The sequence below is a fragment of the Coenobita brevimanus genome, chromosome 27 (genome assembly GCF_032717465.1).
Source record: "Coenobita brevimanus isolate Jiangsu-jjx chromosome 27, ASM3271746v2, whole genome shotgun sequence".
Classification (NCBI taxonomy): Eukaryota; Metazoa; Arthropoda; class Malacostraca; order Decapoda; family Coenobitidae; genus Coenobita; species Coenobita brevimanus.
The window spans coordinates 7,115,236-7,230,000 of NC_136980.1; the positions used below are offsets into that span (position 1 = coordinate 7,115,236).

Here is a 114,765-nt window from a genome sequence, read left to right on the forward strand (position 1 = left end):
CTCTCTCTCTCTCTCTCTCTCTCAAGAAGGTGTGTGGCAAGACCCTTCGCCTTTTGTTGCATATGTGCTCTGTATACCTTTACAACAATAAATACCCGTATTTCAATCAACCAATCTCTTTCTCTCATATATATATATATATATATATATATATATATATATATATATATATATATATATATATATATATATATAGCTTTATAGGCAGAAACTGAAATTACTGGGAACTTTTGGTCTGTTACTTGTACAGAATGTCACGTGTTTCAGTGCACCAACTTACTTCAAACAATTTTCCTTTTTCATTTGTTCCTTTCTTTATTTATTTTTTTAAATTTTGCCTGACAACGATCTTTCTAACTTCTTTCAACTCATTTGATGGCCTAGTATGGTTAGAGTGGAAGGTTAATTTAATTAGTGGCCAAGGAGACTCATTCTTAACTCGTCTATCTATCTATCTATCTATCTATCTATTGCCAGACGCCTCAATCCCGTTTGGGGTGGCCACAAACAAATCGCCTCCAAGTCGCCCTGTCCCCCGCCATTTCACTGTCCTGCTCCCAACTCACATTCCCCTCTCTCATATACCTCTCCACCCCATCCCTCCATCTCATCCTCGGCCTCCCCCTCGCTCTTCCTCCCTCCACCTTACTCACATACACTCTCTTCGTCAGTCTTTCACCCTCCATCCTCTCCACATGGCCAAACCATCTCAGTGTGTTCCTCATAACGCTTCCTATCACATCCACATCAACACCACAACGCTCCTTTATATCCTCATTCGTCAGCCTGTCTCTTCATGTGACTCCACAGGCTCCTCTTAAATAACTCATTTCCACTGCTCTCACTCTTGACTTGTGTCCTTCCAACAACGTCCAAGCTTCACTTCCGTACGTTAGAGTTGGTATCACAATACTGTCATGTAGTAACTTTTTCACTTCCATGCTCACTTCCCTGTTTCTTATCACTGCTTTCAAAGAACCAGCAACCTTTCTTCCCTGCTGTACCCTTTCAAGCACTTCACCCTCCAAACCTCCATCCTTACTCATCACACTACCCAAGTACTTAAACGTACTCACATTTTCCAATTCCTCACCATCTAACCTCGCTGTCCATTCACTGACTTCACCTCTCTCAAAGACCATCACTTTACTCTTCCCTACGTTCACCTTTAGATTCCGTTTCTTACACACTCTCTCAAACTCATCCACCAAGCCTTGCAGCTCCCCTTCGTCTTCACTCAACAACACAGTATCATCTGCAAACAACAGTACAGGGAGTTTCCAAACACTATCCTCTCTCACCAGGGCCACTCCAACATCCACTACCCTACCTTGTACCTCTTTTATTACCCCATCCATGTACAGATTGAACAACCATGAAGACATGACACATCCCTGTTTCAAACCAACTTTCAAAGAGAAAAATTCACTTAGTTCACCATCCACACGCACTGCAGCCTTCGCACCATCGTATATACTCTTCACAGCATTCAACAACTTCCCATCTACTCCATATATTCTTAACACTTTCCACAATCCTTGTCTATCCACCCTGTCATATGCTTTCTCCAAATCCATGAAAGCCGCATACAACTTCTTTCCCTTCTCTAGAAACTTTTCCACTAAAGATCTAAGAATGAATATCTGATCTACACGTACAACCTCTTCCCTTCCTAAAGCCTCCCTTTTCTTCTCCAACTAATTTCTCTATTCTTTCTCTAACTCTGTCAATAAGTATCCTACCATACACTTTTCCTATTATACTAAGAAGACAAATGCCCCTATGATTACCACACACTTCTTTTTCCCCTTTTCCTTTGTACAAGGGAATAATTATACCTGACTTCTAATCCTCCGGGACTCTACCTTCCTCGCAGGCCAATCTGCACATCTTCCACATCCATTCTACTACTATCTCTCCCCCATGCTTCAGCATTTCACCACACACTCCATCAATTCCTGGGGCTTTCCCCAATTTAACTTTCTTCATTGCTTCCACAACTTCTATCCTACTGATTTCTTCCTGTCTTCTCACCTCCCTCCTTCTCCCAGCCATTCCCCAGCCACTTATACTCGCATTACTTCCATCCTCTACGTTCAACAATTCCTTAAAGTGTTCTCTCCATCTGCTCACTTTTTCTCCCTTCTTTACTAGTAATCTACCATTTTTATCTTTCACTCCCCTGCTAACTTCACTTCCACCCTGTCTTACTCTTTTCACCTCTCTCCAGAACATTTTCTTACAGTCCCTCCACTTTACACTCAAATTCCTTCCAAATTCCTCATCCACTCTCTTCTTACTCTCTCTGCTAATCTTTTCACCTCTCTCTTTCTTTCTACATATAACTCTCTCTTCCGCCTCTCAACTTCTTCCACGCCCCTATTTCTCATCCATTCTTTGTATGCTTTCTTCTTTTGTGCCACAGCCTGTTTCACCTCTTCAGTCCACCACGCTGTTCCTTGCACCCCCCTCCGTCTTCTCTTCCTTCCACACACCACATCACATGCTGCACATATTTCTTCTGTAAATATGCTACACACACCTTCCACGTCTCCCATCTGCTCCAATTCATATTTGCCCAATCGTTCCTCCACTTCTCTCTTATACTCTGCCTTTTTCTCATCCTCTTGTAACCTTTCCACTCTCCTTGCAACTACTCCTTCCTCTCGTCTTTCCCTTCTTCTATTCCTCCATCTTACTTGAATTCTAATTCTGGTCACCACCAAGTAGTGGTCAGAAAGTCCATTCCCCCAACCTCTATACACTCTTGCATCCTTTACAGATCTTCGCATCCTTTCATCCATTCACACATAATCAATCATTGCCTTAATTCCTTTCATTCAGTTCACCACCCACCCTTCTCATCACTCGCCATGTATACCTGTGGATCATTTTATGCCTGAAGAGGGTATTGGCTATCACCAACCCCTTCCCAGCACAAATGTCCACTAACGCACTCCCATTCTCATCTATCTCAGCAGGCACACCCCACTCACCAACTATTACATCCACCTTCACATTCCCAACTTTACCATTCATATCACCAATCAAAAACACTCTCTTATTCCTTCCAAACTTTTCCATGCACATTTCTACATTTGTCCAGAACTCTTCTCTCACTCTTTTAGCACGATCTTGTGTTGGTGCATACACACACACAATCGCCCACATTTGTATTCCAACTCGTAAGTCATCGAATTTCACGCAACCACCACGCACTCTATAATATTATTCATATTGTGAAAATGGATCAGGTCGATCAGATGAAAACGAACTGGCTGTAGTAGGCTACTGTAAATTTAGGAAACATAGGTAGCAACTAATGTAACTTTGATATGCGTTATTTTCTGTAAATGTGTTAGCAAGTGCATAGAAAATGCAAAATATAGGCAAAACGAGGACACATTGCGGAAGGAATCACAAGCTATAATCCTCCGTATCATATTTTCGTCTGGCCGCAGTTTCTCACTTCCTTCATTCATGTATTCCTCTTCGCTCTGTAGTCTGTACAGTACATCCACGGTCTTTCTCTCCCTTTCCCAGTTCTTCCTATTATCCAACTCAACAGTATTTTGACTTATGTCCTCGTATTGCCTGTATTTTGCTTTTTCTATATCTCTTGTAACAAATTTACAGAAAATAATGAGTACTGAAGCTACATTACTTGCTACCTATGGTTTTCCCAGTTTATGGTAGCCTACGTTTGTTTTCATCTGACGGAACTGAGCCACTTTCACAACATAAATACTGTACTAAGTCGTGGCTGCGTGAAATTCGATGAGTTACGAGGTAAAAATTATTCTCCTTGGTTACTAGTCAAATCAAACCTCCAGTCTGACTACACTAGGCCATCAACTGAGCTTAAAGGAGTTACGTATCTTTGTCAGTTAAAGAAAAAAAAAGGAAAAAAAAGAAAACGGAAAAACTGTACGTAATAAACTGATAAACTGGAACACATGTGACATATCCCGGACAGGCTACAGATCATCTTAACTCCCTCATGACTGGGAAAACTCTAGTGGGACCTATTCTATCCCAGCTACACGAAACGATTTTATTAAGCTCAGTCGGTCATAGGAGCCAGGATGTTAAATTGAAGGGTTTTATCTCTACAACTCGTACTTTTGTCTCTTCTCCCCCAATCCCGTATCTGTAACAATTTACAAGGCCCTTCCGTTCCATCCTCTTAATTCCCCTCGCCTTCACCATCGCACATGCTTACACTCTCCTATATCCTTCATTCTCCACTATTCAGAACCCATCCCCATCTCCCACTTCACCTCACTCACATACAATCACCTATATACAGTATACAATATCTACCTATCTATCTATCTATCTATCTATTGCCAGATGCCTTAATCCCGTGAGGGGTGGCCACAAACAAATCGCGTCCATGTCGCCCTGTCCCCCGCCATTTCACTGCCCTGCTCCCAGCTCATATACCTCTCCACTCCATCCCTCCATCTCATCCTTGGCCTCCCCCTCCCTCTCCTCCCCTCCACCTCACTCACATACACTCTCCTCGTTAGTCTCTCACTCTCTATCCTCTCCACATGGCCAAACCACCTCAGTGTATTCCTCCTAACGCTTCCTATCACATCCACATCCACACCACAACGCTCCTTCACTTCCTCACTTGTCAATCTGTCTCTCCACGTGACTCCACATGCTCCTCTCAAATAACTTGTTTCCACAGCTCTTACTCTTGACTTCTGTCCCTCCAGTGAGGTCCAAGCTTCACTTCCATACGTCAGAGTTGGTGTCACAATACTGTCATGTAGCAACTTTTTCACTTCCATGCTCACTTCCCTGTTTCTTATCACTGCTTTCAAGGAACCAGCAACCTTTCTTTCTTGTTGTACCCATTCAAGCACTTCACCCTCTAAACTTCCATCCTCACTCATCACACTACCCTAGTACTTAAGCGCACTCACATTTTCCATTTCCTCCTCATCCTGTTGTGGAGTATATATATATATATATATATATATATATATATATATATATATATATATATATATATATATATATATATATATATAGATTCCACAACAGCTTGGCCCATATTTTCATCAGCTTATTTCTCCTAACTCAATGGCACAGAAAGACAGGTCTACGGATGTGCGTTATCATACTCTCTTCTGTTCTTACAGCTCACCATTGAATCGTTTAGCTTCGTTTCGGTTTTGAAGGCTCCAACATGCTTGCATGCGTTGGCGGAAAGAATGCAGTTTTGAGCCAACCTGGGGTAAAATAGAGCATAGTCAGCCATCCTTCATTTTCATCACCAGTAGCGTAGCCAGGAGGAGGCCTGAGCGTCGACCCTAAAGTCAGATCCTTGGCCCTCCCATTGACCCCCTTTTAAGATTTCAGCTTATTCAAAGTGTGCACGTTGTGTAGCAATGGGACCCCCAGATTAGCCCCCTCCCCCCTCACTTTATGAAGACCTTACTACGACACTGCCGTCCACACTTGTCTTTTATTTTGGCTGGGGCTTTGCCAGATCAACTAACTCTCGTCAACTCATGCACACCATCTCTGAAAACATCCTGGTACCATAGAAATGCTGTTTGTCATGTAACCCTTTATTGCCCCTTCAGGATAGAGGCCTGGGACTAGGCTACTTAGCCCTGAAATTTAAGGAAGACTGTCACAGATGCCAGTCCGTCCCCTGATACTGTAAATGTGATCAGAGGGGCGAGGCCCTTAGCGTTTGCGGTGACGGCCACGTGTAAGTCTGGCACTGGCAGGTGACATACACACCCACACCCTACGACCGCCCGGCAGGCACTAGGAACGTTCATGAATTATCCAAGCTATGAAACTGGTTGGGCATCCTGACAGCAGAGGAAAAATAATGACCAAAAGAAGGAAAGACAGGATTTTTAAAAATTGTCTCACAAGCAGGTATAGCCTACTATATGGAGTACCTGTATTCTTACCCCCCTCCTCAGGGGATTGGACATATCATTTCAGAATCTTTATATCAAATGCATGATCTGTTTGTGCCACGCTTAACTGAGTGATGAATAATATCCCTCGCTTGACATTTAGCTTTGCAAGTCCAGATAGTAGCCCAGTAGGGCTAGAAAATCATCAGATCTGGCAGTCTTGCAGCGTGACTTCCATGACACTTGCGGTGCCAAGTTTGCTATTCTTATACATTTTCAAAATATTTATAGCAGTAACCACTGTATGACTTACACAGAATAATGGGCAGTATTTGCAGAATGAAAATTATGCACACTCTTGTCTCCTAGTCACACGATTTTCACATTTACAACCAACCAAGAAAAAAAATGGGAGAAATGGAGTTCCCCCGAGCTAAGCCCTGTATTGGACTATATAGCCCCGCTAGGGTTACAGGAGGTGCATTTCAGATTATGCACTTGCTTAAGCTATCATCTTCATCAGCACAACTACCAAACACTTCAAAGCTATCGTGAATATCAAAATGCAACAAATATGATGGATATAACTATTTCTGACGAGACTTTATTGCTATGGGATTGATGGATCTTCAGCCTCCCGCCATGAAAATGGGGGTGGGGGGAGATGTCTCCTCTCTCGGTGGGTGTTGGTGTTCGGGGTTGGTGAGGTGGAAATTCATCTCTCTCTCTCTCTCTCTCTCTGGTTAGGACTGGGGGAGGGAGGGGAATGGTAGAAAGGAAGAATGAAGTGATCGGGAAGGTCAGCCAACGTGCCCTTCAACTGTTCTGAATAAGTTATGTGCTGAACGCGTGACTGTTTATGCGAGAGGAGCTCAGAACGTCCCGGAAACTTTTCTTTCTCAGTTTTTTTAATATATCATATTTTTCTTTTATCCAAGGAAAGAACTTGGTCTAAAATTTTCCTTTTTCTTTCGGTTAAGGTATCTGCATGCCATACTGATAGGGCTCTGTGTCTGTAAAAGCAAGGCTGGACGTGTTCTTACCAGCTAAAGCGAGGTTCCCTAGAAACTTCGCCCTACAAGTTTCTTATTATAGGACTTCAGTATATTTTTGTGTAACTTCTTTACTATGTCGGCATTAAAACTATATAAATGAAATACGTGGGTTAGTTATGCATTTGTACATCTCCACACATGGGGGAGGGGGTTAGGGGGCACTGTGGGGTCAAGTCCTGTTATGGGGGCCCACTGTTACAAAACTATTAAGTAATCCGAAGTTATTAATATATAAAATTGTCTGTCCTGTAGTGGGCTGACTCAGACTGATGAGGAGGAGGGCGGTGACGATGATATAATTTTGCAGTTTTCACACATATTTTTCTGTCCCCGGGTGACATTCATATCCATTTCACCATTCTTATGTCAACCAACCAACCTAATCATCCAACCCAGTTTTGCTCTATCGGAGTGTATGGGTCCGGGGCCAATCATCATCATCACCTTTAACACTTTGCACCCTCCTAGGAACTCCTGAACATGGGATGGCTACAATAGAAACGCCTCCAGGCTGTCTTACCCTCACACACTTCTCTCAATCTCAAACACTCCTCTCCCTTCTCTTTCACAATTATAATATTCAGTCCAGACATTTATAAGGCAAGTGGGACTAGTTGCTTACCCTTTGTGGCATTACATGAGAAATAAATCCCATTGAATCCTTGGAATCAGGCCCTTTTAGTCCCCACTTAGTTGGAGCACCTTGACACAGACCTCTGGGCAGATACAAACTTTATGAGGGCAATGGAGTTAGAGTCAGTTTGTTTTCATCAAAGATTCCTAACCCATTCCAGCTTTGCTGATGGCCAGGTGTAGTCAGATTGGAGGATAATTTTGACTAGAAATCAAGGGGACTCATTCCTGCCCCATAACTAAGGCTCACCACTTTCTGTGCAAATGCAACGTAGTCTTAATGCTGCAGGAGTGGTCCAGTTCGGTTGGATGAAAACACACTGAATATAGACAAAAAAATTGTATGATGGCAATGGGTCTAATACACTAAATCAGTACACAGCTCAAAGTCTCACCCTTGATCTCCCCATGAGCATCAGAGAAACAAAATGCAAAGTAGCCAAGTAATGGATAATAATAATAATAATAATAATAACAATAATAATAATAATATAATAATAATAATAATAATAATAATAACAATAATACTGTAATAATAACTAGAGGCCCCCCAAGGGGGAAATCACACCAGCCGCGAGCCGATACATATCTAGTGCTGCTCGGAATATGACCTTGACCTCGACCTACTTTCACCAATTTTGAACTTATAGATTTTCATCCCTAATACACACTTGTAAAATTTTGTGATGATGTCTTCAGCAGTTGTGAGGTTATCTTGGTAACAAACACACAGACCTTGACCTACTTTGACTAATTTTGAACTCCAAGGAGATTTTTATCCCCACTACACACCTGTAAAAATTTTGTGATGATATCTTGAGCGGTTGAGAAGTTATCGTGGTAAAAGACAGACATACCTTGACCTACTTTCACCAATTTCGAACTCGTGATCGATTTTTTTCCCTACTGCACACCTGTAAAATTTTACCTTGAGCGGCTGAGAAGTTATTGTGCTAACAGACACACACACACACACACACACACACACACACACACACACACACACACACACACAATTTGAAAACAATACCAGCCTCATTATCATGGCTGGTAATAATACTTTAGTACTGTAGTAGTAGTAGTAGTAATCATTCATTCATTCATTCATCATCCAATCCTGTGTTGCCCCACAAGGAATGTAGGGGCCAGGGGCTAGGCAAGTTGTTCCTGACATTTAAGATGAAAATGGTCAGCCTCACTCATCCCTGATTGGCATTACTATCTATCCATCTATTGCCAGATACCTTAATCCTGTAAGCGGTGGCCACAAGCAAATCGCCTCCCTGTCGCCCTGTCCTCTGCGATTTCACAGCCCTGTTCCCAGTTCACACCCCCCTCTCTCATATACCTCTCCAATCCATCCCTCCATCTCATCCTTGGCCTCCCCCTTCCTCTCCCCCCCTCCACCTCACTCATATACACTCTCCTCATCAGTCTGTCACTCTCCATCCTCTCCACATGGCCAAACCAACTCAGTGTGTTTCTCCTAACGCTTCCTATCACATCCACATCCACACTGTAACGCTCCTTCACTTCCTCACTTGTCACTTTGTCTCTCCATGTGACTGCACATGCTCCTCTCTAATAATTCACTTCCACTGCTCTCACTCTTGACATCTGTCCCTCCAACAAGGTCCAAGCTTCACTTCCATACGTTAGAGTTGGTACCACAATACAGTAATGTCATGTACAGTGTTGTTTCTTACTATATGCGAATTACACGGTTGCACAGGGCCCCCGAGCTGTGATTACTGGCTTTTTTATAAATTAAAATGTGTTGAGTCATTCCATATTCATGAAATAAATTTTGTAGAGGGTAAGGTGGACCCGCCATTTATTGTAAGTGCCATAAAGTGAGTAATGTAAGTAAGGGGCCCCCAGACAGCATTTAGCATAGGGCCCCCAAAAGGCTAGAAACGGCACTGGTCATGTAGTGACTTTTTCACATCCATGCTCACTTCCCTGTTTCTTATCACTACTTTCAAGGAACCAGCAACCTTTCTTCCTTGTTGTACCCTTACAAGCACTTCACCCTCTAAACTTCCATCCTTACTCATCACACTACCCAAGTACTTAAACGCACTTACATTTTCCATTTCCTCCTCATCTAACCTCACTGTTCATTCACTGACTTCACTTCTCTTGAAGACCATCACTTTACACTTCCCAACATTCACCTTTAGATTCTGTTTCTTCCACATTCTCCCAAACTCATCCACCAAGCCTTGCAGCTCCCCTTTGTTTCCACTTAACAACACAGTATCATCTGCAAACAACAGTACAGGGAGTTTCCAAACACTATCCTCTCTCACTAGGGCCACTCCAAAATCCACTGCCCTACCTTGTATCTCTTTTATAACCCCATCCATATACAGATTGAACAACCATGGAGACATGACACATCCCTGTTTCAATTCAATCTTCTAACAGAAAAATTCACTCAGTTCACTATCTGCATACACTGCAGCCTTAGCCCCCTCATACATACTCTTCATGACATTCGACAACTGCCCATCTACTCCATATATTCTTAATACTTTCCACAATCCTTGTCTATCCACCCTGTCATAGGCTTTTTCCAAATCCATGAAGGCTGCATACAGCTTCTTTCTCTTCTCTAGAAACTTTTCCACTAAAGATCTAAGAATGAATATCTGACCAACACAACCTCTTCCCTTCCTAAAACCTCCTTGATCTTCTCCAACTAATTCCTCTGTTATTTCCCTAACTCTGTCAATAAGTATCCTACCATATACTTTTCCTATTTCACAAAGAAGACAAATGCCCCTATGATTACCACATACTTCTTTTTCCCTTTTTCCTTTATATAGGGGAATAATTATACTCGACTTCCAATCATCCGGGACTCTACCTTCCTCCCAAGCCAATCTGCACATCTTCCACATATTCAAGTATTATCTCTCCCCCATGCTTCAGCATTTCACCACACACTCCAGGAATTCCTGAGGCTTTCCCCATTTTAACTTTCTTCACTGCTTCCACAACTTCCAGCCTACTGATATCTTTCTTTCTTCTCACATTCCTCTGTCTCCCAGCCACTTACACTCGCATTATATTCATTCTCTATGTTCAACAATTCCAAAGTGTTTTTTCCATCTGCTCTCTTTTTTCCCTTCACCGCTGGTAATCTACCATTTTTATCTTTCACTCTCCAGCTAACGTCTTTGGCACTCTGTCTAACTCTCTTTACCTCTTTCTAGAATATTTTCTTACATTCCCTCCACTTTACACTCAAATTCCTTCCAAATTCCTCATCCACTCCCTACTTACTCTCTTACTAATCTTTTCACCTCTCTCTTCCTTTCCACATATAACTCTCTTTTCTGTCTCTCAACTTCTTCCATGCCCGTTTCTCATCCACTCACTAAATGCTATCTTCTCTTGTGCCACAGCCTCTCTCACCTCTTCATTCCACCATGCGTGTTCCCTACACCCCCTTTCGTCTTCTCTTCACCCCACACACACCACCTCCCATGCTGCACAGACTTCTCCTGTGAATATCTTGCAAACACCTTCCATGTCCCCCATCTGCTCCAATTCATATTTACCCAATCGCTCCTCCACTTCCCTCTTATATTCTGCCTTTTTTGCGTCCTCTTGTAACCTTTCCATTCTCCTTGCATAAACTACTTCCTCCTGACCTTCCCTTCTTCTATTTCTCCATTTCATTTGGACCTTGATTTTGACCACCACCAAGAGGTGGTCAGAAAGTCCACTCCCCCAACCTCTTTACACTCTTGCATCCTGTCATCCACACACACACACATAATCAATCACTGCCTTCTGTTCATTCAGTTCACCACCCACCCTTCTCATTATTCGCCACGTATACCTATGGATCATTTTGTGCCTGAAGAGGGTATTGGCTATCACCAACCCCCTCCCGTTACAAATGTCCACTGTCATTCTCATCCATCTCTGCAGGCACACCCCACTCACCAACTACTCCATCCACCTTCACATTCCCTGCTTTTCCATTCATATCTCCAATCAAAAACGTTCTCTCATTCCTTTCAAACATTTCCATGCACATTTCCACATGTCCAGAACTCTTCTCTCACTCTGCTTGCACGATTTTGCATTGGCACATACACACACACAATCACCCACATTTGTATTCCAACTTTCAATCTTACCTACACAATCCTTGAGCAACCGAGCCATACTCTTTTATATTCTCCTTCCATCTGTTACTCATAATACACACTCCTTCTTTTGCCCTCTCATTCTCACCTAGTCCCACATTACATGAGCAATAAACCCCAAGCGTCCCTTGGATATATACCTGGAGTGCCTTAATCACCCACTAAACCACCAGGTGCCATAATTTGCTTATATGGTTACCACCCAGCATAGTAAATGGTTTCCTGGTGTACAGGAAACCATTTGGCTTGTCATTCAGTGTAGAGTCATCCATAGACAGAAGGAAGAAGAAAGAATGAAGGAAAGAAAGAAGAGGAAAGAAGAAAAGAAGGAAGGAAGAGAGGAAAGGGCAGTCACCCGAGGGCAGCACTACACTGAGTGAGTGGATGGTGAGTGCTGCCACCTACCAAAGAATAATAATAATAATAATAATATCAATAATACTGTAATAATAACAACAGGGCTAGATAGAGAAATCAAATGGTAACTGCCACTACCATTAGCTCCAATGAGGTGTGGGGACCTAAGACTAAGCTGTGGTAATCTAGGACACTTAAGGGTAGATGACCAGCCTACTTACCTTGATGGCATTACACAATTGATTAACCAACTGTCACCTCTTGGGATGGAAATTACGCAAGGTCGTCACTCCAACTGGGATGTTCAGGCCACTAAACCACCAAGCACCTTAATTTCTAGGAATGAAGTTCTTGTCAGTGTCATGGCCCATTTTGTGGATGAATGTGAACTCAATGGACTCCAAACTGAAGTTCCTCTTTTCCTGCAGTGCACTATTCCCCTTTCAGGAGATAAAGCAGGAGCTGTTGGTCATTTAAACCCAGTCTGCAAATAGCAACAAAGTTTATTTATCTCTTGAAGTCTATCCTCCTCCTCTTGGGGGATAAGAGGGGAAATGAGAGATGTTTAAGCCATTTCTGTAAAATGCATGAGTTTATTTATTTGTTGTCAACCATCTACCTGTTGGGAGATAGGGAGATGAGGGATGTCTAAGCAATCTGTAAATAGCAACACTTTTTCTTCCCGGTCTACCAACCTCCTTTCAGGAGATGGGGGAGGGAAATGATGTTTAAACAATCTGTAATCAGCATCGAAGCTAATCTATTTATTGATCATCCTCCTTTCAGTGAATAGGGAGAAAGCTGAGGGATGTTTAAAACCCAATCTGTAAATAGCATCAAGGTTTATTTATTTACTGTGATGAAATAATCACTTGTATATACACTTGTTCATATATAAATGTACATCCTCAGTCTATATAATATAATAAATCGACCCCCCAAACTTCCCATTTACTCGTTCAGTCCAATGATGCATTTTTTCATTTTATTCTTGCTGCCGCCACATGATTTTATTCAATGATTTTATTCAACTGTATTACTGGTGGTGGTGCTGTTGTGGCCATAGTTTCATCTGAATGTGAACCCAGTGAACTGCAGGCTGAAGATTCCCTATCCTTCTTTTGGGATATAAGGAGAAAGTTGCAGGGTACTTGTATAACTGGGGAGTGGAGCCACCCGGTTATATCAGTGCCACCACATAAAGGCATGCCTCTCAAGCACCTACCAAGATAAGAATTAAGAAAATACATCATTGGACTCGTTTAAAAAAAAAAAAAAATGCATTAAAAAAATGGCATTCCTTTTATTTTCAAAATGATCGCTGATTACCAAAAACAGCTTAATGGCTGAACCGATCAAGTATCACCCCTTCTGAGGTGTAGGGGCCTGAGGCTAGGCTACTGCAAAATGCAGATAAAATACAAGATACATATTATGGCTATTGGTTGCAGTCAGGAATATAGGTATTCAGATCAGGTGCCATAACACAGTATTTTATGCCTTTTGGTGAATTCTCTATGGCATTGTTTTGTTATGGCTAATCTGGATGTAAACTCAAAGGACTGCAGGCTGAAGCTGCCCTCCTCCTGCAGTGCTCTACCCTCGTTTTGAAGGATAAGAAGGGAGGTGGAACATTTGTATAACCAGACAGTGAGGCAACTCTTCTGTGACTGACTTAAAAAAAAATAAAACTGAAGTGAGCATGAGAGTTTATATAGCCAGGCAGTGAAGCCACCCACCCATATTAGTGCCACCACCTCAAGGCATCCCTCTACAGCACCTACCATAAGGATTTACTGTAATATGCTGATTTCTAACTCATTTAGGACTGTGACCTTTTTATATGATGATGATTATTATTATTAATGATACTGCCTCACTTTATCTTTATCTGGGAAAAAGTGGCTGGGGTGATGATGATAATGATCACTGATGACTGATTATGATGATGATGATGATTTTATTCCTGTTACTGCCAAACTATTTCATTCAGTTTTGGAGAGCCCTCTAAAGTAGTGAAGTAATTACAAACAAACTAAATAAGCCCTCCCATTGTGAGAGATTTTTGCCACGGCCGACTAAGAACATAAAACAATAACTTAAATAAACTTACAGGCTCATTTCTTAAACATGATTTTGTCTTTTTACTCTATCATTAAGACATCACTTTATTAAGCAATGAGGGTGAGAGGTATGAATGTTGAGGGTAGAGTTGCAAACACACCGAATAAGGGCCCATATTCTCGTCAATTAAGAAGGATCCCTGGCACCTCTTTCTCAGCTATTTACTTTTGGATCCAGCTGGTTAATATAATTCTGCACCGTACTTAGGAAGAGTATGGCAATATTAGACTTATTTAAGAACACAAGAGATGAGAGCATTATATAATAAGCAGAATAAACCACTGAGGAAGAGGTGTTAGGGAACTTCCTCAATCAACGAGAATACGAGCTAGAGTCACAGTGTGTGTGACTCTCAGGGATAAGGGACCGAACAGAGATGCTGCTAGACATCAAGCAGCATGTACAGTACAGCCACCAATAGGTGACCATGGCCAATGCATGTAAGCATGCTGGAGTCTTTGTAAATGAACAAACGAACGAATGAGAAGCGAAATAAACGAAACTGGGTTGAGATGATGATAGTAATGATGATGTGAGAAAAAAAAAAAAAAAAAAAAAAAAAACTGGTAGGTTAGAAATAACAAAACTCAGCATCCATTAGTGTGTTATGATTCCTGATCTAAACACATGTATCTCTAGCTATACCACATGATGCGGAAATAAATAACACAGATCCACCAAAAGCAATTAATCCAACTAACATAATTAAACCCTCTCACTACAATGCTGTCCCTTCCAATTCATTCATCCTGTTTTCCAATTATTTTATTCAGTACAGGAGACTTTTTGAGTTGGAGGATGTTAGACAGTGTTTTCATTAACTCTTTCACTACCATAGGCCCTCCTGTAACTGAATAAAATCATGTACAGTAGTAGCAAGAGGGGAAAAAACAAAAAAGGGAAGAAAAAAGAAAAGGAAGTCTAAAAAAAAAAAAAAAGTGCACTCTTGGGATTCAGTCCATTTTTTGACAATTGCTATCACTATAGCACATGGAGAGTCTCTCATGCTCAATAAAACTATACTCTTATTACATTAACTTGGCCCAGATTTTCATCTTTTTGCAGCTTACTTCACATTGCTCTGTGCCAAAGAAAAACAATACTGCCACTCCTCATCTTTACTTTACATCTCTTCATGATTGGCACCATATTCTAGTGTTAATCTATTGTTATAAAATTAAAGATGGAAAGGTAGCAAACTTAGGCCAATTTAGTGTAATTGGAGTGGAGGCAAAAATATAACACAAAAGAGTATCATCATACTGGGGTTTTAAACAATTACATAATGAACATAAAGAAGAACAAGAACATAATAATGTGGCGCTTAGAATTATAACGCCCCAGGCGCTGTTTTTTTAGAAATGAGAAAAACGCCTATAAAGTTTGGCGACTTTTAAACACAAATATCTCAGGAACTAAGACAGATATTGCATTGCTTTTTGTTTCTAAATGTAATGCAAGGTCTCAGTTATAAATTCCTATCATTTACCTGAAAGAGAGAGAGAGAGAGAGAGAGAGAGAGAGAGAGAGAGAGAAAGAGAGAGAATTAAATTTTATTATTTCACATACACAGTACACACAACACTCACACACACACACATGCTTATAAACTCAATTACTTCACACTCACATGCTCACTAACTTGCGTACACACAGAGGCATCTTCACACGTACATATAGGCAATAATAGGCACATAGGTGCACATGACAATAAGAATGACAATAATAATGGCAGCTCACATACTCTTTCCTTAAGTTCCTCTTCACTTTGGCCACAGTTGTTTTCCACTTTTTGGGCTGTCTTGTTCTCTTCCTGCCTATCACTTGGTCTACCACATCTCTGCCATCACTCTCGCTGCTAGAATCACTCATGTTGGTTGTTTAACACAGGTTATTTTAGCAAAAAACGAGAACACTCGCATAAATCAAGTGGCTGTAAGCGAGTGTAAACAACGACTGCGAGCCACGCAGGAATCGTGGACACTGACTGGCCAGAAGGGCATGTCTCCCGTGCTCCCACTGACCTAGAATTGCTCGCCGGCAGTAAGCGCCTTGCCTCACTTGCTCTCACTGGCTGGAGGTTCCGCATGTCTGAGCGACAACACGCTTGGTATGTTCTGGTTCAGAGATGTAGCTGTAGCTACAGGCAGGGACATGTAAGAAAAAAATTAAACTTCACTCAGCGGGATTTTCAACCTTATTGTGGCATTCATTTTGTACCCCTGACTCGTGCTCTGGATAAAGGGATGATTGGGGAAGACACTGGTACACTTAACTCATTATCAGATATGATGGCATCATTTGGTACGTTATGATTCTAAGCGCCTGTTACAATAATAATACACATTTAAATACAGTAACGGTATCAGCCGCTCCCCCTCAATGTGTAGGGACCCAAGGCTAGGCTACTATTGCATGAAAGATGAGACCAGTTGAGAAGCCTTTTAACCCAAGCTATTCACTGGGAGTACAGACACAATGCAGACTCTCACTCATCACAGTACACTAGTTAATATAATGAAGTTTGTTATTTATTATTCCTTCTTAATGCAGGGGCCTGAGGATAGCCTATTAAAGTAGTAGTAGTAGTGGTCATAATAGTAGTAGTAGTAGTAGTTGTAGTAGTAGCTGCAGTGGTAATGGTGGTACTGATAGTAGTAGTAGTGGTAATGGTCGTGGTAGTAGTAGCAGTAATAGTAGAAACAGCAGTAGAAGTAATAACAGTGGTACAGTAGTAATCATAGTAGTAGTGCTACTAGCAGCAATAGTTGTAGTTCCAGGTCATCTGGACTGTAAACTTGGTAGAGTGCAGGCTGGTGCTGCCCTGCTCTGGGACTCCATTTTCTTTTCAGGGATAGGGAGCAAGATGAGTGATGTTCTTATAACCAGGTACTTCACTGCTCAGTTATATACAGTACTTGTCACCACATGAAGGCACCCCTCTCCACCTCCAACTCCTTCAATATGATGACCCTTTATATAGTATTTTAATGTAGTACTGCTCTCAGGTGTCTGCCCTGTCCTCTCCTCCATCCTTCTTTCCTTCCATCTTCTTCTATCTTTCTTTCCTTCATTCTTCCCTCGTCCTTCTGCCTACGGGTGACTTTACACTCCCTCTTCTGTCTTTCTTTCCTTCATTCTTTCCTCTTCCTTCTGCCTGCAGGTGACTCTACACTGAGTGACATGCCAAATGGTTTCTTGTACACCAGGAAACCATTTACTACACTGGGTGGTAACCATATAACCAAAGTTTGGCGCCTGGTGGTTTAGTGGGTAATTATTGTGCTCCAATCGGATTGAGCCGGTGAAGGTTTATATCCAAGGGATGGTTGGGGTTTACTGCTCATGTAATGCCACTCAGGGATGAGTGAGGTTGGTCACTCTCATCTTAAATGTCAGGACCAACTGCCTAACCCCGGGCTCCTACGCTCCTCATGGGGCAACGTAGGATTGGATGATGGATGGATGGATGGATGGATAATTCTTGGTACTGACTGAGCCCTTCACTATGACAGGTCTCCCCAAAGCTGGATGATATCGTTTGACAATACCAACAAATAAAAACGTTATGGTGTAGGAGGGATACTGAGTAGGGTAAACTCAATAGTTTGGATGCAGCTTCTCAAATAATCCCACATTCAGACACCCTCCCCCCAAAACAAAATAAATAAAAATAAAATTAGTATACTTAAAACTTGGTGTCAAAATCATCATCTACCATACCATCATACTGTATACCAACAACTATGTAACAAATGGACCCTACTAATAATTATACCAAGGAAAGGAAAAGATTGCACCTGAATGTATGTATACTGGAGCAGCTGTGTCTGAAATGGTGAAGTTATCATAATTATTCTTTGATTCAGCTACATAAAAAATGCATTAAATAACCAAACTACTAATGTATATACATCATCACCAGTATTAAAAAAAAAAAAAAAAAAAAAAAAAAAAAAAAAAAAAAAAGCCAATACCATAATACTTCCCCTCTGAAGTTTAGATGCCTGAGGTTTGGCTACCCAAGTCCAGTACACTTAAAGGCAGATGACCAACCTACTTCCCTTGGTGGCATTATATGGCTGAAAAACCTCCAGTCACCACTTGAGGATCAAATCAATACACGGCTGTTACTCTGACTGGAGCATTCTAACCACCATACCACAAGGTATCTACCCATTCCAGTCCAGTATACTTCAAGGCAGATGATCAGGCTTCTCCCTTTGGGGTAATTAAATAACTGAAGATCAAACCTATGCAAAGCTGTCACTCCAACTGGGTGCATTTAAAGCACTGACCACCTGGAGCTATGTAAATCACCCTGTAACTTGTGAAGCCTGTTGTATCCACGTGGGAAGAATACCAGGCTCCTTCCCTTCGTGGTATCAGCATGAAGAGTCCGCACTGTATCTGTACTTCCTATCAACATTAGTTTTTCTTCAAAGTTTAGATTACAAATTACAAACACATGTAATACTGCTATATTAAAATGAATATAAAATTAACACTTCCCTATATATATATATATATATTTATAGTCTTATATAGATTCTTTTTTTACTGTACAATATTATCTCACTCACTAAACTCTCTGAATTAGACAAACGTTAGGATCAACACTGTTTCGCTTTAACGAGTTCAATCATCATCAACGATTTTGACCACTTAACAGTACACAGGCTCTGGACTAGGCGATTCTGTCCAGACACTGAAGGTATAACCAGTTGCTTTCCCCTGAGCAGCATTATATAACATACAGTATCAACATTATTTTGCTTTAACGAGTTCAACCATCATCAGGAATGCCCCATCAGAATGTTGGAGCTTTGGGTTAGGCTGCTCTGTCGACACTGAAGGCAAGAGTGATCAGTTGCTCTCCCCTACATGACATTAGACAGTATTTAAATATCAACCTTATTATACTTTGTTAATTTCAATCACCATCATCATGATCATCAGTACTGCCCCATTAGGAGTGTAGGGGCCCAGGTCCAGGCTGCTCTGTCAAGACACTAAAGGCAAGAGTGGGCAGTTCCTGTCCCCTGAGTGGTATTATGTGAGCAATAAACCCCAACCACCTTACAGATATAAATCCTGATGGGCCACATCTGGTTGGAGTGCCTTAACCCACTAAACCACCAGGCATTACTATCTCTCAATTCATCAGTCAGGAACTATACAAAGATATTTCCTATGAAGGGAGGGATTCTGTCTATTTATAGCGAGATGCCTTAATATCGGAGGGAGCAACCATGAACAAACTGCTTCCACGTCATCTTGTTCTTTGTCATCAGACTGTCCTCCCTCCCATCTCACACCAGCCTCAATTACATAACCTCCACCCCATCCCTTCACCTCATTCTTGGTCTCCCTCTCCTCCCTCCAACTCACACCACCCTCAATCACATACCCCCACCTCATCCTCAGTAAGATGATTAAGACAATGAGCACAGAGATAGGTGACATATCTTTCCCAAACACTCATCATCTATAATGCACTGGGTATTCTCTCTCTCTCTCTGCAGTGATGTGTTTATGAGGGATGATGTTGATAAAATTTCCCAAACATCACCTGCAATTCCTTAAGTATGGTATTGATTCCCCATCCTCCCCTCTTCCTCTCCCTCTTCCCCTTCTACCCCTGTCCCCTTCCTCCACCTCCAGAGATTCCACAATTTTCCCTTAATGTCATCTATACATCACTGCATATTCCATCTCTGTGCTGCTTGAAAACACTGTATAAGCAAGGTCATTATTCTTTCTTAATAATCTGTAAATTTAAATTAGTTGGTATGATAACACTGTACATGAAAGGTGACAGTTTTTCCCCAAGTACCATCTACAAATCACTGGGTATTCTCTCCCTTGATAACAACAAGCCGACAAACCACTACTATTCTCTAAAGACCCTTAATTGTTATGTGTACAGTAGTTAGAAGACATTGTAGGAGAGGCCAACATATTTCCCTAATTATCATCTAAAAATCACTCAATATCCAGTCTCTTGGGACTGATAGAATGTCAACCAATTATGTGAGTGATAATGATGATGTGGCAGGTGTAAGGCTGGGGTGGATGATGTTCAGACGACAAGTAAAGGAAGAGGGAGCAATAATTCTTCCCTAAACATTATCTACATATCACTAGGCATTCCCTTGCATGGCAATAATACTCTGACAAGTCACTCCAAACCTCTAATGACCCTTAATTGTTATAGGTACAGTAGTTTGAAGACACTGTAAGAGAGGCCAACATACAGTATTTCCCCTAACATCGTCTACAAATCACTGGGTATCCGATCTCTGGGGAGTGACGGAGTGTCGACGGATGATGTGAGGGATGATGTTGATGTGGTACGGGGTCTGAAGCTGGGATGGGTGATGTTGAAGACGATGCCAATGCGCAGGAAGAACCGGCGAAGCACCGCCCGAAGCTCTGGCTTGAGGCTGAAGCACATGATCTCGCACAGGCTTGGGTAGTAGTTGGATGCATGGGCTGCAAACTGGGGAAAAATAATTAAAAGGATAGTTTCTCTCTCTCTCTCTCTCACACACACACACACACACACACACAAAGGCAGCACATAGATATAGCATGGGCAAAAGTATACATAAAATACATCAAACATAACAGAGCATAAAAGATAAATTCACTCTATCATTCACCTAATCTTTTTTAGCTCCATCAGGAGTGTGGGGGTCCAGTCCTGAATGCTTTGGAAAATGTGACCAAGTATTTATCTTTGAGTGGCATTATGTAAGCAACAAGCCCCAACCATTCCCACATCTGTCTAGAACTCCTGAACTCCCTACACCACCAGGCAACAGGAAGGCAGAAACAGGCACTATGGTCTGACAAATCTTAACTGGCGGCTAGGGTGTGGCGCGACCCTCTGTACGGTGGTGCCACATTTCCCAAACCCGCAATGTGAAATGGCTATTATATATGTAAAAAGGCATCACAAATACGATAAACACATATGAATACAATGTTAACGTGTGTATTATAATATATGAAAGAACAGTAAACTTATTATGCATAAAATATTTACACAGCAATACAGAAACGTGGCATAAATTTTTTACAGTGTTGCTAAAAGAAAATGTAGTCACCTTTACTGGCTTTTACCGTATTTCTGGCATGGGTAATAATGTCACAAAAATGATTATAACATAATGTGTAGGAATAAAAGTAAAAATATGCCAATTTCTTAGTAAAAAAAAATAATACATTTAATCCTCGTGAGCAGCAACAATCAGACCCAGTCTGACCCGGCCACAGCCTCTCATCCATAGATGAGAGAGAGAGAGAGAGAGAAAGAGAGAGATGTGGGGGAAGGTAGGCCAGGGGAGGTGTTGAGGGAGAGATGGAGGAAGGGAGGGAAGGAAGGAAGAAAGGAGAGAGTGATTGAATAAAAACAAATCATGGCGCCACATGAGCGAGGTCATTTGGTGACAAATGTAAAACAATAGTAAATATTTTTAAATATAGTTAGATATAATAAAAAAATAAAGAAATGAAAGCATAAGTTTAAAAGTCACTCATAAAAGAAACAAAATTCCCCAGGGTGACACACATCTCCCCCCAAGAGAGAGAGAGAGAGAGAGAGAGAGAGAGAGAGGGCATCACGCGTATGGAAAACGTGGCAACACTGTACAGAGCTTCGTGCCCCACCCTAGCCGCCAGTTAAGATTTGTCAGACCATAATTAATTATCCCATTCCTAGAGCTTACCTGGTCATCGGACATTTTGTGTATATTGGTAAGGAACAGGAGAATAAGGTTGGTCCATGCCTCACGGTGGGACTCGGGTAGTGACAGGAAGTATTCTAATGCCGATCTGCATATCTTGATTAACCTCTCTTGTACCTGCCGGCAAACACAGATACAAGGAATAAATATACTGTATATACACCCAATAAATAATGCTTAAATTTTTGTGTATGGGCTCACAGATAGATATACACCCCATCTAATCTTGTAATTCTATCTTCCAGATCCTCCTCAGGTTGTAAAGAGGACTGAAATTTTACTAAAACTGTTATTATTACAATTATTATGGAAGTTGTGTAGACTGGCTTGGGAAGAGGGAAGGGTTCCAGAGGACTGGAAATCAGGTATAATTGTTCCTTTATACAAAGGAAACGGGGAGAGAGAAGTATATGGTAACCACAGGGGTATTTGCCTTCTTAAGTGTGATTGGAAAAATATATGGTAGAATACTTATTGACAGGATTAGGCATATAACAGAGGAGCTAGTTGGAGAAGAACAAGGGGGATTTAGGAAAGGAAAAAGGTGTGTAGATCAGATATCTGTGCTAAGATGTTTAGTGAAGTACAGTATCTCAAGAAGGGAAAGAAAGTGTATGCTGCCTTCATAGACAGAGTAGATAGGCAAGGTATGTGGAAGGTATTATGAATATATGGAGTGGATGGGAAATTGTTGTCCGCTGTGAAGAGTATTTATGAGGGAGCTAGGGCTGCGGTGTGAGTGGATGGTGAGCTCAGTGAGCTCTTTTATCTAAATGTAGGACTGAAACAAGGATGTGTGATGTCTCCATGAATGTTTAATATATTCATGGATGGGGTTGTAAAGGAAGTGCAAGGTAGGGCAGTGGATGTGGGGGGTGGCTCATGAATGAGGGTGAGGTGTGGAAGATTCTGGTGTTGCTGTTTGCTGATGATACAGTATTGCTGAGTGAAGATGAATGGGAGTTCCAAGTTTTGGTGAATGAATTTGGGACAGTGTGTAAGAAGAGGAATCTGAAAGATAATGTAAACAAGAGTAAAGTTATGGTGTTTGAGAGGAATGGAGTCAAAGAATGCAGAGTGAGGTTGGATGGTGAGGATATGGAGAATGTAAGTGCATTCAAGCCTGGGTAGTGTGAAGAGTAAGGATGGAACTTTTGGGGATGAAGTGCTTGAAAGGGTACAGCAAGGAAGGAAGGTTGTTGGTTCACTGAAAGCAGTGATGAAAAACAGGGAGGTGAGTATGGAAGTCAAGTCACTGCATGACAGTATTGTGATCCCTACCCTGACGTATGGAAGCGACGCATGGACCTTGCAAGAGGGGAACAAGTCAAGAGTGAGAACAGTGGAAATGAGTTAACTGATAGGAGCATGTGAAGTGACTTGGGGGGACAGGTTGACGAATGAAGAAGTGAAAGAACGTTGTGAGGTGGGTGTGGATGTGATTGAGAAAATTAGGAGAAATACACTGAGGTGGTTTGGACATGTGAAGAGAATGGGGAATGAAAGACTGACTAAGAGGGTGTATGTAAGTGAAGTGGAGGGAGGGAGAGGAAGGGGGAGACAAAGGATGAGGTGGAGGGATGGAGTTGAAAGATATATGAGGGAAGGGGGAGTGAGTTGGGGGGAGGGGAGTCAAATGGTGGGTGACAGAGAAACTTGGAGGCGTTTTGTCTGTGGCCACCCTCTGCGGAATTAGGGCGTCGGGCTATAGATAGATGGATAGCCTATTACTACTGTATTATTACTGTCACTGTCATTGTCATCATCCTATTCTTCATCATCATCACTGATTCGTGGAGAGACTCAGGTAGTGGCAAAGTATTCTAATGACAAACTGCATCTAATTTTGCTCAAGATAAACTGCAATAGGGCAAAAATCTGGGCAAAGTTAGTGTAAAAAAAAATATATATATATTGCATGGTTAAAAATCTCTAAACCTAAACATGAATTGTGCCTGAAATCAAACATTCTCACCTGTGGCCACTTCTTCTCTCTCGATGGGTCTGCCAACATTCGGAACAGAATCCTGAGTGCACATGCTAGGGACTGGGTCTCTTGTTTTAGCAGGTTTGGCTTCACACTGCCCTTGAAACCTAAACAAGAGGAAGGGTAAATTATGTCAGAGTAGAACATGGACCTTAAGTCATCTCTCATTTTCTGTGGGTATCAGGGAATTGACATGCCAGTGAACAACATAAAAGTCACAAATAATGAAAATCCATCAAAAAGGGCCCCCACAGCCACAATTTACAAGGGGAGACCCCCCAATTCCTGGAACTGTTAACAAAACACTTCAATACAAAATTTACAGAAAATCAATCTTAGGTCTCTTCAAAGTCCTCCCCTTGAGATATCATACACTTGTCCCAGCACTTACCACTTTCCCCATTCTTGGAAACACTTTCTGTTGTCGTCTTTTGTCACCTTGTCCAGATTCTTTTCCTGAATTTCTTCTAAGTTGTCAAATCTTTTGCCTTTCAGTTCTAATGTAATCTTGGGGAAGAAAAAAAAATCACAAGGAGCGAGATGTGAAAACTATGGGAGGTGCGGAGCAACAATGCTGTTGTTTTTGGCCAAAAAATTGCTGAACTGACAAAGCAGTGTGTGATGGAGAGTTGTTATGTTGCCTGAACCATTTCTGGGTGTGCCACTTCTCTGGACGTTTGTGCCCAATGCTTTCCCAAAGACACCTCAGCACTGTAATGCAAAACTGCTGGTTCACAGTCTGTTCATGGGGAACAAGTTATTTATGGACAATTCCGTCAATGTCAAAAAACATGATCAACATTGTCTTGATGTTGTTCTTGACCTGATGCACTTTTCTGAGTCTTGGAGATATTGGTATCCTCCACTGACTGGGCTGCTGCTTGGTATTGGAGCCATACCTGTAAACCCAGGTCTCATCACCCGTAATGGCATTTGAAAGAAATTCTGGATACATATCTCAACTGTTCTATTAGGTTCTGACACACATTCACACAATTTACTTTTTTATCTTCTGTTGGAAGACGGGGGACAAATTTTGCTAAAACCCAGTGCATGCCACGACTGTGTCAAAATACACCGGATTGAACTCCATGAAATGACTGTGGCCTCCACTAGTTTGTCAATAGTACTATGATCATCTTTCACATTGTCTGTAGAATTTTCTTGATGTTTTCACCTGTTTAAGAGGTTGAAGGACAACCAGGACGGGGAGAGTCTTGGACAGACATGTTGCCTGTCTTAAAATGCATGTACCATTCACAGACTCCCCCCCCCCCACCCCAACAGCTTGCTCCTTGGAAGCTTACTTAAGCCTGTTGCTGCTTCAGCCATAGTGGGGGGAAAAAAAAAAAAAACTTTGCTCATTCAAATCTGTCATAGTGGTTTGAGGATGAAAATCACAGAAGTCATGTGGATGAACAAAGAAAAAAATCGCAAGACATACGGACTCAACCCTCACAGTGTGATGCCACGTGGCAGGATGATTCACCAGACTGCACACAAATAGCTACTACCAGCACAATGGGGAACTATTTCTTTTTCCCATGCTATCGATCTATTCAGGGAATTTTGGGGTCCCCCTCTCATAACTATATGATTAATAAACTATCTATCTATCTATCTATTGCCAGACGCCTCAATCCCGTTCGGGGTGGCCACAAACAAATCGCCTCCAAGTCGCCCTGTCCCCCGCCATTTCACTGCCCCGCTCCCAACTCACACATCCCTCTTTCATATACCTCTCCACCCCATCCCTCCATCTCATCTTCGGCCTCCCCCTCCCTTTTCCCCCCTCCACCTCACTCACATACACTCTCTTCGTCAGTCTTTCACCCTCCATCCTCTCCACATGGCCAAACCACCTCAGTGTATTCCTCCTAATGTTTCCTATCACATCCACATCCACATCCACACCACAATGCTCCTTTATATTCTCATTTGTCAGCCTGATTAATAATAATAATAATAATCTGTGTGGTAGGTGGGGGCACTCACCATCCACTCACTTGATGTAGTGCTGCTCTCGGGTGTCTGCCCTTTCCTCTCCTCCATCCTTCTTTCCTTCATTCTTTCCTCATCCTTCTGCCTACGGGTGACTTTACACTCCCTCTTTTGACTTTCTTTCCTTCATTCTTTCCTCTTCCTTCTGCCTGTGGGTGACTCTACACTGAGTGACAAGACAAATGGTTTCCTGTACACCAAGAAACTATATACTATGCTGGGTAGTAACCATACGACCAAATTTTCGCGCCTGGTGGTTTAGTGGGTAATTGTTGTGCTCCAATCGGATTGAGCCGGTGAAGGTTTATTATCCAAGGGGTAGTTGGGATTGACTGCTCTTGTAATGCCACTCAGGGATGAGTGAGACTAGTCACTATCATCTTAAATGTTGGGACCAACTGCCTAGCCCCAGGCTCCTGCGCTCCTCGTGGGGCAACGTAGGATTGGATGATGGATGGATGGATAATAATCTGGTCCTTTGTTTCTCAAAAGCGCCAGTTCTTCCTTTGGGAATTCACTAGCGCTTGACACATACATTATTTATACAATTACAAGAATTGTGACATCTCTCATACATAATACATGCTACATCATATATACATGAAAGTGGCAATAATTAAACCCTATAATCATCCATCATAGTATCTCTCTCCAGGTCATAGCATTTTGAAAAGAGAAAGGCTTTCAGCTGTCTCTTAAAGGATTCAACAGCAGAGAGTTGTCTTATGGACAATGGCAATCTGTTATATAATCTAAGGGCTCTATACACAAAAGAACTGTCAGAGAAAAATGACTGGTGAATGGCTCCAGGCTCGTTAAGACGCAAGGAGTCATCTTCACTCCGTTACATCACACCAGGCGTGCCGATGGGAGTTTTAACAATTCAGCAAGATACTTCGGTTCACCAAACTTAAGAACCTTGAATGTAATAAGACACAATTCAAATTCAATTCTAGCCTTTACTGGTAGCCAATGCAACTCAATCAGGAACAAGGTACCGTGGTCGAGGTTCTCGGGGGAAGACTAAAGTTAAGCCGTGCTGCCCTGTTAAACACAGACTGAATTTTTGATAGTATATTATTTGGAAGATCAACCCACAGTGATATACAATAATCAACATGAGACAAGACGACTGCATGGACCAATGTTAAGAGGCACCGTCTATTCAGGAATTTTCTCATCTAGTACAGATTTCTAATATGCAAGTTACACCCTCTGACAACCTGATTATGTTCTTTGTAATTTAACTTTAAATTAAAATAAACACCCAGATTTTGAACAGAACTGACTGGATGATGCTGTGACATGATAATGTTCAAAGCTAGGGCATTATCAGTGTCATCACCCCTTCTGTTTCCTCTGATGATAATGATCTCAGTTTTACCATCATTCAGCTTAAGTTTCCTCTTAGCCATCCATATCTTAATATCAGACATTAGAGACTCAGGCTTTGTCTTAGTCTCGTTGATATCTGACATCTTAACACAGAGCTGGGTGTCGTCAACATACAATTGATAGTACCCCAAAACACCACAAGACATTAGAATACAGTAATCCCGCATATTTCGCGGTAGTTACGTTCTTGTAACCCCCGCGAAAAGTCAAATTCGCGAATACTCTATTAACAATTGAATCTTGCACTTGTGTCCACCATGCTGTCCATCACACAGTCCATGTCCATACTGATTGTGAGACAATTCGCCGTCAGACAATTCCCCGTCAAAACATGGACGATTCCCCTTCAGAACAATTCCCACCCTGGACGATTCCCCGCCATTCTATAAATATACTAATCAATACTTTTATAAATATACTTATTATTAATTAATCAGTACTTTAATAACTATATTTCAGGGGGATCCCGCAAAGTCTATGTTCAGTAGCGTAGGTTCTGGATGTTATTTATTAGTTGCACCTTTAGTCAATAATTAACTTGTTTCTTCCTCGCTGTAGTCCCCTTTGAATTATATTCTAGCGTCACCCACAGCTATCTTCATTAATGAAGGCGAATTGTCTTGTGTTTGTGGTGACTGCGAATTGTCCCGAAACCTCCATACTCATCCCGAAATACCTTCTTACAAGATTGAAAGCACATACTCCATTATGAAGGAAAAACGTAAACACCGTACTGTAATACACAATTATCTACACATTTATTCACAAAACAGTACAAAATAAAAAGATGCAGTGACTGGTGATAGGAAACACTCGCACGGTCGCTTCTTAGCTTGTCCAGTAACACAATTTTCTCTGCTAAGGTCATAACTTTTCTTGATCGTTTTGTCACTTTGGAGTTCTTACTAACTGTATTATTAGCCTTTGGTGAGGCTGGCTTACATCCTGGGGCCATGTGGAAAGCAAGTGAGAGGCAAGAGGCTCGTATCATAGCGTGGTTACAAGTACACCAAGCATGTGAGGCAGGCAGGCGTGGACTGAGGAATGCGGGGCAGAGAGCAGTGTTGCCATATCCAAACAACGAAATTATGCTAGGGCAATGAAAAAATTATGCTAGGTTGAGCAAATTTGTTCCAAGTAAAAAATGAATTATGCTAACTTGAAGCTAAATGATAAAATTCTATACATATTCATGCTACATATTAATTATGTATTGTTTACTATGAAAATATTAAAATAAATCTACATACAGTAAGAGGATAAATATCGGTTTTCTGCCCATACTGCTTTTTCCCATGAAACTTACATTTTTCTGATGGATTTTGATGTGATTCATTCGATTTTGAGCATCAGTTCCATCGGAAATAACCAGATTTTGAGATATGACCCCCCCCCATCCCCCTGCAATAATGGGGGATCTTTGGGGAATCAGGGGTTATAGGGAGGGGAGGAAACACAGAAAATGGTCATTTCCGACTGAAATGAAGCTGAAAATCAAATGAATCATACCAAAATCTATCGGAAAAACCTAGGTTTCATAGGTAAAATACAATGCTCAAACTTATCCTAACCTAACCTAACCAAACCGAACCTAACCTAACCTAATCCAACCTAACCTAACCTAATCCAACCTAACCTAACCTAACCTAATCCAACCTAACCTAACCTAACCTAATCCAACCTAACCTAACCTAACCTAATCCAACCCAACCAAGCCCAAACTGAAAGTAACCAACTATTCAAACCTTACATCTTCTTACCTTATTCGTCTCTCTCTCTCTGCTTTGTAGCTTTTATAAAATTATTCAAAAAATATTCCATTCCATTCTAAATTATGCTAGAATTATGCTAAAACTTCTAATATGCTAAAAAATATTCCAGACTCGAAAATTTGATCAAAATTATGCTAAAAGAATAAAATTATGCTAGATATGGTAACACTGGCAGAGAGGCCGCGGGAAAGGGACAGAGGGTGGTGTGAGTTTACCGCGCTACAATTGGAAGCGGCGGGAATTTCAAATTTTTTGTTTTCTGTATATTCAAGGATATTTTAGTTGAACTTATTAATGCTAAGAAAATCCACGAGAGGGCAAAACCGTAGAAAAAAAATCCGCAAAAAATGCGGGATTACTTACTTCTTTAACCCCTTAACCGCGGGGCGTCACTTTCGTGACACTTGGGAGCAAGGGATCATACCCCAGGGCGACACTTTTGTGATTCTGTGTTATTTTGAATTCGCCCGGGCTTTCAAGTGGTGGCTTGTATCATCTATCAGTACTGCCAATGTCCAACACTAGTCAGCACTCCTAATCTCATCTGTACTTCCATCCATTGTTGACAATTTAGCCATTTCTCCCCGTTCTTGACTCCCCTCCCTAACTCCCCTCCATTACCCTATCCTCTCACCTGCCCGGCCGTCCTACGCTAAGTAAATCTTCCCCGGAATTTTTCACTGATTTCATCCATTGAAATAAGCCCTATACCCTATTCTTATACCAAATAATATATACAAGAAAGAAATAAGGTAAGTGAGAGTGCCATACACCTAGAATTGGCTAATTATCACAACACCTCACGTGCACTCGTTCGCTAATTTTTGCTGTTTATTTCCCCTTGAAATATGCCGTATAATCTATTTTCGTAAATAAAATATATATAAGAAAGGAAGGGAGAAGCCTAAGTGATATTTACATTCACCTGGAACTACCTAATTATTGCAGGCCACCACACTGTATTCTACGCTAAATAAATCTTCCCTGGAATTTTCCACTGATTTCATCCATTGAAATAAGACCTATGCCCTATTCTTATACCAATATATACAAAAAAGAAATAAGGTAAGTGATAGTGCCATACACCTGGAATTGGCTAATTATCACCTGACAACACCTCACGTGCACTCGTTCGCTAATTTTCGCTATCTATTTCCCCTTGAAATATGCCGTATAATCTATTTTCGTAATAAATATACATATAAGGAGGGAAGGGAGAAGCCTAAGTGATATTTACATTCACCTGGAACTACCTAATTTATTATGTATTGTCTTGGTTTCCTGCCAATCATTTCATTGCTATATATTAGCAGGTCTCACAGGGCTGAAGTTGGTAGTATGGCACTCACCCTAGCCAGGCGGCAGGAGGCCACAACTATCAGTTCACTGTCGTCTTTGAAGGTGAAAGTACATCTGATTAGCTCCTGCTAACTTCTGCTGCTTTTTAGCCCCATGCAAAGGGCCCTGTGACCTTTACCCCCTACTAAACCTCGTGTGGAATGAGGTAAAGGGTTGACAATTGATAGAGAGTGACTACGATCTTTTTATTGAGTAAAACAGTGCAAGTGGAATTGTAAATAATGTGTAAATTATGTGTAAACAGCAAGTGAAAGCAATGAATGTAAATATAAGTGAACAGTGGAAAATAGTTTTATATGTTACTTCAAGTGACAGTGCATAACACAGTGTAAATAAAATAGAAATGTAAATAATGTAAATAAAATAGAGAACGTAAATAGAAATGTAAATGAGTAGTATTATAAGAATACGAGTATATATACTAGGAGTAATGAAAGTGAAAGTTTCATTCTAGCATGTATGAATACTATAAGTTATAAGAGTGAAGGTGAAAGTGACATTCACTCTCAATGCTAGTATACAGGACGAGAAAGTGAATGCTACATACAGTATTTTACTGAATGAAATTGAATCCCTACAGTGACAATAAACCACTATTACTGAAGGAAACTTATGGATAAAGACTGTAGATGTATATAAGTGTTATACAGTAACAGAAATATAAGCTGTGAGTGTTTTTATGAATAATAGACAACACTAGCGGCGAATGATCGGAAGTGGGATGGTCATACGCCCTCGTAATTTTCAATGCTTTCACAGTGTTTTTTTTTTTGGAGTATGGATTCCAAACCATTTGAGAAGCATAGAATAGTGTTTCTAGTGATAATACTGTATCAGGCTGTAGTAATCATATTACGAGTTGTCGGGAAGTGTAAAGCGGAGACTTCGTTACCCAACGTCAGAGGTCTCCAGAAGTCCTACGGTACTCAACGAAGGCTCAACAAACACCCAAGGAGAAAGCTGAAGGTATGTGCCATAAGTATATGTGATTTTAATATTCTAGGACTAATAACTGATTTTTGGCAAATATTTTTAGAGAGTCTGTCGGAGCGTGAATATGCCCGGGGGAGCCGCAAGTCAAAGCAAAACAAGCCCGTGGTTTAAGGGTTAATGTATATATTTCTTCAGATATTAAATTTTACATCAACTCCCAAATACACTTTAAATTAAAGTACTTTGTGATGGTTTAAGTACTAGTGGGGGAAAACAAAAGTAAGCCAGCAAATTAAACCATGAAAAGAAAAGGGACGACTGTATACCACATTCACTTTAAGTTGGCCTAAAACTCATATCTCTATCTTGAATGCTGACGTGTAAGGAGATGAACACGAGAATTCTATGATGCTACAGTAAGTTCGTTTTCATCTGACTGAACTGGCCACTTACAAAACTTGAATATTGTCACATCTGTAATAAATTTGATGAGGCTTAGTCAGTTTGTTTCATCTGACATAACTGGGCCATTCCTAAAACTTGAATAATAAGTTGTAGTTATATGAAATTCAATGAAACTTTAGTTCTACGATAATGATGAGTCTTCTTGGTTACTAGTCAAATAAACTGTACAGTCGCCCCAAGAAGTGATGGCATAGTTTCAGATTGCTTCAGACACTCTGCATTGCTAAGCATTCTGTGAAAACTGTGAATATAAGGTAAAAATTCCCTACTTCATCACATCACATTGATATATAATATATATAATATATATATATATATATATATATATATGAAAAGGGGAAAAAGAAGTGTGTGGTAATCATAGGGGCATTTGTCTTCTTAGTATAATAGGAAAAGTGTATGGCAGGATACTTATTGACAGAGTTAGAGAAAGAACAGAGAAATTACTTGGAGAAGAACAGGGAGGCTTTAGGAAGGGAAGAGGCTGTGTAGATCAGATATTCATTCTTAGATCTTTAGTGGAAAAGTTTCTAGAGAAGGGAAAGAAGTTGCATGCGGCTTTCATGGATTTGGAGAAAGCATATGACAGGGTGGATAGACAAGGATTGTGGAAAGTGTTAAGAATATTTGGAGTAGATGGAAAGTTGTTGAATGCTGTGAAGAGTATGTACGATGGTGCGAAGGCTGCAGTGCGTGTGGATGGCGAACTAAGTGAATTTTTCTCTTTGAAAGTTGGGTTGAAACAGGGATGTGTCATGTCTCCGTGGTTATTCAATCTGTACATGGATGGAGTAATAAAAGAGGTACAAGGTAGGGTAGTGGATGTTGGAGTGGCCCTGGTGAGAGAGGATAATGTTTGAAAACTTCCTGTACTGTTGTTTGCAGATGATACTGTGTTGTTGAGTGACGACGAAGGGGAGCTGCAAGGCTTGGTGGATGAGTTTGGGAGAGTGTGTAAGAAACGGAATCTGAAGGTGAATGTAGGGAAGAGTAAAGTGATGGTCTTTGAGAGAGGTGAAGTCAGTGAATGTACAGCGAGGTTGGATGGTGAGGAATTGGAAAATGTGAGTACGTTTAAGTACTTGGGTAGTGTGATGAGTAAGGATGGAGGTTTGGAGGGTGAAGTGCTTGAAAGGGTACAGCAGGGAAGAAAGGTTGCTGGTTCTTTGAAAGCAGTGATAAGAAACAGGGAAGTGAGCATGGAAGTGAAAAAGTTACTACATGACAGTATTGTGATACCAACTCTAACGTATGGAAGTGAAGCTTGGACGTTGTTGGAAGGACACAAGTCAAGAGTGAGAGCAGTGGAAATGAGTTATTTAAGAGGAGCCTGTGGAGTCACGTGGAGAGATAGGCTGACGAATGAGGATATAAAGAAGCATTGTGGTGTTGATGTGGATGTGATAGGAAGCGTTATGAGGAACACACTGAGGTGGTTTGGCCATGTGGAGAGGATGGAGGGTGAAAGACTGACGAAGAGAGTGTATGTGAGTGAGGTGGAGGGGGGAAGAGGGAGGGGGAGGCCGAGGATGAGATGGAGGGATGGGGTGGAGAGGTATATGAGAGAGGGGGGTGTGAGTTGGGAGCAGGGCAGTGAAATGGCGGGGGACAGGGCGACTTGGAGGCGATTTGTTTGTGGCCACCCCAAACGGGATTGAGGCGTCTGGCAATAGATAGATAGATAGATAGATATATATATATATATATATATATCACGCTAAGAACTATGAAAAGCGAACATCATGATGCACTGATATATTAGAAGCTAGCCTGTAACATACATTTTCCCAATTTGAATTTGTAATGCATTACTCAGTGCGTGGTACACAGCAATATCCCTGTGCTCCTCATGTATATACGTTCCAGGATTTCAAATATTGATGGTCTAGTTTTGAAGGCCAACTTAAGAAAATTCTTGTGAATGCAATATGCTACTTGCTTTTCAAATGCTATGGTGATGATATAGAACAATAAGGATGCTGCAAAAGTGAAATTATTCTTAGTAATGGTATCAGACCCAGAGCAGCAGCTAGACCTTTTCTGCCCCTTATTCCTTGTCTCCCCCTTGCATATAATAACTGTAATTATCTGCTTTATTCCCTACTCATGCAAAATTATTAGGTATGACAGATTACATTTTCTCTTACACTAGGCAGTAAAGAGGACTAAAACATGGGCTTACAAACTTGTGAAATGCAAAAACGCATACAGTATCTGTTCGATATTTAAATCTAGAATATCTTTCTTTTTAAATGAAATGCCATGTCCTGCCTAACAGGAAATACTGATTTGGAAGTTTTGGACTCAGTGATATGCTTATTGCATTTTATTACTCTTGCTAGTCATTCAGGCACCAAGGTAGTAAGACCATGACACAAGTTTGCATTCTCCAAGGAGCTCCAATTCTTAGTAAATTTGCCAGGTACTTTTATATTTCATTCACTGATAGTTTTCAGGCTTATACTAAGTCTTCCAGAGATGTTTCTTAGTGGAAAAATGTCCAAATGCGGTGTAACACCTGCATGTCTTTGAGTAAAACTTGTCTTTATTCATGCTTGTTGACTGAGTCTTTTAAATTAGCCTACTAACTTATGCCACATTCTCACTATCTGTCGTTGTCCATGGAAACAACAAAAAATGAAATAAATGACTTTAAATTATTCACTAGTACTCTAACAACAAATATTTTACAGATTTTCATTGTTTATTGAAGGCCTTTTCTTTTCAGTCTTGCACTACCAAAAATAATTGCTTGTTACCATACAAGAATTACATACTACTTATTTCTCACTGTCCTTGAGTGATAATTCTGAAATTTCAGTTAGTTCCATTTAGGATTTCTTATTATCGTAACTAAAGAGCTGCTTCCTACAATTCTGAAACGTGTAAGTACTTTGACATTTACTTATTGTTTCCTATTACAATTTTACACAATAGGTGTCATCTTACAAAGATATAAGGAAAAGTAAATGCATTATCGCTGACCAAAATCTTCTGGAAACTCTGCTGCCACTTCAGGGCAGACTGTACAATCAAACTACACTAGGCCATCAACTGATCTAAAACTGATTAGGGAAATTTAACAGCTTCAAACAAATATATTCTAGAAGAGACAGAACATGAACTGGATGAGGGTGAATATACAACATAGCTTCACCTGAACATGAACTCAGTGGACTGAAGGCTGAAGTTGTCCCCTTCCTGCATCCCAACATCCTCCTTTTCAAGGCCAAGGAGGGGAGCTGAGGGATGTTTATAAAACCAGGCAACTCTACTGCCCACTTATATATCTGCCACCACATGAAAGCATACTGCTCCTATGCAGAGAATTAAGAACTGAACAACAGACAGCTAGGTTCAATATCCTTTTGAGAAGCTTGGACACACTACAGTTAAAAGACTAGAGGTCACGGGAAGGGGGAATCATATATTAGGGAACAGATTAAAAAAGAAAAAAAAAAAAAAAAATCCTCCCATCATCCAATCCTACATTGCCCCATGATGAGCATAGGAGCCTGGGGCAAGGCAAGTTGGTCCTAACATTTAGGATGAGAGTGACCAGCCTCACTCATCCCTGAGTGGCATTATGTGAGCAACAACCCAACCACCCCCTGGATATAAACCTTCACCAGCTCAATCTGATTGGAGCGCCGTAATTACCCACTAACCCACCAGTGGCCAAAATTTGATTATATTGCTACCACCCAGCATCGTAAATGGTTTCCTGGTGTACAGGAAACCATTTGGTTTGTCACTCAGTGTTGAGTCACCCACAGGCAGATGGAAGAGGAAAGAATGAAGGAAAGAAAGACAGAAGAGGGAGTGTAAAGTCTCACACACACACACACACACACACACACACACACACACACACACACACACACACACACACAAAGCATGAAAGCCAAGGTATACAAAAATGTAAGCCAAAAAAGTATTACTAACAAAAATGGCAAGGTTCACAATACCAGCTTTCCACAGAAGATTCCTCTGTTCATGGTTGGAGTTGAATTCCTTTGCAAAGCTGTGTGACGCGATGAGACAGTCTAGGAGAGTGAAGAGATGGTCGGCCGAGAGGTAGCGGTACATTCCGTGATCCTCTCGCTGCTCTCGGTTAATTGGGATCGTTGTGTCCCCAGCCTAGAAGGAGATATGTAGGAGATGTTAGGGAGAGATGTTTGGAAGAAACATCAAGGAGGAATAATAAGGAGAGATGTTAGAAGTAGATAATAAAGACTGACACACAATTTACCTGTGCTAGAGCCAAATTCTCTTGATCCTCCTTCTTACTGGTGGCTGGGAAAAATACAATGTTGTCGATGCACTGTATAAGTTCCAGCTGCACCACACAACGAATCAGCAGACCTCCGAATGCTCTCGAGTCACTGCCACCCTGAAGAGAGACAGTATAATTTGTGGGCATCTAGCCTTTGGATTCTTCTTCATGCAGTAAAAAATATATTTATATATATATCATCATCATCATCATCATCAGCCGTTTGAGTATCCACTGCAGGACCGGCCTATCCCGACTGAAGTCGGGACGATACAGCCAATGTATCTCTACCAAGTGGCTTAGGCTGCCTAGTAGAGATTGTATATAGGGTGAGAAGTGCTTGTTAGTGTAATTGTAGTGTTGGAGTGGCTTTGGATGTGTGTGTAGTCTGTGAACCAAGTGTAATCGGCCCGCGCAAGCCGACTGGGTGCAAGCATACTTTACAGTAAGCGACAATGGTTCAACCACAGCACCCCTGGTGTCCGCCAATGCAGTACGTGGCCGGGTGAACACTTCCAAAGTTTATTACCCTGGCGGGGCGCGAACCCTGGTCAACCCGTGTACAAAACGCACACTCTACCACTGAGGCTCCTATATATATATATACAGTACAGACATAAAATATATGCCATGTTTCCCCTTAAGGCATCCTGTATTGGGGCTGGCCATTGTACAGCTCATGTTTTCCCTGTAAGGGAAGCTAAACCAAGTGCCCAAACCAGCTAGTACTTCCAAACCAGGTACAGTACAAGTCCCATTATTCGGCATGTATGGGACCAGGATGATGCCGAGAAATTAGATTTGCCGAATAATCAAAAACCTACCCACTCAGTACCGTAAATATATTGGTGAACACTCATCACCACCTACGGTACAGTATTACAACTGTGTTTGGAGAGAGTACTGTATACTGTACAATACTGCAATCAATACAGTACTATACCTGAATCTGAAATACAGTATATATATATATATATATCTATATATCTATATATATATATATATATATATATATATTATTGAACATATACAAGTGTAATGACACAGTAGGCATACAAGTCAGATAACACTTCCTGGATGGCTGAAATGATACGGAATATTACCTACCAGCTCAGTACATCACTTGTATTGGTGAACTCATCACTACTTATATTATTACAAATATGTTTGGAGTGAGTACTGTATACAGTGCTCGTCAGAAGTATTCAGCGTTGTCCGCCGGGCGCACAATACTTATGGCCCAAAAAGAATCACCCATTTTTGGGGGTAAGAATTGAGCCACAAGTTTGAGCTCCGAGCATGACGTCACGGTAGCCTGAGGCCTTCCGATGCGCTGGTTGGTTCCCGCCTCAGTCGCCCACGGGCTGCCTGAGAGAGAGGAACTCCGCCGAGTGTCCCTCTCAAATTGCGCCATTTTTTACCGAGTGTCCCGCAGTGTTTTGGCCTTCAAAACTTTGTTATGGCACCTACCCATGAACTATCGAGTGAAATCATATCCCAGATCATTGCTCTAAAGGTGGCAGGCCACCAGACAAAGGAAATTAGTGAATTGGTTGGTGTGGCACGATCGACAGTGAGTCGTTGGTGTGCGCGGTTTCGGGAGGAAAACAGTGGTGAAGTTCCCACAAAGAAACCGAGGTCTGGTAGGCCTAGGAAAACTTCCCCAAGGTCTGTTAATGTTTTAAAACGTTCAGTGGAGTTTAATCCTTGTGTGAGTGCAAGGAAAATTAAGGAGAGCAACCCGGAAGTGTTTGGTGAGGTGTCAGTGAGAACAGTGTCTCGTAGGGTGCATGAGCTTGGTTACACAAGTCACAGGCCTGTGAAAAAGCCTCTTCTCTCTAGCAGCCAGAGAATTCGTAGGCTTGCCTTTGCTAATAAATATCTAAATTGGGGTGAGGAGCAATGGTTGTCAGTGTTGTGGTCTGATGAGGCAACGTTTGGTGTTACCTGTAACAGAGGAGCACGCAAAGGTAGTGACCCACTTGACCCACAGTATGTAGAAAGCACAGTTAAACATCCTGATTCACTCATGGTATGGGGTTGTTTTTCAAGGAAGGGTTTGGGGAAGCTTGTTGTACTTCCCAAGAACCTCAGAGTGAATCAGGATGTTTACCTGGAGCTTCTGTGTGATCATTTACCAGACTCCTTCGAGCTAACAGGTGCACGAGTGTTTCAGCAGGACGGTGCACCTGCTCACAAGGCCAAATCGGTCACCAATTGGCTTCGTGACTGCGAGGCATCATTCATGACAGACTGGCCAGGAAATAGCCCAGACCTCAACCCGATTGAAAACCTCTGGTACCTCGTAAAGAAGAGTCTCCAAGGGAAGGACGTGAGCTCTCTGCCTAAGCTGGAAGCCGCCATTCGTGACTCCTGGGACAAAATACCCCTCCAGCACCTCAGGAGCCTCGCCCTTTCACTTCCAAGACGTCCCAGGTCCGTGAAGAAACGTAAAGGCTACCCTACGAAGCACTAAAGGTAAATAAAATGCATTATTTATATGTTTTTTCAATGTTGAAAGGTTTGTTTCTCAGGAGGGACGCAGGGCGCCCCATACTTCTGACGAGCACTGTATAGTACTTTTTCCAAACAAAATAAAATAGTCGGAAAATTGCATAAAATAAAGTAAAGGGATCTGAATTGGTAAGGTCTTTCTGATGAAAGTTACAACTTACATTTAGCACTCACTCTTTTGTTCGTTTTTTATTGTTTACATGTGAAAGGAGAGTACTGATGGAAACAGTAATGTATTCCATGAACCCCTTAATAACCTCCGACATTGAACAACCCTTTACAGTACCGATGTCGAGTTAGTGAGCTATGGAAAAACTGTGAACAATTATGGGAATGGAACGAAGGTCACTGGTATGATTACACGACTCTAGCTACGATTCCAAGCAGTCAGGGGGTCAGTTAATCTCAGATGTTTTCGCCCATTAGGTAAATGCACCGTAACTTTATTAATTCTCCAGTCAATCACAGCGAATCATAGCATGGGTTTAGGAAGCTAAATAACACATTTCTAGGTGCACCAGACGATTATCTTCACATCTTATAAGAAAATGGAAGAAATTATATCCCTCTCTGAGTACGTAAAGTTCTTCCATTCTTCTGAAATCAATTTATTTTTCTTAAAGATGGGAAGATAATTGTCTGGCTCACCTAGCAATGTGTTATTTAGCTTCCTAAACCCATGCTATGATTCGCTATGAGTCACGGAAAGATTGATAAAGTTACGGTGTATTTACCAAATGGGCGAAAACATCTGAGATTAACCGACCGACTAACTACTTGGAATCGTAGCGTAGTCATGCAAATATACCAGTGACCTTCGTTCCCTCCCCATAACTGTTCAGTTTTCTTTATAGCTCACACTAACTTAACATCACTGACATCGGCACTGTAAAAGGTTGTTCAATGTCGGAGGTTATTAAGGGGCTAATGGGATATATTGCTGTTTGCATCAATGCTCTCTCTTTCACGTTAAGCACAAAAACAAACAAAAGAATGAGAACTAAATGTACGTTTAACTTTCATCTGAGAGACCTTAGCAATTCATATTCCTCCAGTTTATTTTTAAGTATTTTTCTGACTTTAGGCTAGGTTAGGTTTGGTTAAATACAGTTAAACTCGGTTAGGTTAGGTTCAGTTAAACAGGACAGTCCCACCATTATGCTGAGGAATAAAAATACTAGAGCTGTCACAGCCGTACAGCTAAAAACAACGGGGAAACTGATTTAACAAGCAACATTTATTTATGGCTAATGCATTACAGTGTCATGGGCTACTCAATTACTGGTAAGTCATTTTCATGAAGGCATCAAGAATGAAAGAATTTCATGAATTAGCGTGGGGGCTTGGAACGTAACCCTCGCTAATTTGGTGGGGGTGGTTACTGTAGTGTATGATACTGTGCAATATTGTAATCAATACAGTACTATACCTGAATCTGAATAAAAATATAGAAATTAGTGAACATACAGAAGTGTAATGAAACATTAGGCCTACAATCCACAGATATCACTTCCTAGACTGCCGAGATGATTCCGGACATATGCCGAACAATCGATGATTTTCGTAAATGGGACTATTTCTCAAAACTGCCGAAATGTTGGATCTACCGAACAATCAGCTGCCGAATAATAGGACTTTTACTGTAATTATTTCCACAACCAACTAATTACTTCCCAACAGCTTTGGCAAGAAATAAGTCTGAGATATGTAATAAGATTTGGATACAGTATCAGCTCTGCTGGGTGTGTCTGTCTTACACTGTACATTTCCTCCCTCCCATTTTTTTTTTTTTTTTTTTTTTTAATGAGGTGATGAGCACTGGTTGCTGCAAAATCACCAAACTAATACAAGTAACATATGAAGAATACAAGGGTACTGTTTAAAGTGCTTCACAACTACAGTATTACATAAAAATTAAATAAATAAATAAATAAATAAATAAACAAAGCAACATTGGGTCTGGTTAGTACTTGGATGGGTGACCGCCTGGGAACACCAGATGCTGTTGGCATCCCTACGTGTCAAGTGGGGTTGGTGGAGGATTAGTGCCCCTCCCTGTAAAACAATTAACTCTAAGCCCTTGACCACCCCGTTTGGGATACATGGCGTCTGGCAATGGATGGAATGAATGGAAAATAAACAAATACAGTGTGTAGGCCAATGCAATACCTGGTGTGGAGGGTCATGCTGTGGTGGTCGCCATGACAACAGTGCGTGGGGTAGGGTGCTGTTAAATATGGCTAACAGGCACTGGCAGGTTTTATCCCACGTCTCCGGGCTCAGCTTATGGCCATTTAGGATCACGAAGTTCTCCAGACAGTTCGTGCCAGACCGTGCTAACTGCTCATTGTCTGCAAGAGATGATACATACATACAGACAACAAAATCTCTTTAAGGAAGACTTCTGTTAAGGTGCATAAGTAAAGTGGGATTGATATTTCCAAAGTGAGTAAACAGAGCTACAAAGCTATAGACAAGGCAACATACACACACACATGTGCCCTTCCTCCCTCCCTCTCTTACCCACCTTGCTGCACACACCAATGCAGCTGTGTATACAAATCATCCAGCAGTATTGGCCCCAACGCCTCAAAGTATTGGGTAAACACGTCAACAATTGCATACAAGGCGTGGTTGCATGTTGTTGTCATCCATTCATTTTTCTGTAGGACACAAATGTTTATAAGCACAGTATTCAAATATTAATAAGTACAAATTTTTAATGTCTATGCATACAGTATTCAAATGTTTATAATTACTGATGGACACAAATGTTTATACAACTATTCATACACATTATGCAGCATTATACATTCCTTAACAGTTCCATTTCCACTGCTTTTACACTTTTGCAGGCTGAAGTAGATTTGTTAATTAAACATCAACTTACCCACATGAGTATTTTTTGCAAAACGAACATAAACATTGGGTCTATAATTCAGCAATCCACTGAATGATCCATACTTTAATTCTTTCTACTTTAAACACACTAATTTACACTCTACTAAGCATTTACACTGTCAGATATTAAGAGGTGATTATTTCTAAAACCTGTAAATAATTTTAAAAATGTTCAGGCATCTCTAGCTACCTGGTGGGGAAGTACTGCAGTATTAACATTCACACAATATGGCAACATTAATTCAACCACAAAACCCACCACCACAACCACCATACAAACCAACCACAACTCCAAAACTACCCTATCATCCACCACCATTACCACCACAAACACCCAAACACAAATGATAAAGTAACAGCAACACCAATACACCACCACCACCAAACAGAACACCACCACCAAACCATACAATGAAAAGGACTAAAATACTGAAAAGATGTGGGATTACCAGGGCCATAATTTGGAGTCACTATAATCTATAAGAGTGACACACCTCACATCCAAAAACTGTTGGTGAGAGGCAGATGGACAGGGCCACTTCAAGAGATGCTTCCATATCTAAAAAGTTTCTTACACATATGAAATGAAGAATAAAGTCTGCGATGCACTGAAGTCTATTACTGATATCTGGGTTGCCACTCCATCGTCATCATTATCATCACCATCATCATCATATCAACATTCCAAACCTAATTCCAAATCATACAATGGGGTAACACAGGATTCAAAAACAAGGAAATGGAAAACACAAAAGTAGAAGAACTATCCATAATGCTCCCAGTGAAATGATCTACACAACAATCACATACTGCATTTCTATCTATCTAGTCATTCACCACATGCCCTAATCCCGGATGGGGCGGTGACAAACATATCACCTCTATGTTGCCCTGTTCTCTGTCATTAAGCTACCCTCTCTCTAAATCACACCACCTTCATTCGCATATCTCTCCACCCTACCCTCCACCTCATCCTTAGTCTCATTCGCCCCCTTGACCCCATTCACATATTTCTCTCTCTCGCTCTCCTTCTCTTCTTTATCTTTATATCAGTATTGTTAATTCCATGCCATCTGAAACAACGCCATACCATTACATGAAAATTAGTAGAAAATTTGAACTGGGACCTAAATGAAATCCCTGTATCTGGAAAACTAGTGAATGATTTTAATAAGATGCACTCAGTTTAAATATGTCTCCATTAGACTGGTGCAAGTTTAGATTGGCTGGGTTGGGGATCAAAATCTAGATGGCATAGATGACCTTGTTGCAACTCTTCTGGTTAGATTAAACTAAGCTTAACTAAATAGACTTGATTAGGCTAAGCTAGGCTATGCTAAGCTAGGATGGGTTAGGCTAGGCTATGACTGGAAAGTCATGGTTTGGCTTGGTGTGTGTGTGTGTGTGTGTGTGTGTGTGTAATAGAGAGAGAAATTAATGTGAAAGCAAGAATCCCTTTTCTCTCTCTCTCTCTCTACATCAAGGAGTATTGTTCATGTCCAAGTACTGCTCTCTATGATGACACCCACTCAGCAACTCCAGCCTCTCAAAAGATACATGGTCTTCCAGAAAGATCCTAAACTTTTTAAACAGCCCACCAACTGGCTGGCACTGTGATCGCGACGGGAACGCTGTGTAATGGTGGCTATGAGCTTTAGTCCAACACTAGGCACGTCAAGTCACGTCACTTAGTCATCAAAGTATACACGCTTGGGTGAATGTGCTTAGTGCATTTGGCGAATTTTCTTCAATTGTCTGACACTGGTGAACTTTCAAGGTGGATTTCAACTCGGGGGAAGGGGGGAGAAAGTCCGCAGGGCCAAATCCGGAAAGTAGGGTGGCTGGGAACAATGGTCATCTTGTGCTTTGCCAAAAAAGCCACAGGTAAGAAGTGACGTGTGAGCTGGTGCATTGTCATGGTGCAGCATCCAGGTTTTGTTTCTTCACGCCTCAGCCCTCTTCCTTCATTCTGCCTCCCTCAAATGTTTTACGACTTCCAAGAAAAACTCTTTATTGACTGTCTAACCATGTGGAACAAAATCATGAAGAATGACACCCTTCCAACAAAATAGGACAATCAACATTACTTTCACATTTGAGCGACTCTGATGAGCTTTTTTGGGTTGTGGTGATGATGTTCCAACCCACTGTGACAAATGCCTTTTTGTTTCAACATCATAGCCATACACCCACGTTTCATCACCTGTCATGACGTTTTTCAGAAAGTTTTTTTCTGGATTCAAACAATCAAACAATTCCTGACTGACTGTGACATGGTTCTCTTTTTCCTCATCTGTCAGAAGATGCAGCACAAAATTTGCGGCAAACACAATGCATCTTCATTTTTTTTTTTTTTTTATCAATCGTGTGGCACAAACTTGTACAGATGCCTACTTCTTCGAAAACTTCAAAGATAGTCAGGCAACAATTTTCAAGCATCTCAGCATGCACTTTCTCAATGTGATCATTGTCTCTTGACATGGAAGGCCATCCGGATTTGGGATTGTCTTCAGTGGATGTTGTTTCTGATTTGAACTGCTAGAACCACTTATGACATTGCAAACAGCTCAAACAATCCTCCCCATAAGCCTATTGCAACATCTGAAAAGCCTCTGTAAAAGTTTTTCTGAATCTGAAACATTTTTTCACACAAATATGTTGCTTTTCAAGATCTTTCATTATTCAACTTGCAACAAATTGCCAGGTGCACTAAATACGCGTTCACTCAAGCCCGTGTACCTCACTGACTAAGCGATGTGGCGTGATCCAGTTTGTGTTTGAAGCTCAAACTTGCCACTACAAAGCACTCCTGATGTGATCAAGCTTTGCCAGCTAGTTGGTGAACTATTTAAAAAGTTCATTTTCTTTTTGGATAGACTTCGTACACACAACTCTGCCTACCATGAAGAACAATACTTCTCCACTGCATATTTTGAAAACCTATCACTGACTGAACATGTATCATCGCAATTGGTGTTAAGGTGTTAGATTTGATTGAGTTAGGCTTGAATTAAGATGTTAGGTTAGGCAAAGCTATTTTTGGCCAGATTTGCATACATTTTACTCTGTTCACCTGACCTGGCCCTCCTTGTACAGTACTAAAATGAAAAAAAGTTGCTATTATTATTATTATTATTATTAATTACTACTACTACTAATATTATCATGATTATTATTATTATTATTATTATTATTATTGTAGTGTATTAAATGAGAAGTACTCATTAATTTCACCATACTCGTATATATATAGGACACATGATCACCGAGGTATTCTAGTCTGGTTATTCCACTGAACCATGCTTAAAATGTTTAAATATGAACCCCAGTTTACCATCCACAATAATAAACATGCAAAAGGAATAACACATTCATAATAGTATTAATAATGCTAATAATCCAGTAGTTGACAAAATGTATCAAACATGTATCATAAAACTATTCATTGCTCTTGCAACATCACTATTCATCAGATCCTGCGTCCAGCTAACGCGAGAGTTAACTGATACTCTCAGTCCTTCACATATGCAACAGGTTGACTCTGGAACTGTCCTTCTCAATAATAATAATGATACAGTAGTAATAATAATAATAATAATAACAACAACATGACAATAACACTAATAATCAGATTGTTATTTCTCAAACACACTGGTTCTCCCCAAACTATCCAATATACCCACCACTAGGCACCTTGCCTCTTGAGCCCCATCCACTTTCCTTAAGTCTCATTAGTTAACCCATTCACACCTTGAAAGTAAGCTTTTACATGAGTGTGGCACCAGATAAGCCTGCCCACGCCATACACTCTTACGTCCTACTGTATGTCTTTGTTGTCCCTTGGTACAGAATAGTGGGAGTGTTCTCAGAGTCTGGTACAGGCCACTGAAGCTCTCAGAAGCTCTGCCTACCAAACCATCACGAGTGAGATGTGGGGAGCCCTGTGCCACAGCACACCCTCCTCAGCCAGTACCAATGCAGTTTTTCAGTTTGTGCGCAGCCCTTCTGGAAACTACGCTACGTAGCTTTGAGTTCTCCCTCTCTCGCCTCTTTTGTGTGTGTCTGCCTAGCTTTACACCAACGCTAAGTTGCCATGGCTGATTCTGGTGGAGATAGCTCTGATGACATGTATGAGGTGCTACCCAAAAGTTCCCAGAACCTGACTAAACAAGGAAAAAACTTATGTCGTTCTAATTGCCACTGTCCCCTTCAGAGTACTGTTGTCTCTTTGGTATACAGACATCAATCTCCGTGTTCCTCCCATGATCATAAAGAGTTCAAAAAGTACTTGAGCATCAGCTTGTTCAGGACCTTCTGCAGTTTCTCCAGGATCTCAATGGTGTCAAATCTGAGTCCTTTCAGTTGGATTTTCATTTACAGAAGAGAAAGAAATCACAAGCGCCCAAATCTGGTGAACATGGGGGAGGGGAACAACCAGCATGTTTTTTTATGCCAAATACTGCTGAAGAACAAGGGCTGTGTGCACGGGTGCACTGTCATGGTGATGCACCCATTTGTTTGTGCGACACTTGTCTGGACACTTTCATCTAACGTCTTCCCGGAGCCGTCTCAAAACATCACAGTAGAAATTTGTATGGATAGTCTGTCCTTCAGGAACAAGTTTCTTATGAACAATGTCCCCTAAGTCAAAAAAAGTGATGAACAATGACTTCCCATTGCTATTGACCTGACATGCCCTCTTTGGCTGGGCCACCGCTGGGCTCTTCCACTGCAACGACTTATTTGGTTTCCAGGTCATACCTGTAAACCTAGCTTTCATCACCAGTAATGACACCTGACAGGAAGTTTGGGTCATTGCTGGCCATTTCCTTGAGCTCTGTGCAAACCTCCATGCAATGCTACTTTTGCTCATCAGACAGGAGCCTTGGGACAAAATTGGCAGCAATTTGTCTCATGTCCAGGTTGCCAGACAGAATATGTTGGCAAGTTCCAAACGATAGGCTAACAATGTAACAAACATCATGGCTTGTCCTCCTGTGATCTTTGAGGATGGCTGCACGAACTTTGGCCACATTGTCAAGAGATGAACTGTTGGAAGGGCGTCCAGAATGTGCACTGTCATCTGCTGACATTCGTCTATTTTTAAAACATTTAAACCAGTCTTAAGTTTGTGTAACCTCCAAAGTACTGTCACCAAATGCTTGTTTTAACATGAGATTCTGCCATGTTCTTCCCAAGTTTCACACAAACCTTGATGGGTCTTTCACATCCTCCATTTTTGAGATCATGAAATTCGCAAACTAACCCAAACACGATAAAAACACACACACATGCAGCAAATGCATCCACCCTGCACAATGCCACTTGACACTAACAAACAAAGGGTAAGTGCATTGTCACCAAACATCCACACGCTGTATGACAAGCGTTTTCCATCCTGCTTTCAAATTTTGGGAAATTTTGGGTAGCATCTTGTATGTGCCAAGTCATTCAGATCATAGTGACACATCTGATGGTGATTTCTCACTGAGTGACGGTGAGTTAAGGGAGGATGGAGAGCCTGTTTTAGAGGAAGGCTGGCAGTTCTTGGCAGACATTTTCTCAGATGAATGGCCTCAAGACACCTCCATTCACTGATGCTACCATGGGTATAAATGCTTTGGCCCACAGTGTAAAAAGTAAGGAACCATAGGTTTATAATTTTTTTTTTTTTTTACTACTACTGTACTATTAATATATTATATAATGTATATTAAATGTATTATATATTACATTTAGCACGAGAGTACACATTTAGATCTGTTTGCTGAACATAAACACATAAGAAAATGATAACTAATATGAAGAACATGTAGCGCATGGGGATCGTGGGGGGACTGGTATTTACATTCGACCTAAGTGATTCACATTTGGGTTTGTTTTGTTTCATTTTGTTTATAAGGGCTCCAACATGCATGCATGCATCAGCCTTGGTCAGATGCTGCTTGATCTCTGACAGCCTCCCTATTCAGTTCCTTATCCCTAAGGTCACACTCCATGCCCTCATCCCAGGTCTCTTTCTGTCTGCCTCTCAACCCCCTGTGTTCACACTTCTCACTTTCTGCACCCAACTGTCATCGTCCATCTGCTAAGAGGTTAAGGAGGCTCCTTAACACCTCTTCTGAAGAGATTTAGTTTTGGATATGGATGGTTAATATCCTTTTGTATGTTATTTGTGCTGAGGATGATGATACTAGATGGATTTATGTAACACAGAAGATGACAGTACAGTGTAATAAGCAAAATAAATAACTTAGGAAGAGGCGTTACGAAGCCTGCTTGCCTGTCATGAATACAGGTCCAGATCTTCACAGCCTCCCACCGTTTGGGTGGTGGATGAGAGGCCGGGGCTTAGAAGACAAGTTGCCTGGTGGTGGGTATGCACTCAAGACATATTTGCATCTTTACAATTACAAGAACTGTGACATTACTCACTGCAGGGCAATGTTACCCTGCCAAATTAAGGTGAACAGCACATAGGCAGGCTAGTCCCAGCTCTATCCTGCCAAATTAAGGTGAACAGAGTATAAGTAGGCTGGCCCCAGTTCTAAAACTTCTTGCAACACAAAGAGCCTCCACCGAGTGCCCCTAAATTGCTTACCGTTGCTCCCCCACTTGTGAACTTAATTTGTCTGTGAGTCTGCACCTCAAAATATTTGTAGGTTGAAATTCACTAAGATCCAAGACCAAGTATTATAACCCTTTTTTTTCTCTCTCTCTCTCTCTCTCTCTTTTCTGTTTATGTTGATGAAAGTGTTGATTTATATCAAGAAAACACTACCAGGCAGAACTGTTACCATACCTTAGTTACCAACTTAGTAAGTGAGGTAAAATAGGGCAAAAAGTAAAATAATAATAATAATAATAATAATAATAATAATAATAACAAATCAATAAATGCTTCTAAAAAATTTTCGCATCTCCAAAAGTTCACAAGCAGGGGAGCACCTGTACAGATAAGTCACAAACCTCTGCCTGTCTCTCGCTTAACTCCACCACACTCTGTTGTGAAGGAAAGTATAAAAAAAAATCAGATAAAATAATAATAATGATTCTTTTACCACTTCTTATTTTCCAAATTATAAAAATAATGAAAGGGAAAGTATAAAACATAAAAAAGAGTAAATATAACAAAGCATTTTTAGATCAGATAAACAGATACTGACAGATAGATATAGACTGGTAGATATTTTTTGCTTAATCTCTCTGCACTGCCACGAGGGAAAGATTGAAAAATGAATAAGAAAATTATCATTCAAACCACCACCACTACCACCATCATCACTGTCATCATCATAATCGTCATCACCACTATCATCCTTGTCTCTCTCTCTTTTTTTCTTTTTTAGTTGAGAATGGGGTGAGGTTGGGTTCATAACTTCACACAGCAAGAAAAAATACACAAATAATAATAAAATAAAAAATAAAAACGACCAGGCACTATAGTGTACCGTAAACTGGGGTGAATTCGGACGATTTTTTCATTTTTTTGTGCCATGTAATCTAGTTTTTAATTCAGTCCAAGATCTTAAGTACTGTATATTGAGCTGGTCCACCAGGGTATCGAATCATAGCAGTACAAAATTTAAAATGTTTCATATATAATTATGGCAAATATAGTAATGGGTGTCCGAATTTGTACTCAAACTTTGGTGAATTCGGACACACTGTATAAATTCGTACATAAATAGAAAATGAATGCATATGACTACCCTGGGTTCCCAGTTTAGTCTCGGACGTATGTGGGGCCATTTCGGACGCTCTGGGGCTTTTAAAAAAATGTTCTTCCAGTACAAAAATAATGCCACTCCCTGACAAAATAAGCTAATGACTATAATGAGATATGAACACAACAGCAATTTTATTTTTTTCCTTGGTTTAAGTAAAACATATTAGAACACATGTAGATAAGATAAATCTAGCTACAAACCTTAGTACTGTATATGGAACAATCATTTCTTGACTAATAATTTCGTTTTTGGAAGACCGATGGATTATAAGTTACAGGTGATATTTAACATGATTATTTGGCTTTACCAGTTTTTTGCTTGCCTTTTTCACTACAATAAGGACCTTGATCTCCACCAGTTCTTTTCTTAAATGTTCGAGTCATTGGGTGACCTTGTTTAAACAGGTAGTACCATAGAAGCTCAAGAGTATACCTGTAAATGATACATATGAACCCAATTACACATAGTATCCACATCTGGCAAATTATAAGCAATTGTACATTGTAAAAAGTGTTACTTTTTCGTTCATACTCCCCCTGTCCGAATTCACCCCATGTCCGAACTGACTCCAATTTGCATTAAAATTTTAATAATTTCATTAAATGCCCAGTTAAGAGATTAATTGAGAAGATAATGCCAATTACTTACTTTGCACTTTCACACTACGCATGAAAGTACATCCGGGCACCGAAGATTTTCCTGCATCTATTCATTAACATTTCTGCCAAAGAAAGTTTGCCAATGTTACAAATTTTATTGTTTTTACATATGTTTGCTTTTTACTATATATTTGGTATGTGTCACGTGATATATTAAGTATCTTTATACACGAAAGTACAGTAAAGAATTACAAACCATTGGGAGCAAACAGATTTCTAATATGTTTATTCATTAATTATTAATTAATTTAAACAACTTTTTATTGCAATAACATCCGAATTCGCCCCGAGTCCGAATTCACCCCAGTTTACAGTACTCAATTAAATGGGCCACACTCTCATTTACTCACCAATCAAGTCTTGGAAATCCTGACTCCATCTCAGAAACAGAAACATTCACACTTGCACACTTCACACTACCTACCACCTAGAGACAATCTGACATATAATAATAATAATACAGGTATACCCCATTATACGATCTCCCTTTCTGCGATACCCTGCCTTAGCGATGTAAAAAAATTAACACCCTTCCCTGCCTAACGATGGCCAGTCCCAGTTATGCAATGGGTTTTGTTTTTTTGAACTGATTCTGATGATATTGTAGACTTAAATTTTGTGTTTAGGCTGATTTATAAACTGACTTCAGAAAGATTAACCCTTTCACTTCGGGTCTTTTTTTTGGGGGGGCTGATGTCCCACACAAGGGGCTTTTGAGATATATATAGATAAATTTTTTGATAATGTATTCCACACCAAGACCATAATGTCTTGAGTAAAATTATTTTTAACATAATGTAAAAAAAATAATAATTACCTGTGTGGTCAGCTGTCAAAACCTGTGGTGTTGGAGTTCCTCCACTGCCAGACGTATGCCATGCATTATAATGATAAACTCAAAGCTCTTTTTTTTTTTTTTTTTTTTTTTTTTTTTTAGCACTTTCATTTTCACTCTCATTTTCTTTCATCTGACGACATAATCTAAGTGACCAGACTTCGCTTCCATCAGATCCAAGTAAGCTGCCGCAGCACCAAAACAACACGTACCGCATGCCTCAACATACTTTTGGTATGTGACGAAAAAAACAGACAATAAAATAGTCCTCCCGTGATGGCAACTCCTCAGTCTTTCCACCATCTGATATTGAACCACTACTGAGCCCCCAGTACAGGCGTGCAAATATGAAAAGCTCAGAACACGAATATGTGCCACCCAATGGCTGGATATTTGCTAAGTGGTACATTGACATGCCACCCAATGTGAAAGGGTTAAAGTGTTTTAGTCACAGGTGGGGTGAATACTATCATTCTGGGGTACAGTTTACTAAGTTTGATTTTTTCCCAGACATACCTTTGATGATTTTAAGATTTTATTTTTGGGTTTAGGTGAGTTATAAACTGCTTTTAGCCTTAGTGTCCCTTGTTTTAAAGCTATTTGGGGATTTAGGTCTGCTTGAAACTGGTTTTTGGACTCACTGGGGTGGGTTTTGGACTTGGCTGGGGGGGAGGAATCTCAAGGCTCCCAAAGGCATCCCTATACTTTCTAGAACACCCCCAATACCGATACCCCATTTCAATGATGGGTTTTCCCAAACAAATCTCATCGTTATAATGGGGATGACCAGTAGCAGTTGTAATAATAAGGAGCCCGAGGCTAGGCAGTTGGTCCCGACATTTAAGATGAGAGTGACCAGCCTCACTCATCCCTGAGTGGCATTACATGAGCAATCAACCCCAACCACCCCTTAGATATAAATCTTCACCAGCTCAATCCGATTGGAGCACAATAATTACCCACTAAACCACCAGGTGCCAAATAATAATAATAATAATAATAATAATGATAATAATAATGATAATAATAATAATAGTAATAATAACAACTCTGGGTGAAAAACATGTTAACTACATAATTGGGAGTACATTAAGGTGCCTATCATTAGTCTTGAAAGAATGATGACATCAACACAAACTCACTTCTGTCTGCTGTTCAGGAAGTTTCATGTTGTCAAAAATTCTGAACACAATCTGGAACAAGTCCTTCCACCAGCGTGGTGAGTACGAACCTCCATAATTCTTGACCACCTGTAGAGACGTATGAGTTGTTAGCTTCTGTCTCTGTTTGTCTTTCTCTTCCTCATGGTGTTCCAGAATGTGTTATTCTTGGACTAATTTTCAGTAATGAAGTCTATAACAACTTAGGTTTAATTCTCAGCTGGACTCATTTCTTTCATCATCATCATCCCAACCTTTTTTTCCCACCTAAACATGGGGTGACACAGGGTCCAGCAAACAGGAAAAGTGAGGAGGAAAACTAATCAACAGCATGCCCTGTGAAATGAACCACACACTTATTCACTACCTTCGAGTCAAATTTAAAGCAGTAACTCCAGTTGGTGTCTTTGATAATACAAAAACTCCTTACACTGACCTCAAATAAAACTGTGAGTGCTCTGGTGCGGACATCCAGGTTGCAGCGGTTGATGATGCAAGACAGCTCAAACAGGATGGGGAACCAGCCCCTCACCCACACACGGTCCTCTGCGCACACTGTCACATCCTCCAAGTTGTGGTCACGGAACATCTGAAAATGTTTACTACCATCATTGGCTGTGTTTACCTGCGCCTTTTAATCAACGCATTTCACGCAATCCCTGATGAGTGACAAAGCCTTCATGGATATGTTGAGGAAACAGTAAGTGATCAATAAACTCCAACCATCCCTCAGATGCAAAGCCTTTGAGCACTGTGAAATCATGCTTACCTGTGGCTTTTCATCAACGTATTTAGCACAGTCCCTGATGAGTGAAATTGCCTCCATGCTGGTATCAGGAAAACCGGCATTGCAGGCAAACTCACTGAGGCACTTGACGGAGTCTTGGAAGGAATCAATAACTGTGATGAAATGCTTCTGGTAGATCTGAGCTGTGAGGCAGAGAGACAAGAGAAGGTTGGTTATTCAAAACAATCGTTATCATAATCGTACATATACATCAAAAATGATCCCATGGTTCCTCTTAAGGAATCTTTAACAATGAGGTCAGCCATCATACAACTGAAGTTTTCAATAAACTGGAAACTAAACTAAGTACTATCCATCCATCATATAATCCAGTGTTGCCCCATGAGGGGTGTAGGTGTGTAAACCAAGTACCAAACCAGTAATTACTTCCCAACAGGTTCCAGCAACTGCTGGGGAAAAAGAAACGTAAAATGTGTAGTAAGATCTGAAGCAATGTGAGAGTACCAATTTGGACTTTGACCATTTACAAGTGGCTGAATTTCGTGCCTATGTGTGATGATTTTATGATTATGCTACTTTCACATTAATTTGTCTAAATTTTTGTCCTTTTTCAGCCTATTTCACGTAACTCAGCTGCATGTAAAGATAAGGCTACAGCTTCTTCCTACAGCAATTCTTCATGACTCTACTGCTAATCTATTGTTACAACTGAGCATTCAAGATGGAGATATGGCAGTTTTTAGGCCAAGTTAGAGATAAAAGGGAATAGTTACAAAATTCACATAATAAATCAACTTACAAATAATTTCCTTTGTGGTCTCAAACGCCATCTCCACAATGTCCTCGTTTTGGTCCGATGCTGCGAGGTGGAACACACTGAAGATGTTTTTCCAGCCGGATTTGATGTTTTTGGCCTGCGAGTTGACCATCTGAGTAATACATCTCACTACCATGTCCTTGATTGCTGGTGATCTGTGTGGGAGAAGAGTATAGTCATCATCATCATTGTTGTCATTGTCACCTCAGCCATCGCCGTCATCGTCATCATCATCATCCCATACTATTTTTCCTACCAAAGCATGAGGCAAGAAAAGGGAAACCACAACCACAGACAAACTACATCAACAACATATCCAGTGAAATACCATACTCATTCACAAAGAATCCTGATTGCACCTCACAGGCCTGATAACCATATTTTTTGTTTGGTAATTTTTTATATAGTATATGTTTCCTATTATCTATCAGACTGAGTCAATCTGACAAATGTAAGAGAAAAAAAAAGGGGAGGGGGGGTATGCCAAACCCCTGTCATACCAGCTCGATCCCTTGTTAGTTCCCTAGCCTCATAAGCCTCCATAACTCTTTCTAACACACCCATTTACCATATCTGTCTACCACCTTTCTCGTCTACCACCCCTCCTCTCACCTTCACACTAACCTGTTCTTTTTCATTATGTGTTCAAATGGTCGCAGGAACTCCTTCTGGAATCGGAAGTTAGAGAACTCGCCTTTCTCAATAAACTTCATGGACAGTTGACGTAACGAGTCCACAGCAAACACTGCAATGTCTTCGTTGGGGTTACATCCCACCTTGTTGAAATGTGCTCCCAACACCTGCAATGGGACATCATCATCATCATCATAATCATTATCACTGTTATCCATAATCTGTTCTGGGCATTTCATTCATCATCTAATATCTGTACAGTGCTGACCCATGAGAAGCATAGGAGTCTGGGGCTATGCAAGTTTGTCCTGATATTTAAGATGAGACTGACCAGCCTCACTCATCCCTGAGCAGCATTAAGTGAGCAATTGGCCACCAAACCAACAGGCACCAATATTTGGCTATATGGTTACCACCCAGCATAGCAAATGTAAATGGTTTCCTGGTGTACAGGAAACCATCTGGCTTGTCACTCAGTGTAGAGTCACCCATAGACAGAAGGAGGAGGAAAAAATGAAGGAAAGAAAGACAGAAGAGGAAGGAGGGAAAGAAGGAAGCGAGGAAAGGGCAGGCACCCGAGGGCAGCACTACACTGAGTGAGTGGACAGTGAGTGCAATCTTGTTCTGGACACAATCTAGAAATATGGACAGCGTGCTCATAGGTGTAAGGCTGTACATATACATATGAATAAAATACTGCAATGCCCAGAAACAAACCAGAAATGACATGGGATAAAGTTTTTTGTGGAGATGGGTGGGAAATGAATGCAAAAACAATTAAGACTGTGAGATACAGAGAGCTGTTATTAACTGAAAAGATCTATATATGCCGGTAAGGTCAATGGTCTCCATACAGAGCACAGCATATCACTGGTCTAGTTACACACCTCCCCTGCAGCAGTACCTAACGTGTGGGGCTGATGCATCATAAAAATAAAAGGCAGACCCCGGTTTAATGATCTAATTGGTTATGTAAAAATCCATCGCTAGGTGGGGTATCATAAATTGCAGACAATTTAACATGTAAAGTATAGGGATGCATTTCTGAACCTTGCGTTTCCCCCCCAATCAAGTTCTAACCCAAACAAATGAGTCCAAAAAAAGTTTAAAGTCAATCTAAATGGCCTAACAGCTGTAAAAGAAGCTAACCTAAGCCTAACATCTGTAAATAACTCACTCAAACCAACAAATAAAATCTGAAAATCATAAAAAATAGGTCAGAAAATATCAAACACCTCTCATCACATACTTCTTGTAAGTCCATGTCGAGTCCTGGTCGTCATGCTTGCAATCTCCCCTCAGGCTAGGGGAAACATGGTGCTCCTTAGCACTCACTCATCCTCCTCAAAGCCCTCAAACCCCATCTCTGGGGATGGGTTAGACAGCGTGGGGGGGGAAGCCTGGCGAGGTGGGGTAATGGTGGCAGGAGACTCATGCACTGGTTCTGGGGGTGGCGATGCGATGACTCACAAGGTGGTGATGGGATGCGATGCGATGACAGACAAAGTAGTGAGGGAAACAGCTGCAATGACTGGTGAGGTGGCAAGAGAGACCACTGCGACGACAACAAGGTAGTGGGGGAGACAGACACGGTGGCTCACATCGTGGCGAGGGAGACAGAGGCAGTGGTTGAAGTGGTGTCGGAGATTGAGGCTGGGGGGAGGAAGGTAGCAATGGAGTGGCAGAGTGTGCAGTGGTGACTCAGGTGATGTGGGAGACGGGGATCGGCTTGAGGTGAGGTTCAGCACTTGGGGCCGACACATCCTTGGTGGGAAAGGGACCTCGGTGTTTCTCTGCTGGTTGATGGCTGGGGAGATGCTCTGCTGGTCGAGTACTGGGGAGATCCTCTGTGGGTTGCTGGCGTGGTTGGGGTGTTTGAAGAAGGGAGTGATGGTAGTCTGCCTCGCCGCTCTTCTCTTCCTCCAGCATTGCCCTGTACATCTTCATTCCCTCCTCCAGCCGATCAGATGCATCCCGGCTTCGTCCTGGGAGACGGTCGTGAATGCGCATAAGTGCAATAGCCTTGTCAACCTTGGTCACTATCTCCTGCAGAATCTTCATACTGAGGGCTCACATCTTAGAAAGGACCTCCTCCTGCTGTGCCTCCTGGTGCGCCCACTGAATCTACATATTAAGGAGCTCCTCACTGGTGAGCTCCTCCCTGTAGCTTTCCAGGACCTCCTCCACATCCTGCTCGTCGACCTCCCCGAAGTCCGCCTTGTTTGACAGTTGCACAATGTCATGCCGCACCCGTTCTACTGGCAGTGCTAGCACGCCCTCGAGGCAGCCAGTGAAGGAGTGAATGCACTCTGACCACAGCTAGCGCCACACACCATTCATGGAGGCTCGGCTGACTTCCCTCCATGCAGCCGTGATGTTCTCGATGGTGTGGCATATATTATACCCTTTCCAGAAGGACTGCAACGTCGTCCTGTCGTCGGTGTCATGCCCTCACCAACTGCTGCATAGTGCGGCGGAGGATGTATGCCTTGAATGTCGCGATCACCTCCTTGTCAATGGGTTGCAACAACGACGTGGTGTTGGGGGGCAGGAACACCACTTCTATGTTGCTTGCCCAGTCATTCATCACAGGAGGGTGGCTAGGCGCATTGTCTACCACCATGAGAAATCTGTTCGCCAAGTTCTCCCTCAAGGCATACTTCTTGAGAACACGAGAGAGGTAGGAGTGGAAATAGGATGAACAGATGTCGGAAGTCAGCCAGGCCTTCTTGTTTGACTTTTCACCCCTAAATTCTCCTTAACATACCCCACCAGAGTCCTCGGGTTTTAGGAGTGGCAGACAAGGAGCGGCTTTAACCTGAGGTCACCCTCGGTGTTGACCCCCAGCAGCATTGTCAGCCGGTCCTTCAAGGCCTTGATCCCTGGTGCAGACTTTTCCTCTTTTGCAAGATATGTCTTTGATGACATTCTCTTCCAAAAGAGCCCAGTCTCGTCAAAATTCAAAACCTCTTTCGCACTGTAGCCATTCCCCGTGATGATGCACTCAAGTTCCTCAGGGAACACTGCTGCTGCCACTGCACTGCACTCGCTGCCTCACCAGACATTCTGACGTTGTGGAGGCTTGCCTGCCTCTTAACCCCTACATGCCGGGGGTTTTCTGATGTTGCATGCTCCTCCCTACGGGGGATTTAGTGATTTCGGAAAAAATACCCTTATTTCAAACCCTAATATCTACAAAGCTGTAACAGCTAGGGAAAATGTTAAAGATACATAAGTCATCAACTCTTTCTCTTTCAAATGGAAGTATCCTCACGTCTCCAAGTGGTCCCATCGATGAGTAAGGATAAGTTAAAGTTCAAAGGGTGGTGGGAAGATGCTTGTGGCTATACATGTCAACCGGCGTTGCTCCGCGCCCAAAATCATGACAGTTTTGTTTTCGTTTTCGTTTTTAAAGGCTCCAACATGCTTGCATGTGTCGGCCTTGGTCACCTAATGGCGGCTCTCCACGCTGCACGATCCATTGCAGCCTCCCTGTTCAGTCCCTTAACCCTAAGGTCACACTTAATGACCTCGTCCCATGTCTTTCTCGGTCTACCCCTCATAACCCCACCCCCAATATTAACACTTCTCACCTTCCTCACCCAATTATCATCCCCCATCCTCTCCACATGTCCAAACCACCTCAATCTACCTCTCCTCATCACAACACCAATACACTCCAGTCCCATCCTACCTCTCAACTCTTCCATTGTAAACCCAGCCCTTCCAGGCCTTGGACGCAGGGACGCACTGCACATCCACCTAATCATTGTCATTTCTGTACGTCTGAGCCGGCGAATGTCTTCCTCCTTCACTGCCCAGGTCTCACTGCCATACAGCATTACACTCCTAACACACGCTGCATACAAAGGCCCCTTAGCACGTAGGGAGAGCCCCCTCAATGTCAGGAGAGGCAAGAGCTCCCTGAACTTCTTCCAACCACTTCTCACCCTAGCCACAGAGCTAGCTCCAGCCCCACCTCCAGCACACAACATGTCTCCTAAATAACAAAACTCTTCCACACACTCAAGAGATTCACCAGCAAGTTCAATCCTTTCACGTCTGACGATCTCCACCTGCTCACCCCGGCACGCCGTACACATAAAATCAGCATTATCTCGCAGTCTACCTCTGATACCACTACATCTCTTATGCACCCATTTATCACACACACCGCACAAGATGGAATTACTTCCCACGCCCTTGTGGCAAACTGCACATGGCCACTCTCCCTCGTCTTTGACAGTACCGCCACCAACCCTAGATATCATCACTTTTGTTTTATCTGCATTTACCCTTAAACCGGCGCATAGGGGTTAAAACGGTCAAACCACTCATGGCTGGCCTTAAAGGTTTCACTAAAATCAAGACTGCATCTCACCTTTATTTCGTCCCACAGGGAGAGAGCCTTCATGCATATGATCGCCTAACTCACGGGCACCTTCCTCCTGTTCTAGTCCTCCACCCACACGTGGCGCATCCCGCTCCTGCTCCTCCACTGCAGGCTCTCAATGGCAGGTGAGACAAGTGGCGGTGAAGGTAACAACCTTCCCAGTGGCAGCCTTGATAGCTTCCCCCTTCTTGGTAATGGTGGAGATAGTTGACTGGGCCAGGTGGAGAGCCAATGCGATGGCACACGCACCCTCACCTTTGTTATGGCACTTAAGAATATCTAACTTCACTTCCAGAGACACACTTTTATGAATGCGCTTCGCGGGAACGTCAGCAGCACCAACATAAGCAGGCCGCTTACCACCCCGACTAGGGTCACCACTACCACCACTAGCCCCACCACGTGCAGTGCCCTTACCAGGCATGATCACACTTACTTAGGCCAAAATTCCCACAAAATCACATACCACACATGATTAATATCACTGCCCTACAAATGGCACTGCTGGGACACAGTTACGATGCACTACCATAGCGGTTTGTGTAATGTTGGTGATGCAACATGATGCAGGGTGGGCAAGCATAAGAGAGTTCCTCACTCAGAGACGGCTGGTGCGAGAAGAATATGGGTGCGTGTGGGGTAAGGATGGGTGCGGGGGCTGCACGAGCGTTTCTGCACATCCTGGCAGGCGGGTGGGCTAAGCTAGCCACGGGAACACACGTGATTCAAACTTTTGGCCCATCGCTCCTGGACAAAACAACGGAGGACCCAACGTTAAACTGGGGCTCGGCCATTGTTAGGCGGGGTAGGGTGGAATATCTAACCCATCACTAATCCGGGGTATTGCATATAGGGGTATTGTAAATCGGGATTTGCCTGTCCTGTACTAGTAGTTATAGATAGCTAAATGTATTTCCTTACCTCCCATAACCTAGCCCACTGCAGCCTGATACGGCCCATATTGTAGTAGCTGATCTCCACAATCTTCTGGAGTGAAAACATGCGTGGTGCTGGTGCCGCTAACTCCTCCAATGACACCTGACACAGGGCCTTCACGAAGTGCACAACTGCATCACCATCCAGACGTACTGAGCATGTAAATATTCGGTCAACTGCCACCACCACACTTTGGGATGATGTCTCGCCCATGCTCTCCTTGATATGGGCCAGTTTTTTCTGCTCCCCTGTAACTGTACAAGAGAAATATAATAAATAACAGTAGTAAATGAAATAATATCCACCTATCCATCATCCAATCCTATCAGGACTGCAAGGGTCTAGGGGCAGGCTACAGAGTCCACACATTCAAAGCAAGGGTCACCAGTCTCACTCGCCACTGAGTGGCATTTAAGTGATTAAGAAACCCTAACCATGTCACAGGTGAAAACCCTTATAGATTCCATCTGGTTGGAGTGCCTTAACCCACTAGACTACCAGGTATCATTTGGCTATATGGTTATCACCCAGCATGATAAATGGTTTCCTGGGTTGCAGCAAACCATTCTGCTCAAGGCAGCACTACATGGAGTGCATGGATGGTGCACACCTCTACATATCTAAAGTAAATAAAACTGTCCAGAGGCAGCACTAGAAAGTTAAAATTAGACATCTCCGTAAGTGTCAACAATCTACAACCACTCATTAACTAGTCTATACCCTTTTTACCTTAACCTGGACCAGATTATTGTCCTTTTACAGATGATTTCACATAGCTGAGAGGCAAAAAACAACATGCCACAGCTCTACAACCTTTCCATCCACTTCTTCATGACTAGCATCATGTTCTTGTGCTACTCCTTTGCTACACCTTAGCATTTTAGATGGATATGTGGACATTTTAGGCCAAGTTAGAATAAAAAGAGTATACGAATATTAATCCTTCCTCGTTACTGGCTTATCAAGTGTGTATACTCTACCTCTTCCTTATAACAAATACGATGTTCTTGTTGTATGAGACATTAAATACAACTACATCAGCTATCTACACTCTCCCGCTCCTTACTATAGCTGTTTGTTTTCATCTGATGGAACTAAGTCACTCATAATTTAAACACTAAATCATGGTTGTGTGAAATTCAATGAGCCTTACTTATTGATTTTTTTTTTTTTTTTTTTTTTTTTTTTAAATAAGGGCTCCAGTGAGATTGCATGTGCCAGCCTTGGGCACCTAATGATGACTCTCCACACTGCTCAAGTTCCATACTGATTTTAAGCTACTAAGGCCTAGACGCCACACCCACTTTCTGTGGAAGCTGGTGATTGGTTCACATCAAATGTTCGAGTGGCTACCCATGTAATCATACTAAATGTGTTCTCTGTTTGTAATCAGGCCTGTACTTCTCTTCAGTAATGTTAATAATCAAGAAAATAAACATAAAAATAATATGAAGGAATTAGCATTTCACAGGGGATGCTAAAAAAGTTCAATATATATCATAAACTGTCAAAGTTAAGGATACAATTCGTTTTCGAATGAAGCCTATTCACTATTTCATTGTCTGTATCAAACATAAATTTAATACACATAAATGACACAAACACTGAGCACAATAGTCCATGAAGTACAGTGTGTATAGTCCAATTATATCCCAAAATAATTATATAACTGATAAAAGTCAATATCATTATACCCGTCCTTGGGGAGGCAAAATGCTCACAGGAACAGCCAGTCACTTGGCGGGAAATTAAATGTGATGAGCAGTGATACACCTCTGCTCATCACACACACACACACACACACACACACACAGAACAGAGGAAGAGAAGACAGTGTTTTATTGGAGAGTTATGGATCAGAAATTAAGGAAGTGGTACCGACGGAGAGAAGAGGGTATAAAAAACATCAAAAATAATTGGCAGGTGGCATATAGTAATGCTGATGGTTTAATATCAACAAGGCTAGAGATCAGCGATTTCTTGAGGGTACATGAACCTGATGTTATGTGCTTCGTACAGACCAAGTTAAGAGAAGATATTGATGTTCATATGGGAGATGGTAAATACAAACTGTGGAGAAGAGACAGAAAAGATAAAATGGGAGGAGGAGTGATGATAGCAGTGAAGAACAACATAAATGTAGATACCGTGGAAATAAGAGAAGGCAAGGCAAAAGTGATAAATATGAAATTAGAAAAATGGAGAGAGTAGCAGGAGAGATATGGCAGTAGTATATGTTCCCCCTAAGACAAGAGCATGGAATGATGATGAATACCTGGAAATGTTGTCAGACATGGCTAATTATTTACTGAAAATGATTGAGAAAAGCAACAACATAATTTTGATGGGTGACTTCAACTGTAAAGAGGAGAACTGGGAGGTATGGGACTCAGGAGGCAGGGAAGATTCTTGAGGCACTATATTATTAAATATAACAATGAACAATGTGATGACGCAATGAGTCAAAGAAGAGACACGGTTCCGAGGTGAGGACACACCAGCATGATTAGACCTACCGTTTACCAAAGAACCCGATGTAACAGAATCTTTGAAATATCTGTGTCTTGTAGGAAAAAGTGATCATGTGGTCACTGAATTCCAGATGATATTAGGGAATGTGGAGCCAAGAGACAAGCTTTATAGGCAGGGAAGATACAACTTTGGGAAAGCAAACTTTACAGCATTGAGAAAATTTTTCGAAAATGCGGATTGGAAAAAATTCAGAGAAACAAGAGAGATACAGAAGAAGTGGGATATCTTTCTAGACCTCTATAATTCAGGAGTGGAAATATTTGTCCCAAGAATAAGGGGGAAAGAAAACAGGAAAAAGGAGTGGTTTAATAGAAGGTGTATGACAGCAAAAAAAAAAAAGAGAGAGACACGGCGTGGAACAACTGGAGAAAGAGAGGTAACAACAGAACAAAGGAAGAATATAAAAGAATTAGAAATGAATACATAAGAATGTGTAGAGAGGAAGAAAGGAATTTTGAAAAAGGTATAATAGACAGATGGATGAACTCAAACTGTTTTATAGATTTGTCAATGGCAAACTGAAACAAAAGGAAGGAATCACCAAACTGAAAGTAGAAGGAGAGGTCTATAAAGATGCGGCAATTCAAGCAGAAATAATGAACAAATGTTTCCAATCAGTTTTCACTAGTGAAAAGGCGTTTGTGGAAGCGGAGGTAATGACTAGAAATGTAGTGATAAAAGATATAAAAGTGGAAGTACAGGAAGTGTATAAATTACTGGAAACTCAAGATGTAAGGAAAACCCCAGGACCAGATGGAATCTCTAAATGGGTACTGAAAGAATGTAGACAACAACTGGCACACAAGATCCAGAGTTTAATTGGATGTTCTCTGGAAGAGGGGAAAGTGCCTCAAGAATGGAAAAAGGCAAATGAGGTACCAATTTATAAGGGAGGAAACAGGGAAGAACCCCTGAATTATAGGCCAGTGTCCCTAACCAGCATGGTCGCAAAATTGTACGAGAGAATTCTGAAAGATAGATGCATACAATAACTGGAAGAGGTAAATATTTTGACTGAAAGTCAGTTTGGATTCAGAAGTGGAAGGTCATGTGTTTCCAACTTGTTGAGCTTTTACTCAAGAGCAACTGACGTGCTACAGGAAAGAGAGATGGTTGGGTGGATTGTGTGTATTTAGATTTGGTGATGGTCCTTCAACAAGGTACTCCATAACAGACTTATGTGGAAACTAAAGCATATAGGAGGACTGAACAGGAACCTCCTGGAATGGATGAGAGACTTTTTGAGGGACAAACAAATGAGGACAGTAATAAAGGACAGGATGTCTGGATGGAGGGAAGTAACAAGTCGAGTCCCACAGGGCTCGGTGTTGGCGCCAGTAATGTTCCTGATTAATGTAAATGATATGGTAGATGGAGTGAATAGTTATGCAAGTCTGTCTGCCGATGATGCAAAGATCTTGAGGAAGGTAGAGATTGATGAGGATTGTAAAATTCTGCAGGAGGATCTGGATAGGATACACAATTGGAGCCGGATGAGGGAAATGAAATTCAAGGCAAAGAAATGTAAAATATTGGAAAAGGGTAAAAGTACCAAGAGGCCATCACTGAATTATTTGATGGGTAATGAACCACTCACAAAAACGAGAGAAGAGAAAGAATTGGGAGTGCTGGTCCAGGATAGTTTGTCACCTGAAAAACACATTAACAAGACAGTTAGAGAGACATATAAACTCCTGACTAATATAAGAGTAGCATTTCATTATATGGATGAGAAGAAGATGAAAAAAATTGATAGTGGCCATGATTCGCCCCAAGTTAGAATATGCAGCAGTAGTGTGGTCCCCACACAAAAAGAAAAATATAAATAAGACTGAGAGAATACAAAGAACAGCAACCAAGATGGTCCCCAGTCTGGCAGATCTGTCGTATAGAGAGAGGCAGGAAAAGCTGGATTTGCCTTCCTTAGAGGAATGGAGAAAGTGGGGTGACATAATTGCAGTGTTCAGGACCATGATGGGAGTAGACAAAATTGACAAAGATCTGTTTGTATGGGATAAGAGAGTAACAAGAGGACACGGAATGAAACTGAAGAAGCCAAGCTGCTTGAATGTTATAAAAGAAATATAGTTTTCCTTATAGATGTACAGACCTGTGGAATAGCCTGGACAAAGAGATCGTCCAGTCTGAAAACTTAAACGAGTTTAAAGCTAAATTTGACTTACTGAGAAACTGAGACGGGACCCCACAAGCGTAGCTCATTTGCTGTATATCACAATTAGGTAAATACAGAGAGAGAGAGAGAGAGAGAGAGAGAGAGAGAGAGAAGCAGGGTAGGGAGCATAAGGTGCCTGTTTAATTTCATGATACATTGCTTAAGAAGATATTTATATGAGCAGCAGAAAAATCCACATTTGAAAACTGTCATCACTGTGGCTGTTCCTTTTACCTCCCCATGGACCCAGCTTATTTATAAGTTTTATAAGTTATACAATGATTTGGGATATATATTGTCATAGAAATTGTAGTTCACTGAATATTGTACCTTATGTTTGGTGTCATTTGTTTGTACCTACATTACATTTGATACAATCAAAGAAATAATGAATAGGCTTCATTCGAAAGCGAGCATGCATCCTTGACTTTGAACGTTTGTGGCACTTATTTTACATTTTTAACCCTTTAACTGCAGGTGTCATCCCAGAATGACATTGCAAAAACTGGACCACACCGGGGGTGTCATTCTCGAATGTTTGTGAATATTCTGAATACCGCGTGTTTTTTCCGTGCACCAATTGTTTCAAGGGAGAGTAGCTATTAAGTTCTTTCACTCCAGCCAACCCCCACCTCCCTCCTCCCACCCCCCGGGCCCCCCACCCCACCCCTGACCAAACACGCATCAGTATCTGTCCAGCTGTGTGAGTGACAACACCGCTGATGTGGCAGTGAAGTGCGGGCAATTACAGTGCCTTTTACCTGCCTCAGTGAACACAGAGTGGGTGTTTATCGTATGTGCAGTGTTCATATATGTTTATAGTATTATTATCAGAATGAGGTTGGCATTTGGTAATGGTGTGTGAGCGAAAAATAGTGATTACAACACCGCTGATGTGGCAGTGAAGTGTGGGCAATTACAGTGCCTTTTACCTGCCTCAGTGAACAAAGAGTGGGTGTTTATCGTATGTGCAGTGTTCATATATGTTTATAGTATTATTATCTGAATGAGGTTGGCATTTGGTAATGGTGTGTGAGCGAAAAATAGTGATTACAACACCGCTGATGTGGCAGTGAAGTGCGGGCAATTACAGTGCCTTTTACCTGCCTCAGTGAACACAGAGTGGGTGTTTTTCGTATGTGCAGTGTTCATATATGTTTATAGTATTATTATCAGAATGAGGTTGGCATTTGGTAATGGTGTGTGAGCGAAAAATAGTGATTTTAGACCGCTCACTTCTAATGGCACTGCCCATCCAGTGATAGTCAACGAAATCATGAAACCTACATCATTGCAAAGCCGAAGGTTAGTACTTTCTAATGGTACCTTATTTTTCGCTCTAGATTTATTCTGTGCAGAGTTATAAAGGTTTAAAGTTTGTTTACATTTTGGCTGGAACCCCCGCGGGAGAGGCCAGTCGGGGCAAAACAATGCCCGCGGTTAAAGGGTTAATATCCTCTCTAATGTGCTAATGCATTATTATACTCCTAGTAAATAACATTACTGTAGAGAAAATCTGGTCTGTTTATGAACTGTCAACTCATTTAATACAAAAAAAGGGCAGCTGCACGAACATTTTGTAAGGACCAACCAGCTGTTTTCAGACACAGGAAGTGGGCGTGACTTCCAGGCCTTATTAGCGTAAAATCGGTATAGCAGCCTTTCTATTCAGCCCCTTATCCCTAAGGTCACACTGTATGACCCTGTCTCAGGTCTTTTTCTGCCTGCCTCTCACACCTCTATCCTCAACATTCACGCCTCTCACCCTCTGCATCCAGTTGGCATCCTCCATCTCTCCCCAAGCCCAAACTTTCTTAATATATCTGTATAACTTTACTCTTATGCAAGAAAGAAGGAACCAAAGATTAGAAGTCTGTAAGACTGCCCCCCCCCCCCAAAAGCCAAATTCAAGATCCTGCACCATCCATCTCTCTATGTACATAAGTTCTCTGTATACCCTCCTGATCACTGTCTGTCTGCCACCCCATTTTTCTCTCCTGATTTAACCTGTACACCTTCTCTATATCTACAGTATTTACCAATCTACAATATCTAACTACTGTGCAGGTATCTACATATTAATCTATTTACTTTCCTGATCTCGATTTGTCTGTCTCCCCCTCTCTCTCAATTAAACATCTATACATCATCTCTATCTGTCCCCAATTTAAATTCTACACATAATATCTCCATCTATCTACATCAACCTATCCCCAAATTAACTTTTCTGTATTATCCATCTCTCTTATCTATCTACATCATCTATATATATCTATCTATCTAACCTGATTGCAGTGGTTTCTGAATCATATCACTCTCCATTCCAATGATAAATATGATTGCTGCAGGCACCAGCAGCAGCACCAACAACCTCACTTCCAATGGATCTATTTTATATAAAGTACAAAACATTTTATTTACTTATTTATCTATCAATCTATTTACCCCCCCCACTCTCTTTCACACACACACACACACACACACACACACACACACACACACACACACAAATTTCCCACCAACTAGCCATCTGATCATAGACTATGTGGCATATTAGACAGTTTATTTATCATCATCATCATTATTATCCTGTCCTTTATTCCCACCTAAAGATGGGGTGAAGTAGGTTCAGAAACGAAGGAATGATGTACGAGAAGGAAAAAATCACCATCAACACCATCATCATCATATCATCCTGATCTGTTTTCCACCTAAGGATGTGGTAAGGTAAGATCAGGAGAACAAGAAATAACCTGATTTGAGGATGACTAGCAAAAGTTGCCCAATTAGCTTAAACAGACATACTCTCTCTCTCTCTCTATCACTCCATTCAAATCCCCAGAATCCTGACTCCATCTCACAGGAAAAATACCGAGAATAAAATAAATAAAAGATCATCGAATGAGAGGTTAGTTATCAAATCTCAATGAAGAAACTCACATATTTCCAGGAAGAAGTCAAGGAAATCCATTTAATTCACCATCCCTGGTCTGGCCTTTTTTAACTTCTAAGAATAGGCTGTTGCAGGATTCATACACAAGGAAAATGAAGCATTAAAAGCTGACTCTCAAATCACAGACTGCTACACAATATTTTAACTCACATATCTGCAGGAATGAATTATGGAATTTAAATTCTCCCATCTATTTATCTACCTATAAATGACATCATGCTTCCCTTAAGGAAGCTCAGTTCCGGGGTATGCCATGGTACAACTGATGTTTCCTATGGATTGGAAGCTCAACCAAGTGCCAAAATCAGCTAATTTCTTCCAAACAGTTGCTGGAAGCTGTTGGTACAAAAGATATTTCAGATGCCTAATAAGATTTGTAACAATGCTTGGACTTTGACTCTATGAACAGTAACTCAGAAAAAAAATCACTGACTGTGCTTGTACCCGAATGTTTCCTGCCTAAAAAAAGATGATCATGTGGCTGGTTACCAAGCTTTTGGCCACATTCACTCTCATGGTCGGACTTCCCAGGGTCAATGGTAGCCATCTATCTACTACCTTTAAAAATTCTCCTACTGTATATACTGTATATCATCATCATCATCATCATCCAGACCTCCTTTCCCAGCTTAGGGCAGGGTAAGGAGTAGCAATGTCCAGATAGCCCAAATTTGCCCAATCCAATGGGCCACGCTTCCATTCACTAACCATTGAAGCCCCCGGAATCATGTCTCTAGTTGATATGCCAAAAACATTCACCATATTCTGTAGCTTCACATAAATGTGTGTGTGTGTGTGTGTGTGTGTGTGTGTGTGTGTGTGTGTGTGTGTGTGTGTGTGTGTATATATATATATCTGCTCTGCTCTCACCTGACACAATACTGCTGCCTCTTTATACTGAATGTTGAGCTGTTACGGGAGATGGGGAGTAAAATATGTTGCTAGCTATGAAGACATGTTCAGAAAAGGATACATGGACACAGGATTATCTTAAAGGGTATTATTCTTCAACATGAAAAAATAAATAAATACATAAGTGCCAATTTCAAGATCCATTCATTTTGCAATGCCTAGACACACTGCATTTAAAAGACAGGAGGTCATAGGCAGAAGGAAATACAGACAGAGAAATACAGTTCCAGTATGAGTTGTTGCATACATGAGGGACTGCCATTAAGTAACAGCTAACTGGCTGAAACAGAAAGCAGGTATAATCAAATTAACTATAATCAGTACTTTATGATAAACAATAATAAGTATGTGGCAGTCCAAACTAAATACATGACACCACTGAAGTGGATGAGTTAATCTACTCTAAAATCATTAACTCATAATCATCATTAGCACTTTGACCGGCCGATGATGTTATTTACATCATCCAAAAAACTCCCATAAGCTGGCCGATGACGTTATTTACGTCACTGAAGTAAAATATTTTAAAAATCAATTTATTGTTTGATGTTCATGGGATTAGGTTTAAAATGTGTGCCAATGTCTTCCTATTCTTCCTGTGCTCTACAAACATCATTAGGCAGTAAGTACAGAAATATTTACTGCTTATAGTTTCTTTATTTTTCTAATGCATGCATATACAGTGTATTTATCTATTTGCTGTATGTACTATGTTAACAACGGTGAGTTCATGCTCTGTTCATTCTTGCATACATATATTACTGTAGAACAAACTTGTATGAACAATTAGAGACTAAAATGAATGAAGTAGCATGCAATATATTGTCTGTAATAAAATGTGTAAATATTTACGAGATGGTGCGCTGATGGAGCGCTCCTGGCCTTCCTTACGATGTTAGTAATAGTGATGTTCGTTGTTTGCTTGTTATTTTATACATATACTATTGCAGAACAATCACTTGCAGACAGAGACTAAAATGAATAAAATAGCACAAAAAATAATATCGAAAATAAAGAGTATAAACAATTACACAAACTGCCTACATTTTTTCACGTTGTTTTTATGAAATTGGTAATAGTGATGTTGGTTGTTTGCTCATTATTTTATACACATATTATTGTAGAATGATCACTTGTGAAGAAAGGGAGGCTAAAATTAATAAAATAGCACAAAAAAACAGCATCGAAAATAAAGAAGAGTAAAAACAATTACGTAAACTACCTACATTTTATCATGTTTTTATGGTGTTAGCAATAGTGATGTTGATTGTTTGCTCATTATTTTATACATATACTATTGCAGAACAAACATTTGCGACCAAAGAGAGACTAAAACAATACAATAGCACAAAAAAATAACGTCGAAAATAAAGAAAGAGTATAAACATCTGCGTACACTGCCTACAATTTTTCACGTCATTGTACATTCTGTTATAGTACAGGTAACACTGATATTCTATTCAACCTTATATGCACATATCCTTATGTAAAAATCAACAACATATGTGACACTAAAATGAATAATGAAGCACAAAAAAATATGGCCAGAAATAACACCGGAATCTTCCACATTTCACCCTCGTTCATTAGAGCCACCCCCACATCCACTGCCTTATCTTGCACCTCCTTTACAACCCCATCCATGTATATATTAAACAGCCATGGAGACATCACACAACCCTGTTTCAGTCCCACACTGAGATCAAAGAACTCACTCAGCTCACCATCCACTCGCACCGTAGCCCTAGCTCCCTTGTACATACTCTTCGCAGCACTCAACAATTTCCCCTCCACTCCATTTATTCTTAATACCTTCCACATACCTTGCCTATCTATTCTGTCATAAGCTTTCTCCAAGTCCATGAAGGCAGCATACACTTTCCTTCCCTTCTCTACATATTTCTCCACTAAACATCTTAGAACAAATATCTGATCTACACACCCTTTTCCCTTCCTAAATCCCCCTTGTTCTTCTCCAACTAGCTCCTCTGTCATATGCCTAACCCTATCAATGAGTATTCTACCATATATTTTGCCGGTCACACTAAGAAGGCAAATACCCCTATGGTTACCACATACTTCTCTCTCTCCCCTTTTCCTTTGTATAAACGAACAATTATACCTGATTTCCAGTCCTCTGGAACCCTTCCCTCTTCCCAAGCCAATCTACATGACTTTCATATCCAATCCACAACAATCTCATTTCCATACCTAAGCATTTCACCACACACTCCATCGATTCCTGGGGCCTTTCCCAAATTAATCGTCTTCATCGCTTCCACTACTTCTGCCCTACTGATCTCTTCCTCCCTCCTCTCATCTCTTCTTCTCCCAGCCATTCCCCAACCACTTATATTCGCACTGCTCTCACTCTCTACATTCAACAAATCCTCAAAGTGCTCCTTCCATCTCCTCAATTTCTCTCTCTTCTCCACCAACAATCTATTATTCCTATCTTTCACTCCCCTACTATTTCCCCTTTCACACTGCCTTACTTTCTTTACCTCCTTCCAAAACAATTTCTTACTCTCCCTCCATTTCACACTCAGATTCCTCCCAAACACTTCATCCACTTTCTTCTTACTCTCCTTCACCAGTCTCTTAACCTCCCTTCTCTTGCTCACATATACCTCTCTCTTCTCTCTCTCATCTTCTCCCCTACCTCTACTCTCTAACCATTCACTATATGCCTTCTTCTTTTGTTCCACAGCTCGTTTCACCTCATCATTCCACCATGCTGTCCCTTGCACACCCTTGCATCTCCTCCTCACTCCACAAACCGCCTCACACGCTGCGCCTATCTCCTCCATGAATATCTTACATACGTCTTCCACCCCTTCCATCTGCTCTAGCTCATACCTTCCCAAGCATTCTTCCACTATGCTCTTATACTCTGTCATTTTCTCACTATCTTGCAATTTCTCCACTCTTCTCACAGGAGCTGCTTCCTCCTGTCTTCCCCTTCGTCTCCTCAACCACTTTCTTTGCAGCTCTACCTTGGCCATCACTAAGTGATGGTCCGAGACTCCATTCCCCCACCCTCTCCACGCTCTTGCATCCAACACTTGTCTTCTCATTCGCTCATCCACACACACGTAGTCTATCATTGCCTTTCGTTCAACAAGTTCACCATCCATCCTCCTCATGACTCTTCATGTATACCGGTGGATCATCTTATGACGAAAGTAGGTGTTGGCTATTGCCAACCCCTTACCAGCACAGATGTCCACCAAAGCACTACCATTCCCAACTACTTCAGCTGGCACACCCCACTGACCAACCACTCCATCCACTCGTACATTCCCAACTTTGCCATTCATGTCTCCAATCAACAGCACTCTCTCGCTCCTCTCAAACTTGTCCATACATGCTTCTACTCCTGCCCAAAACTCATCTTTCACTCTTGCCACTCGATCCTCTGTCGGGGCACACACACATACAATCGCCCACGCATGTATACCTACTTTCATCCTCACCCATACAATCCTTGCACCCACTGTTCCAAACTCTCTAATATTCTCCTTCCACTTCTTGCTTATCATCAGACATATTCCCTCTCTTGCCCTCTCATTCTCAATGACTCCCGCACATATACCTAAACCATATTCCCATTCTCTCACCCTTTCACCATTCCATTTAGTTTCAGTCAATCCACATATATCCACTTTTGCATCCTCAAGCACCTGAACAATCTCTCTCTCTTTCACTTCATCATGCACTCCACTCACATTCCATGTTCCCACCCTAAGAATGTCCTTTGTCCGTTCCTTAGTTGTCAACGTATGGTCCGCCCGGGTCCGAGGCGCTTTATTCGCTTTTTTAGTTAGCTCTTTTTACAGGGTGGGGCACTAACCCACCACCAACCCTTTTAGTCGCCTCATACGACAAGCAGGGATACTGGGGGAGTATTCTTGAAACCCCCCTACCCCCAAGGAGAAGCCTAAGTGATATTTACATTCACCTGGAACTACCTAATTTATTATGTATTGTCTAGATTTCCTGCCAATTATTTCATAGCGTATATATCTGCAGCTGTCACCACGCTGACATTGGCAGCGTTGCACTCCCCCTAGGCCACCACAGCATTCAGTTTACTGTCGTCTTTCAAGGTGAAACCACGTCGGATTCGCGCCTGTCCAATTCCGCCGCTTTTTAGCCCCATGCAAAGGGCCCTGTGACCTCTACCCCTAATAAACCTCATGTGGAAAGGGGTAAAGGGCTAAGTGACTGCTGTGGAACATGAATTGGCTAATTTATCAATGAAAATGATGGACAGTGACTATGATCATTCTGGTGACTAAAACTGCATTTTTTTTTTTTTTTTTATACGAGGAAGAAGGAACCAAAGGCCATGAGCCTGCAGTAACAGTTCCCTCCAAGAGAAAAACAAAATACAATAGAGAGTCAAATTCAAGATCCAATCATTTTGAGATGCCTGGACACACTGCGTTTGAAAGACTGGAGATCATAGGCAGCAGGAAATACAGACAGAGGGAGACAGTTCCAGACCTGACATGTTGCATAAATGAAAGACTGGGAGTAACGGTTAACTCTTGCATTAGAGAGTTGGACAGAAAAGGGATGAGAGTTTGCTGCCAGATGGGTGCTACACGCCCGTCGTAGAGGTGGAGGAATGCAGGTAGACAGTTCAGAGGAGCAGTGACCATTAAAGTAGCGATAGAAAAGAGATAAAGATGCAACAGTGCGGCGAAGAGACAGAGGTTGAAGGGAGTCAGTAAGAGGAGAAGAGTTAATGAGACGAAAAGCCTTTGACTCCACCCTATTGAGAAGAGCTGTATGTGGGGAGCCTCCCCACACATGAGAGTTGTACTCCACACAGGGGCAGATAAAACCCCTGTATAGAGTCAACAATTGTGCAGGGGTAAAGAAAGAGCGGAGTCGGCTTAGTACACCCAATCTCTTGGAAGCAGATTTTACAAGAGATGTAATATGATCTTTCCAAGATAAGTCCCGAGTAAATGAAACCCCAAGCATGTTCAAGGATAATGCAGGATTAAGATGAATATTATTAAACATTAGTGGGTATACCTGTGGAAGATTTTGTCGGGTTGATAGGTGTAAGAACTGAGTCTTAGATGCATTAAAAACAACCATATTATTTTTACCCCAGTCAGAGATACAACCCAAGTCAGACATTAGGTGTGCCATAGCCTCATCCCTTGTTTGTTGAAGTAACTGTTGAGATGGGCATTGCGGGAACCGAATGGAAAGGTGAAGGGTGGAGTCATCAGCATTTAAGTGGATAGGGTTAGATGTACAGCTTAGAAGATCATTGATGAATAAAAGGAAGAGAGTTGGTGATAGGACAGAGCCCTGAGGAACACCACTGTTGATAGATCTAGGAGAAGAACGATGGCCGTCTACAGCAGCGGCTATAGAACGACCAGAAAGGAAGCTAGAGATGAAGGCACAGATAGAAGGATAGAAACAGTAGGAGGGCGGTTTGGAAATTAAAGATTTATGCCAGACTCGATCGAAAGCCTTTGAGATGTCAAGTGCAATGGCAAAGCTTTCGCCAAAGTCCCGAAAGGAGGATGACCAGGAGTCTGAAAGGTAGGTGAGAAGATCGCCAGTGGAGCGTCCCTGACGGAACCCGACCTGACAATCGGAAAGACGGTTGTGATAGGAAAGATGCCTTAAAATTTTTCTATTGAGAATTGACTCGAAAACTTTTGAAATACAGGACGTTAAAGCAATTGGACGATAGTTGGAGGGTTGAGAGTGGTCACCCTTCTTTGGGACTGACTGAATGAGAGCAAACTTCCAGCAAGAAGGAAAGGTACAAGTTGACAGACAAAGGCGAAAGAGTTTGCCTAGGCAGGGTGTATGCACGGAAGCACAGTTCTTGAGAACAACAGGAGGGACGCCATCAGGCCCATATGCCTTGTTAGTACTGAGGCCAGTGATGGCAGAAAATACATCAGGTGAAGAAATTTTAATGTCAGCCATGAGGAAGTCAGAGGGGGGAAATGATGGAGGAACAGCACCGGAATCGTCTAAGGTGGAATTGGAGGAGAAAGTCTGTGCAAAGAGATCTGCTTTATCAGTAGAAGAAATAGCTACAGAACCATCAGAGTAGAAAAGAGGAGGGAAGGATGATGAGGTAAAGTTGTTAGAAAGGTTTTTGGCAAGGTGCCGGTGCCAGAAGGAGCGGGAAGAATTCGAGCTAGAGAGTTGAGAGCATTTAATACGGATGAAATTATTTTTAGCAAAGCAAACAACAGACTTAGCACGACTCCGAGCAGAAAAGTATAAAAGATGTGATTCAGGGGTGGGTTGGCTCCTGTACCTTTTGTAGGCCCTCTCCTTGTTGCGGACAGCATTAGAACAAGCGTGATTAAACCAAGGCTTTCTTGCGTTAGTCAAAGGATATGAGAAAGGAATGTATGCTTCCATGCCCGAAAGAATAACCTCCGTAATGCGCAAGGCACACCCAGATGGCTCACGGCCATGGAAGCAATAATCATTCCAGGGAAAATCAAAGAAGTACTGCCTGAGGGCCTCCCAGTCTGCGGCTCCAAAATGCCACAGACGACGTTTCCCTGGAGGGTCCACAGGCCGTACCGGAGTGATAGGGCAGGTTAAGGTGATAAGGTTGTGATCGGAGGAGCCCAACGGAGAGAAAAGATTAACAGAGTAAGCAGAAGGATTAGTTGTGAGGAAGAGGTCAAGTATGTTGGAGCTCTCTCCAAGGCGGTCAGGGATACGGGTAGGGTGCTGTACAAGCTGCTCTAGGTCATTAAGGATAGAAAAGATGTAGGCTTGTTCACCAGGTGGATCAGTGAAAGGAGAGGAGAGCCAAAGGTGGTGGTTGTTTGGAAATGTAAATGTGTAAATAATGTGTAAACAGCAAGTGAAAGCAATGAATGTAAATAGAAGTGAACAGTGGAAAATAGTTTTATAAGTTACTGCAAGTGACAGTGCATAAGTGTAAATAAAACAGAAATGTAAGTAATGTAAATAAAATAGAGAATGTAAACAGAAATGTAAATAAGTAGTAATATAAGAATACAAGTATATATAATAGGAGTAATGAAAGTGAAAGTTTCACTCTAGCATGTATGAATACTATGAGTTATGAAAGTGGAAGTGAAAGTGACAGATTCGTTCTCAATGCTAGTATACAGGACAAGAAAGTGAATGCTACGTATTTTACTGAAAGAGAAATTGAATGCCTACAGTGACAATAAACTACTATTACTGAAGGAAACTTATGGATAAAGACTGCATATATATATAAGTGTTATATAATAATAGAAATATAAAGTGTGAGTGTTTTTATGAATAATAAATGACAGAATACCAGCGGTGAACGAGCAGTGGGAAGCTGGTACGCACTCATAATTTTCATTGTTTTCACAGTGTTTTTTTTTTTTGGAGTATGGATTCCAAACTATTTGAAAATCATAGAATAGTGTTTCTAGCAATAACATCAGGCTGTGGTAATCATATTATGGGGTGCCGGGAAGTGTAAAGTGGAGACTTCGTTACCCAACTTCAGAAGTCTCCACAAGTCCTACGGTACTCGACGAAGGCTCAACAAACATCCCAGGAGAAAGCTAAAGGTAAGTGCCATATGCATATGTAATTATAATATTCTAGGACTAATAACTGATTTTTGGCAAATATTTTTACAAAGTCTGTCGGAGCGCGAATATCCTAGCGGGACACGCAAGTTGAGCCAAAACAACCCCACGGTTTAGGGGTTAAATACCATGTCCAGTGAACTGAGGCAAAGTCATTCACTCACCATCTGAATCCTTACTCAAATAACATACTTACATATTTCTGGGAACGAGTCGAGGAAGTTGGAGTTCTCCTGCGGCATTTTAAGACCCGAGTCCTTGATATACTGAGGCTTCACCCCTGTGCCTATTAACTGCGCGAGCTCCAACTGGCTGATGCATTTTAGGATTTCAAGCCATGATTTGCCCAAGTAGTTACCTGCAAACAATATAAAAATGTTGTACATGAATTAAATCATCAGCATGTTGTTCTTGTGGCCCCAGAGTTCCAAACTCATCTTGATATGAACCCAGTGAACTGCAGGCTGAAGCTGCCCTTCTCCTATAACCCACCATCCTCCTTTTGGGGGCCAGGTAGAGTATGGAGGGAAATCTGTATAACTGGTAAGTGAAGCTGCCTAGACATATCAATGCCACCATGTGTAGGTGTCCCTCTCGGGTACCAGTACATTGTTTAATTTCATTTTGCGGTATAACTAGAAGTAACCAACGTTACCAACTTTCATTATATTATGTCCCTGAACTATTCTAACTAAGACTTACCTTTTAAGCCTAGTTTGAGTTGGGGGAGCGAATTTTGTAGGGGTAGTCACATAGCGGCTTAGGTTAGGCTATCGCTCAGTAGCGGATGAATGTTGCGCCATATTGGCTGGTGCAGGCGTGTGCACTTGGTCTATGTCAGGCCCTAGGTTAGGCCTAGGTTAGGTTAGGTTAGGTTGTTAGTTTGAGTTAGTTTAATGCAAAATAGTGTGTTTTTAATTAATTTTGATCTTGATTTTGGGGGATAAACCCTCTTTTGGAAATCTTACTCAAAATTCCAAAAGGGGGATTTTCCCCCAAAAATGAAGGTCAAAACTAATTAAAACACAGTATTTTGCACTGGAAAACTTAAAAATAATAATAAAAGAAAACGTTGGTTACTTCTAAAAATTTACCCATTTTGCTTATAGGGGCTCCAAAATGTTTCCATACATTGGCCTTTGTCACCTAATGGCAGCTTCCCATGTTCCTCGTTACCTGGCAGCCTCCCTATTCAGCCCCTTATCTCTGAGGTCACACTCTATGACCTCATCCCAAGTCTTTTTCTGTCTGCCTCTAGCAACCCTACCCCCAATACTCACCTCTCAAGTTCTGCACCAAACTGTCATCCTCCATCCTCTTCACATGACCAAACCATCTCACTCTACTTCTCCTCATCACTACACCAATGCACTCCAGTCCCAGCCTTTCTCTCAACTCTTCCATCATAAACCTAGCCCCCCAGGCCTCGAATTCAAGGATGCATTGCACATCCACCTAATCACTGTCACCTCTGTACATTTGAGCCTGCAAAGATCTTCTTTTACGTCTCAGGTCTCACTACCATACAGCATTACACTCCTAACACATGCCACATACAAAGATCCCTTAGCATGGAGGGACAGCCCTCTCAATGTCAGGAAAGGCAACAGCTCCCTGAACTTTTTCTAACCACTCCTCACTCTAGCCACAGAGCCAGCTCTGGCCCCATCTCCAACACATAACATGTCTCCCAAATAACAAAACTCTTCCACATGAAAATAAATACTATATCTAGGTGATAATTTTTCTACACAAAAATATTACAGGTACAGTTTTTTTTTTTCTTCTCTCCTATCTATCTATCTATATGCTGAGGAAAAGAGGTCTTACAAATGTTCCTAAAAACACAAGAATCCATATGTCTAATAGCTTTGGTCAGAAATCAAGACAGCACAACTCACCATCAGTGTGGGCAACAGTGATGAGCGTCTTGATGCAGTCTACATTTTTGGTTTTCATCTCAGTGAACGGTGAGTTGGCGGTGAGAAGTGTAAACCGTGCCAGGCACTGCACAAAGGCATCTCTCTCAAGCTGCACAAAAATGGAACTCAGGTTAGTACTGAAATTATATGCACAGCACAAGCAACATTTTACCAACAATTCCCTGCAAGCACCATGTACTGCCTTCCAAATTCCTCAATCCTCGGCAAACGTAAGAGAATATCCTTCAGCCGTATACAGTAATCCCTCAATTTTTTCTATATAATAGAGCCAATGGCACGTCCATGTAATGGCTCCATCCGGATGTGGGCTTTGCTCCTGGCCCCCATTCGTACATAACCTAACTCTGAAAGCCAGTGTAAAAATCCACTACAGTACATCATACAGCACTTGTTCCTGTTTTTTAACACTACTCTATCTGGTCAAGCAGACCTATAAACCAAAACCAAGGAATTACCATGTTCAAGCAGACCCATCAACTACACAGCATGACACGGTGGTGCCACCAAGCTATTATTTTCAAGCGACCATAACTTCTGCCTGGACGAATTTTGTCTGGATATTATTGAAAACTGTACGAATAATGATTTCAAACAGCCAAATCACAATGTCCAGTTAATGGATTGTCTGGGAAATGGTGGTCTGGATATTAGAGAGATTACTTATGACAAAAAATCTTTTAAACAGTATCCACTGCCACAGCTAACATGGAAGAGTTCGCAATAGTTAACTGCGACAGAATAGCAAATTCTTGTTATATGTTGCCTTTCATTTGTGCTCAAGAAAATACTAAATTATTGCCACTTAAAGTTTCACTGATCAATATAAAACTGATCTGCTAGTTCACGGTTGTATGACAAATGTAAGTACTGTATCTTTACGAATATCTTACTTCCAAAAACATTTAAAATACCTACCTCCATGTGGAATATACAGGCAATCCTGATGGCACAGCGGAGACCATCAAGACACAGCGAGGCCACTTCTTTGTCATCACAGTCCTGCAGACCCACCGAGAACGCCGCAAGGAAAGACGTCCACGCAACCTGAAGTACAATGTTTATCATCACAATCATCACTGTTGTTACTATTATCATTATTATTTCTATATAATCATCATCATCATCCGGACCTCCTTTCTCACCCTAGGGTGGGGTGTGAAGTAGCAGTGTCCAAACAGCCAATGTCTGCCCAATTCAATGGGCCATGCCTCCACTCACTCATCATTCAAGCCCATGGAATTCTGGCTCCATCAGACAGGCTAAAAAATTTCACAACATTCTCTAGCTTCACATATACTGTACTTATCCAACAAAGCCAATCCAAACACTGTCACGTTAAAAAGGGATGCCAAATCTCTGGTCATGTGCTCCTTCGCACAAAATTCATCTAGCCAGCTCAATCTCTTGTCAGTCCGTTAGCCTCACAAACTTCCATAACTCTCTTCCACAAACACTCATCCACCATATCCCTCCACCTTCTTCTTGGCCTAGCTCGCCTCCCCCCTCCTTCAACTTCACTCAGATATACCCTTTCACCACTCTATTGTCATCCATTCTCTCCACATGGCCATACCATCTCAGTACACTCTCTTTGATTCTGGTGTTCACTGACTTCCACACTGCACATCTTTCACAAATCACATTATTCCATACCCTAAACACTCTGTACTCCGCATACATTCCTCAGCAATCCCATCTCCACTGCTCTTACTCTTGCTTTTTCATTTTCATGCTACACCATAGTCTCACATCCATATGTTAAAGTTGGCAGTAACACTCCTTCATGTAAGCCTCGCACAGCTGCAACACAAAAGCCTCTGTTTCTTATCAAAGCCTTCATAGCACTAGCTACTTTCACCTTGTGTCATTCTACTTTCCACTTCTTTTGCACATTTTCCTCTCTTTTCTATCACTGTACCCAGGTAACTGAACTCTCTCACCAATTCGTTCCTCTCCATCACACTGGGATCACCTTCTCTCTCAATAACCATCACTTTGCTCTTTTCTACATTTACTCTCCAGGCATGACACTCACAGACATTAGCAAAACTCTGCACTAGCCTACCAAGTACTTGTCCGGTATTTGCAAGCAGTACCGCATCACCAGCATACAACAAATTTGAGATATTCCATCCATCATCATTCATTACTCCGGTGTTCCCAGAGTGCGCTCAGCTTGGGGGTGGCTGGAGTTGCGTCATGCTGAGAGAAGTCCGCATCATCGTCGCCATCCTCGTCGGAATCTTCAAGCTGGGTACTGACACCTGCAACTGAAGATGCGATCTCGATATCAGACAGGGTCTGATACCCAGGATCGCCCTTGTCGTCATCCAAGCAGTACCGCATCATCAGCATACAACAAATTTGAGATATTCCATCCATCATCATTCATTACTCCGGTGTTCCCAGAGTGCGCTCAGCTTGGGGGTGGCTGGAGTTGCGTCATGCTGAGAGAAGTCCGCATCATCGTCGCCATCCTCGTCGGAATCTTCAAGATGGGTACTGACACCTGCAACTGAAGATGCGATCTCGATATCAGACAGGGTCTGATACCCAGGATCGCCCTTGTCGTCATCCAACCACTCACGCACTTCGCCCACATCAACATCGTCGCTGTGCGCACACAGACGTGCATGGAAGTCATCCACGTTGAAACCTAGGAAATCGTGCTCCACATCTGTTCCGAGAAGCAGACGAGACCAACCATTTTCTAGAGTCTTGACAGGGATTTCCTTCCATGCACCGGCCCAGTTGTAAATGGCAGACGATGTTGTAGTGGCGAAAGTTTTCCAAAGTCCGCTGGCCTCGCATGTCTCGTCCCTCCCTGCGCTCATCCTCGAGAACAACCATCACCTTGTCCAGGAACTTCCGTCAGTATACAGTGCTCGTCAGAAGTATTCAGCGTTGTCCGCCGGGCGCGCAATACTTATGGCCCAAAAAGAATCACCCATTTTTGGGGGTAAGAATTGAGCCATAAGTTTGAGCTCCGAGCATGACGTCACGGTAGCCTGAGGCCTTCTGACGCGCTGGTTGGTTCCCGCCTCAGTCGCCCACGGGCTGCCTGAGAGAGAGGAACTCCGCCGAGTGTCCCTCTCAAATTGCGCCATTTTTTACCGAGTGTCCCGCAGTGTTTTGGCCTTCAAAACTTTGTTATGGCACCTACCCGTGAACTATCGAGTGAAATCATATCCCAGATCATTGCTCTAAAGGAGGCAGGCCACCACACAAAGGAAATTAGTGAATTAGTTGGTGTGGCACGATCGACAGTGCGTCGTTGGTGTGCGCGGTTTTGGGAGGAAAACAGTGGCGAAGTTCCCACAAAGAAACCGAGGTCTGGTAGGCCTAGGAAAACTTCCCCAAGGTCTGTTAATGTTTTAAAACGTGCAGTGGAGTTTAATCCTTGTGTGAGTGCAAGGAAAATTAAGGAGAGCAACCCAGAAGTGTTTGGTGAGGTGTCAGTGAGAACAGTGTCTCGTAGGGTGCATGAGCTTGGTTACACAAGTCACAGGCCTGTGAAAAAGCCTCTTCTCTCTAGCAGCCAGAGAATTCGTAGGCTTGCCTTTGCTATTAAATATCTAAATTGGGGTGAGGAGCAACGGTTGTCAGTGTTGTGGTCTGATGAGGCAACATTTAGTGTTACCTGTAACAGAGGAGCATGCAAAGGTAGTGACCCACTTGACCCACGGTATGTAGAAAGCACAGTTAAACATCCTGATTCACTCATGGTATGGGGTTGTTTCTCAGGGAAGGGTTTGGGGAAGCTTGTTGTACTTCCCAAGAACCTCAGAGTGAATCAGGATGTTTACCTGGAGCTTCTGTGTGATCATTTACCAGACTCCTTCGAGCTAACAGGTGCACGAGTGTTTCAGCAGGACAGTGCACCTGCTCACAAGGCCAAATCGGTCACCAATTGACTTCGTGACTGCGAGGTATCATTCATGACAGACTGGCCAGGAAATAGCCCAGACCTCAACCCGATTGAAAACCTCTGGTACCTCGTAAAGAAGAGTCTCCAAGGGAAGGACGTGAGCTCTCTGCCTAAGCTGGAAGCCGCCATTCGTGACTCCTGGGACAAAATACCCCTCCAGCACCTCAGGAGCCTCGTCCTTTCATTTCCAAGATGTCTCAGGTCCGTGAAGAAACATAAAGGCTACCCTACGAAGCACTAAAGGTAAATAAAATGCATTATTTATATGTTTTTTCAATGTTGAAAGGTTTGTTTCTCAGGAGGGACGCAGGGCGCCCCATACTTCTGACGAGCACTGTAGGCGCTTTGTTGCCACGATCACTCCTTGGTCCACTGGTTGGATGAGAGCAGTAGTATTAGGTGGTAGAAATATGCACCTAATGAAGCCATTCTCAGCCGCCAAGTCCTTGTCACACGGGTGGGCAGGTGCATTGTCGTGGAGAAGGAGGGCCTTTACCTGGTCGCGTGGGATTCCCAGTTTCTCCGTCTGGTAATGTATGACCTCCTTGACGAAATGGAAGTGGAACCAGTCTTTGAAGATCTGGGCTGTGAACCATGCCTTCAAGGAATGGTACCAGACGACAAGGGGAGGACATCCATCACCCCACGAAGACACCGAGGCTGCTTTGCATGGCCAACAATAACGGGCTTAAGCCGGTGCATGACGTTAGCATTGGCACAACACAAAGCAGATATCCGCTGCTTGCAGAGCTTGCGGCCAGGTACATGCTTCTCTGTCTCCTCGGCTAGAGTGTTCGTAGGCAAAGAGCGACAGAATAAACCAGTTTCCTCAGCGTTGTAGACTTGACCGAGAGTGAGGCCCTCCCTATTGATCAAGCCCTTCACCTTGTGCCGAAACTCCTCTACTCCATCCTCGTTGGTGTCCAAAGCTTCGCCATGAGACTTACGGTTGGTAAGGCCATGTTGTAACTTGAACGCGAAGAGCCAACCTTTGGATGCTTTGAAGTCTAGGGTGTCGTGAAGCCTTGCAAACTTCTCAGCAGCAGCCTTCAGCTCCGTACCAAGTACCATCACACCAGCAGCACGTTGCTGTCGATACCAAATCAATGTGGAGCCGTCGACTTCAGCAAAGTTGGGAGTAAACATCATCTTCCTCTCCACGTTGCGTTTGCTTTTCGACGAGAAATCAGCCGTGTACTGCATGGGTTTGTCTCGGGATCCCTTAATATCAAACAAAGTAGGTCGGGCCAGGTTGAACTCACGGAGGATGCGTGACGAAGACCATCCCGCATCTACTTTCTCCAATATCTCCCGCTTCTTCTCCAGAGTCAGAACCACTCTCTTCCTCTTCTCAGGTGGTGGGGCCATCATCACACACATGAAGGAGAGGCACAAGAGCAGCAGGAGTGCCTGCAGCAGGTAAGGCACCACCACAAAAGCAAGCACGTGGGCAGCCATGACGACGAGCGTTCACTCACGACAAGAGACTGGCGGAAAGTGGGAAGGATGCAGGGGCGCTCTAGCGGACGTCGGAGGAATGACGCACCACAACAAAGCTGTCCCGTGCCGCGCGCTCCAAGTTCAAATTACGGGTGGGAAAATTCTTTTTTTTTTTTTTTTTGGAAAACTGGATCCCGGGACGATTATGTCCGGTAACTGGGGATGTCCGGAAAGTGGGCGTCCGGAAAGTAAAGGGATTACTGTATATATATATATATATATATATATATATATATATATATATACACACACACACACACACACACACACACACACACACACAAGTCCTCATACTATATGAGATACGTTATGCAGAACCTCGTGCAAAATCAATTTCGCGCTAAAACGTGATATATATTTACATGTGAAATAGGGGGTTAGGTTCTAGGAGCCCCATATTTTTCATTGAAACTATATTTAAAGACAGGTTATTACAAATATGTCCACCGTAAAACATCCAAGATGTGTATTTACATTACAATCTCGCCGACTTGACACATAATGCATTCTAACCTAACCTAACCGACTAGTTTTGCCCCAATACTCCCCACAAAAATTTTAACCACCAAGGATTGCCATGAAGCCTCTTGAAAGTCCTCATTACCATTCAAGCAGAAACTTCTGACCTAATCAACATGTGAATAATGGCCGCCCAGAATCATGAACATTTCGCCAAGAATCACTTTCGGTGCACTCACTTAAAAAAGAAAAAGAAAAAAGTGTGAAACTATTTTTGTACGTCATCAGTCATCAACAATACAGGAAAAAAACTATACTGAAGTCGTTAGCATGGTGTGATTGCGTACTTCTCACTTCTCAGATACACACGAATGCAGTAACCGTGAATAAATAACAAGTCAGCCAAGCAGTATAATTTGTATGACAGCACAGTATACAGTAATTCACAAGAAATGAACTCACATAATGATCTTACCTATTTACGTCAACAAGCAGTGTCTTCACATAATATGAGAGCCGAATTTTCTCTACCAAAGATTGTCAGTTCTTAACAAAGGTTGGGCACAAAGTTTTTTTTTTTTTTTTTTTTCCTACACTCGTTGCACCAAGGCAAAAACATGAATTTTACTACTCTTTCATCATTAACTTTTTCTTTTTCCCCCCGAAAAAAGAAACTATCCACATCGTGAACACACCCGACTCATTTTGTCTGATCGTTTGCACTTAAGCTCCTACGCCACATACCACTTCGTCCAACAATTTTACATTTTCCTTTGGAATAAATGCTTTTCTTGTGTGCATTGCACTTTCAGGGTGTTTAGGCATGACTAAAGTTAGTTTGGAACGACATGCTCAGAGTTCTGAGAGGAAATAAGGAGTTAGGAAATAAGCACACAAACGCTTCTCATCACAGTGACGATACACACAACACTGAGGCAGGCTGTGGCAGGTGGTATGGGAAATGGGTCAAGTGGGTCAGGTCTGGTCGAGGAAGCCAATCAGCAACCGACAAAATCATAACACAAGAATTGTAAACAAAAGCAGTCATCTGGAAATCCAATACCTAAAAGTATCCACTTCCCACACAGCTTCTCTCACGCAACTGAGTGAAATTACCTTGCTATTAAGTAATTCTATCTATCTATCTATTGCCAGATGCCTCAATCCCATACGGGGTGGCCACAAACAAATCGCCTCCACGTCGCCCTGTCCCCCACCATTTCACTGCCCTGCTCCCAACTCACACCCCCATCCCTCCATCTCGTCCTCGGCCTCCCCATCCCTCTCCCCCCCTCCACCTCACTCGCATACACACTCTTCGTCAGTCTCTCACCCTCCATCCTCTCCACATGGGAGAAATAAATACCCGTGTTATTGTAAGATCGTTGTTTCTTTTTGTCTTAAATCACGACTCTACTGTATATTAGTATTATTATTATTGATTATTATTATTGTTGTCTGTGGTAGGTGGGGGCACTCACCATCCACTCACTCGATGTAGTGCTGTTGTCAGGTGTCTGCCTTTTCCTCTCCTCCATCCTTCTTTCCTTCCATCCTCTTCTGTCTTCCTTTCCTTCATTCTTTCCATGTCCTTCTGCTTACAGGTTACTTTACACTCCCTCTTCTGTCTTTCTTTCCTTCATTCTTTTCTCTTCTTTCTGCCTGTGGGCGACTCTACACTGAGTGACAAGCCAAATGGTTTCCTGTACACCAGGAAAACATTTACTACGCTGGGTGGTAACCATATAACCAAAGTTTGGCGCCTGGTGGTTTAGTGGGTAATTATTGCGCTCCAGTCGGATTGAGCCTGTGACGGTTTATATCCAAGGGATGGTTGGGGTCGACTGCTCATGTAATGCCACTCAGGGTTGAGTGAGGCTGGTCACTCTCATCTTAAATGTCAGGACCAACTGCCTAGCCCCGGGCTCCTATGTTCCTCATGGGGCAATGTAGGAGTGGATGATGGATGGATGGATTATTGTTGCTGTTGTTATTCATACCCACCTTGAACATAGGCCTGACATGTTCAGCATATGTGGCAAGGGTGAAAGTAGCGTCCACATGGGATGCTGCCTCCATCAGACTCTTTGCTGTGGCTGATATGCTCTCCATCTCCATGTTGAACAGGGACTTCCGCTTCTTCTCATTGCCAACCGCTGTAGAACAAGTTTTATTTATGCATTTTTTAAATCCGGATGATGATGATTTTTTTAATAGACATAAAATCCTGTCTCAGAGGAGTGTGTGAAGAGACAGACAGATAAAGGGGGAAGGAGACAGTGAATGTGCTGGAAAGCATTACAAATTGAACAGCTGCCTTCCCTCCAACCCACACCATCCTCATTCATATACCCCTCCACCCTTTCTCTTCACCTCATCTTCAGTTTCCCCCTCCCCACTCTCTCTCCCCCCCACCACCTCACTCACATACACTCTCCTGGTCCATCTCTCATTCTTTCATTCCTGTCAGTCAAGAGGTTATCTGATCCTTTTCCAAAGCTGAATAAAAATGTCTACAGGTAACAATAAACTAATCTGTCCTTGCACTATAATCATCATCACCCTGACCCCTTTACCCCACTCAATGATGGGATGATGTAGGGCTCAGGGAAAAAAAAAAAAAAAAGAGAGAGAGAGAACTCATCAACAGCATGCCCCGTAAAACACCAGGCCCTCCACATTCATGGGAGTTACGGGACAAAGACCCCCGCGAAAGTGGAATTTCCACGAATGTTTGGTGCACCCTCCCGTAAATCTGCAAATCACCCCCTGTGAGCAAGTGTACACATACTGTACCTAATAAATCATACCTGGGACCTGAAGGCAGCATAAAATATCACAAATAGCTGATGACTTGCCCACATGTGAGTGTGGGCAAGTCATCAGCTACATATATACCCCATCTTCTTGCAATCATACCCATTAAATTCAGTCTTGGCTCCACAGAGGGACAATCTGCGAATGTGCAAGCCCGTGAGAGCAGAATCCACGAATGTGGAGGGCCACACACTCATTTAGTTACCACTGAAGCCCCTGGAATCCTGATTCCATCTCACAGGCATAACCATCCACACATATGCTTAAATAAAGGGTGGTCTATATATAATGCTCCTCTTCCACATCCACACATATGCTTAAATAAAGGTGGTTGATATATAATGCTGCTCTTCCACTCCACTGGGCAACTGTTTTTGTGTTGAGGAGATGGCTCAGCCAGCATTATTAGTGTCTATCCTGCATCATTTATTCCTTTCTTACTCCCACTGACACATCCACGCCCACAAAAGCAGACTGACCTGTCCCTGCAACACGCATGATGTGTCTATCCTGCATCACTTATTTCCTACTCCCACTGCCACACCCACACCAACAGATTAGGCCATCCTTGCAACCTATTAAATACTGCCATGTGTCTCAATAGGAGTGCTGTTGATGGACCATCTTGTACATAAATATATAAATAAATCACTGCTGTACCCTGTTTCCCCAGCTTAGTGGAAGTGGCTTTCATTTTGATCTCATTGCCGGCAATCTCATCATAGATGCTGGAGAGATAGTCTTCAGGCAGGTCCTTTGAATCATTTATACCCCGGTTCACCTTGATGTAGTCCTTCTTGGTCATCTTCTCCTGTTAAGGAAAATGGGATGAGGATTTTGGGTAGTACTGTATTATTAAAAACTGAGTGCCTAGAGGTGTGAGCAAGCCCCTAATTTTTGATGGTCATTTATGGAACTCCTATAAGTGATGGATATAATCAGCCTGCATTCCACATTACGGTAAAAAAATTCAAACTCCAACACACATACCTTAACCTGGTCATTGTGGAGGTCGGTGGTTAACATTATGATCGAGTAAGCCAGAACGTAGGCAGTGTCGGCACTAGCAAATAATCCTTGACTGAAACACAAACAAAATATTGCATTATTGAATAAGTAGCAATACTGAAAGTACAGACTAATTTATCATACCTAAAAATGTTGATGATGATGATGCTACTGTGGCTGCAGGGCCTTCTCCTGTAGTCTACCATCTTCTTTTTGCAGGACAGGGAGGTACTAAGGCATGTCTATATAACTGGGCAGCTATGCTGTCTGGTTATATCGGTACTACTGCATAAAGGCATCCCACTCCAGCACCTTACAAATAATGTAGGTAAAATATGTGCCTTGGCAACCCCACTATACATGCTGACCCTATGTATCCTAGGTCTGTTTGTCATCTAACTGACACTGACTCTCATGATGTCTACAAAGCAAGTTATTCTCAGGCACTCATACTGGGTAGGCTTCAAGCAGTCTGCTATATGCAGTCTGTCCAAAAAGAAACCATAATTTTTAAATAGCTTGCCAATGAGCCGGCATAGCATGCTAACAATTGGAACACTATGCAGCAGTGACTTTGAGCTTCAGTCACTAGCCACATCACACATCACTTAATCACTGAGATACATATGCTTGAGTTTAGTGCACCTGGCGATTTAAGTTGAAAAATGAAGGCTCTTGAGCAGCAACATGTTTGTGTGAACTTGTTTCAAATTGGGAAAAACTTTTAAGGAGATTTGATGCAACAAGCTTATGCCTGTGCCATACACAATGTCACAAGGGATTCCTTTGGTTCAAATCAGGAAGAACATCAACCAAAGTTTTATTTTTTTTCCCATTATCCAATCTTACATTGCCCCATGAGGAGCGTGGAAGCCCGGGGCCAGGCAAGTTGGTCGTGACATTTAAGATGAGAGTGACCAGCCCCACTCATCCCTGAGTGGCATTACGTGAGCAATAAACCTCAACCACTCCTTGGTTATAAACTGATGATCCCAAATATGGACAGCCTTCCATGTTAACAGACGTCAATCACATTGAGATAGTGCGTGTTGTGACCCGTGAAAACTGTTGCCTGACTGTCCATGAGATTTCCGAAGACATAAGCATCTGTAAATGTTTGTGTCACACAATTTTAACCAAAAACTGAAGATGCACCGTGCTGCCACAAAATCTGTGCCACATCTGCTGACAGATAAGCAAAATGAGAACTGTGCCACAGTCAGTCAGGAACTGTCTGATTGTTCGAATGCTGATGAAAACTTTCAGAAAAATGTCATAAAAGGTGTTGAAAGGTGGGTGTACTGCTATGATGTTGAAACAAAAAGGCAGTCAGCACAGTGGGCCAGAACATCATCATAACCAAAAAAGGTATATCAGAGTCACTTAAATGTGACGCTGATCATCGTTTTTTATTGGAAGGACATCATTTACCAGGAGTTTCGTCCATTTGGTCAGAAAGTCAACAAAGAGTTTTATTTTGACCCCTTGATGTGTTTGAGGGAGGCAGTGCAAAGGAAGAGGCCTAAAACATGGGCAAACAAAATCTGGATGCTGTATCATGACAATGCACCTGCTGACACGTTACTCCCTGTCTGTGACAACTATCGTCCCCCAGCTGCCCTGTTCTCCAGATTTAGCCCCTGCAGACTGTTTTTTTTTTTTGCTCCCAAAGTTGAAATCCACCCTCAAAGGTCAATGATTTCAGACAACAGAAGAGATAGGAGAAAATCTACTAAAAGAACTGTGCACCATCCCCGAAAATGCGTTCAGAACAGGCAAAAATGTATGGAACATTGTACAGTATGAACACTGGAGGGGAGTATTTGGAAGGAGACAAGTCTGATTAAGCTGCAAGTAAAGCAATGAATTTGTATTTTTAAAAGTTTGTTTTCTCTTTGGATAGACCTCATATTAATATACCATACCTGCTGCAAGGACTGATGTTTTATATGCATCTCCAATCGTGTCTGAACAATACACATATAGTGTACAATCCCTGAAACACAAAACAACCATAACTCACTTAAGGTTACACTCGCAGTATCTTGATGCAAACTTTTCCATGAGTCTGTCAATCTTCTGTGCCTCCCCAGGTAGACGGAACCCTTGCAGGAACAAACGCAGGGCTGGTACAAAGTCTAGGTCATGGAAATTCATCTGATCGATGTAGGCACACATGGTCTGGAAAAACAAATAAATAAATATAGTATAACAATAATAATTATAATACCGGTAACAGTAGTAGTAATAATTATTCATTTATTCAACCATCTGGCTTATTCATTCATCATTCAATCCTATGTTGCTCTGTGAGAAGCATAGGGGCCCGGGGCTAGGCAAGTTGGTCCTGACATTTAAGATGAGAATGACCAGCCTCACTCATCCCTGAGTGGCATTACGTGAGCAATAAACCCCAACCACCCCTTGGATATAAACCTTTACCGGCTCAATCCGATTGGAGCGCCTTAATTACCCACTAAACCACCAGGCGCCATAATTTGGTGTTATGGTTACCATCTAGCATAGTAAATGGTTTCCTGGTGTACAGGAAACCATTTGGCTTGTCACTCAGTGTAGTCACCCATACGCAAAAGAAAGAGGAAATAATGAAAGAAAGAAAGACAGAAGAAATCATCATCATCATCATCCAGACCTATTTCCCCACCTCAGGATGCAGCAAGGTAGGTTACAAAGAGCATGAAAAACCTGGTAGAATGAGAGCTAATCTAAGTCTGACCAATTAAATGAGCCACATTCTCATATGTTCACCACTCAAGTCTCCAGAATCATGGCTCCACTTCACACATGCAGTATGCACCTCATAATTACCCTGTATGGTACACTTGGTAATAAAAAGTATCGGTGCACAACACTGACGAAACATTTTGGATCACGGTATGAAGGTCTCTGAAATATTTGTGTCCGACGTGTTGGGAGGTGTCTGTAAGTCATCTGAGGTATCCCCTCACTAAAATATAAATAAACATTCTGAACCTGCTACAGTCAGGCATAACAAGTTACCAACCCTCCCACACAGCCAGCACGTGAGTGAATATTTTCGGAAGACATCGAATCCTCTATGCACCGATACTTTTTTTTCCCGAGTCTACCTATCACACAGAATCAATCTAATGATTATTGTTTTATGAGGAAATAATAGTGTTGTTGAACCCATAGCATTCACTCTTATCTACAAAATTCTTCCACTCAACTTGATCCTGTCAGTTTCTCCATACCTCATATCTTCATACACTCATTTATCATATCTATCCACATTCTTGGCTTACTGCACCTCCTCCCACCTTCAAACTCACTCACATAAACTCTCTTCACCACTTTATGCACTGACCTCCTTATTAATAGGATCTGGGTCACCAAGGTAGTCCCCAATTTTAGTTTTATCGAGGCGGTCATCCTCATGGAAGAATCGCGCCACATCCTCTGGAGTGTTGCCAAGCAGACCCTGCGACTGCAAAAATGCCAGGCCTGTACGTGGCTTCTGGTTGAATCTAGAAAACAAAATTGCAGTATGGTTAAGTTCTTTATATAAGTTTGGGATGAACTGCAAACCCCAGAAAAAAAAAATAATAATAATAATAAATAAATAAATAAATAAATAAATAAAAAGGCATCACTCAAGCACTAAACATTATGAAATGTGGATGACGTGTTGTGATACACAGGCCACCCTGTGATGGTACAGTAGTGAAAATACTGTTACTGGTAGTAGTACTCACTACTCACCATAATCATCACAATCATCAACCTATCACAATTTGCCCCAAATAACCAGGAGCTACTAGAACTCTAAGCAGCACAACTGAGATTATTACAGGGTCTATGGTTTCATGCAATAGAACAATCTGTGTCCAAGAATTGTAACCATTTCCACAATCATCCCACCTAACTGGTATGATTTTTTTTTTCCTAGGTGTACCTACATTAACAGCAACTTCTCTTTACTTTTATTAACCCGCCCCGTCCCAACCACTTTTTGACCACTGGTACCCCCCAATCCCGACCATTTTTCGACCATTTTTTTTTTTTTGCTAAAACTTTCACTTTTGGTGAGAAACATCGAAAATTCATAGAGAAATCGCTCACCTGAGGTTTAAAATACTCATTACAGGTAGGAGAGCCTCCTTACCTTACTGGGTTTTCTATCAGGCTGGCACCAAAGAAAACAAGTTCTATGGGAGGATAACTATTTTACACCACTCATAAATGGTATTTATTTATTTACTGTTATGAATTTATATGTAGTACAAGAGTATATTGGTTTTCAAGCAGTAATATAGGCATTATAAGCATTGTTTCACTCACTAATACCTGACCTTTTTTTGCCACATTACCTGATCATCATTTCTAACTGTTTCTTCCTCTAATGCTATGTAAAGTTTGTCCTCCACATTGTCATTGATTGGGGAATCACTCTGGCCCTGAATTTCGTACCGTGGCGTGACATGGCTATACTGGCCAGGTCACTGATAACAGGTGAATTGCTGAGAAAAGGGCATGCAGGGGGGGAGAGGAGGTCATGCTGGGTAAGGCATTTCTCTGCCTGGCATCTTGTTGAGGAAGGTGTCCCGTGTATACGTACCAAAAATGACTTGCGAAAATTGAAAATTGTGGAAATTATGAACCTTGCAATTGCAGGACGTTGAAGTACGTCCTCGGGATTAGCTGTGACAAAACGTGAGGACGTGGAAGTACGTCCTCGGGACGGCGCGGGTTAAGGACTAAACAGCAAAAATAATGTTAGAAAAGCCTACTTATAGTTAGGATTTACTATGTTGTTCAAACTTTAGTTATACATACTGGTTTCAACACACTGGTGCTCTCTCTCTCTCTCTCTCTCTCTCGTCTACTCACTTGCTTATCCCCTGCTCCCAGATCTCCTTCCTATGCTTCCTTGACTGAAAGTGTTCTGGATTATCCACCCCAATGCTTGTCCCAGATGGTGTCGTAGAAGTTGCAGTGGTTGTGGCAGTAGCTGTGGTACTTGTGGTGGAGGGTTGTGGTGGTAGGGAGTTGATGGAGTTATGAGAGCCATGGCGGGCTAAGGATCGCGTTTCCTCTAAGGTCGATGCAGCTGGTTCGCTGTCATCTGTGTCTTTGCGTTTTTCCTGACCTGTTAAGACAAAAACAGGTTATACTCTCTGTGAACTGTAAGAAAGTATGAAATGATACACTGTCTTATGTTGTATCTCCCCAGTAAAAAGAAGATAAACTACAATTCTCTCTCCCCCCTCCCCCCCACTCCCCAACTTACTGAGATTTGACAGAGTGACTGGGTTAACATATAAATCCTTGGACCACTCCACCATACACCTCAGGGTTGACACAAGGCACTCCAGTCCCTTAATTCGGATAACTCGTTCATTGTCTGGTGTTGATCCAAATTCACCTGGCTGCCCCCCCTGTGCTAGCTTGCTCAGGTCGTTCACTAGCCTGGAACAAGAGATGGGTGTTAAGATGCTGTAGTTATCACTGTCACTATCACCATCATTACCATTATCACCATCACCATGTTGTTGTTGTGGCTCAAGAGTTATTTTAGATGTGAACTCAGCCATTTTTCAACTGCAGTCCATTATCCTCCTTTCAGGAGATAAGGAAGAAGTTCAGGGTCAGTTGTACAACTGGACAACAAAGCCATCCGTTTACGTGAGTGTCAATTTGAGAAGACGTCCTTCTCCAACATCATTTCCTAAATTATTAATATTTGTCATGTTCTGAGATGATTAATCTATTATCATATGAAGGTGCATATGTCAGTAGTACTGTACTGGCTTGGAAATGTCAAGCAAGTGATTTATATGAAGTCTGTTCAGAAGGCATCCAACCTTAGGCTCTAAAAAAAATAAATTACTTTGAGGGGGATAAGTGTCCTAGCTAAACAGGTTAGCTATTTATTTTTTTAGAGCCTAAGGTCGGATACTTTCTGAACAGACCTTGTATAGTGTGCTTTATACATCAAGTGTACCTTTCGAAAATATTAGCAGCATTGAGATCGCAGTCATAGTTGACGTAGATATCAACAACAGACTGTGCATCAGCGCATATCCTTGTAAGTGCCTGAATCACCATCCACTTGTGTTCAAAGCTGGAACTCCCTGCTCCAAGGATGTTCAGGAAAATTTCTTTGAAGAACACCTGTGAACACAGTTGTCAACATTACTGAAGTACTCTCACAGTCCTCATTAAACTCCTTCACTATCAGGAGTACTTCCCAAATTTTTAAAATATTAAGCTACATTAGCCACCACAAACTAATGATAACATCCTCAAGCTGGGATTAATGAGGGCTGTATCTAACTAACTTACCTCAATCTGCATTTTCAGATGAGCCTTGAAGTTGGATAGGAGTGCGACAAAGATAGCGAGGGACAGATGGAAGACCTCTGGGATGGGTGATACTCCGTTCTTGCTGAGGGCTACACAGAGGTGGTGCTTAATGGCCGTAATGAAGGTCTCGTGGTTGCGAAGGACTGTACCAGCGTTTTGGACGATGGATAAAAGCATCTCCAGGGACAGGATCTTGGACCGAAGTTCATGTGATCTGTTGGAGAAGAAGATTGAGAGGGCACTGTCGATTCCGATATTACCACTGCAACAGGCACTAGAAAGGGATGCATTCAGGTGATATGTTGGAGAAAAATGAGAAGGCAGTGGACTGGGGGCACTATTGATACTAATATTACCACAACAGTAGGCACATTAGAAAGAGAACCATTCAAGCACTGATTATATATAACCAGGTGGCTCCAATGTCCAATTAACCAAGCATACATCAACTCCTTCCCTATCCATCAAGTGGAGCATGGTGTACTGCACAAGAATAGTACTTTCAGCCTGCAGTCCACCAGGTTTACTATCTGATGAGTCTGGGATCACAATAACAACAAACCATGGAATTTCATCTGAGGTCTGGTGCGTCTGGGAATGGCTTCATGAAGAGCTTACACATAGACATGAACACCTGTTTGAGGATTAGTGGCAGTTAGTGACTGCAACCCCATGTTCATCTGAAATGCAAACTCAGTGGATGGCACGCTCAAGCTACCCTTCTTCTGCAGTCAACCATCCTCTCTTAGGGGGAGAGAAGTAGCTGAAAGACATTTGTAATACCAGATAGTTAAGCCACCTTGTTATATTGGTAACACTGCAAAAAGGCATCCCTCTCTAACACAAGTATATAACATAAAAAAAGAAAAGTTTCAATTACTGAAGAAGTGCCACAAAACCTCCTACTGTATGCCACATAGAATATAACCATCAGAAACTCACCTTGGGTCTGGAGAGTCTGGGAGTGGCTTCATGGAAAGTTTACACATTGATCGGAACACCAGGTATGCATCCTTCTGCAGCGTATGAGCTAGCTTGGCAATGTCGTCCTCTGTCATTGTGTTTATGCTCTCCTGCGAAGGCACTCGGGTTATTGATGTCGGCGTTAATGGAGGGTTAAGTGTCTCACTAGGGGGTGCGCCACTGGTACCATCCTGAGCTGTGTCGTCTTGTGGCTGACTTGACATGCTTGTTCGACTCTTGGGGTGCTTGTCGGCCTGCCTTTGCTCCTCAATTTCCACTGGCGTTTCATCTTTTAGGCTACTCACGTCCTCGCCATTCACCATTCCGTTACTAAGACTACTGTTGTTAGCAACTGTGTTCTCTGTTGAAACAACCTCCACTGCTTGATTAACTATGTCCTGGACGAACTCAGTGGCGATTTGCTGTGAGGTCAGGTTTCCGGCAGGCACTGTGGGGTCTATGATTAACTCAGATTTCAACTCGGACTCACTTAGTTTTTTGTCCGATTCAATCATTTTTTTCACTCCTTCCTTCCCAACACCATCTCCAACTTTATCACTGTTTTCTTGCTGTGTCCCATCTATGTTGTTTGCAACCAATGGGTAAGGGTGGGTGTGGTCTAAGGACGGCTGGAGCTTAGGGGATGAGTTTTGGAGTTCAGAAGTCTGATCTGGCGGTGTTTCAGAACTTGTAGGGTCTAGTGTGGGGTCAGTCTGTTTCAGCTGGTCTGGCATTAGTTCAGGCTGTCTGACTGGATGATCTAACTGAGGATCGGACTGTCTATTGGGGTCTAGTACCGATTCAGATTGTATATTGTGGTTTAGCACTGAATCAGACTGTTTAATCTGGTCTAATGTAGGTCTGGACTGGTCTGTGGGATAGTCTGTGGCTGGATTGGGGTTGGGGAGGTCTTGTGTTGGCAGTGTGGCAGTGTTGGCAATGGTGTCAGAGTCAGTAGCTGCTTCCTCAGCCTCCTGTGTCAGCACCTGTGTGGTGGTGGTACTGCTGGCCGTTGAACTGGTGCTGAAGCTGAACTCTCGCCCGCTTTCCACCACTGCATCTTCCACCTGATGAAATATTACATCATCATTAGTTAAATCTCCCTAACAGGTAAGAATCAGCCAATGTTGATATAGCATTTCCTACTCTCAATTTGTCCAAGAATAACCTCCTAAAGCTTCTAACATACTGGTATTTCCTAAACCACTTTGCATAACAGATACTTTAAATAATACTAAGTCTTCAAACATAAAAAGATAATGCTGATCAAACACTAATAATCTGCATAAATGCAGCCTTGGTCACCATCATTTCCCTTTAATTTACTGAAGGCTTCAAAAAGGATATAAAAAAGGAGAGGATTGGCTGTACACTCAGGGGCAACAAATGGTCACCCTAAAGTATACAAAACCCAAGGCCAGTGAAGCACTCATTCAATTTAAGGTAAAATAAATGCCATATGAAGGTGAGACTGAGGGTGAGTTGAGAGTATGATGACAGGCGGGACAGAGGAAAGTGAGACAAAAATGGCACATGACTTTATCTGCTGGCAGAATACAGACAAACAGTACTTATCTGCCTCAATGCAGGCAAATATAATGCTGACATAATAATAAAAATAATGCTCAAAGACAGATGTAGATAAAGCAAGAGACATACTGATACATTAGCTATGCCAGCACAGACAGACACAACCATGTACAGTACAGCATTATAAACAATACTCACAGCCTCCATGCGAGCAAATATAATGCTGATCATCTGTGTAAGTGCAGCCTTGGCCACCACCTGACTGTTGAGATCCCGCGAGGCCAAGAATATGTTATAACATGTGCGCACTGCCACCAACACCGTACCCTCATGCACGCTCACATATTTCGACGAGATCACTGTTAACAGAGCCTGCGGATAAGATAAAGTTAGGTTAAATTAGGTTAGGTATGGTTTTTTTTTCGTCAGATAAGGTTATGTTATATATGTTTAGGCTAGGTTAAGTACGATTAGGTTAGATGCTCACACATTTTGAAGAAATCACGATCAACAGAGCCTGTGGAGATATGATGATGATGATGATCTATCCATCCATCCAGTCCTAAGTTGCACCATGAGGAACGTAGGACCCCCGGGCTAGGAAAGTTGGTCCTGACATTTAAGATGAGAGTGACCAGCCTCACTCATCCGAGTGGAATTATGTGAGCAATAAATCCCAACCATCCCTTGGATATAAACAAACTTGCACCGGCTCAATCCGATGGAGTGCCGTAATTACTCACTAAACCACCAGGCCAATAATATGGTCATATGGTTACCACCCAGTGTAGTAAGTGGCTTCCTGGTGTACAGGAAACCATTTGGCTTGTCACTCAGTGTACAGTCACCCATAGGCAGAGGGAAGAGGATAGAATGAAGGAAAGAAAGACAGTGATGATGATGATGACGATAAATAATAATAACAATAATAATAATAATAATAATAATAATAACAATAATAATAACAATAATAACAAAAATAATAATAATAATAATAAAAATAACAATAATAATAATCCATCATCCAATCCTATGTTGTCCCACAAGGGGTGTAAGGGCCTGGGGCCAGGCAAGTTGGTCCTGGCATAATAATATCGGATAATCATAATCTGGGCATTTATTCTTCAATAATGCCACCTCTTCCAAAGGAATTCAGTAGCCCTCAAAACACATTACAAAATTAAGAGAATAATGTTTATACATAATACAACTTCATCTGCAGAAGTCCTCTTCTCTGTGTACTAATTTGTTTTAATCTATAGCTAGACATCTTAATCCCAGAGGGGGTTGCCACAAATGAATCACCTCCACGTAACCTTGTCTTCCACCATCTGGTTGCCTTTCCTCGAACTCACACAATGTTCATTCATGTACTGTCCTTCCCCACCCCATCTCCCCACCTTATCATCTCCCTCCACCTCACTCACATATACGGTAATACATTCTCCTAGCTAAACTTTCATCCTCCACCCCCTCCACATGGCCAAACTATCTCAGGGAACTTCTAACACTTGCCATTACATCCACATCAACACCACAAAGCTCCTTACAAACATGATAAAAACAAACACAATAAATGAATAGGCAGGTCAGATACTAAGGGTACAAGATCTACAATATCCTGCCAGTCATATCAATACCATGAATCTACATACTTCTTTTTCAGTTTATTCTTGCTGCTATGAAACAATATATTTAACTAAGGAAATGCCTCTCACAATGCAGGGTATTATTAAAGCAAAAATCCAACACCTTCATAGAGAGAGAGAGAGAGAGAGACTCTATCCTAAGCTGAGAGAGAGAGAGAGAGAGACTCTATCCTAAGCTGAGTTAAAATAGTGGACATCCTTTTCAGTTTATTCCAGCACAAAAACAAAATATTCATCTCAGGAAAGGCCTCTAGCACTGAAGGGATTTATTAAGGCTACATCTAACCCTGCCTATTCAAAAAGCCTACCCCAAACTGAATTAAAACTGTTGCTGTCCATTTTAGTACACTGTTGCTCCTACTAGATGAGTTTATTCATCGTAGGAAACTTCTCATACAGAAGGTGTTTATTAAAGCTATATCTATCACTCCAGTTCAAAAAGACTATCCCACCATGAATCATGAGTCAGGAGAAGGCATGAATAACATGAGAAAGGTTATCACCAGGTTTCATGGGTTAATATCTTGATAGGAAACAATGTTCAGTGATAAAGCTCCAGTAATCACAGCAACGCTTCCACAATAACAACATGGGAAAACCATCATCTTTCTCACTCTTTGAAAAAAATCACATCAAATGATGCCAAGCTTCCTCTTCAGGAATTCCCATACTGAAGTTGGGCACAGTACAGATGAACCTGATTCTCATCCAAGTGTGAACCCAGTAGACTGCAGGCTGAAGTTACTTATCTCCTTAAGCCCATCCTCCTCTTTTTAGTGGATAGAGAGGGAATTAAGAGATGTCTGTGTAACTGGGTGGTGATGCCACCCAGTTATATCAGTGCCACCACAGGAAAGTGTCCCTCTCCAGCACCTAAGAAATGTCTCTCTCCTTAAAACGTGATAACTGTGTGGCTAGTCTTTTTCCTACTATTATTCAAATATTTCCTTCTCCTTCTATCACTCTTCTTCCTCTTCCTTTTATACTATGCCCTCTATCTATGTTGCCTTTCTAAACATTCATTTTTCTTAAAGTACAATTCCAACCACTTTAGCTACATAGCATACCTTGATGATCTGAATTTCGACATCCTTATCTGTGGACATGCCGTTGAAACAACTGCATATTGTCTCAACTATGTGGTCTATTAGTCGCCTCTTCTCGTTGTTAGGGTCAGCACAGTTTCCAGTTAAATGGCCATAAGCGATAAGTTTCTGGAAAAAGATGAACAAAACCACGTTACATATACTGTAATCCTAAAACTTCAACAACAGCTACACTTTTATGGCGTGCCAAACCAAGAACATAAACTGCAATCACATTTTTTAATGCCCTGGCTATTCATGCATGTGGTTGATAGAGTGCTGGATTTCCAGTCTAAAATGAACCAAGTTCAAGACTGCTCTGGCTATGCTGCTGGTGTGGGGGAAGTTAAGCCTCTCCTAAACAGGGTAGCCCAAGGCATGTTGTGATGGATGAAGGGTTTGAAGATCTCTGCGTTAAAGATCAGGTGGTCTGATCTATTGTGCCTACATCTCATTCCTGCCTCAGTGACGCTCCTTAGGAGCGTCAATGGTCAGCCTGTTGATCCTCTTAATTATGGATACTAGACTATGTACTATATATTCAGCCACTGACTACAGTAAATAAATAAGTCCAAAATTATTGTTGTTATCAATACATACACACACACTTTGTCTCTTCACCTGTATGCAGTCCAGCGCCAACACCACAATGCGTGCTGACTTTGACTGACATGCTAGCTCTAGTGGCAAGAAGTACTTCTCTACATCAATCTGCGGAGCCACACTGCGAGGCACAGGCAGGGCCGCTGACCCCGTCTCTGCCCCACTCACCTCACTCCGCAGCTCCTCTGGGGGATGAGAGTATAGTGGTCCATTGGTTAAGCTACCAAGTTTTAAGAATATAACCATTATTATCATCACCACCATCTTCCCAGCCCTAATACCCACTTGTGAAATGAAGTTAGGTACTGTAAATGATTTATTTACTGTTAGTCTCCTTAATACAATCTATATTGTTGCTCCCTAAAGTTACTTTACCAGTACATATACATACTAAGAGCCTGTTCGACGGCCCTCTTGAGCTGTGAGTGATGGGAGCGTCGGATCTCCTTCTCCGCGTAGATCTTCTCCAAGGCACGAAGGATAAACATCCTCCCTGACTGTGTAGTCATTCTAATGCATCCTGAAAAATACAACACCAAAGTTATGAGTTAATTTAATGCTTCATTATCATTTGAGTGAGTCTGAATGTGAAAGAAAATATGGTACAGCATGAAGGCAGAAAGATATTGTAAATGGCTCAATTGGTAGGGAGGAGGTCTGCAGTCCTAACAGACTCAGGTTGGAATCCCCACTGAGGCAGGGAACAGTTTAACCCTAGAATGCTTACGTCGGGTAAATTTCCCTGTTCGGCGATTTATTTATTTGCTATTTTGTTATGATAAGAGCTTTGGAGCTGTCCTTCCCTATACCTTCAATCCACCCTACCCCCTACCTACATAGGTAGTGGTGTGGTTTCATCTCGCATTTATCACCATGATATTTGGGTTTAAAGTGTTTCTTACCCGACATTGCCCTTTTTTTCGTTTCCCCCATTTAAGGCCAGGGTGATATGTGAGGGGAGCCACCTACCTAGTCTTAAGCTTCAACGTCCCAAGGAGGGGGCACCAAGCCCAGTGGCAATTGAGCCCATAGTTAGTGTTTTTTACTTTAATGTTCATGTTATAAAAAAAAAGCATTTATTTGAGTACCTCCTAAATAAATTCAGGTAAAATTTATTTTCTTACCCTGATGGTTATTACTATGTAAGAAGGAAGTATATGAGTTACTTTTGATATCTGCATTGTCAAATTTTATAAAAATTTTGTCTAAGTCTATCTATCTATTGCCAGATGCCTCAATCCCGTTTGGGGTGGCCACAAACAAATCGCCTCCAAGTCGCCCTGTTCCCCGCCATTTCACTGCCCTGCTCCCAACTCACACACCCCTTTCTCATATACCTCTCCATCCCATCCCTCCATCTCATCCTCGGCCTCCCCCTCCCTCTTCCCCCCTTCACCTCACTCACACACACTCTCTTCGTCAGTCTCTCGCTCTCCATCCTCTCCACATGGCCAAACCACCTCAGTGTGTTCCTCATAACGCTTCCTATCACATCCACATCCACACCACAACGCTCCTTTATATCCTCATTCGTCAGCCTGTCTCTCCATGTGACTCCACATGCTCCTCTTAAATAACTCATTTCCACTGCTCTCACTCTTGACTTGTGTCCTTCCAACAACGTCCAAGCTTCAATTCCGTACGTTAGAGTTGGTATCACAATACTGTCATGTAGTAACTTTTTCACTTCCATGCTCACTTCTCTGTTTCTTATCATTGCTTTCAAAGAACCAGCAACCTTTCTTCCCTGCTGTACCCTTTCAAGTACTTCACCCTCCAAACCTCCATCCTTACTCATCACACTACCCAAGTACTTAAACGTACTCACATTTTCAAATTCCTCACCATCCACTGTCTAAGTATTTTTTATTAATTTTCCAAAATTGGGTAAAATTCTCCCGGCGAAAGCAGTACTGTGAGGATAATAACGTAAGCATTCTAGGGTTAAGGATTTGAATTTCATAAAAAGCAGACTTAACTGTTCTACCAAGAGACCCGCTGACATGTTGTATAATTATCCCCGCCAATACCAATACACCAATCCAGTATGAAACAGCTGAAGTATGTATTCAATATGGACGGTGGGTGTTAGTGCTGAAGTGGTGACATTGGAGGTGTATGATATATACAGGTTGACTACTGGGCCATGGGAGCAAGCTGTAAAGCCTATGCTTGGAGTCGGGGGGGAGGGGAGGACAGGAATAAAAATGAGGCTAGGGAATTGACAAGGAATGGGCTGACTGGTCATATGGAGAGAATGGATGTAGATAGGATGTGAAAAATATATTTGTCAGTTTGAAGATGGGAGAAGGCGAGGTAAACTGACAAGAAGGTGAACAGATAAGGTAAATGATTGCGCCAATGTGAGGTATGGAGAGTGATGAGGCTAGGGAACTGACAAGGGATCACACACACCAACTGGTTGTACAGAGATAATGGATGTTGATGGGTGGTGAAAAAAGTATATATAAGTGAGTTAAGGTGAAAGAAGGCACGGCAGGTCAAGAAGATGGACAGATACAGTAAATAACTAGGTGTGGTATGAAGTGTGATGAGGCTGAAGAACTACCAGCGGATCTAGTTGGATGGAAGAACTTTGCATGGAGGAGTGTATGAGTGGTGTTTGGCATCCATTTTTTCCCAGTGAAATGACTCTGGCTGATTGGTGGTAAGAAGCAGGTAACTATGGATGTTTATGCCTGCGATGCCCAGAATCCTGACTCCACCCTATGGGCACAAACATCCAAACTTTACACACTTCATACCACCTTGCAGCTATTTAATCATCCTGGAAAACAAATATGGAAGTTTGATGTAATTTAATGTTATCCTTCCTGATTATGTGGTCATTCCAGTGCATCCTGCAATGTGAATATCAAGGTCAAGAATTCATAATCATAAAAAAAGTTAGCTACAATTGTTGTTGTTGTTGCTCCAGGCTCATCTGAACACAAACCCAGTTGACTGCAGACTGAAGTTGCCTTTCTCCTGCAACCTACCATCCCCCTTTTGGGGAATAAGGAGAGAGCTGAGGGATGTTTGTATAACCAGACAGTTGAGCTACCCAGTTATACTGATGCCACCACATGAAGGCACAGATATTATACAAAACATCTCTCAACTTGCTCCATATCCCCTAAAAGGAGAATGGTGGACTGGAGGAAAAGGGAATTTCAGCCTGCAGTTCACTGGGTTTACATTTCAGATCAACCTGGAACCACAACATTAACAATGACCAAGAAATAAAATATAAAACAATCAGAATTCAGATGAACCTGGGACCACAACATTAACAACAACCAAGAATGAAATATACAACATCTAATCAGATTAAATGAGTTTGCTAATGGCTGTACATTTTTCACTCTAACTTAGCTTAAAATTATTGTGCCTCCATCTTGAATGCTATGCAGTAACAATAAATTACTGTACTACTACAATACGGTATGTTGCGAGTCATGAAAATGTGCCATGAAAATGATGCAGAGCAGCAGCAGCATATATCTTTTTCTGCCACTGAACTACATGAAACATACTGCAAAAGGATGAAAATCTGGGCCAAGTTAAGGTGAACGAAATACAGTATATGTGTGATGTAATGACGGTTTTTGCTCCAGCACTGTTATCAAGGGATGTATCTGATAAGATTTTCTGTCAGGTTCATTTGCTAAGTTCCTAAATGCTGCACAAGTATATGTACCAGTAAGTCTATGTATCCACTGCAAGAAGTCTTAATCCTGTAAGAGGCGGCCACCAACAAATCACCTCCATGTTACACTGTCCTCTGCCATTTGGCTGCCCTCCCTCCAACTCATACACCCCTCCCTCATGTATCTCTCCACTCCAACGCTCCATCTCATCCTTGGTCTTCCCCTCCTCCTCTTCCACTCCGAGCCAGCATTGAATTTTCGAAATGGATGCACTATTTGGCGGCAACTTTAAGGTTCAGTCTAACACACGCCACATCACACCACGTCACTCAGCCATCCTGGTACACACACTTGAGTGAATGTGTGTTTAGTACACTTGGCTATTTGTTACATGTTGAACAATGAAGGCTTTTGAAGAGCAACGTGTTTGTGTGATATTGTTTCAAATTGGGAAAAACTTTTATGGACACTTCTCAAATGTTGCAACAGGCTTATGGGAAGAATTGTTTGAGCTGTATACAATGTTACAAGTGTTCCACTGGTTCAAATAGGAATGAACATCCACCGAAGACAATTCCAAATCAAGACAACCTGGTGTCAACAGATGATGATCATGTCATGATAGTATGAGCTGTGATCTGTGAAAATTGTTGCCTGACTGTCTATGAAGTTTCTGAAGAAGTAGGCATCTGCAAACTTCATGCAACATGATTTTTACTAAAAAACTGAATATGCATCACATTGCTGCAAAATTTGTGCTGCGACTGCTAAAAGATGGGCAAAATGAGAACTGTGTCAGGAGCTGCTTGTCTGTTCAAATAGTGACGAAAACTTTCCAAAAAATGTCACAACAGATGATGAAACAAGGGTGTACGGATACTATGTCAAAACAAAAAGGCAGTTGTTGCAGTGGGTTGGAACACTATCACTACGACCAAAACAAGCATGCCTGAGTTGCTCAAATGTGGGTGATGATGTTTTCTTTTACTGGAAGGACGTTGTCCCTCAGGAGTTTGTTCCATGTGGTCAGACAGTCAATAAACAGTTTTACTTGGACATCCTGAAGCGTTTGCAGGAGGCAGCGAGATGGAAGAGGCCTGAAGAGTGGACAAACAACACCTGGATGTGACACCATGACAATGCACCTGTTCATGCATCGTTCCTTATCCGTGACTTTTTGGCAAAGCATGAGACAACTGTCGTCCCTAAGCTACCCTACTCACTGGATTTGGCCCCTACAGACTTTTATTCTGTTCCCAAATTTGAAATCCACCCTGAAAGGTCACCGATTTCAGACAATAACAGAAGAAACTTTGCTACGAGAATAGCGCATCATCCCTGAAAACTCATTCCAGAACTGGAAAAAACACTGGGAATGTTGTATGAACTGGGGAGGGGAATATTTTGAAGAAGATAAGTCAGAATAAGTTGTGGGTAAAGCAATAAATTTGTTTTTTGAAAAGTTCGTTTTCTTTTTGGATAGACTTTGTACTCTTCTAGTCAGTCCAGTAAGTCCTAGTTATAAATCATGGGATGAGATGGAGGGATGGGGTGGAGGTATACAAGTGAGGGGTTGTGAGAAGGAGAAAGGGCTGCTTGATTGCAGGGGACAGGGTGACAAGGAGGTGATTCATTTATGGCCACCCCATACAGGACGAAGACATCTGGCAGCTGGTAGTGAGAGAGACAGATAAGAGACACAGATGGACAGACAGATAAAGATATAGACAGGGAGACAGATACCAGTACTGACAGATGTCCTCAGATTAAAGTGGCTAAGCTAGCAACACAATACTGTATTGCCTTTACCAACATACATTAATCTTATTTCACAAGGCATACTGCTTGATACCTGGTGCTTCTCCTGCTTTTGTACTTTTTCTTTGGTTTTGGAATCTTTACACAACAATAATGTTAACAGAAATACTATATCTACCTAATACTGTGCTGTATAACCTATACTACTGGTAACTTCATCCAACCTACACTATCGTACTCTAACCTAACTTAATATTACAGTACTTTACTTAACCTATTTTACATAACCAGAATGACTTAGGGATGGATTAACTTAGGGGATCAGATCAACTTTTTACCAGAATAATTCATCCAAAGAATTTTTTCAATCTCTCTCTCTCTCTCAACAGCTTTAATCTTCACTTACGGTATATTGTTTTTTTTTCATTCATCCATTCATTGCCAGATGCCATGTATCCCAAACGGGGTGGCCAAGGGCTTAGAGTTAATTGTTTTAATCATTCATTTTTGCAATATCCCCCCCACCCCACTGCAAGAATCTTGTTCCTTCCATAGAAAATCCAGTAAAAATGTACTGGTATAATACTGTATATGGTTACCAGTATGTTTGTTGGTTCACTTACTATGGCTCTAGTTCACCTAACGGTAGCTCTCCACACTGCTCAATCTCATGCAAACTTTGTATTCAGTCTCATATCCTTGAGATCACACTCAATAACCCCAACCCCACTGAAAAATACCCTGTACTGGACAAATCATTTTTTTCATTCATTCATTGCCAGACGCCATGTATCCCAGACAGGGTGGCCAATGGCTTAGAGTTAATTGTTTTACAGGGAGGGGCACTAATCCTCCACCAACCCCATTTGACACGTAGGGATGCCAACAGCATCTGGTGTTCCCAGGCGGTCACCCATCCAAGTACTAACCAGACCCAACGTTGCTTACAAAAGGTATTATCAATCTAACCTAACCAAATACCCTAACCAATTCAGTACTAAACTCTGGCATTATTTGGTCCTAGTCATTTCAACCACCATGAGCTGAGATTAGTTGAAACTTGTGGTAACTACAGTACAAACTCCCAAATCCAAACATCCAGTAAAAAAAAAAAAAAAAAAAAAAAAAAAAAAAATCCACTTTCCAAAATATATTTTCATGGAACTGGCTTGAGAGGCTGCCAGAGACTGAGCAGCAAGCAAAGCTGCCATTAGGTGACCAAAGCCGACACACGCAAGCATGTTGGAGCCTTTATACACGAAACAAATGAACAAAAGGGGTGTTGATATAACACGTCCTCACACAGTCAATACATATGGTATCTGAAGATATACTTCTTTGCCAGACATATATAAAAACTGATCATGAATTACTAATGCAAGGTATTTCATTGCCATACATACAGTTCACCGTACTCCAAACTATTTTTTACATGATTTTCCCAGTTATCATTATGGCTCCACTTTTCATAACATTACACTTCCAGTAAAGACTTTGGAATCAAGCATTTTGGATTTTAGAGTTCGCATTGTATTATTCATTGAAGACAATATATGTTGGGGAAAAGGATCCTACAATGAATTACGGTACCGTAATCAACTGACAGCACATACTAAATGCCAAAACTCCGTGACTATATGAAAGTAAAACAATACCCAATACATTCTTAAATTCATAGTCCAAATTTCTACAGCAAATGTGAGATGATGTAATATTCTTATGAAGCATGTCAGGTTACTCGGGGGGGAAGGAAAAGCAACAGGCTATTATAAAGTCCAAAATCACTCAAAAAGAGAGAGAGAGAAGAAAAGGTATCGGTATTAATACAAAATCAACCAAGCAAGATATATTTTGTGGATCTATAAACATAAACTGCCCTGGCGTAACTGACAAATATTTAACAAGCCACAACTGAAACTCATGAAGACTAAGTTTTATCCATTTATGTGTCACGATTTACTGATACTTTTAATTTATGACACTTCCATCACAAATAATCCCTCTGGTGTTACTAATGACTCCCCTCCTATTAAGATTAATGACTCCAAGGGAGGGAAGGAGTTAAATAGCAATAGAAGACTTACAGAGGAAAATTGTCAGCAACTGGTGCAACATAAACAAAAAACACATCAAACTACTTGAATTCAGGTTGTGGTTCTGCTAAATACTTACCAAATATTTATACAGCTTATGTGAGAAGACCTGCTATTCTTGTGAAATCTTACAGACATTAGGGGAAAAAAAATGCTATGTTACATTCAAAATCATTTACAACAAAAAGAATCTAAATTACAATGAGCTCCAGAGACATTATGGATCCACTGAAGTAAATATTTACCTGGAGTAATTTACCTGTGGATTGAGGCATCTGGCAATAGATAGATAGAATTGACCTGTGCCCTCACCTATGTTTTCAAGAAAATGAAGTAATTGTTATTAAGGTAATAAATAGCTAGGAGGGAAATTCTGTGGATAAATAAATAAATGGGCTACAAATAATTCAAGCATCCGGAAAAATAATTCTTAGAAAAAATAAAGTCCTCTGGACAAGGCATATGTAAATGTATTTTAGCTTCAGTTTCCTGCAAAGTGGCTAAATTCTCTTACAGATCTTAGAAACATACAACTATCTGGCCTTAGCTTACTACAGAACCCTTGATAATGGCCTTAGTTAATAGTAAATTATCATATATCTACCTGTGAAGAAAGGTGACAGTCAGTAGGAATGTTGATGGAAGTAGGTTATGGATAGTCGTATTTTTCAATCATGGTGGCTGGTTAACTGACTCAAAGTAACCCACTGGACACAATAACCCGGTGAGGTTTGACTTAATTGAATATTATGGCTGATGACGTGTCCACAAACTACGCCTACTTCAACAGCTGATTATGCCTCGATTCTTGGCAGCCATCTTGAAGTCGCCTAGGCTCTGACACCGCAGACCCTCCAACACAGAAAACGCATTAGGGGGAGCTATAATATTATAAATGTTTACTTCTTCAGAGTTTATCCTTTATCCATCTATAGCCAGGTGCCTCAACCCCATTATGGATGGCCACAGACAAATCGCCCTATGTCACTCTCTTTCCAACTTACATCCCCCTCTCTCATATATCTCTCTATCCGCCATCCCAACATTTCAACTTTGATCTATCCCTTCTTCTCTCCCCCTCCACCTCATTCACATACATTCTTTTAGTCAGATCTAATTATGCTATATTCTTTCTAGAAATAATTGGCCAAGACTTACAGTTTCCTTCTGTTTTGCTTCTAAGTCATGGTATGGTCGTCTGAACCATGCTATGCTCTTCTAAATGCCCGTAAGTGAACTAACTAGATTTGAAATCAAAGTTTAAAGATCAAGGTCACATGTCAAGGTCAAATTTGGTCTTGCCTTGTAACCTTGATCGGTGACCTGCTGTGCTTAGAACTTGCAAGGTTTGCCATACCCCGTCTGTCAACCCTTCCACCGAATTTGGTTAAAATCGAAGAACATTCATTTTCGCATGGCCAGAAACTGAGAATATCTGCGGCCACTCTCAAAGGTGGTAACTCCCCCAGATACGCTGGCCTATTTCGAAGTCTGCTCCTAATTTATGCGTAGAAGATTGCATGCCTGTTTAACTTATTTATTTAGCTGGTTATTAGACAGCCTTAACTAATGATATATCAGAACAGTTAAAGAACGGTATAGAGTGCAATAGCTCTACAGCCTTTCCATGGCACCTCCTTGTGACTATTGCTATGTTCATGTATACAGTTATTCTATTGTTACAACTCAAACTACAAGGCAGAGAGATGGCATATATTAGATCAGACAAAGTGAAGTGAAGAGAGTTTAGTTTGTATGTTCACTGCCTCAGCTTAAATGTACGAGATTTTAAAGAGGCATATCAGAGCCCAGTCTCATATTTCCTAAACTCATTTTACTCTAAATTGGCCTGAAATTGCGATCTCTCTCCCCTGAACATAAAAATACAATACCATACTCGTTTTACTCCATCTTCAATGCTGAGTTTTACCAATACATTAGCACTAGAAAAAGGTACTAGTCACAAAGAAGTGCTATGGGAAGGATGTAGAGGCATAGAACTGTCTTTTTCTGCCACTGAGCTACGTGAAATAAGCTGCAAAAAGACGAAAATCTGAGTCAAGTTTAAGCGAAAGAACTGGACCAAGAATAAAAGGCTTCCATGAAACTTTGAATCCTGCGTCTAACGTCTCTCAGCTCCGTGGATGGCTTTAATAAGTGATGTTAGACTAGAGGGTTGATTTGACTAGTAACCAAGGAGACTCATTCCTGCCTCATATCTAAGGCTTATCGAGTTTTACGCAACCACAATTTCGTATCCGCTTTTGGGGAGTCGCCCAGTTCCGTCAGATGAAAACAGCGAGAGAGAGAGAGAGAGAGAGAGAGAGAGAGAGAGGGACTTAGCCAAGATTAATTACACTATCATCGATTTTTTTCATCTGTTCAGACTGGAAGATGGATTTGACTGGTAACCAAGGAGACGCATTCCTACCTCATAGCGAAGGGACACTGATATTCACGTAACCACGATATAGTATTCGAGAGTGGACCAGTTCCATTAGATGAAAATAAATCAGCCATACAGAATAAAAAGGCGTAATATGTAACGTAAACCGCTTAGGAAGAGGCTATGAAGTTTTTTTATGCCATCTAGAATATTGTACGGTTTTACATGATGCCTTATAATGAAATCCCCTCTTCTCTCTCTCTCTCTCTCTCTCTCTCTCTCTCTCTCTCTCTCTCTCTCTCTCTCTCTCACCTACTGTTTGTTCTGGCCGCGTTTCATTGTCGGCGTGTCGGCGAGAATCTCTTTGTTCCTTTGTCGGGAGGTGGACTGAATACGCCCGCTGGCTAAGATTCAGACTCTTCTTTATCCTTAGAGAGAGAGAGAGAGAGAGAGAGAGAGAGAGAGAGAGAGAGAGAGAGAGAGAGAGAGAGAGAGAGAGACTATGTATTCACCCGTGTTTGTCTGTTTGCGTATCTATATGTCTGTGTACAAGATCTCAAAAAATTGTGATCAGATTTCAGTAAAATATGGTGGATAGGTGGGCAGCGACTCAAAGAAGACGTAGTAAGAGTTTGAGATGGATCCTGATCACGAGGCAAGAAAGAAGTCATAAATTTTACTGGCGTTGGCGGAGGTATGCGCTCTCTACGTGATAGTGAAATAGGGCAAACTAAGACCGTAGAATTAATTGGCTATGTGAGACTAAAAGCAATCGTCTGGTAGGAAGGAGGAATTACAGCAGTACATCAAATATTTTACTGGCGTTAGCAGAGGTGTGTGTGTGTGTGTGTGTGTAATTCACCGGGTCGGTCAGGATCGCTTGATGGTCGTGATCGTCAGCTTTTTACCCTCCCGGAAGGGAGCTGAGAGCTCATATAGTCCGACCTAAGGGCAAGGCTGTGACCTTCACACACGCACACACCCGTCCCCTTGCTCAAGGGGGACAGTAACCACCCACTTCGTCAGTGAAACTTTTCGCAACCTGAGCGAGGCGCGAACTCCCGTCCACCAGTTGGCAGGCGAGAGCGTTACCACTGCACCAGCGAGCGGTGTGTGTGTGTGTGCTTACCTAATTGTTCTTACCTACTGTAACTGTATCTTTACAGGAATTAGTCAAGCTCGTACTGTCCCGTGTATTAAACCATTTTTATCACATAAATCCTTAAATTTATGAATAGTTTTTACTATTTCATTCGGTAGTGCATTCCACTGATCAATTATTGCCCTGTTGGGGAAACTGAATTTCCTTACGTCTTTGTCGCCTCTCTTTTCATGTTTTTTTTTTTTTTTCAGTGTCCTCTTGCTGATGCATCCCCATAGGTTATATATTCATTTATGTCTATTTTCTCTTTCCCTGAGATGTGTGTGTGTGTGTGTGTGTGTGTGTGTGTGTGTGTGTGTGTGTGTGTGTGTGTGTGTGTGTGTGTGTGTGTGTGTGTGTGTGTGTGTGTGTGTGTGTGTGAGTGTGTGTGTGTTTAATTATCATCTTCGCAATCTACGATGATGATGAATAACGGATATGAGCTTTGAAGATGGCATAACACCTCCTCTATAATGATTTATCCTTCACATTACACTCCATCAGTCTCTTGGATGTTATTGATACAAACTCCGTAGATAGTAAAACTACATAAATAACACACAAGAGAAGGTTAATGTGCAATAAATAGAATAAATCGCTACGAAGGATGCGTTGCGAGGCCTCCACAGATACCTGGAAACAGCACGCCACCTTGTGAGTGTTTGTTTAGTCAGTGACGTCACCAACGGGAACTCCTATGACGTCACGAAGCTGAAATATTAAGTAGGTATGACAGCATCTATCCTTGTGACTATCTATTTGCTGTCTATTTGCTATCTATTGGCTGTCTATTTGCTGTATATTTCCTGTCTATTTGCTGTCTATTTGCTGTCTATTGGCTATCTATTTACTGTCTATTTGCTGTCTATTGGCTATCTATTTGCTATCTATTTGCTGTCTAATTGCTATCTATTTGGTGTCTCCTGTCTATTTGCTATCTATTTGCTGTCTATTTGTTCTATTTGCTATATTTATTATCTATTTGCTGTCTAGTTGCTGTCTAATTGCTATCTATTTGCTATCTATTTGCTGTCTATTGGCTATCCATTTGCTATCTATTTGCTGTCTATTGGCTATCCATTTGCTATCTATTTGCTGTTTATTTGCTGTCTATTTGCTGTCTATTGGCTATCTATTTGCTATCTATTTGTTGTCTATTTGCTTCTATTTGCTATATTTCTTTTCTATTTGCTGTTTATTTGCTATCTATTTGCTATCTATTTGCTATCCAATTGCTATCTATTTGCTGTCTATTTGCTATCTATTTTCTGTCTATTTTCTGTCTATTTGCTATCCATTTGCTCTATTTGCTATCTATTTGCTGTCTATTGGCTATCTATTTGCTGCCTATTTGCTATCTATTTGCTGTCTATTTGTTATCTATTTGCTATTTACATGCTATCTATTTGTTATCTATTTGCTGTCTATTTGCTATTTGCTATCTATTTGTTATCTATTTGCTGTCTATTTGCTGTCTATTTGCTATCTATTTGTTATCTATTTGCTGTCTATTTGCTACTTGCTATCTATTTGTTATCTATTTGCTGTCTATTTGCTGTCTGTTTGCTATCTATTTGCTGTCTATTTGTTATCTATTTGCTATCTACATGTTATCTATTTGTTATCTATTTGCTGTCTATTTGCTGTCTATTTGCTATTTGTTATCTATTTGTTATCTATTTGCTATCTACATGCTATCTATTTGTTATCTATTTGCTGTCTATTTGCTGTCTATTTGTTATCTATTTGCTATCTACATGCTATCTATTTGTTATCTATTTGCTGTCTATTTGCTGTCTATTTGCTATCTATTTGCTATTTATTTGTTATCTATTTGCTGTCTATTTGCTATCTATTTGTTATCTATTTGCTGTCTATTTGCTGTCTGTTTGCTGTCTATTTGCTGTCTATTTGCTATCTATTTGTTATCTATTTGCTGTCTGTTTGCTATCTATTTGCTGTCTATTTGTTATCTATTTGCTATCTACATGCTATCTATTTGTTATCTATTTGCTGTCTATTTGCTGTCTATTTGCTATTTGTTATCTATTTGCTGTCTATTTGCTGTCTATTTGCTATCTATTTGTTATCTATTGCTGTCTATTTGCTGTCTATTTGCTATCTATTTGCTGTCTAATTGCTATCTATTTACTGTCTATTGGCTCTCTAATTGCTGTCTAATTGCTATGCTATATTTGCTGCCTATTGGCTATCTATTGGCTATCTATTTGCTGTCTATTTGCTGTCTGTTGGCTATCCATTTGCTACCTACTTGCTGTTTATTTGCTATCTATGTGCTGTCTATTTGCTACCTATTTGCTATCTATTTGCTATCTATTTGCTGTCTATTTGCTATCTATTTGCTATATTTCTTTTCTATTTGCTGTCTATTTGCTATCCAATTGCTATCTATTTGCTGTCTATTTGCTATCTATTTTCTGTCTATTTTCTATTTGCTATCTAATTGCTATATTTGTTATCTATTTGCTATCTACTTGCTGTCTATTTGCTGCCTAATTGCTATCTATTCACTGTCTATTTGCTGTCTATTTGCTATCTATTGGCTATCTATGTCTATTTGCTATCTAGTTGCTGTCTAATTGCTATCTATTTATTATCTATTGGCTATCTATTTGCTGTCTATTTGCTGTCTACAGTATACGCTGTCTATTGGCTATCTATTTGCTGTCTATTTGCTGTCTACAGTATATGCTGTCTATTGGCTATCTATTTGTTGTCTATTCTCTGTCTATTTGCTATCTATTTGCTGTCTATTGGCACACGGGCACTACCAAAAGTCCACTATTATTATTATCAAAATATAAATGTGTTTTGAGTACAGAATATTATAATTAAAAAATCCCTTTAATCTGTCTACCTGTCTATCTATCTATCTGTCTATCTGTCTATCTATCTATCCATCCATCTACAACTATTTATATCTATCTATCTATCGATCTATCTATTTATCTGTCTGTCTATTAATGTGCCTATCTCTCTATCTATCTCTCTATCTATTAATCTATCTATACATTTATCTATTCGCCTGTCTAAGTACAACAGACACGAGACAGCCCTAGCTTGTATTCAGTATGGACAGTGGGTCTTAGCGTCCAAGTGGCGACATGTGAGAGTATATGAAAGATGAAATACTGGGATTAAGGAAACGAAAAGTGGCTTTGGATATTTCGTCACACCTCTTCCTTAGCGATTTATTTTGCACAATCGCCTTAATATTGTTTTTTTTTCCTTGATACAAACTATATCCATATTTAAACGATATTAGGAGCAAAAACAAAACAAAACAAAACAAAATAAAATAAAATAAAACCTCAAGGTGCAATATACCGAATAAGTCGCTAAAGAGGAGGTGTGACGAAACCTCCTACCCAGATCACCATCTCATGCAGCGTTGAAGTCTCGAAGGTAATTTTTCTCTCTCTCTCTCTCTCTCAACAGTAGACAGAGGAGAACGAGAGAGAAAAAGGGAAGAGATGAGAGGAGGGATGGAGGAAGGGGAGGAAAAGAAGGAGGGAAGGAAGAAGGAAGGAAAGGAAAGGGAGGAGAGGGAGAGAGAGTAAAAGGAAATGAAGAGGAAGGAAGAGAGGGGGGGGGGAAGGAAAGGGAGAGAGAGGGAGAGGGGAAGAGGGAGAAAGAGAGGGAGGAGGAAAAGGGATGGGAGGAGGGAGTAGAACAATCAGGGTAGTATTTGCTTGACACACACACACACACACACACACACACACACACACACACACACACACACACACACACACATACTTGTACATACACACTCACTCTCATATACTAGCATGCACACATATATTCAAACACATACAGCATCACACACACACACACACACACACACACACACACACACACACACACACACACACACACACACACACACACATACAAGTAAGAGCAGGGAAAATGAATGCAATATTGACTCGACATTTACAGAGAGAGAGAGAGAGAGAGAGAGAGAGAGAGAGAGAGAGAGAGAGAGAGAGAGAGAGAGAGAGAGAGAGAGAGAGAGAGAGAGAGAGTGGGAGGAAGGAAGTGACAGATTATACACGAGATGAAAGATAAGGAACCGAATACTGATAGACTCTCTCTCTCTCTCTCTCTCTCTCTCTCCCTCTCTCTCAGGAAATCCTTCGGTGTATTCCATGAAGTAAGGACAAAAGCAAACAATTCAGCTCAAACAGAGTGTCGTAAGGAAGGGTCACA

The 114,765-nt window shown here is 41.5% G+C and overlaps 1 protein-coding gene across 1 annotated transcript; it reads right to left on the minus strand.

The window, feature by feature from the left end:
* Positions 1-20,383: 20,383 nt before the first annotated feature.
* Sec71 (ADP ribosylation factor guanine nucleotide exchange factor Sec71) lies at positions 20,384-99,992 on the minus strand. Its single transcript, XM_080268241.1, has 31 exons — positions 99,896-99,992; positions 99,523-99,689; positions 98,884-99,030; positions 96,366-96,539; positions 94,617-95,704; positions 93,654-93,888; positions 93,313-93,482; positions 92,599-92,777; positions 92,199-92,457; positions 90,676-90,835; positions 89,350-89,507; positions 87,309-87,399; positions 86,979-87,129; positions 85,506-85,657; positions 78,530-78,658; positions 77,573-77,702; positions 75,868-76,029; positions 59,480-59,748; positions 54,157-54,332; positions 53,515-53,687; positions 52,737-52,897; positions 52,404-52,556; positions 51,950-52,057; positions 48,553-48,585; positions 41,210-41,345; positions 40,852-41,033; positions 36,145-36,285; positions 35,861-36,032; positions 23,956-24,074; positions 21,963-22,097; positions 20,384-20,731 (listed from the first exon to the last, which is right to left on the minus strand). The coding sequence occupies exons 1-31, from the start codon at positions 99,990-99,992 to the stop codon at positions 20,507-20,509; spliced, it is 5,832 nt and encodes a 1,943-aa protein (XP_080124367.1). The 3' UTR covers positions 20,384-20,506.
* Positions 99,993-114,765: the final 14,773 nt, after the last annotated feature.

What these genes read in the sequence shown, in the direction of transcription:
- Sec71 (XM_080268241.1), bottom strand. Translation starts at nt 99,992, where the DNA reads ATGTTTATCCTTCGTGCCTTGGAGAAGATCTACGCGGAGAAGGAGATC. An exon ending in GCTGCTAATATTTTCGAAAG is followed by an intron (nt 92,778 to 93,312) that starts GTACACTTGATG and finishes CTCTTGTTCCAG; the next exon opens with GCTAGTGAACGACCTGAGCA. An exon ending in CACTAAGCTGGGGAAACAGG is followed by an intron (nt 85,658 to 86,978) that starts GTACAGCAGTGA and finishes CTTGTTCTACAG; the next exon opens with CGGTTGGCAATGAGAAGAAG.